The sequence below is a fragment of the Scatophagus argus genome, chromosome 12, assembly GCF_020382885.2.
Source record: "Scatophagus argus isolate fScaArg1 chromosome 12, fScaArg1.pri, whole genome shotgun sequence".
Classification (NCBI taxonomy): Eukaryota; Metazoa; Chordata; class Actinopteri; family Scatophagidae; genus Scatophagus; species Scatophagus argus.
In genome coordinates this window covers 5518215-5662393 of record NC_058504.1, presented here as the reverse complement: position 1 = coordinate 5662393, position 144179 = coordinate 5518215, and the positions used below count along the sequence as shown (strand labels likewise).

Genomic DNA, 144179 nt, shown 5'->3' with positions numbered 1-144179 from the left:
CAACAACTGTAATGATGCATATAAAGAAACAGAAGAGAACCACACATGCGGAGATAAATAAAACAAAAAACATAGATACGTTTAAAAAAGGCGCAAACAGCATGTTCATGAGTCGTTACTGCGAACATTAATAGCTTTCAGCAAGAATAGCAATTCCATAAACATGCAATCACAGTTCTTCTATGGTAGAATCACTATGGAACAACATGACTCCAAGGCTAAACTCTCATTGGGTATTCATTGCCAGGAGGCTGCCTATTCATAAAAAAAGACAACAATAACCACATGAAACAGTGGCTGAATATTTAAAAAGCCTGAGGAGCAACACAAAATTTCACATAATTACTGTCTATGTATGTCTGCTCAATACAGGAGCAAATGACATCTCTTGGCAGACAGGGAGGGAGAAATTAAAAATAGAGCTGATTTTTACTGGCATGAATTCATTTTGTATACTAATACACTGAATACACTAATGTATGTAAAGTAAGTGATGTGCCATTCCTCAAATTATTTATAGATATGAACTATTCCATTTCAACTGATAGTAGGTCATTCTCTTAATTTGTGCCAACCAATGCTAACGGATCCAAAGTCTCATTTCTGTAAAACTCCTTTCGGCTCCTGATGGAGACACTGATAGGGAGAAAATGCATTTGGCACGATGCTAGTTAGGCTTGTCGCCATACTGCGTTTCTACATGTAAAGGACTTTGAGAGCGAGGTGCACTCTGCAGCACTCCTGTCAAAAGCAACAACATCAGTGGTGCTGCTTTCAGGAATTTTCATCCGCTTTTCACCCAGATGTGTTGTTTATTGTTGCATTGCCAGTTTTGTCTCCACCCATCTTTCATCTTTGCCAGTGTTTCTGCTTCCATTATAACAACTCATCTTTATCTACTCTCAGTAATTTGCCATTCATGGTCACCTATGGCACCATAAAGCAGAAATAGTGAAGGAAACATACAGTGATAACTTTGGCAGGATTCTGTTTTGGTCCAAAGCATTGTGCACTAAGGCACATAAAACGATGTTTCACCTGCAACTCTGTCTGAAACTGTACTTCAAAATGAGTGAATGTGGATGGGTTTAACACTATTCCTATTAAATGCATGTATGTAATTTTTTATGCACAATGTTTTTTTTCAAACAATTTATGAAGAATGTTTAGTAGAGGAATTAAAGAAGGAAATGAAAGAGAAAGAATGTACATGTGACATATGTCAGTAAGTGGTGAATTTAAACATAAGTCAACATTTATAGTACTTAGAAGTGTTGTCATGACCCCTGTGATCTCAACATCCGACCCTAAGAAACAACATAAAAAGTCTCTCTGGAGGTACAGTGCATTTGAATTGTGGAGAACTAATGCTTTACAAAATGCCCCTTGCAGAGGTCAGGCCTCTTCTTACTTTCGATGAAATGTTTTTTTTTTCCAGGTGTAAATGCAGAATCATCTCTGTCATTGCATTACACCTTAGGCAACTTTCCTACTCTGCATCTGAGTGCAGTAGAAAGTGCCAGAGGACTAGGTGGAAACCTTAAAAGCATCCATGCTTGCCTTTGTCTCTGTGTCACTGGATTCTCCTCTTTTATGTAACCAGAGAATATTCATTCCTATGCTCAAAGGAAAAACAAAGCAAACGGAAAAACAAAAAATGTTTTAAGTCATTCCAAATGCCACTACAAACACTTCAACTGGGTATGAGCCTTGGGGTGTCATCAAGATTCAAAGGCTGATATCTAACACAGTTATTACCACCATGAAACCGAGAGGTGGGTGTGGGTAAGTAAAGATGAATGTACTCATTCGGCACTCCACCCCACCATTCGGTTCAGTGGAAGTGTCCTCATATGTGGAGCTGCTCTTGAAGGGTATGCTTGTCTGAGTTTCGAGGCTATGCACTGAAGGAACACACAACCAGCAGACAATCACTGAGGACTCAGTACGTCCATTAAGGCTGTCAGTTAGCAAGGGTCTTGATTAATTGCACACTGCATAGTGGCAAATTAAGGCAGGTCTCAAGCCCCCCCTTCCCCTAATAATTAGGTAAGAATAGATTGCTAGAGAGAGGAGGGTGAATACTGAATGCTTGGTGTCATTCATTCTGTCTTACATGTAATAAAAGGTCTCAACTATGTAAGCATGGGCAATAAACCTGTGTGTGTGTGTGTGTGTGTCTGTGTGTGTGAGTTGAGAGGACTATTTGCATGCATGACTGTAGCTAGCGTGAATGACTGAAGAAGTAATGATGGTGCTGATGGTGCATACATTTATGCTTGCCCTCTATGACTCTTACTTGTAAGCTTGTACATGCATAGTGTAAGGTATGTGCATGGAATATACAACTTGTACAACAACAGCAGTAGGTTTTGATTGCTTGTGCATAGGTGTATGTGTTGCTACAGTATGTACAGTATGAAAAGAGATAATCTAAATATAGCAGTACATCACAGGTGACACTTTTCCTGTGCACCACTGCAGCCAACTTGTGCTGGCTCGTAACCAGTTGCCTTTTCTTGTCTGACATTGCAGCAGCCTTGGTGTTTTTATGTGAGGATGTTGTCATCTGATCATACCGGGATGCATTAAACGACAGGTGTAGCTTCTGCCGGAGATGATTTTAAACCCAATGAGTGAAGCCACATCCTCCATCCCACTGATACTGGACTCTGGGGAAATGTGAACACAATTTAAGCACAGTAGAGACATCCTTGCTGTTACGTCAGCAGTGCCATACCTCACGGTTGGTCCAAAACTCTGCAGCAATTCCCTGGAAGAGACACAATTCGACCAGCTATTGTCTTGATTTCAGACACATAAAATTATTTATGTCTAAAACCTTTTAAGGTGTGATCTCTTACCCTAACACTCTACATATGACACATTGACACATTCTCAGCTCTCTGTCTACGGTCCATCTCACTGAACTAATGCGCTACAGTTTTAAACACTACAGCCTTCTAAATTTGCCTCATAAACAACTTAAGCTTCACTTACATTTATGCATGTAACTCCAACCATGTTCTCTAATCATGTTTGTAGGCTTCAGGTTTACACCATTCTGACTTATGAAGCTACATGTATTGACTGACAACGGTTTTGCAAAATGTTTCCAAGACCACGTAGTAATATCCTTCATATTATCATGTATTTAAGTAAGTGGTAAATCTTACCTCTTTGATTGTAAATGACTTCTGAGTCTTTCAAAGATGCACCTTTCATAACCAATCATGATACTAAGACACACACACACACATCAACACAAACGTACACACAGTGTCTTGACATAACATAGACTTACATTAATTCCCTGGAGCCTGAACCACCATTTCACCATAACAATAAACATTACTTGCTTAATCCTAACCCTAAACCAACCCTAACCTTAACCGCAACCTAAACTTCACCCTAATATTTAATGATTTACATTGTGGACCTTAATTTTGTCCCCATAAGTAAGGACAGTCCCCACATTGTAACTGTGTAAACTTGACAGTTTTTGCATCTGCTTTCCCAGTCCCTTCGTGCAATCCTGCTCCTGTGGCTTGACTAACTGTAAACATGCATATCTACATGTGGGTAATCAAACATAAATAACAATATACATGTAGCTATAAAAAAATTACTTGGCTGAGTCAAACAAGGCTGAGTACTGCACAGATTTATACAGCATCCAGCACACATTGATATAAGTATGTTGGGACTGCTGTGGTAAACAGACAACACCACTAAGGGCCTATAGCATGAGGACTAGTCAGAGGCCTTAACATATTGCTCGACAGTGAAATGGCCACAGGGAAGATGAGTCCTTTTATTTGTTGATCCTGCAGGGAAGGACATCAAGTCTTCTCCGAGTTGATCAGGCCTTAATCTTACAGGCAGGCTGTGTGAAGTCCATTTAAAGAGGGCCTCTCCTTTTTCTAATAGGTCATTTCTTATACTTGATTGTATACAACGCAGACAGAACTTCCTGGAGTGAGAAGTGAAACAAATGCAGAAGTACCTGAAATCTGCATTCTTTCTCATGGCCAGCAGGGGGAGACTCAATGGTTTCAAAAAGAAAGTCTAATTGTATGAAAGCTCAGGAGAAAATGTAATACTGCAAATGACTTGATTTATTACCTTAGTAAAAAAATTCTTAAATTATTAAACAATAGTTAAACCATTTCTGAGACCTTATAGTCTCAGTTTTCTTCAACAGCATGATGTTCATTCAGTAAATTATGGTCCAATTCAGAGTAAATTAGATGATAAAGCAGGGTAACTTTAGGGGGTGTTTTTTTGTGACTCACAAATATGACAACTTCTGGCTCAAAAAACTATAAAAACAATTGGCCTGTAACGCTTAACTCAAGGCTTCAGAAGTACAGTAAACAAACCAATGGATGTTAGGTTTTCATTTGGTTTTGTCAGTATGTTGGAGCAATAAATACGGCAAAATTAAAACCAATCGGTCCGTAACCTCCCTGTAATGTTTCTGAGCAGGTCTGTAATCTCAGAAAAGCAGCAGTAATCATAACGATCAAATAACCATCCTCAAATTCTCATTTACTTCTTTGTTGATCATTTTCTGCAAGCCCACGTCTTTGGTGATATGTAATGTCAAGCAGTAAATAAACACTGGTTATGTATTGTGGCTTTAGTTCTATGAAAATTACTGCCATACTGGCTGTTTCAAACTCATGGGATCGTCACAGGCTGTGGTGACCCCAAAAGAAGTTTGCATACAGGTTTTAGAAGACAGTGGGTCATTGGTGGATGCCAGGAAGGTCATTTGACAGGCCAATTTAACCAACACTGACAAGCAGTACCTCACTAACATCCAGGGTGTAAGCATGGAGGTAGAAGGCTATACTGTTGCACAGACAAATGCCAACATCTAACAGTCATTGCCCAGCAGCTTGTCTTAGTTCCATGGTTGTTCAGATACAAGGGAAGGGGCAAAGGGCAGCGTTCACACCAGTCATCATCACTTTTCTCACTGTCCTCTTTCATTACAGACTCCTTGGGGGAAATTATTTGAAAATACTCTTCTGTGACATAACCCAGTGGTGGGGCAGAGCCTGACAGAGTCCTAGCACATAGACACTCATCGCTCTTATAGTTGTCTGTTTGGATGAAGTGTTCAAGAAAAGTAGACAGGGTCAATGCTACCTGCTATAGTGTTGAAAACCATCCATTTTAGTTTTTAGTGTGAAAACATGCAAAGAGGTTGGGTCTAACCAAGCTACACTGAAGAATAAAGCTTTTTGGTTTTCAAAGAACTTAAACACAGAGTGAAGTATGAATATCACAATCTCTGCAGGAAAATTCTAAGACTTTACAGATGCATCTGTGCGGAAGACTGGATGAATGTTAACTTGATGTCAAGCAAAATCACTAATCCTGTCCTTCTGTGACCTTCTTCATCCAACCTCAAATATGCAGTATATGATATGATGATGATGTAAAAGTGTGAGTCCTGATAAACAGTATGTGTTAAATATGGTGATTGCACATAGATTGCTTCAAACCAGTAAAGGGTTTTACCCACATAAAAGCTCAAGAAAAACTGGGACTATGGTGTTTGGAACACAGCTGGGGACAATATCTTGCAGTAGAGATGCCTGGTTTTCTATCAAATGACAGTGACAAGCCTTAAAAACTGTAAAATAAGAGTTAGACCTGCCACACGTTATGGGTTATTGAATTGGGACTGTTTGTGTCACTCTCCCATGTCCTTTTCAGTTTCTCATAAAACAACAAGCTATTTGCTACACAGCTAGAGCATACACATCGTTGTCAACAGATCTCAGCATGTGTCTTTCAAGCACTGATCAAATTGGTTTTGAGATATGGATTCCCTAGGAAGTGTTCATTGTTTTTTTGTTATTCAATTTGAGCAGAGGGTGTAATACACCTTAGTATAAAATTCGAATTATCGGTATCACCCGAAAAAAAAAAAAGAATCTATAGTTACAGTGTTTGAAGGCAAGTAGGTTGAAAGTGATGAAGTGTGACAAAACAAATACTGAAGATATGCTGCAAGGGAGCACTATAATAAAAGAACTGCTGGGGGGGGAGGGTATGGTTTAGTTTTGCATACTATAATAGGGAGGTATGTGTGTGTGAGTGTGTATTGTGCTTGCATGGGTGAGCCAAATGGATACACTTGTATGTGCTGCTTACAGGGCCTGAGCCAATGAAGATGCAGCTTGTATTCTTGCTGCTCAATAATGTCCCTGGAGTAATCTCTCATAAGAACTGAGCTTGGACAGGCAGGAGGATGCCCATTTCATTCTGAAGTGTATTAAATCCCAACACTCACCAAACAGTACACCCTAGTGTGGCAATGTAATTTTGGAGGGGATATGGATACAACCACCTAAGAAGAAGAAGAAGAAAAGAAGTATTCATAAGACTGGTGTTGACACTAAACCAAGATTGGAATGGAGAATAAAGGATGGCAACACGCCTCAGCGATTGGCCAGTAGAGGAATTCCCCTGTGTCCAAGCAGATATGTCTCTCCTTCTCATCATGGCGGGGCAATTTTGTCCCGGTTATAGCTCCTCCATCTTCTCCCAAGCTACTCCTTATTTCAGCATTTCAATTTCCTCCCTTGTGCAAGCGCTGAGTGCTAACCTACTTCAGACTTTCTCTCAGATGAGAGAGAAGCCCCAAACACAAGAGAGAGAGCAGAGACAAGGAACTGCTGGGCTGTTGCAATTCAGTCCTGCTTCCGGTTTCCCCAAGGTGTGTGAATGTGAACTCAGAGAGGGGAACATGCCCGACGATGATATTGTGGTTAAGATCCCTGTCTCATGAACTACATACACCCATGTTAGCACAAGACTGCCTCCTGTGAGAATCTAAATGAGTAGTTTGACAACACATTATCAATTCCTCAATTTTCTAGATAAGTGAGTTCTACTGTTTTTTGTACAATATCAGATCAATTAAAAACAATCTGCTGTCAGTTTAACTGTTTGTGGACATCTGCAACACACCTTTGCTGTCATCTGCACCTGCACTGTTACATCAACAGATAACACCCATCACAAAGGAATCATCCCTGATGTAGATACAATAAGCAGTACTGAAGGTTCAGAACTTGAGGAAGTTATTTTTCTCGGTCTTTATCAAGAAATCAAGGAACTGAGGTAATTCATTTGCGCTTGTACAACACTCATTTGCACAACAAAATTAAAGTTCCTAGTTGTCCCTCAGGTTTGACTGCATTTGACCAGCAAGAATCATTGATGTAAAAAGAGAGCCTGCCTCCCCTCGTTCTGTCGAAGTCCTGCACTTTGTTGACTTGTTTGTCCTGCACTTTGTTGACTCGCTTGTCCATTGCTTGACCAGCCCGAGTCCCATTTCATCCATTTCATTTTCCTGCGACTGACATTAGCTGGGAGCAACATTAAGTCCAAGCTGGACTAGCATGGCTCCCATCACATGGATCTCTTTCCTCTCCTCCTGGGGCAGTGTGGCCGGTCTGGTTGAATGGTCGAAAGGTGCTGTGGGCAGTGATCATCCAAAAAAATTCACTGCTCTTAATCCAAACCCTGCACCTCCTTCTCTTGTGCCAATGAGTGTATCTCTCTCATAGGTAATACAGCAACAGAACAAAATATAATAAGTTTGATAAAGATAGTGGCTGCTGCATCTACATGTGCCACTTAGTGATAAAGGCTAATGTGCACATTAATCATTGGCATCTTCACTTATCTCCTTTCTGCAATATGTTTGTCAGTGCTGCTATAACCCAATGCCTTCCCACCTCTCTTAGTTTCATCTTTCATAGTTCTCATTTCTGCACCATTCAACACACTGTCACTTTGCATCATTCTCTCTTTATTTCCATTTTTCTCTCACTGTTTCAAATGCATCATATCTTTTTTCACCTCATCTCTTTCTTTCACCCAGTGCCTTCTCTTTCACTGTGACACTCAGGAAAATCTCTTTTTATCTATTTTCCAATGGCAATGAAACATTTATCCACTTCTGAGACGTTTCCCCCCCTGAGGTCCCCCCTAAATTGTCCTTCAAAGGCTTCTGCACAAACTCTTTGTACTGTCTTACGTGTCCCCTAAATTACAACAACTAACTTAAGAAAAGAGGTGAGTTTGAAAACAAAGATACAATCTTAAGCTTATTTGAGTACGTAATACCAGTGTAATACCATTTATGCCATTTTCTACATATTAAGATGCGCAAGCCTAAATTGTATAAAAATTCTAACAAATTCTGCTGCACTGGCCTACCTTTCTGTTAACTTGCAGGAGACTACTAGGAGTTTCAACTTAAAACCAGGGCTGTATGTCTTCATTAATGTTGCCAAACATTTGAGACACTTAATCCAGTGAATCACCGTGTTAACAAAACCACTTGCAGAATGTCATTCAATTCAAGTGTCTGTTGTTATAAATGAAATTTAACCTCCATGTGGGGCATACAGACAGATTATGAAATTGAACTATTACTAGTAAAATGCAGAAATATACATTTGAGGAAGATGAAATCCCTCCATAGTTATACTCAAAATATATGGAAATCATAATCTAACAAAAAAAACAATTATTCATTAGTCTGCATGGCCATGTGTGCACTCTTGTTGCTGTGTAATCCTGCTTTAAGAATAACACAATGCAGGGTGTCACCCAGTACCTTGCATGGTGGAATGACATCCCTTAAGATCCAACCGCTAACCTGCATCACTTCTTAAGTGTGATGCATGAGACAGGAGGAAGTAAGATGGAGGCCACTTCTCTGCATTCACAAAACCATTTGGGACCATGAATGCCCTCATACCTGCTGCCACAGGCGCGGAGCGGTGCCCGAAGTGAAGTGAAGGTACTCACCCCCTTTTCTGAAAGTGGGACATTGCTTTTCCCCAGAGAATGTAAGCTCCCAGCAAGTGCCTGCTTTTTTCCTGAGCTGCAGTGTCTCTCAAAGTCTGTCTGACATTTAAAGGATTTGGGCCTTCGACTTGAATCAAAGGGTGGCATAGCTGGGACTGTGGGAGAGCCGTGGCTTCAGCCCCCGAGTTTGATCTAGCCTGGGGCAGAATGGGTCAGTCTCCCAGATTAGGACTGCTTTGGGGAGACATTGCTTCAGAAAAAAAAAAAAAAAAAAAAAAGAAAAACACAGAAATTCAGGTAAAGCAAATAAAAAAAAAAGTCTTTCTAGCAGTTTCTCGGCCCAGATGGACAGCTATGGGGTGAGCGTTGCCTTCTGCTAGTATTACACACACTGTGGATGTAAGCATTGAAGACAAAATTGTAAATTAATTCCCTCATTTCTTTCTCAAGCTCATTTACACAATTTGAAAATAAATGCACTGTACGTAGAACAATATGTGCTGTCAGTTGCCAAAGAATATTTATAAGAATTTTGCTATAAATGTAGAACATACTCCTATGTTACTTTGTTCAATCATATTGTGTTATACCTAAGAGAAAACTGCAAGGCGAAAACATGAACTGGGCGAGAGAAAAGGCATAATGGTATTGTCGTGTATCCTTGAAAAGCCTCGTCTCAACCTTGGCTTATGGCAGAACATGAGAACAAGTCTACCTTCCACCTGTCTCTCTAGAACAAAGAGGAACACGTTGTAGCCTCTAAATGTCCTCTCTGAGCTGTACTACCCAGAGTCCCACTGAAATGACACTACAGCACTGATCTAAGTTACAAGTGAGTAAATCCTCTCCTCAAACACCTTACTTGACCCATCCTTTAGGAATCCAGTTTCTCTCCAGACCTGATATGACACTAAACTGAAGGGGTGCACTCAAGCATACCAAGATTATAACATCACTATTACTGCCACTATTAAAAATAGTCCATTAAACATGAATCCCACACATAATGAGTTAACCTATTTGTGCAAAAAAACCCCCAAAAAAAACGCAACAGTGCATCATAGTTGTTAAGACTGTGGGTGCCCAAATACAAGTCACCATGGAAACAGGAGACCAAGTTGTTGCTTTTATCTTGCCAAACAGTGGCGAGCCAGTGAAGAAACACAAAGAATGAAGTTCTTTCATTAAGATTTATCTAAGATGCTACTGTTGTAGGGAAATATATGGCTTAGAGACTTTTATTCTTTAATAGGCTTATTAGGAAACGCAATGACGTGTTTGAAAATCATATATGTAATGAGAATAATATATATTCGTCGTTTGACTGAATTAGGACCTTACAGAAAGACATCTCAAGCAGCAACAGTTTTTTTCTGTAAGTTTTTGTAGTGTGTAGAAATATTTCCTCTTTGCTGACAGCATTTACAATAAAATGGAGTGGATGAACGCACAGGTAAGAACAGCAGCATAAATAATAATAAAATAAATGCACTTACCTACATCAAGGGCAGCAAAAGACAGAAAAGAAAGAGAGAACAGTATTAAGACCTCTGGAAAAATATTAAAGGCACAACAAATATGTCTTAGTGTTACTTTTTGTCAACAAAGTGGAGACAATATAATAGAAAAGACCACAGTGAAAATACAACATTTTGACAACACAAAATAGACACAGAATGACCACAGATTCTATATGTCTATGTGAATTAACACCTTGCAGTTGTAGTTCAACGTTAATTAAACGTTCCTATGGTAGCTGACTCCTAATTGGATGTTACTGGACCAAAGCCATTAGCAGACAGACAAATAAGGAAAATCTTACATTTTCATGATAACCACTACACATAAATACAATTTTTATGTTAAAACTACAAAAATAAGTAATCTAATGATTTAACCGGCTATGTAGGATACAACAGTGGTGGATCAGTAGTGGCCAGCAGGGAATGTATATATCATGTGGATTTACGCTCAACCATTAAAAATATAGATGCTGGGAATCACATTTTACAGCATGATAGGATACCGTCCCATTCAACCCAGCCAGGCAGCCAGCAACCAAAGTGGACAGATGAAAGTGAGCGGATAAGGTGAAAAATGACATCCGCATACCTGTTCTCTCCCATACATCATTCAGAGGGCACATTTTCGATGGAGTGTGAAAAGAAGGAATGGAGACATCAGGTGTGAAGGTGTGTATGCAGGCTGGTGGATAGGTGAGGAGCTGGGACCTTACACAAGCCACTGTGCTTATATGCATTTTTTTGGGATAAGACTTGATTACTATTCATTGTCAGCAGCATTGAATTTTCTTAGCTACTTTTCCAAGAACGCAGAGCCAGACGACACAGCACATTACCTTCAAAGGTCATAAAGATAAGCCTGAGTAATTATTTTGTGGGTTTATAGGTGATAAGCACCTTGCATGTGACTCAAGAAGCAAATTCAATCAAACCAATCATAGACAATAATACAACAATAACTATTAATCACCAGAGTTATTTTGTATACATATGATGTGGCAGCAATTGTTAATTGTGTGCAGGCCAGGCTAATAAGGATGAAACATTACTGAGGCTAACTGAATTAACACTCACAAAACAAACAAATAATACAAATAGTTTTATGGGGGGAAAAAAATCCCCTTAACAGTTTATCTACCTCATTCACCTCACAATGCCCTGGGATCTTTGCACAGTTTTTGCATTTAACTAAAATTATTTGTTTAAATCCACATCGCAACCCTAAGGCTTCAGTCATTCATTAAAAAATATATTTTGATACTGAATGAGTAAAGGCTTGCTTTTCAATTTGATGTGAAATCCCTTCTGATGTGGCTGACTTTCACAAGTCCTCTCCATTTAGAAAGAAAATAAAACACCTGCTACTCAGAAAGGCAATACACTATTCATTATTGCACTATAAGAAAAACAACACCAAATTAAGAATTTACAGACTTACAGCACACGTTTAGTTGTTGGAAGACCAATGATTTAGCTTGGACTGACCCTGTTATTAGAGAATAAGAGTAGGCTGTTGAGATTTCCATTTCCTATAAAGCACATAGCTGAACTGAGGAAGTGCCTTTCTAAAAAAAAAGGCTAAAAAGCCTCCTGTGGTCTAAGACAGAACACGACAGACCGTTAATTAACCAGGCAACGCTGGAGAACAAGGTAAAAGGCGTGTTAATGAAATACTAATAAGGCTCCAGTTTGAGTCCTTTGGCTTTGCCATCCTCTAAGTCGGTCTCAAGGACTTCAGTCCCTTCCATAGCTAGTCTCTGTTATTGCTAATTACCATCGCTCACATGACAGAAGGCAGTCAAGAAGCCATTATTTCTGGGGAATGAATCCTTTGTGTGTTGTCCTTTGATGGAGAACACCCAGCTGGTCTACTGGGTGTCAGAATTGAAGGACAGGGAAAAGTCCTAAAGAAAAAACCAGTTCATTGCCCGCCAGATATTTTGCCTGCTCCATTCTGTCATTTAACAGTTGGGGAACAACCTAGTTTGGGTTTTCAAGAGGCATAATGTTTGTGGTAGTCTTATAAATGTTCTAATTTAGCTACTTTGGACAGCTCCAGTATTTAGTTGGCAAATTCAGTCAAGTGTACATTTTCCTTACAGCTATAGAAAATACTGGAGTTGAGTTAGTGTTGTCTAGCAGCTGTAAATCTAAGGTTAGGATCTTCAAGAAAGGTAATGGAATTTCCACTATGGGCATCCTGCAGGACCAAACAGCCATTTCACAAGACTGTGCACCGCACTGAACAACAAACTGATAACATAAGTCTAAAGGAAACTCTTCAAGTGTTGGCAAGCAGCAAGTAGAGGGAAAGCATACAGGAATTGGAGATATTCTCAAAGACATTTGAAGATACAGCATTTTCTCTAAGGCAATCATTTGATGCTCTCATTGCGTGATGGCTGAGTGTCACTACTTTTACGCTCCCATCACTCAAGTGCATCCAGCACTCGGAGAAATTGATTGTTGGAGGATAGGACTAGAACAGCACACACATACAAAACTACAAATCTAGCCTGGAATAAAACTGTTTCTTTCAGCACCCAAAGCAGCCCATGCAACTCTGACTGAAAACTGATTTTTTTTTTTTTTTTTGATGGTTTAAGTATTAGCTCAGCACTGAAAACACAGGCAGTCTATATTCTCACTACTTGATAAAGTTGAAATAAGTAACCAGTGACTAGATGTCACACCGAACACAGAGAAACACTAAAGAAGAAACAGTTTATGGTTGTAAGATAAATTTGGAGAAGTCATATTTACACTTTTGTTTTACATCTAAACTTAAAGATTATATCATATTTCCTTTCACGTGTATATTGTCAAGTGTGGCAGACCCTTAACAGCTGTCATAGTATCTACTACACAGGAGCTGAACTGAGTACAACTCCCTCATATCAGGTACAGAAACGGATTAGTTCAGCACATTATTTTCCTCCTCTGAGCAAGTCCCCTATAATCATTGCAGGCGTCACTGAAGATTTTATTTTTGCTGATGCCACATGAGACATTCATCCTGTGCTGAAATGATTTGAAGTCAGCAGAGGTTTAGTGTTAATTATTACAATTATTACTACAGTGTTATCATAGAATTTTCTTTTAAATTAGTTTGTCCAAACCTTCCGTCCGAAAGGGTATGAGCTTTCAGACTCACATGGCAACTACAAGCTCTAACAATCAGGTAATGTCAAAATCAATGCCAGCATGTCACGATATTAGAAGGTTCTACTGATTTTTGGTCAGAAACATATTACTGAATCTTGAGACCACACGGAAATAAATATATACTGCAGAAAAATGGAGTGAAAGATTTTCTTTTCAGCGTGTCTGGTAGGGTCTGTTTAGAGACCATGTGTTGTTTGTTAACATTTCTTGTCTGTCGTCTTGCCTTCAAATAAAATGGCAGGCTCAGTGTCTCCATCTGGTTGCATCCCAAATGGCAGACAGGTTCATTTTGTCCCCATGCTGCTTTTAGAAGTCTATTAAAATCTTTCTTTCTTTTGCAAATACAAAATCTTTTCATTTGTCTTGGAGTTGCAACATATTTGATGATTAAGAGGATTCTGTAAACTTTCACTAAAAGCCTTGCACAGATCTTATTCTTCCTGACTATACATCTGGCTCTGAGAACAACTTTTAGGCAGTGACTAAGACTGTGTCAAGCTTGCACAGCAGTGGTCTGTAATAACTATGATGATAATGGGATTCTGGCCAGTATCACTTTACCCAGAAGCTGATGGCATAAAATGTGATTATCATGTGCCTTTTTTTGTATGGCAAAGGATAACACAGCCAGTACAGCTGTGTTATCATTTGTAATGTGGAGCACTAAGTATTGTGCTGGATGGCTTTAACATTCTTCTGTATTTTTGAAAATTAGAAAAAAAAGAAAATCTGGCATGTTTACTTCGTCAGACTCATGGTGGTATTTGGGGAGAAATATTTAATCCTTGACAGTTTGTGCTAAATAGAAAACAAATGTTGACCAAATGTCACCATGCAGCAAAGTGTACTTGGGTGCAGTTACTAGATATGCATTTGACTGCAGCTGATCCAAATATTACAGAACGAACCAATGCCTAGTTGAGGGTCTCCCTTGTTTACTTAGACTGCCTAAACATTTAGCCCTGACTGATGAAATAAACAGACACTAACACTCAAATATTCAGAAAACATCATCAACTTCGGTCAATAATTAGATACAAAATTAAATGCTAACTTTTGATATGTGTATATCTGTTTCTGCAGATTCTATCTGACAACAGTGTGGGGAAACCTTGAGTTCTGGTAATCATGTTGATGTTCTTTGACGCACATCACCCAGGCAAACACTGGCTGGAGACCAGATATCAAACATCCCACTTGATGCGGGTGATGAGCAAATAACCAGAAAAGGGGACCATCAATATATCAAGCAGGTATGTTTTAATGTTGCGCGCAATCAGTCTAAGTATCAATGCTAGTCTAACAACAACAGTCCAAGTCTAACATTTTTATTAAATTTATTGGCTGGGATACACTGAGGACTTCCTTAGACTTCCTGGTATATATTCCCCCTTTCATGCAACCTGAAATGAAAATACTTAATTTGAAGAAAATGCCGGTGCTGAGTCTGAGGTTATGTTCGTGATGTGTTATACTACTCTTGTAATTGTGATTTTTTTCCTGGTGCAGGACTCTGACCAGAATGGAGGTTGTAAAACTGTCCAGACAGTGCCAAATAAAACACCCCTCTGTCTTCAACAACTTACACAAGGCTTTTAAGTTCTGTGACATCTTTATCGTGCACGCTTTCTCTACCTAAATCATTGCTGAACCATTGGGCATTTAAGACAAACCTCTGTTTTCATTTTGAGGAATGGCAACAGACAGGAAAAGCGTTTTGGATTACTCAAGTGGTGCTGTCTAAATTGTTTATCAAGACAGAGGGTGTTTTGTCTATATAAAACTCTACACAGCATGACAGTGGACTTGCTGGATTTTATCATCTGCAAAATCTCCTTCAGGTCTTGTGTATGTTGCCAAATTAACAGTAATAAACACAAGATTATTGGCCAAAATGACAAGCAGTCATACATGGAACAATATGGATTATCAGTTTAAGTGTCAGTTTTGATCTGCAAAATTACAGAAACAATACTGTGCTACCATAGACACAGACACTAAAAAGGGGTATGTGTTGTTTTCTGTCAGCTACTGCTCTAAAATTCCACACCAGATTTGTGCCATAGGCTACATCTCGTGTGCAGTCTTATCTTGCAAACTCATTTTAACTCGAAAGCTCTTTAGAAATTGCATTTGAACTACTACTGCATCCTAAACGTCGCATCTAGGAGTTTTTTTTTCCTTTCCTAGAGAGTAGGGAAGGAAGAGATGGGCATCTGCCTAGTTTGCATTCTGCACAGACTGGACGATTCAGGGCCTGTCAGGCAAGAGCTCCTTTCATCTGAGGTGCCTTTGAGAGCCTGGGAGAAAGAGATGCATGTGAGGAGTTCTGAAGGAGGGTGAACTTCACACTCGCCTAATCTCTACTGTGGATCTGTCTGTCGTTCAACGGAAGCATCAGCTAGTGAACCTGGCACTAATTCAATCACATTTCCTTGATTGGCAGGGAAGCGTGTAGCAGCCCTGGGGAAGTGAAAAAAGTCCCTTTTGTCCTTAAAGAAAAAAAAAGCGTGTCCCCCTCTAGACTGAACCACCCCAGTTTGAGCCAGAACTCAAAAGATCAATAAGGCTAAAGGAAGAAGAACGTAAAAATAATTTACGTAAAACTACACTAGCTGTCATGCTCTCCAAATGCAAGTGTAATCTTCATTTTCTTCACTTAATGATTCATGCTAAATTCTTTTCAGTTCTCTGTTTTTATATTTATATTTAATTTTATATAAGCATGTATTCATAATTCTTGGTCTGCAATTTATCTCAACGTGGCTTATAGAAATGTTTTTATACAAACAAGAGCATTTGCTCTTCCAAATGAGTACATATTTGAGGAAGGATAAAACTTAAAACAGAAAACTAAATGGGCATGTTGTGCTGTAACATGTGACCAGTTAAAGAAAAAAAGAAGACTGCATGTCCTGTCAAACACTTTGACAGATTTTTGAACAATGGCCTCCTGTCAAGAGAGAATTGAAAGAAAAAAAATGGCAAGGAGCGATAACTACCTTTCAAGTTTGCTTTTAAGACAGACTTTTAAGACTTGTTAAGACTGACATGGTTTTAGCATTTCATGTGAATGTTCTTCTCCTTTAAAGTCATTCATGACACAGTTTTCCAGCATTATAATTAAATGATAATAACATGGAATGGACATGATTCATTACCTTCACATACTGCGTTAATTAGAAAATGATGATTACTACTACACATATTATTGTTATTAGTGTATTTGGTTATTATAAAACATATATGGCTATGGCTATGTATACATGGCTAACCAAATGGGACCAAAGTGAACATTAAAGGATAAAATAGTACCTGATCCTCTAAATACTGACAGACACTGAATTAAGCCAAATGGTTATCACTTGCTCTTCTATTAAATTTAAATGACATTTCTCCAGAGAGTGACAATATTATGAGAGGAATAATTTCATTCATATGAATAATTAAACATAAAGTTAGCTAACTTTTTCTCTCACTCATTTCTTTAATCTCACAAAATCTTAATTATAAATCAGAAAGGCTGTCACACTGCTCATATACATACTGTGCTATCTTTCTTACTATTTCATAAGACTGACTGATTGGAAGCTATATTCATGTACTACCACTGAATGTGAATATTATGGATGAGATTATCACTTAAGTAATAAATGAAGAAACTGGTTAAACTGAACTTGAAATAAAGAAAATGTTATACAACCTTGTGCAAAATAAATTAATCTGAGGTCAATTACTATGAAATGGTTATCACATGCTTTTTGCATGCTGTTTCTTTAAATTCACTGTTTCTCATCTGATTCTGTACATGTTGGCAACATTGTACATTCAAAATTCAAGCAATCAAAATCCATAAAATTATTAACGTAAAATGTAGGTGCTGTGGTTAAGATTGAATGTAAAATGTTCAATGTGCTTGCAGTTGGGTGTTCTACAGGACTTACTACTTACTACTACTTATTTTAAACTACTTGCCGTGCCTGATCTTGTTGCTGAGTGTTGTGTGAAGCTTTTTGAGGTGCTGCTGTCATGTCATATCTGCCACCGCGAATGAGAAATGTGTTATATAGGGTTCAAACACATGGGGTATATATGATGAGTTTTGATGTCACCAAAAGATCTAACTTATTTTATAGCAGCTGGGAAAAATATGCAACTAATTCACTTGTTTTGTTGTGAGCCGATGGAAATTGACTTAATTACTGTTTTATTTACCATGTTACTGCTCCCAAGACAACACCGCTTCCTACAATACATTCTTTTGGTGAGAAACGCATTTTACACATTTTGGAATTTTATCTTTTCTATCTTTTATCTTTACTCTTGCAAACAGAGACTGTAATAAACCCATCTTGGGTAACAAAGACAGTCTACAGTAAAATATACATACAGTATATAAGTTCCATACAAAGCATATGCTGTTCCATATATGATAATAAATTTTCTCAAGAGTGGATGGTTGACTGGATGGGAGCAAAACAGATAGAGTGACAGAGCACAATATGTACTGGCAAGCAGCCAAATGAAAAACAGTAAAACAGAAAGGGTCATATAGGAAGTGAATGAATGTGAGTGGAGCTGCTTGTGCCAATATTGTCTTGTGCTTTCGGCCAAGAGTGACTGGTCATTCAAAACAGGTCAAATGTCGCCCTATCAGTGATGCAGTGATGTCACCTTGATCATAGAGAAGCAGCTTCCTTTGCACATAAAGGGCTCCAGGATTGATGATAAAACAAGCATCAATAATGTAGGACTCTTAAAAGACTGAGGGCTTTGATTTGAACAGAGGATGGAGAGAAGCTAGCTAGGTTTTTGTCCTTAACACTAGTCTCAATTTAATCATTTTTATGGATGCCCTGATAGAGTCAAAGCTGAATGATTTATCTCCCGAATCCTCTTTGTTTTTTTTTTATTTTTTCATACTAAAAGCATTTTTCATTATGTTGCAATTAATCAGGTTTCTTAAAATATTTGATGCAAGACTGATTTATTCAGTTAGTTTTTAGGATGCTGTGTCTATTTTTGTGAGATAGTGGCTTGTGGATTACAAATTAAAGTGCCATTCATGACCATTTAGTTCAATAATATCTTTTTTCCCCTAGAAATAATTTAACTTACTTCAGTTGGGTGAAACTGAGGAAACCAAGTTTTCTCGTAATAGACAGTTGCTTAACACTTTACTGTCAGTGTCGTGTCCAGTCCTAATATGGCAGTCACCTAGTTTTACAGCACACCTTGCCTACTTACTGTTCATAAGCTGCAATGAGGATGGTACTACAGCAGTGATGAGGAAGGTTGACTTGCATGACTCACTCACACCCACTTGAGAGTACAACCTGATCAGTGTTCTCCAGTCAGACCCCTCTGCAGAAGATAGCATGCTATCTTCTGTCTACTTAAATGAGTTAAAAAAGCTGAGCTAGAAACACCAGGTGAACACTGAACTCAAAGCCACAGAAACTTCACTCACAGAATCAAGCATGACTTTTTGAGAAATCATAGCGGTTTTTCTGAACTACAAATTCTTAAAATTCTCATGTGCTACGTAAATAGATTTAAAGTTGTCTGAAAATATTTATGGGTTTAGTTTAAATCTATACAGGAACAGACTGTTACTTCTTTTTGGAAGCGAAAGCTCAGGAAAAGGAAGCCATGAAAGTTTAGATTCACAAATATGTACTCAAGTACTGGATTTATGCAGAATGCATTGCCAGTGCTGCATTATGCATTGCACTTGTCTAGTTTAAGAAATGCAAATTAGCTCAAGTTGATGGAATCCACTTAAGTTGATGGAAACCTTCCACAGGCATGGCTGTGAAATATTTGTGATTCCTCAAATGTTGTTTTTGTAGGCAAAAGACTCAGAAAGATGGATACAGGTAGGCAGGGGAGCAGAGGGCAAGAAGAGACGAAAGGGTGGTATCAGTATAAAGTTTGCCTTGTACAATGCAATGCCAGCTCTTACTGGCTTTCTCTCCGATTATTATTAAATGAAAATGAAAGATGCTGTGCATTGCCACGTGTACATCTTTAAATGAGTTCAAGGCAGCCATTTTGCAGGCATAATATCCCAATGACTCAGGGTACCATTCTGATGTCTTTTAGAAGCATGTAACAAATGCCCAGTGATAATAAAACACATCCTTTCTGAGGACTGGTTGGCTTTAAAGTCCCCAAAATTGTGTGTGCAGTTACAGATGCATATTGCAGTACTGTCATCCCCGTGGAGATATACTGAGATGAGAGCAATTTGGGATGAAGTAATGGTATTACAGAGCTATTATGCCTCACTTAAACATAGTGGTCATGCATTTTGGGGCAACAAAATACAGCATTTTGAACCTCATTCCAAATGGAATCTAAAAAAAATATATTTTTTTAAAAATGTAGTTGAGTAAATCAAAACAAGCTTCTACAATTAATTTTCTGCAAGACCACTCACACTGTTGTTCTATGGTTGTTGCAAAAATAAATACAAATAAATACAATTATTATCATTATTTCAACAAAAACATCACACAATAAACTGCTTAGGAATCAATAGCTTTAATCTTTTATCCTGAGCTTGTATATTCACATTCCTGAGCGGGACTTGATGTGTATTTTGCCAATAAGTGAGCTCATATGTGGATAGAATAAAATATATTATAAAAATGAAATTCAAAGGATTCAAGTATAATGAAGGAATATAAGAAATAGAAAAACAACAGCATTTCTTTAGCAACCTCCCCAAAAGACTTTTTGATATGATGAGTTGACAGTTGCTTGACAATTTAGCGGGAATCCCCAAGATATTTCACTTTTCAATTTCCCACTAACTGGACAATTGGAGAAGGATGACAGAGTGCGACAGTCATCACTTTGAATAAAGACTGGGTGACAGTTCCTTCCTTTGAACCTCAGCCCCAGCTCCTCCTAGACTCTTAACCTCCTGAAGAAAAAGGTCCAAACAACTGAATCGATAGCAATTTAGGGCAACAGTCTTGTCACTTCCTTCTTCATCTCCCACCACCCGGACTGCACCCTGGGAGACAATTTGCTGTGCGACACTGCTCTGATAGCACAACAAAGAAGGCCCAGGACAAATGGCTCTTTGGAGGGAATTGATGGGACTCTGATCAGACAGGTCCACTGATAAACATGTTCCATACCAGTCTAAGAGGATGAGATGTTTTCTTTCTGTATTCACATGCATTGCTTTCAAAGGTACCAGCAATAATAAATAAACTTTTTCTAACTGTACAGTGGCAATTTAATAATAATAATAATAATAATAATAACAATAACAAATGCTAAAATCCAAAACTTTGCATTTGTTTTTTGTGGATGATCTGAACCAAATCTATAGTAAATGGCATGCACAGGGAAAGGAAGCAGGCAAGTCTCTGAGTAAATGTTCAAAAATTGATAAAAACGTGAATTACCCACTTTCCATTTTTTAATCATTAAAGACCTATTAAAGATTTATTTGATTTATCCAGCTATTACAGTAATGGTAATGTCAAAGGAACAAAATAGAATTTTTAATGTCGGTAATGTAAAAAACTAACACGGAGACCTCAAACTGCAGCCAGTGGATATATGTTTTACATTTGGGAATCAAAACACAATGGCTCTCAGCTTTCCAAAGCTGCTTTGGAAATCAAGCAATAAATCTGTAGTTGACAGTTTTTGCATGAACTCTTTGTTTTTTTTTGGTTTTTTTTGATGACCAAGGTCTGATCAAGGTCTGTTTTGATGACACCCCTTGTCACCACCTCCTTTAGCCATGCAGCGTCATCAGAGCTTTTATTCATCGTTCATTTTCATTCGCTGTGTTGAACCAAACCAACACATCATCCTGCACTTGGCCTGTGGATGCTGATATTTAAATATTATTGTTGAACATGCCATTATGCCTTACACAGCAGAAATTGCCTGCCCCACCTCTTAATCTGTCACCACCATTATCTTCAGTATCCTGTGAGAATTCAGCTGAGAATGAGGCTCCATCATTCACCTGCTGTCTGTGCATTAGCAACACAATCTACACTCCAGTGAGCATCCTGCATTAACTCCTCTATTATTAATGAATATGTCAGCTGACAATGGAATGAACCAGTTTTAACTCAATAATATGTGAACTGTTTCTATAAGATCAAATCAAACAACCTGCATGGTTTGAAGACTCATGTGAATGTATTGTGTATTGACAACAGCAAGCAGCTCAAACTTTTCTATTCGTCTGATAGATTTGCTGTGACACTGATGCCTCTTGTGATGGTTCACTGTCTACCAGCTCTTGGCAGATGGGCCTTAGAACATATAACTGCCATTAGCCACATACATTTTCATGAAAACAGCTGACTTGCATGAATTTATTTCGCTTTGATACATACCAAATTCAGGTATTTAGGGCTTTCGCAGGGGAACAGTTTAGTTTTTGTTTTTTATCTTTATTTTGTTACCGATTGGTATTTCAAAGCAAAACAGATCTCTGTCTAGATTTGCTGAATTTGAAGTCTTGAAACTGTGATGTATGCCACATAATATTTTGAAACGCGTAACTGTCATGAGAGAAGGCAATGTGTGAAGCTGACTGTCATAAAATATATACTAGCCCATGAATTTTCCAGTATTTCAAGTTAAGTTTTTGTCTTGCAATTAAATTTATCATGAGTATAACAGAGATTGCTCTAATTTCTAATCTAATTCTACTCGAATCTGACAACAGACTAACATAAATCCATTTCAGCACAATCTATTCAAGAGAGAGTTAAAAAAAAAAAGAAACAGTGTTTTACATGGGGTCTCTGTAGGCTTATTTTTTGAATTATAAATATGGTGATCCATACTGAAGTGCATTAAAAGAACAGGAATCTGAAGAAGAGAGGGACAGTCAAATATTCAAAACTCTCTTGGGCACTGGCACACAACAGCCCTGTTAACTTGACCCAACTCCTTGGCTGCTGCCAAATGCAGCCCCACTGCACTGAAATATTAACTGCCTGCAATCTGTGACACACACTACTGAGAAGCCTTGGAAGGGCCTCACAATTGAACCACATGTGATGGAAATTTAAACATCCAAACATGAGGGAATTCCTTGTTATACATACAGTCAGCTTATGGTACATTTGAAATATGCTAAAGAAAAATACATGGCATATATGCATACTGTGTACCATAAGCAGAGCGTGCAATGTTTGAGTGCATTGTTTATTATGCACAAATATATCATAACTCATAAAGGTAATATACTTCACACATACACATTACTAATTGTATTGTTCACAATTCAAGCTATTCATCATGTGATACTTGCAGCACAGATGATTCTGAGTACGACTGTGCACACACCAGCATAATATATTGCTTGCAAAGTGCATCTGTGTCTGCTAAAGAGTGTACATTACAGTAGTTTGATAAACAAGCCGAATATCAGAATCAGAATCAGAATTCCTTTATTTATCCCTGGAGGGAAATTCTTGTTTTTTTTTTGTTTTTTGTTTTTTTTTTTCAGAAAAAATCCTTATAAATCCTTAAATAAACTGTACTCTAAAACTAAATTCTAATATATTTGTCTGAAGTTACAAAAACGATTATGGTGTAATGTCAGTTTTGGATGGCAGGAGGGTAGATGGTTACAACAAGCTTATGTTGTAAAGTCGATGTTTGAAAAGTATCAAAGGTAGATTGAGGCTGGCTGGATATAGAATGTTCATAAAATGCCATAAAATGTAAAATACAATAGTCTAAAGAGTGCTATTATACTTCAATTTCCCTTGCAATCAATAAAGTATCTATCTATCTATCTATCTATTTAGATTTAAGAACAGACCCCTGTGGCTCTCCATTAATGCTAATATAAGAGAAACAAACCTGACAAAAATTGGTTCTACAAGGCGCAATCAATATAATGAGACCTTTTAGTCTGTAGACTGCACTTATCTGAACAAAGATCCGGAAGTTAAAAAAATAATAAATACAATAAATAATAAATACACAACCACAAAATATTGCATTTTGCTGAAGTTTCTTGAGCAGTGAGTTCTGTTGTATTCAGTTTTGAGATTAAGCACACAAAAATGGATTTGTTTTGATTTTCCTCTTTGGAGTGTGCTGATTCTACCAGAGAGAGCTTCATAAAAAGTGGTGATCTTGGTCTCTGGGGAATCATCTCAAATTATTATTATTATTATTATTATTATTCATTTTCTTGTCATGGCCAAGATCAGTAACCACAACTGTGTCTCCTGCCAAACATTATTATCCTCTGCAATGTAAATCACTGACACTTAGCAATAAACCTACTCACCATTAGCAAAACTAAAAACACTTGGAAAAATAAAACCAAAGTAAATTTCAAACTGAGCAGTTAATCCTTGACGTATGACTTCCTGAATGTCAGTCTGTTGTTATTGATCTTTTTTAAATGGCTTTCAAAAGATACATAAATATTTTACAGAAAATATCAAAATATTTAAGTTGCAACATATTGTATGCAAAGCAATACGCTTCTGAGTATTTCCACACTATAGTTAATATCGTATTAATTCTGGGTTGATGAAGCAGTGCCTCTCTGGCTCCTGAACCCTGTTCATGCTTCAGTAACAACTGGCTCTGGGCTAAACAGATGATGAAGTTGTCGTTGTCATCTGATCATCGCACTGCTTTCGCTGCAAATGCAAATCAAAATTTCCTTTCATTTAGACCTTTTACTCATATGACCATTACTATCCCTCATTTTGCCTGGAGTGCATCTATATGTGTGCATTTAGTCATGAAAAGGATCATTATCAGTATATTTGCTAAAATTATGCACATTACAATGTATGGATTAAATCTTAAATAGAATCAGAATAATTTGTTATTTGGATAATAGTTCACCAATTGTTTCACTTTATCACAGAACAGGAAATTATAGTGGAGTCTTCAAGCAACTTAATGGTGAAGAAAATGTCAAGACGAGGACATGGAGAAGACTTCCTGTGCAGCACTTTTTTATATTTTTTCTTACTTGCCCTGAGCAAGGCTGACAAGATGAAACCAGACTGGACTCTGAACAACAAGGCCTCCTGTAAGGGGACTGCTCTCTGACTCATCCTCTGCAGCTTTAACAAGCTGTCTGCAAAGGGCCATGTCTTCGTTCAAAGCAAGGCGGCATTCACTGTCTTAATGTCACCTCTTCTTCTCTCCTCTCTGTCTCTCTCATCCATGCTCACATGTTGAAACTGCATATACAAGTACATAACATGGATGCATGTGGAAAATTAACAGGGCCGTGGACTCATCATGTTTCATGTCCAACTATATATTATTTACTGTCTACGGGAGACCCTTGTGACTATTTTGATGCAAGCCATCTATGTGCAGAACAACAAAAAGTCTGTATGTATTCAATTTTTTGCTAACTTTTTAGTGAATGTTACTTAAAAGAAAACATGTCATATCTGTTCAAAGTGATGGCAATAAATCTAAAAATAAAACAATTTTGATTTGAATACTTAGTTTAAAATTACTCATATAATGGAGGGAGAGCATTATTTGTGTTTTCCCCGGCGTTACTTGGCGCCTCACTGTGATATGACCAGCACCCCTGGTCAGTCACAGTTGCTGGTAATCTGTTTGGGTGTTACTCTTCCATTTTGGCTGGACAAAAACATTATCACACTTTGCATTCATAACTGGTCCGTGTGGATGCCTGATAATTATGCAAACAATGCACTCAATCCTGCCGAATACAGAAAGCCGTTGCAATGACACAGCATGAGGTCAAGTTGGGATTCTTTCCTCATTTTCCATTTTCTTTTTTCTCTCCCCAAAATACAGTTAAAGACACTGAGATGTGCTGCCAAAAGCCTTCATTTTCAGGGGAAGGGATTTGACTCAACTGTGCCAAAAAGCCTCTCCCACAGAACTCATTATCTTGTCCTCTTTGTTACAAGGAGCAAAAAGCCACATTTGTGAGCATTGTTTAATCTATGGCTAGAGGTCGGGTTTTACTGACAGGTCACTCACACAAGGGGAACCGGCACACGAATAGATAATTATTGGCCATATACAATTTTGTTAGTTCTTTGTGCAAATGACGGAGAGAGACTGTCGAGAAACTCACCATCATTGATTATTTTCAAATAAATCCCTGTTTACTGAGTGATGAGAGTCAGAATTTAATCAGCTGTGCTGCATTAGAGAAGAACATCAGTAGAGATAAATGGATGTTTCCTTCAAAACAATTGTGTGAGTTGATTTATCTCAAGCTGTTTGGTATCTGCCATTGAAAAATAACCTCATTTCATTAACGGCATATACAGTCTTTTAAATTCAGTCTCATTACTGGTTGCTTTTAAGGTCCAGTGAGAATCTATCCCTCTTCCCAACACAAACTATGGTCACTTCTCAAGATCTGTGTTAATTAAGATAAGACAAGTTTGGTTCTGCTCAGAAACTGCTCACTCACATGAAATGTTTGTTACTGATGAAATCCAGCTCTTCCACTTTGATGTGGATCACTCCACCAAATCATTTAATGCACTCGAATGGTAACTTGTCAGGTTAGAGCATTATTTAGACATGGAATTTGTTTGGGAACAAATAATTACACTTGAATCAATATAGCAGGACATGGAACGTGTTTTTCTTTAAGGCTTTCCTAACTTCCAGTGTGATTAGTTTTCTCTTTAGAACGAATGGAAATGTCTGGCTTGGAACATTCTCCTACATTTTACAACCCACTTCCCCACATATCAACGTATGCCATGGCTTGGGCTGTCACAGAGGTAATGAATAGCAGCAGTGAATAGCAGCAGGAGTAAGATAAATAAAATAAAATATTGCTTTTGCACTGCCTTCGTTCAGACTACTTTAACTGACACACACGTCTTCCTGCTGTCAGCACAATATCTGAGTGTGGAGAACATGCAGGCTGCATTATCAAGATATTTATCTTCAGATTGGATGTTAAAACATGTTGGACCAATCTCCATTCGACACTGCCTGCAACAATTCCTTGGATGTGTTTCTGCTTATCGTACAAATACTATTTCTGTTGGTTTAATTATTACTTTTCACCCCGTGCTTGGAAGCCACTCCTATACTCAATTAAAGGTAATTTCAGCAAAAGCACATTGCCATAGGGTCAACATTATCTTTATTTTGCTCCATAAATCCCATAAAAACATGCTTCACAAGCTGGAATGTTTCATGGAGTGCTTACATGTGCAATTACGGCTTTCAGCTCAGTCACAGATTTCACGTTGCAACATTTCTTTATATAACCTTATAACCTTTATAAATAAAAGAGGTATATCTGGTTTCACCTACTTCTTTTACTGTTAAAATGCTGCAGACAACATTTCAAATATAATTCTGTGAGCAATGTACAATGACTGATGTGACTGGGGCAGGCACCTAATACCTCAAGGGGCCTTTCGCATACACCCATACATGATGGGTAAATTTGCTAAGTAAGCCTCCTTAACCCTGAAACACAGACCAAAATTAAAAGAGATATGCACAGTTCAAGTCAGTGCAGTTTTTCAGCTAACAAAGCACAATTTACCTTTGGGCTTCTACACCTGAAGAGCTGCTCAGGGATGTGTTGTTCTTTCAATAAAAGTTAAGTTGATTTGCATTGTAATTAATCATCCTCACATCAATCCATATGAGAATATCCATATTCAGCTTCATATGAACTGTCACACATCTGGCAACACACCTGACAACTACTTCCATCTGCAAAGACATCATAAGACCTTGTATGTCTGTGGATAACACAGTTGGTGTAGAACAAAGCCCTGGGCTTTGAACCACTGTGGTGCCTGGTGGAATTAGGTGAAATTGCATGTTGTACCTGTGCTCATGGTTAGGAGTGGGTAAAAAAAAAAAGATTCACCTTAAGAATCTTTTTACGATTCTCTATCGATTCACAAATTACCCTCATCAAGAGCCCATAGCTTAACTGTCAGTTATTTCATTAGAAGCCCAGCAGGGAGACAAGGGGAGTCTATGGGTTGACACAGAAAGAGAAAGAAACAAAATACATTGCCCCCCATTTTTATTTACTGATTTTTTTTTTTAAGTTTATATACCAAACTACTAAAAATTTTATATTTCCTCCCTCATCAAAATGAAGCTATTCTGGGACAAACTACCTGAAGTGTTTTTCTCCATCAAATATAAATCTTATGGATTCTAGGGACCAGGCGGTGTAGTTTGTTTCCAGTGCTATATTGTTAAGGAAATGTGTCTAGGCAATAAATTATTACTATTATCATTATCATTATTATTATCATTATTGTTGTTGTTGTTGTTATTATAGAGAACTACTAAGCAAAGTAACATGAAGTGTGTAAAAATAATATTTCATTCAGAGCAGAGTTTAGCTTTGATTAGTTTTGATTATAGAGCTTAAGCTCATCCTTAAGACCTAAATCAACACATGGGAACCAAATCAACGCAGAATTACTTGAATACTTAGAGATATCGAACCGCTTACCAAATGTTAATGCTCTGGCAAAATAAGGCGAAACAGCAATCTGATTTAGAGATCTGAAGTAAAAATTTTCATGGGCTGCAGCTTGAGATCATATCAAGTCCACAGTGTGCACATTTTTTGTTGGTATGACTTTAATACCCTCAAGATACTTGGTGTACATGTACTTTCTTGGTGTTTAAACTTACTTGTTGCAAATTAGATGTAATCTCCATGCTTAATCACATCATTTGTCACTTACAATGAAGGAGGTGGGTGGGAAAAGCAAACATTCACTTGTTAAAAAAAGGAGTATCAGCTAACAGGTCAATAATATCCTAAATTTAAAATATATTTTTCTTTTTTTTTTGGGGGGGGGGGGGGTTTGTTTGCTCGTGTTAAAGTCAAACAAGGGTAAACCTGCTGCTTCACTGACACATTCTAGCCACTGAGTCACCTTTTAAGTTTGCGTGATGTTTGACCCAAGCACAGTTTGAGCAATCTAAGTGCCCCAGCAGAGAACGCTTGGCAGCCTTTGAGAATTAGAAAAACACACAATGGCTCAGGCATGGGCCCAGACCTGCAGCACCTGCAGGAAACTTTTAATCTAATTAAAACAAAACTGGGAACGACAATTTGAAAGATAAGAGTGCCACAGAGAGTCCGCTGCCCGGCACCACTGCCATTCATCCTTCTCAGTGGTGACTAAAGCTAGTTATTAAGACCTTGAGGGCGACAAGGGTGCAAGCAGGAATGGTTTACCACATGACAGTAATAAATAGAAGCTTGGTTTGACACCTGCAATCTTGTTGTGACAACACAATTATAACAGTGAGATGGAGAGTAAACGGACGGGAAAGGTTCACCTTTTTGGGTTTCACATTTTTACAAATGGATGCCAAAAATATAAACCACCAAAACTGCACAGACAAGAAGGAACCTGTCCTTTTAATATATTCTTGGGAAATGCTGGAAATGTAATGAGAATGGAAAGAGTGGAAATGAGAAGAGATTTTTTTTCCCCCAATCTAAACATTTTCTAGGATTCATATTAATAAAAAGTACACTTGGAATCTCAGTTAGCAGTCTTTGCTTAGGATGTAACTTTGTTTTCTGCATCCACTTGAATAGGTCTGTCAGTGGGAAAAGGTATGGGATGGATGGAAGGAAGAAAGTGGTTTTAACTATATGGTTTCCCATTTCTTTTTGAATCCATATCTGTAAAAAATGGAAAGAAAATGGCATCATCAGTTTTTCTTGTCGCTCAGAAAATCTTTTATTTGAGTTATTTACACCTGGTGAGTCAACCAGAATCCAAAATGAACCTGTGAGTGTGTGATGGACTGTTTTCTATATGTGGGATATAAAAAATTTATTTCCAGTAGTGAAAAGATGTATGTGTGGATATAACATTGTTAAAACTCCGATTATTCCATCCCTACCAGTGCCCACATGATCAAACAAGCGAAAAAAGTACTGAACAATACGATTTGTGTTAGATGTAGGTGAGGACATTTAATCACCGAGTTAATCACCATATATATAGTATATATAAATAATAATATTAGAAGGTACTGCATTAGTTATGGGCTGTCAGGCACTGTGTTACTGTTCTACACCACAGCTAAAAGGTTAGGTTGCATCTTTCTGACATGTGGCATATAGGCATGACTGTGAATTACTGTCTTAATTAAATCAGCAATGCATGGATGAATGCATCAAAAGGTAGAGCACAATAACCAGAATATATGGTGTGAATAAAGTTTGTTGCAGATGATCAGTTAATTTTACAATCAGATGATCAGTTAATTTTACAGTCACTGGTTCCATGAATTGTGCTGCACTTTTGAAATAAAAGATAAAAGACTATTTACTGTGTAATAATTGATGATTTCTTCAATGTTCTGCGTGAATTTGGAAATTCATTTAATTTTCCTGGATCACACGTAAATCTACTCTATGTTTCCCATTACAACACTTTGAAATTTTTATTTAAAAAATAATAATAAAACAGCATGATTTCAAAAAGAAGACTATTTGGATATTTTCCTAAGGGATGACACACTATGGCTCAGAGACAGTACTTAAAATGCACAACAGTAGTTGGAAATTCTGCAAACAAACACTAGTCATTCATTTTATTCCTCCAGACTCTAAGATAGTTCCAAGCTGTGAAAGTAGCTTTCATGTATTACTTGCCAGGAGGGTTGTACACAGCAGGTAATAATTCTTTTACAGTATGTGGTAATAATTCGTAATCTTCCATATGCAGCTGTAGGGATGTTTGTTGTCCCATCAAAAATCCATCCTGCTTTCTGACATGTCTTATTACGGTACTCCTACATGTTTGTAAAAACAATGTTGACAAGAGCTCATATGCGTCATGCACAGAATGGATGAATACAAATGCAGCTCAGTGGTCACTTGCTGCAGTGTCTGTAATGTGACATGCATTACTGTTTTAATGCAGTTCTTTTCTTTACTGCCATCGCATACCCTCCATATATTCTACAATACAAATGAAATACGTTAGTATAAAAGCAATTAGGTTCTATCGCAAACGCATTCACCCAAGCATTGCAAACTTAATTAAGAAGGCTACCCACAGCTGTCACACATACAGTAAAATGCCACAAATTTAACCTGTTAGCGGTGGCTTAGACCAGAAACCACAGCGCTTATCATCCCATAAATACCGATATTGTATTAGCCACTCAAGTAGAGTGAATGCACAATGATTAACTCTTCCTATCCTTCTCACCAACTTTAAATCATGTATGTGGAACAATCCTCAAAGCAGTGTTGCCCTTTGACACCTCTCCTGTCATCTACAGGCCTTATTGTCTTAATTATGATGATGACACTGATGATGATGTTCAATTGTTTGGAAATGAGATAATAAGTATGGAACATCATTATAAGTTCCATTGCTTTTCATTTGAAGCACTATTAGCTATAACATCGCAACTCCAGTCAATTACCATGTCGTTTGCAAGTGACCTTATCCAAAGCTGACAAATGGCAAATTTCTTCACACCCCTCTGCATCACAGCAAGCTTTCCCTTCCCTTATTTATTGCCTAGTTTCTAAATGCCACATTTGTTCCTGTTCATTCCCAAAGAGGTTTCTTTACATTTTTCTCTTTCATTGAAGCTACTGCCTTAGTTTAGCTAATATGGATTCCATCACTCTTTAGAGCAGGCATCTCAAACTGGTCCACAGGAGGGCCGGTGTGGCTGCAGGTTTTCTTTCCAACCAAGTAGCAGCACACCAGACTTGACTCATTTAATCTTGGTTGGTTGGCACAAAAACCTGCAGCCACAGCGGCCCTCCTGTGGACCAGTTTGAGATGCCTGCTTTAGAGCAATAAATGTCCATTAAAAATGTCTGTCTACACTGCATGCCTTTCAGGGGAAGACAGTATGTATGTATGTTTTGTGTGATTAGGGTGAAGTGTCTCTTTGTATATGGAATGTGACTCATGAACACAAACATCATACCTGTAAATACAGCAGTCAAACTAAATATAGTTTATGAGTGTACAATATTATTTTTTTATGGTACTGTAAACCATAATCACCTGTACCAACAAACTGATAATGGCTTCAGCCTGGCAGTGTTCCTAGCACATCTCCTTGGGGTAATGACCCTGAGAGCCACTGAACTTTCTGTGTATGCTCATGCTACACTGCTTGAAGTTTTACTGTCCTTCAGGCCCACACAAGAGATCAGGTTCACCTTTAGTCAGGCGTTAAAATGAAGTCCACTCCCTCGTCAAGCCCATCACTCAAGATCATTCCGACTCCCAATTGAACACATAAAATGTACTCTTATGAGCTACCTCCATCATATATTTTCCTGTAAATGGCCAACTAAAAAGGAAGTCCAACTAAAAAGGAACAGGAGTCATGAAGTAAAATAAGGCAGTGGAAGAAAGAGGTTCCTCCTCCTCTTTTAAAAATACTATATCACAGTGTGCCAATATTGCCTCATTTACACAGGCTAAGGACAGTGTTTGTAAGCAGTTGGGTAGGTCCGCTTACAGAGACTGAAGGGCATGTAGGCTTATTTCACCATGGTGTATTTATCAATTCTGTCTTTGTTGTAGTTCAGGGCTCACTCTCTTTGCATAGCCTTCCCAGGTTATACATGCAAATGGATATGCATTTCATCAAAGGGATCAGAGAATGGGGTCAGCCAGAGTGCAGTGCTACTGAAGCAATTGTGGGTGTTCAGTCACTTGCTCAAAGGTACCTTGTGGATCATGCATCATGCCCTCCATTTGAATGCACACAAATGTCCCCTTCAGCCATTGATAGCCTACTTATCAGATCAGCTACCTTAGGGCTACCAGCTAGCCTGTCTTCTTCTAGACATTCCTGTCTAGAGAAAGTAGCGGCCCTTTAACTTATTCCTCTTACCTAATAATAAACTGAAAAAACTGGCTTTGGGTACTATGAATCAGAAATTATGAAAATAGTCATTAGTTGCAGCCCAAACTTGGAACCACTGTGGCAGGGGACAGCATCAATGAAGGAGTGGAGGAATGAATAAGTAATTACCAGGGCTGAGTGTGACAGGCTGAGGCAGCAAATAAGCAAACATGGTCTAAATCCTATGCTTCACAGTATGACTTTAAGTATGGTGTTGTTGAGTTAGAGGAATTGCTTTTGACTATACTTGTGCTGTGAAGTTTGTGAAAAGCATTCAAAGAAACAAGAAAAATCTACTTACTTCTACTAAGGGCTGTTCAGGAATGTTCCCATTTAAAACTCCAATAACTTACAATCTCACCGAGAATGTTTGATATGCACTACAACCACAGTTCTTGTGTTGGATACTGAGCAGCTCCAGTGAGGCAGAGGCCCTTAAGCGCTTCCCCTCACCTTGTGCGTGTAATTCTTGGACAGGGGCCATAACATATATGAGACTGAAGGTTGATGGTCCACTGCCTCTGCCCAGGAAACTGCCTCCTCCTCTCAATCAATTTATTCAAAGTACTGTAAGCTATTTAGGTGCAGTATTGTCTAATTTCCTGTATGACAAAGGATTATTTGTTTAAATGTGGTTGCTCTATTGGCCATTTACCTATCAGCATCATAGTGAATTCACCGGTACAGGGTTACAATGGGAATCTCTTTTTCTGGGGGAAACTCTGTCATGTAACTATCTATTTTGAGAAACTCCCATTTAAAATAATAAAATACAGTGCCCATGTTTTCCAACATGCTGCTGTTAATACAAATCAGTCACTGGGGTGTCCCGTTTGTATATGCTGACCAAGTATAGCCACTTCAATCTACATTACTGCTTCACTCTTCCAGCTAAGGATGTGCTCTGCTCTGATGCTTGTGTCTATCTGGAAGTGTTCTGGGGGCAACGACTGCATAGCATGGAATGATTGTTGTGATATGCTTCTAGTCTTATTTGTTTCATTCTGCTGCTATGAACTGTAAAAAAGCCATAAAACCCATGAAGAAGTATTCCAACTGTTTCTCACACCAAAAGCCAGTAGTCTAAAAATGCTTTTCCGAACAAACCCCAAGCATGTAGCCGGTACCCTTGGTATTTAAAGATGCGTAACCCTCTCTCAGTAACTGTATCTGTGCATAGCCAGATCCCTTGCTACTATTGATCTGTATCCAAACTCCTTTTCAACTATGTTGTGAGAGAATGCTGCATGCAACATTTATTTTCCTTGCAATTCCCCTTCCTCAAATCCGGGCTTTTCCTTTCCAGTCACACCTGCTGATCCAAGCTATTCTTTGAGGTGTGGATTTCGTCCTGGTTGGCTCTGCCTGGTGCACAATATAGAGCCGCATCGCTGCACATTAAAGGTTGAAGTGGAGGGAACATATACACGGTCCTCTTGGCCACTGTAGGTAGCAGAGTCATGGGTGTTATTACCCCATCAACCCTCTCAACCCTGATCACCATCCTTGCAGAGATACGGTTTTAGATGTAAGTAGAAGGCAAAGAAGACAGAGCGTATTGTGTGTGTATATGCCACCTATGGTGACACATTTTTCAATACACAAAGTCTTTTCTAAATAATGTAGTTACAAAATGATTCCCTCATTTTGAATTCATTACTTGCTTTTAAAACAATATAACATGGCATCCATCTAAAAATGGTTAGGTATGTAGAAGTTGTTTTATGAATGAATATATCAAGTGATTACATACATACATATCACAGTGTGTATGTACATGTACTTGCCATGTCCAGTGAATTTCAGAATATAAAAGTAGATATGGAAACTGTAGTCACACCGACCCGAGTAGATATCATCTGGATATGTACTCAATACCCTGCTTCACATTCTAGATTTCTTCTTTTGTCTACGTCCCAACCTCACAAACACTGCTGAAGTTTGCATAAAGCCCCAAATACACACAGATCACGGCACCCATAAATAATAGAGGACACATAAATTATACATCGAAGTTGAGTTTGCGATAGCCCCTCACAGCTGGCCAAGAAAGACGCCTCATCCTCCCCTACAAGACTTAATTAGAAGCCTTTTATTTCCTGTATACAAAACAACAGAAAACAAACAAACAAACAAACAAACAAACAAACAAACACAAGGGGAAGGAAAGAAAGCCACAGGGAGCATAGCCTCTGATTTCCTAGTATGCATGTTGTTATTAGAGATTGCAATAATTGTGGGCTGTATGAGAGGACAAAACCTTGAACAGGAACATATAATAAACACCAGCTTTCTGGCCTCTTTTATTAACCCATGTTATTTTCAAAGGTTAGTTCTCTCTGCCATCTCCTTACAAGCCTGCCGCTCATCAAATCATGCATATCAGTTTGCACTTAGAGAAGCTGTGCATATGCAGCACAAAATGCCTAGCAACCATACTCAGTGCTAACATGGAGGCCTGGTAGAGCGTTAGCTGTGTGCAAACAACCACAAATGAAAAAGAAATCTACATGGAAATGATAGCTGTGATTCAGGTATTGTACAACACAGGCTGCAACTCATGATTTCCAGAATGGTACTTGTGAATATGTATTGACTAAGAGGTATATTATTTGATCAGTCAGGATATTTATTTACTGATTGATTAATCACATCTATGAAGTACAGAGCTGTAGGTAGGAGGGGTTCAATCTCAAAACACAAATCTACATTTTTAGTGCACCATTTTGATGCTAGACTCATTTGAGGTTTTGGTAATCAACCCGTGATCTCCCTGTTATGAGACAATCTCTCTAATCACAGCACAAAAGTACACATCCTTCTGCTAACTCATTCTTAATTACGGGTTTGGTGATATTGAGACTGACATTTAAGATCTCTTCACGCCTGTATTTTTGTGAAAAACCTGAATGAGGCCCATCTGGTCTAAGTAGGACACCAGGGATGACAGCATGCCAGCATGTTAATATGTCCTCTCAGAGAGATTAGGGGGCCACTGTGCTACTGAGTTGATGATGATGGTGTTCCCAGTCACGTTCACTCACTTAGCAAACCTTGTCTCCTCTTGATCATTCTTGACAGTAACAAAAGGGTTGAATATTTTCTAATCGAGGCCAAAAATTTTGTTCACTGCTGGCATTTCCCTAATCAGCCCATAATAGCATTTTGAGGATAGTGTCAGTGGATAATGGAAGGTTAGCCACACTAAACAACAAGAGATGACAAGATTGTATGGCAAATCCATTCTCTGAAAAATGTTACACATGCTCTAAAAATACTGGTGGGCCAAAATGAACCAGACAAGTGATGGCTTTTTATTTTATTTTGAAGAATGTGCTGTAATAGAAACCTGTATTGTGGTATGTATTGCAGTGTCCATTGTTATTTTGTTCACCTTTCCAAATTTTTAAAATAACGAAATCTCAAAATCCTATAACTTCTACTATACTGCAGATCTACGCAATACACAGCAGTACAGCATCATTTGGCATCCTTTACAATGCAATTTCCAAACTTCAAACAACATGTTTCTGAGGAAGGTTTGAGAAAATAATGATGAATCAACAGACTTAGTGGGAAATGACTCTATTACTGAGAATAATGAGGCATGTGGGCACCACAGAAATGGTATTAGACCAGATGATTGCTATATATTTTCCATTACCTTGAATGCATTTTGTCTTTCATTTTTGTTTTTTTAAATGGTGGAAAAGGCATCCATATTTAGCAAAGCAACTATGTATGACTAATGTAGGTATGACTCACATAACTATATATTATGAAGAAGATGAAGAAATGTAATATCTACCCTGAGACAATTATAATTTCTGACATTTCATGGTAATTACTATGAAATAAAATCCTAGGAAATGTGTATTTTTCAAAATTGTGTATGTATTATCTCCCGTGTCCTTCAGTAAATTACAGTTGGAATTAAGAATTAAGAAGGCGCTTCAAGCTACAAGAAGGTAATGAAAAATAAAAAACAAAAAACATATCCATAATAAATCACAAGTACAGGTACAGTACAATGAATTAAGTGTCCTTGCTGGTTTGTCCCTGTCAATTTCCTACAGTTAGCAGGTCTTCTTACTGTGTTCCCTCTTTGAAACAGCAGGCTTTCCATTATGTCTCGGTGTGCTGTCAGAGCCTTCCTCTTTCAAAGAGATTACTCTTCCCTTTCAAATCTGAAAGTGTGCAGCCACATCTAATAATACCATATCCAATTGATGTTTGGGGGAATGTAGCACTTCAGTGGAGAAAAAGAAAAACAAGAAAACAAAAAACAAAACAAACAAAATAAAAATTCATCCATATCCTCGCAAATGTGAGCACCAGAATCTCTAATCCCTCTAGGTAAACACTCGTACTTTTGCCCGACACATAATTAAAAGTACTGTCACAGTTTCTTTGTGCAGCTTCATGGGGAATGAAGTGTGCCAGGTGAGAATTTTAAGGGGTAACCCCCGAGGCATCTTGAATTGCATCGTGCCCTGACTACTGCTCAGCTGTTCTCCCAAATGAAAAGATGAGAAAGTGGTGCAGAGGTACGGACCATTTCCTGCTGATGGAGTAAGTGGAAGAAGCACACTTCATTGCGATAAGGGCCAGGTGTTGTGTGTTTACTTTTTTATCTCCACTTTTCTTAAAAAAAACAAACATTTGTCAGAAATGACAAACACAATGATGCAAAAGTGTGGAACGTGAGGAATGTTTAGGTCAAAACAACATGAAGGTGATGGGAGACAAACAAGCCTTGACTGATGTACTGTGTTGGGTAAATTATTCACACAGGGATGAATGGGCACAGTACAAACACATTCAGTCCTGCTCTGGAACTGGCCAGCGTTAGCCATCAGTGCCATCACTGGGACCTTCCAGTATCAGACCAGTATAGTTCATATACAAATACGGCCAATATCTGAATCACTACAACCCTGAAGACATTTAGGTTTGTTCTGACTGCAAACTACTCCTTGCATTAAATGTTTAAACATCATCAACTGAGGCATTAAAACCATGAATTTAACTTAACTCCTCAACTTCACTTTACTTTATTTCCCAATTACTCAGCATTCCATTCAGTGTAAATGACACAACGAATGAGTGCAAGGCAAGAAGTTAGTATTTGTGTCATTTTTTGTGTCATTTTTGTGTCAAATGGTGAATACTACTATTCAGTGAGAATTAGGGAAAAAAGAAAATCCTTAATATGAAACTTACAGCCTGTAGGCTTAGCTGGTGGTATTGACTGCCACAGAAAATCAGTCCCCATGATGCAACATGCTGAAACTTAACTACACTCCCTTGGGAATTTTGTTTTTTTTTTCTCTCTCTCTTTTTTAATTGATTTGAGATTTTACAGTTATGAGGTAATTGAATTTAACAAGATGTCTGTATAAACAACAGCAGCTGGATGATCAGCCTGTGCATCCAGACATATGTGAAGCTGAGAACAGAGACATCAAACTTTGTCTCAATAAAGCACTCTCTAAAGGAACACAGCATCTTGATTTAGATGCAAAACACAATCCCATGCTCGGCTGGCTCCTCCCATGAGGGGCCAGGAGATTAAGATTTAATGGTGATACTGAGGGAATGACACTATCTGTCTGGAGCCTCCTGTCTCTTCACACAACATCACCTCTGTTGCTTTTCTATCTCTTTCTCTCCCTCAAACACAGATGCAGATGCACTTGCAAATACATTCATGTGTGCACTGAAGTTTGAGTATGTGTGCATTCCCCACAGATGATTTCACACACACACTTACAATTTTAGACACCCACACAGGCAATTTAAAATCTGTCAAAAGCTTGGCTACTGGAAGATGAAGTCAACTGGATTCTGACTCATAAATTAAAACTCTTGTCAAGATGATCTTCTTGTTGCATGAATATTGGAATGATCGTCAGAAATGATCTCAGGCTCGACATGCCTGGCACACCAAACATGCCTGAAGGGAATGCACTGTTCTGTGATGTTTCACAGAGTAATGCACAGTTTGGGTGCATTCATGACAGTTTTAATTAGATTATATGTGACATGTAAGAAAGGTGACCACTGTCTTTCATGCGTTCGCTATTATCTTCATCCACTGTCAAAGAAAATCACTGTATGACAGAAACAACTGCAGTATATCGTGGTTTGTAAGCAGAACATCTTTAGTGTCTGCTGCCTGAAGGAGATAAAGTGTTCCGTAGATCTCCAGGATAAAAAAACAAAAAGTTTTGACATTTAGATTTAAAGTATATTACAGTAAGCACTGAATCAACACCAGACAATCACATATTGACTGGAAATCCGAATGACAAAGAGCACTTTTACAATATTCAGCTACAGCCACCTTTGCGGAATTCAAGCCCTAATGTTATCAGGATTTGAAATGTAGCTGTAATAACTTCCTTCCACCCTTCAACCACTATTCCTTATCCTTTAATATTTGAAGAGACATTAAGAACTGAAATTACTGTGGGATCAGCTTTCACCTGGCTTCACAGGGTCGGACCATATCACGAAAAGGGCAGGTGATCTCTTGTTTCACTTGTATAATACTGTTCCTTGGTTTTGAATACCAATGGGCATTTCTAAAATGTCACACATACGTTATCTTAGAAGATTAATAATATCACAAAATTAACTATTTTATTTCACAAACTGTGTAACTCAGTTATGTGATACATGTGAATAAGCACATATTCACCCACTGATTTTCTCAGAATGAGTTCCTAATATAATCTGAAATCTACACATGAAAAGAAATACACATTACTTAGTGTATTTTACAATCCATAATCTTAAATTATTTATGAATCACAGGTGCTTTCTTTGGAAACTGTGAAGAGTTCACAGACTTATTGTAAACTTAAAGGATGCCTGTTGTGCGACAGAAAATCCAGAGTGACAACATGAACTGATTTCCTACTGCATTGATGAGGGATCAATTGATTATATGACAATAATTTGTGTGTCAGTGGTCAGACAGGCTGCAACGGAGGACACTGACTCAACACTGCAACTGTGTGACACAAAAAACATGAAGTTCAGGTCAAATGTCACACAGTTAAAGGTGCAAACTAGTGGAGTCCAACAAAGCCTTTTACATTCAATTCCATGGGCTTTTGAAGTTAATGATATCGCTTTCTAAATACACAGACAGTTTTGCAGCTATAACAGCTTCCACTCTTCTGGGAAGGCTTTCCATAAGATTTTGGAGTGTTTCTGTGAGAATTATTGCACATTCATGCAGTAGAGCATTTGTGAGATCGGACACTGATGTTGGACCAAAAGGCCTGACTCAGAGCCTTCGTTCCAGTTCATCCCAAAGCTCTTCAGAGGGGTTGAGGTCAGCACTCAATGTGGGCCAGTGAAGTTCTTCCACACCAAACTCATCCAACCATGTCTTTATGGAGCTTTGAAAAAGGCCTTCCCCAAACTGTTGCCACAAAGTTGGAAGCATAGCATTGTCCAAAATGTCTTGGTATGCTGAAGCATTAAGATTTCCCTTCACTGTCAGCAAGGGGCTGAGCCCAACCCCTGAAAAAGAGCCCCATAAAGAGGTGTGTCTGGATAATTTGTCTATGTCGTGTATTTAGCTTTACACCATCTGCAGGAACAAATAGGCAGAGGTGTCTGAATGAGAACCACACAATTAAGCTCAAGATGGTTGAAGGTAATGAGTAGCATAATCATGTCTCCCCGAACAAAGAAAGACCTTTTCATGCTTGTGTTACTTGTCCATTTTCCTCTACCATAAAGGCACAAGGAGTGATGCAAAAGTAGTGAAATCATCCTAAAAGGACATGCAAGCAACAAAACAGCTAGATATTGTAAATGTTTGCTGCTTACCACTTTGAGAAGCAATCATCTGCTCAGCCATGGCCTATTGCTTTCTCTCTCCTCTTTTCTTTGTCTCTGTTTTCTGTCTTTTACACAGAAGGAGAGAAGAAGAGAGGAGAAGAGAGGAGAAGAGAGGGAAGAAGTAGAAATAAGAAGAGAAATTACAGGTAAGTTCAAAACCCGCAAAGATAATCAATATATGAAGATTACACTTTCAAAACATCTTGAGAACACAACGCTGGGTCATTAGCTGGACAGGGATGAGATGAGGAATCAATAAAAAATGATGACAATAAATCAGTTTTCAAAAGACCTGAAGTAAATCATATGATTTATATCTGTTCTATTTTGTTTTGACCTAAGCAAGCCTTACAGTATTTTGCATTTGAGTGCATTATAAGATTGTTTTTGCTTTAAAATTTTTGTTAGCAGAAATTCCTGATCATTTTGAGTCCTGAGCAAACAGTATGACCTTTGAAATGCACACTGGTCCCTGCTTTCTACTCTCCCTACAATAATGAGTCCCCTTATCCAGACTGCAGGAGGAAACACAGAGGATGGTGATTATGCATAAGGCGTGCCTGAGTTGGTAATGCAATGATGAGAGAGAGAACGAGAGAAGGGGGAGACAGTTATCTCCTCCAAGTCCAAAAGAAGAGAGATTAAAAAACAAGTTTGACTCAGGACATTCTTGTTAAAATCACTCTTGACACCCTGTGCTATTAGTATGCCATTAAAAGTTCAAGGACAATAGCTTTCCTGTTTTTTTGATCATTTACTTGTTGGATCCCTCCGTTAAGTTCCTCACAATGGTCACAGAATATTGATAGGCTGCGAACGGGTGGTTTTGTTGAATTTATAATAATCCTCCTTTTGTCTGTCCTTGACTGTACAGATGAGACAAATGTCTTTCACGTTTAAGACTGAAAAATGACTCTTTGATGTTGATGTTCTATTAATCATCTTAATATTAAAGTATTAGATAAATAGTCTTGGCACGGGATTCCAGCCACACTAACGTTGCTAAATAGTGGACGGCAATGTCAAGTATCAAGATCAAGATGGATTGCCATGACATTTTGTACAGGCATTCGTGGTCCTCAGAGTAAGAAAATTATTTTGATGACCCCCTGACTTATCATTCAGCATCACCAACAGGTCAAAGTGAGTTACCTCACTGCTAGATAGATTCATGGTGTCCAGACAGTGTATCACTCTGACTATGGAGACCATCGCTGTGCTCTTGAACTGTGGGAGGACCCTTTGTGAAAAACTGACATGTACAGGAATGCACTGTTTCAACATTGTATGTGTCTCCAGACAACAAAGACCTGTGTATTCATTGTGTTCAAAAAAAGATCACCCCGATTCAGACTGAAACCCAGTATATCATTGCACACAATGTAATCTAATAACATTTAATTGACAATCTGTCATTCTCCAGCCTTGGTAAAATTCCCCTGCCTGCCACAAGCTCAGCCTTGATTCGTAGCAACACATTAACGCACCATTTACCACCTGGGATTGAGATGCACACAATGAAGACAGTAGTGTCTCTCCTTAATTATGTGACCATAAAGTGTCTTAATATGCAAGAGCACCTGGATGTCATTATAGACATCAGAGCTTCATCAGCATTTGCTTTTAACTACCACTGCCCAAACCCAGACAGTTGCTGCTCCATTTTGTGGTATGGAAAATGGAGAGGGACATACAGGAAAATGGTATGTTGTTTTCTTCCATTTTATTGATCAGTTGACAGTGAGAAAAGCTAAAAATTTTGTCACAACAGCAGTGTTCACTGTTGAAAAATTATCTCATAGATTAAGGTTAAGAGGTATTCCAGAAGCAGAACATTCAGCTTTAGTTTTACAATCATGATATGCTTCAAAAACATTATTTGGTTTTAAACTATATGTGATTTTAATAACATAACACCTTTAGAACTTGAGAACTTTGCAAATATATAAATAAAATAAATATACTAAATATATGCTATTTCAGCTTGGTCGACAATGTTAACTGTTAAGGGAATTTGAATTGAAATCTTTTCTGATGCACTTGTTGCACTAGAGATGACAACACAGAACGTCCAAAGAGAAAGAAAATCCTTCAGAAGAACTATCATTTTAGCAGTTAAAGATGATAAAGAAGAGAAGAGAAGAGAAAATTTAATTTTAATGTTTTGTCCAAAATGAGAAACTTTAAACCAAGTAACAAAAATAACTCCTGATCCCAGTGTCTTTCCTGTCGACTAATAACCCACACCTAATAAAGCAGAACCAATTACTTTGCACAGCTGGACATCTTTTATATGTTTCTTTCGATCGTGAGCATTGGTTTGCTTGTAAATACATGTCTGAGTTATACTTCTTTACAGTGTAAAACACAGTGGGCCCAATGACAAGAAAGCAATTAATCACATTATTATGCCAATTAAGAAGTTGCTGTGCTCCAGTGAAGGAGTGAAGGAATTGAAGATGTGTGAGTGAGGCCATCCAGAACCTTAATGCGAACCATTAAATTACATCCATCGCTCCCACTCGTCCACATAGACAAGGTTCCACAGGCTACCACTGCCATTTCTACATGAACGTTTAAATGTATTGGTCTGTTTATGAAACCTTATTTTTTCCTTTGATGTTATGCATTCAGTGTTAAAGGGCTTAGGAATCCACCATTGTCAACATCTTATTAATAAATGTTGTCAAGGTATATGATATGGTATTGGATTAAAAAAGGTCCAATTATCAGCTTTTAGTTGAGGAATGGATGGAAGGGATACGTTGAATACAACCCAGGCTGGGTAAGAAACAAATAATTTCGCTGCTATGTTTAACACTACATTACGTTATTATTTTACTTCTTAAGGACTGCTCTGGGAAATCATTATGTGCATATGAAGTCTTAAATCTAATGACCTTAGAGTCCATGACAGAATCATTACAATTCACAACTTCACTTTGACATTCATTTAAAATAAGTTGAAGCATTCTGAAAATTATTTCTCTGTTCTTCTTGTCAGAATACTTACAATGGACTGCATAGAAGTGGGAGAAGTTGCAAGACTCATTTCAGAATATTCTATTGATGATTCAGTAGTTTTGTTGCCTGTTGGTGTTTTGTCAACATGGCAGTATGTTGTAATTACTACCAACTTATGCCGTAATATATATACAGTCTTCCAGCAAAATAACTAGGAGCTGAGTACTTTTGATAACATGAAATCAATGAGTCCTCAATACAGACAGTGTGAAAATATGTGCATTCACGTTTGGCAGCCTAGATGTTGTTGTGCAAAATAAATAATCAATCAGTGTCTGCTTTCCCTTTTTCCCATAATATGTAACCTTTGATTGACAATCCATATGAAATTATGGTTTTGTTTATACTCCATCCAAGCCTTTGAACTGGGGTTAGTAATGTTGGATAAACTGCAAGGACTTTTGATTTCTATGAGATGTTACAGAAAAAAAATCTGTAAAAATCTTTACATCAATCTTTGATGGGTAGTCTCAAGGATTTCTGTGATCTATGTGATTCCAGGCCTGTCATCTATCACCTGCAATCAACTCTACAAAATAATAAGCTTCTGGAGTTCTTCTTAAAGACTATGAAGGTATGTGGGTGTTCAGAAATGTAAAAATAGGGTGAAGCAGTAGCATTTTTTCACTTCATCTACAGCAGATGACTGTCAGCCATAAAAATTAACAAGAAAGTATACTAGCAATACAAAAAAAGGCTCTATTGGGCATATATAACTGAAATGTTAAGATAATTGTTCAGTTATATTTCTTTAAAGACATGGTTTATGGTCTGTTAAATTGTGTTAAAAGGATAATTTCCATCACTATGTGGGAGAACACATTGAAGCTTGCTTCATCCGTGCGTGTTAGAGAGCGGCACTACCAGCAGAGAAATGTAACGAAGTTCTATGGTGAAGTAAATAATGAAATGTATTGCACAATTTATATTTTTATGATAGCACAAACTAGGGAAAAAAGTCCCAGGTTATAGCTTTCTGGATAACAAAACAGAGTGATCTGTATGCATCCATGTATGAGTTTTCATCTACCCTCAACTACTGACTTTCAAATTTGCCCATTTCATTTTCTTCTACAGACTCAATTTTCCTGAATAACAACACTGAATGTGTGTGTATTTGTACATATTGTGCATGAGTGCATCTACTACGCTAGGTAGATGCACACACACATAGGTTTGTACTTTGTGTCTTGTGCATACATGTTGACAGTGGCATCCTTAAGGGCCTTTGCATCAAGTGGAACCATTTTGACTAGCCTTGGCTTCAAGGGCCTCAACACATATCCTAAAAGGATGAGCAAGTGCCGAATGGTTGTGTTTGTGGCGAAGGAAACTACACCACCACATGCTCCCTATCCATTCCTCTTAGCCAGCTCAGTGGCTCATACTTCGTCTTAATGAGATCCGGCAACACACACAGACACATGTAGCACGTCTACTCTAATTATACTAGAAAGCTCTGCTGTCTCCCACACCCCCTGGTGGCATCATCCAATTCATTCCAAAGGTTTGTTTCTAAGAGGTTAGTCAAAAAGAAGAAGATGGAAAGTGCACTGGTGCACACAGGAGTAATAGTGCTTACGGAAGAGCGTTTTGGGCTACAGGTTATGGTTATTTGCATATACTTCAATTTCTGCTACTTATCATCATATACTTTAAGAGACAGCATTTTGAGATACTTTCACTGTGGGGGTCTAGATTGAATCCCAGCATCATAAAGTTTATGTGTCAGTGAGGAGTTGTAAGAACATTTGAACATTTCCCGCTCATTATATAACAGACATCCTAGTCCCCATAGCCCTCAAGGCTTGAAAGTACCACTAACTAACTATATACTAACTATTAGTATATACTATAATAGTATTTCTATATGCAGCTAATGCACATACATTATGCAACACATCTCTTCAGATAAAACTTTAACATCATACACGCATCATATGGTTACAGTTAATTTTGTTAAGCAAAACTGCTAAAAGTTGATTTAACTCAACTGTGTCAGAGAGTCGGTGTCACTGGGTGGTGTTTGGAACTCAGCTCCCACAGAGTTACGAAACCAAACCTCTCCTAACGCATCCAAGTGTGGATTTTTATCTCTAGTGTAACACAGAGTTCATTTTAAACTCTGGATAGATTTATTTTAACACTGGAAATGAGTAGGATTATTAACCTTTTAGGGAGTGTTGAATTAACTCTGTGAAGACTGGGACAAAATGATCACAAGCATATTATTAGAACTGACTCTCTCAGAGTTGATTTAACACTATGATGCTATATGTTTGCGGTGCAGAGATGCACGTTTTTTGCCTACATACTGCCAGGTAGGAGTAGGCCTGGGGGTGCTGGTTTTGGGTTAAATAGGTACACTTGTGTTGATAGGAGCTTCCATCATGACAGCTTAATTATTGTAGATTAGTTCAGTGTTTTATTGTGGCTGATTAAATTATGGATGCATGAAAATAATTAATACAGTAATTAAACACATTTATACTTAATATGTGAAATTAAGCTGTTAATAAAACAATTTGTGAAATGTTAATTAGATCTGCAATTTATTATTGCATTTCATTATTCTGTCTTGACCATAAAAAAATATCTAAATTTGTAAAATAATTTGTAAATGTTTTATTTTTCAAAGTTATTCAAATTGAACTCCATTTATCTGGTGCAGGCATCTTTCTAGTATTTTTCCATCGCAAAAACACATTGGTTTACAGCTTTACCAGCATCTGACATTGCACTGGCTTGGCCATATTATCTGTAATGTACTGCCTACTGCCTCTGTAGAGTGGGCTCGACTTCTGTCTTTTACCCAAGCTGCATGACTTATAAATACCAGTCTTAAAGTTAAGCATGGCCCAAATAGCTGAGTTAGTAAAAACCACAACACTCGTGTCAAAAAACTCTGATAATTAAGCTGTTATATTAGACCATCCACTGTACCACATTTCCTGCTTTGTACTCTGTGCTTATTATCTTGCATCATTTGCTACATTTCTTGTGGCACACTGTGCTGCAACATTCAGTTACATGACTGATTGTGGATGAATGACTTTTCAGTAGGCTTGCTTTCTGCAGTCCTTCTGAGGAAATATTCAGTGATGAAGTACTTTTAAAGTGAGTTTTAAGCAGGTTGATTTTCATACTGTACTTGATGAACTACATAAGTGACAGAAAGAAAATATGCATTTTTCAAGGTTCAGTTTTCAGTGGCATCTAGCGATGAGGCCCTCTCTGTCCTTGACTATTGTAAAGTCATGAAAATGCAACGGAGTGGACTCTCACTCTAGGTATAAAAGTCTCATTCTAAGGTAATGAAAACGTGATTTTTAGTTTCGGGTGATTATATACTAATAAACCAAACATAATTATGCCTCTTATATTTAATTTAAGCCAATAAATCCCCCTGAAGTCTTTTAATTTTAAGTCTAGAAAAAGCTGTTTGCTGATGGAAATGTCAGCTGCAATGTGAGGTACCAGCATGTGTCTGTCTGTCAGTTTCACATGTAAATAACAGTTATTTCCATTTATGTTTGAGTCAGAGCAGCAGTCCTAACAGACAAGTGATCAAATAAATCATTTTGGAATGCAGAAATACTCCACAAGAACACTCTGTTGCTAGACAATAGCATCCTTTGACATTTTATAAGTACATCAAAGCAAACTATAAATAGATGGCCAGGTACACAGCAGTCAGGCACCTGTACTCCCCCTTGGGGAAGCTCAAGCTACTGTACACCATTTCAACAAAGTTCTACTGCTGGCCAACTGCCATCATACGGGCTTGTTTTTCTCTAAAGATCACTGCATTTGTGAAATGAAGCATGTCTTTTCTATTCCTTTGTCCCCACTCAGGATGTACATTTTGGTGATATGATGTAAGGCGTGAATTAGTGTAGGATAAATACAGGCATTAATGAAGTACCAATCATCATCTGACACTGACCAACTGACAGTTTGGCAGGTGCAGCCAAAGTGCACTCACCGCTTCCCCTTGAGCTATCCATAGTGGTGACTATGAAATATGAACAGCAGCATATTGAGATTCATCAGGCACGCCTGCCTTGCTCACCGAAATCTATATTCAATTTCGGAGCATCTGTCATGGCGGTGGCAGGCCGAGCCATGCTGGAATTGAGAATCGTTTAAGTGTTCTGAAATTGTAGTGGGGAAAAAAAAAGCTCTCTGTCTTTCTCTCAGTGTATCTGCCTGCTTCTCTTCCCTTCTCTGTATTTGCAGGTAAATCCATAGAAAAGAACAGCACGGCAATGCTTGTTTTCCTTCAGATCCAGTACATTCACAAATATATTCCCAACTGCAGTTTCCCAGCTGATCAGACTAGTAAAATAATCATTGCATCCTGTTTGTGTTAATCAGTTCAAAGTGACTTTGTTAACAATGAGAGAATTCTTAAGCCCTGGTAATGCAGCAGCTAGCCACGCTGTGCTGACAGATTAAAGATGTGAGCTCAGGAAGTTATATAGTGTTGACATAATAACAGCATCTTAGCTACACAATGATTGTGGCCAAAAAAACCTAGTAACACTATTATTGTAATATATGGAGGAAACGTAAAAAAAAATGCTATCAGTTAAATCAATCTTTAACTTTGTTTATTGTGTGGTTTGTCTTAAATCCTTAATTTTATGGCAATGGTTGGACTCAGCCTTCCTTTTTCTTATACTTGTAAGAGTTAATAATTAAAAAGCCGAAATTACTAATTATCTACAAAGGACTGGAGCAGAAGGCCAAGATTTTATCTTCAGGGCTGGTTTCTCTTCTCTGTAGAGTGGGTCAAAGTGAGCTAAGACTTGTCATTAAACACCATTAAAATTATATAAAGAATCTGTCAGTGGGCATTCAGGTAGAGCTCAGTGTCTTTCTTCTTCGATCCAATAGCATTGTGAGGACAAACAACAGGACCTATGTTATTACTATATATATATATATATATATATATATACACTTTACTATATACTTTACATAGCTATCACTATGTAAATGTGGTCTTCAGAAGAAAACAAAAAACATTTGTTTTTTTTAGAATTGTTAAAAGTGATGTTGTAATTCTGCAACAGTGGGCTTTACAGGGTTAAGGTGTGGCTTTTCAGTGCAGGATGTGCACTCCTACCACCTGGTGCCGTTGATTTCACAGACTACTTGTTTTGATGATTCTGTGAACAGAAAGGTGATGAGAAGCTGCTGTGCTCATCCGCTGACCTCATGTACTTGATTCAACGTTTCAACACTTGAGCTGACTTCCCACAGGAAACTGCCATTTGTTAGGCCATGAGGTCACAGAGAATAAGTTTAAGGTAGAAAAAGTCAGGTGACATCAAGTGGCAACAAACCGCTGTGCAACTTTTAGAATTGCTTCACCAGAAGGTCAAAGTAATGCAATGGCTTAAAATGTATGCTGTGTACAAATAAAAACAAAGACACATAATGGGTTCCTAGCTATTGTATCTGAAATAATGTGACATGCAGCTTTATGTCTACTGAGGCAGTTCAGTCACTGAGGGCCTCCATCTGTTATTGTTTAAATGTGAAATGGCTTCCATCTTTAAAGGCTTGTCATCAGCCTGTCACTAGCCACAGAGAATGCATAATGGCACCAGTAAAGCGCTTTATTGGTCCGTGGTGAACAATGAGCCGTGTCAACCGATAGGAGACTCCTCTGCTCCTTCTCAAACAGTGGAATCCAAGGAGGTGACAATCAATAGAAATGCTTCATTTGGTTTATGTGTACTGCTGCACACACCACGGCAGAAATAGATTATTTTCGCCACCTGGTATGTTAGCTCATTTCCACCCACACATTGTCTCTGGAGGCTAGTTGTTTAGGCCAGGTCCAAACTATTAGAAAAAAAAAAGATGTGATTTGATTTGTATATTTCATACTATGAATGTAACAGTTTCACATCTCATTCTAACAATTAGAAGATTAATACTCAGTGCAATAACCAAACGATAAGCTTGTTCATAAATTTCATATTTCACTTCTCAAGCCTGCAGGTTTTACTTTAATTGTCACATGTCAGTCAAAAGACATGAAATAACAATAACAATAACAGATGTCACACTGATGTTTGTTTCTCGGCCAACAGCTTATTTTAGCAAATGACACAACTGCAAAGTGTGCTTCTTGTCATTGCCAGGCAATGTCATTCCACATCCAATCTCACAAAACACCTTGCTCTCTCTGTCACTCATCACTCCATCAAAGCATCCACAACTCATAGCTGAAATATCTGACCACGGAAACAGAAACACAATGCTTGTTGCAAAAATGAAGGAACAGGGCAAGGGAGTGGGAAGTAAGTAAAGAAATTCTCAATGCAGAATTTAAACAGATTATCAAGATTATCAAATATTTCTGACAATACTTAAGATCCATCTGTCTTAGTCTTCCACTGAGAACTCATTTATGCATACAATACCTGCAAGAATCAATCCAAAATGTACAGCCATGTCTAACTGTTAATAACAACTTTATCTCTGTGTGTGCACGTGTCTTTCTGTTCATGTGTATCTGCTGCTCTGTGTGTTTGTGTATCACACGTACAACCCACACCCTACAATCTCCTGTTTGCTGGCAACTTCACGGTAACAGGCTCTTGAAAACATTGCATGTGTGTTATCTGTGTATATGGAGATTATTTCAGCATTAATGTGTGAAAGATAATAAACCATCATTTATGAACTTTGAAAAGATCAATCTCTTGACTGTTATGCATGTTAAGCCATGCGGTATGTCTGAAGCAATTATCCCTGGGGGATGGGAAGATATTGTACCACTCACCACTTTTTGAGTGGTGCCTTTGCGATTCAGTGGACAAAGAACTGCAGTCTCTCAATTCAGTATGCATGCAATGCATCGAATAAAGCTGGAGGTATTTTTTGTCATAACTTATTTATTTCCTAAGTGACTTTGTGGGGCTACAATATTTACAAGACACGTTATATCATGGGTTGATCTTTCAAACGTTTTGCTGCAGTGCTTTGCGGCATAGTTTAAATCAAATCTGCTTTAAGTTGGGGTAAGTTAATTAAGGCAAGAGGTTTGAACTTCTTCCTGTTCAAATAAGCAATACAGCGGCTACAGCACTAAAGATAACACGCTATTTTTCAGATAGCGCAACCAACCACTTAATGACAAGAAGTGACCTTTAAGAAAGCTGATTTTCTCTGACTACGCTTATATCCATTTAAGGGCTATTATTTTGCTTGAAGAAAAAACAGTAATAAAACATCATTAAACTCATACTGCAGAGGCTTTACTATATCATTTTGCTTTCTGGTATTGGTGTAATCTGTTGAAAGCTACTGTCTATAACCTCTTTCACTGCTATGCTATGACCGTAAATGAAGGCAAAACATTAGGCTGCTATCGCTTTACTGTTCTCCTCTTGCTCAAATGACTGCTTTGGGATCAGTGCAGTCACAAAGCAGAAGAGAACTGAGGTCACTACAGGGGGAATGAGAGAATGGTGTGAGCCAAAGAAGCTGCATTTCAGCATTCAGTGGCCTGTTTACAAGGGTACATTACTGTCTCCCAAAGCTACTGCGGCTAGGTTTATGTCCCCACATCTGGATGAAAATGGCTTTTTTTGTTACAAAAACAGCAAAGATATGGCAGCTTTGTCTCCAAGTACACAACCGACAACCTCACACATAAATATGATTTACTGGGAATGTGGTATGTTTTATAAACTATACAACCGTCTGGATTTAATGGCACAGAGACACAGAGAGGCAGCAGGAAACACTCACATCTGCAGTACAGTCTTGTTATGGCCGTAGATTTCACTCAAAGACAAAAACTACCTCTGTGTTTTCATTAGTCTGCATTGTATAAGCCACTTAAATAGCATTTTCTTCTTTCAGCAGATAAGTGGAGAGTGAGTTACTTTGTAAAGTGAACTAAAGACTGTGTAGGTTATATGTTAAGGTCAAGAGCAACAAGCTCATAAAACAAAAAGCAGTCTAATCAACCCACTGTAGAATAAAAATGTAGAATCAACAGGCGCATTTTCCTTTTCAGGAAATAAAAAATAAAAAGGATTTTAAAATAACAAGAGAGTTATTAGTCCACCACCATCAAAACATGATCAGCTAGTCCCTGAGCAACATCACAAAAAAGATTAATCCATTTAAGTACATGTTTTAACACATCTATCTGCTATTCGCTGTTATTATTTTGAAAGCTAATCAATACATATAATTCCAGTGTGACTATAAAAGCACCAGTGGTGGGAAATTAAATTTCTTGAACGGGATGTTAACCTTCTCAGAACAACAAATTTCTTTTTGTCCTGACCTGTATGAGATTGGATTCCTCTTTGCCAGGTTTGCTGCAATAAATTTAGTTGTTCAGTCAACGTCTGATGTATTTGCCAAACTAATGTTTAGTTGATGGCAAACAGCAAGAAGATGAAGACATCTCTGCCAAAAGGACTGGCTGGCAATTAGTATGTGAAATGTATGACATTGCTTGCATTAGAGCTTTGTTTTACACTGTGTCCAACACTCTTGTTTACATTTTATCATGACCTACAGCACAATACTGCAGACGTGTACATAATACAGAGATTTCCTTAAATAGCTGACAAGTATATAATCAGACAACTACACAAAGAAATACCCAAAGTCTGTCCAAAAGGGTTACAATAATGAAAACAATGAGTCACAATAATGAATAATGAGATATTTTGGTTTGGACACAGTTCAAGCATTCCACGCTAATAACAAGAACAAGCTCATAGATGTTCTTCTAAGGTAGTCTTTGCACCCACATTGTCTCCTCGCAATAAAGACAACATTGAAAAAACACACCCATTCAATTTACCCCCTCTGCCACAGCAGTATTGTTCGTCAGCAAATGGTGTCATAAGGTTAATGTTGATTTAATCACCAATTAATTTTAAGCTTCTGTCTTAAACAAAATAAAAGATTAAAATCATATTCCATTGCAGTTAACGGATATGAGGTACACAGAGGCAAGGCAGTGGAAAGAGGAGTTTATTTGTTCACCGTATTGCCAGGAGTCAGGCAGCTGGTTAATTGGCTCAGCATTCTCCTAAGCACTAAACACTAAGTGCGCTAATGATGTCAGTCTGGATCTCTACAAAGGTACATGTGAGCGCTGACAAGTCAGAAACGTTTTAGTAGTGCAATAAAGCCACCAAAGTGGTGCACCTTCATGGCATCAGCCTAGCCATATTGCAACTTACACAACAAGGTACAAGGACAAAGGTGAACATACTGTGCAAAGGAACAATATACAGGATGGACACTATAGTAGCATCAAGGACAGCTATCATGGAAACATGGATTTCCACAGATTTCATGTTCTGCTCAGGGATCACACATTGTTTTCATGCTTGTTAACGCTGCAGGCTCACCAATTACAGAAGTGCGCACTGACAATGGAGGAGTCTTATTTATTACCCATAGAAAGATTCTAACAATTCATGTCACAGGCAGCTCACCCACTCAACACCAATTCCCCATGAGATTCTACATGTATGGCCGCAACGGCTTGAATTACCTACCTGATGACTACTCTGACATGTGTGAGGGGAGTCACTCTGAATTTATTACCGTCCTGTGTTCAGGAAAGATTTACTTAGATTATTTAGATTTGTGGCTTGTTGATATACAGTACAAGGAAAAAATGGAAAAAATGAAATTGAATAGACTTTGGATCTGGTATCCACACAATCCAAAATTGTGAGGTCTAACTTTTAATCTTTTCTTTTTCTTTTATGGCATCAGGGCAATTAACACTTCTGGCCTGATAAGGCCTTTTTGGAATTGGTTTGGTTTTTTCCTATCCATTTTATGTTTTATGTTTACAATGTGTAAACTTTTCCGTAAATTGCTGCACTAATAGAGCAGATAATATTAATATTGTTGTATGTTGCATTATTTATATTTTATGAGAAAGAAAATTCACATTTTTTTAGATCTCAAGATTAAAATTGGTGAGAAATGCTAAATGTCATTTTTGTGTTCTTTACAAACAAACTTCTCAGGACACCTTTAATAGGTGCTATTTCCAGTTAAAGTAGATTTACAGTTTGGTGACACACATTGACTTAAATATATCCTGGTGTTACGTAACATGAACAGAAAATTATTTAGAGTACAGATATGTGTTATATAAAATGTACAGAGTAAAACATTATGCAATTAATAAATTAAATGGTGTCAGATATTTAAAACTGGTGTATGTACCTGCCATGTGTGCTGTACCTGTCATGCATTAGCAAAACAGTTATTGTGCTCATTATAAGACATCCTAAAAGTGCAGATTGGGCAGTCCAGGTCACTAAGAGTGGTGACTCCTGTTCAACAATGGAGAGTGGCTATTCAATGAGGTACAAAAGTACCACAAGCTTTACAAAGCAAGAGTCTAAGGTCCCGACATACGGCTCTCCTTTCAGTGCGGAACCAAACACACGCAAACACACAGCAGATAAATCACACAAGATCAGATAACCTACCTGTCTCCCCTGTTAGCTTGACCTTGCTACTAACAGCTAGTCTTGACCGAACTCTGCAAACGCACCACTGTGGTAACTATGCTTCCCCCCTTGGGAGCTGTAGCAACCACTGTCTTGCTCCTTAAACTTTAGCTTTCCCTAAATTGCTAAATTACTGTCCCTTGAAATAGAAAGTGTCACAATCTGAAGCAAAACAGGAACAAATTTGTACAAACCCATGAGCTAATCCAACATGCCTTGTATCTTATTACGGTGCTCCTGAGGATTGAGGAGATTTTTTTTTCCATACTGCACATTAAGAGTGAATCAATTTGTCAGTGAGCAACAGAGAGGGCAGGGGGGTGTCATGGAGGATGGCATAGGGATGGGGGTGGAGTGTTGCACTTTGTGTATCAGGTGTCTCCTGCACTTTTCTAGATGGTAATGCCAGCATGTGGGGCCTGCGTGCAAATTAAATGGAGAGACAGAAAAATGCATTATTGATCAGGCTGATGCCAAAGTGTCTCGCTCACAGCACAGGATCAGGTTTAGGTACAGGGTAATTAATCCACAGGCCTGAATAAAAGCAAAGGAACTGATCTGCCCTCCCCACCCTACCCTGCTTGCCAGTCTCTCCCTGCTTTTCTCTTTGTTCAAATGTCTACTTCATTCAACAACAAGAAAAATAGGTCACAAGCTTGTAGGCACGACCCATGCAAGGCACTACTGGGATAGCTAAATTACACAGAAATGCATACACATGCTGTTTATGCCACATAAACAGTCACTTACAAACAGACAAATGCACATACACACCGAAAAAGAAAGGGAGTTGAGTAAAAGAGAGCACCTGGGTGTTTTTGTTTCTGCCAAGCTGAGTAGAGCAGGTGTCAGTTTGATACTTTCTGTATTATGTACTGCATTTAAACACTGCAACATGTTCATACTGTCATCAAATGCATAACACCCCCCCCCCTCCCCCACAAGAAAATAGCCACATTCTTAGCTGTGCCTAAATGATGACACAACTACTCGTGTCAGGTTGCATAACTGTGTGTTTACATTCTGTGCTCTGGCAAGACAAAGTGCCACAGAATATCACAGCACTGTCCTGTGACCTGCTTTTCATCGTACAGTTGGTTTAGTCATGTTCGGTAGCCAATAGCTAGCATAGCATAGAAAGTTGAAACAATGAAATGTCCTGACAACCAGAAGTATCTAATTTTGTATTGCTTATGGTTGTTAATATTTTTCAGCTGGAAAGTGGCCTCGATAAAAGTACAGACAAATATTAGTTAGCAGCATCAGTACTGATACCAGCGTCAATAAAATTCGAACAAAACCCATACAAAGAGTCCACTGAAATTTTTTTTATTTTATTTTGGCAACTCTCTAAGTGCAGTCAAAACAAGAGTTTTCACTTATGTAAAGCTGCCATAAACAATATTTTTAAGCCTTCTGAACGCCAAAACAGAAACAAACTTTGGTGGAGACAAAACAGAGCTGAAAGGATAGCGAATATTAGATTTTCATTCGTCACGTAGTCATGTCTTGCAAGTCATGTTCTACATCAACACAATGAACAAATGGGCTAAGTCCCCTGCAGACTAATGACCTAATGAAATGTACTTTCCTAAGTTGTGTGCAAGGTTGTGAGTCCCCTCTAGTTCTGTGATTGTTACTGTTCCATCATACAGGTGGAGAGGTACAGAAAGCCCCAAGGGACAGCTTTACCTAACACAGAATTACTAGGATACCATTCATTTCAAGTTTTATAACATCTATTACTCAGATTTTCATCCACCCAGAAAACACAAGATGACACATCAGACGTACAAAAAAATACAACAAATGCAACAACACACTGCTGGTTTTAACCACAGAGGGGAAAATCTGCACACACACTGTGGGTAATGTCTATAAAGTAAGCTTAATCATCAGCATGAGTGCACAGCCGCATACAATAAGGAACTCAGGGTGCAGCATGTGGAGTGAGTCTTGTTTCAACTCGTAAAAAGCAAAAGAATGCAATTTCTTTACACTCTAAAAGCAAAAGCTGTTGTCCTTCCATGTCTCCCATTCCAAACCATGTTGATTATATGTAAATAAGTGGTTTTCAGTAACCAGTAATGTCAAAATAAAAAGTTACAAACCAAACAAAAATTGTTTTATTTTTGCAATTCATACACTATATAAAGTTTTTGTTCAGCTCTGTCATATCATGTCATATCAATTGTAGAAAAGTTAGTCATTTAAATGCAGGATTTAGCTGCCGTTCAAGTGTGAATAGACAGAACAGATCAGCTAATGTCGCTTGGAGACATATCCCTGATCTAATAGGTGGCATGTGAATGGAAGGTTTAACAACAAATTTTCAACATCTGCCGTGACCCAGCAGAGGATGTTCTTGGCCCAGCAGAGGATGTTCTTCCTGCGGCAGCTGAGGAAACTCAAGGTGCCAGTCAAGATGATGGTTCAGTTCTACACAGCCATCATTGAGTCCATCCTCACCTCCTCCATCACCGTGTGGTACGCTGGGGCCACTGCCAGGGACAAGCACAGACTGCAGCGTGCTGTGCGCTCTGCTGAGAAGGTGATCGGCTGCCGCCTTCCATCACTCCGAGACCTGTACCTCTTCAGGACTCTGAGGAGTGCAGGTTGGATCACAGCTGACCCTTCTCACCCTGGACATGGACTCTTTGAAAAACGCCCTTCAGGCAGGAGGTTATGGTCCATTCAGACCAAGACCTCACGCCACAAGAACAGCTTCTTCCCCTCTGCTGTTGGAATGTTGAACACCAACTGACTAACATGCTGCTCTGCACTTTAGTTACTTCAGTTATTTCAGTACAGGAACTGATTTCTGCTCATGTCATTATCCACCATTTGACCATTTGCACTGTTTACCTCACCTACTTGCACTATACTTCCACCCTGCACTACCTCACTTTTGGACTACCTCCAGAACCATATTTATTTTGTTTTACCTTATTCTATTTTATTCTACTATTATATGTTACTCTTTCTTAAGTTTTATGTATGCACCAATCACCAAGACAAATTCTTAGTAATGTGAAACCTCTTCACTTACATGGTAATAAAGACGATTCTGATTGTGATTGTGATTGTGATTCTGATTCTGATAATGGCCTCACTTATGGAAATGGAAAAAAATATATATATTTATTCCTTCTTTATCTTCAAAACAGTTGATTAGAGAAACAGTTATGAATACCTACTGTCAGTTATTTGCCATTTCAACTATTCTGAACCAAAATGAGAACAAACACAAAAAATAACAAAACAAGACCCATTGTTTGAATTTCCCGTGGATTAGGAACACCTGTATTTCACACTGACTAAAAATGGCAACGCTGAGTGATGTCTGTCATATATGATTTGCAAAACTCCCAAATGAAACACTAAGGCCTTCTAAATACATCAACAGTTCACAAAGGTGATGTTTGATGGTTGGAATACATTTACAAGTCATTAGTTCCTTGTAGATGTTGATATGAAGAAATTTGTGGCAAATGGACATTTTGATATGAACAAGATCAATTCCATGTGCTAGTTTGGTCCTTATCCACTAATCACTACAATATGTGTGGGCTGCTGCTCTGTATCTCTTGCTCTTTGAATGCTCAGCACCCACATCCTGCATCTCTGCCAGGCACGCTCTTGTATTTTGAGTCCCTGCTGCCTTTACAAAAGCAGACACTACATTGTATGTTACAGCCACAGTCAGTCCAAAATAAATTATTGGTAAATGTAATGTTCTCCATTAAGATAATCTCTCTCAAACCTCTACTTTTTTAACACACACACACACACACACACACACACACACACACAAAGACACATATAAATTACATTCTTATTATTATTCTTTCAGTGCATTCACCACAACATAATGAGAGGGACTAGCAAGTCAGTTTAGTTTCAGCTTTCAAACTGGAACTCTTCTCTCATTTACAAAAAAAAAAAAAAAAGAAGAAGAACATCTTTCCTCATTTCCTTATCAGTTTGTGAGGAGTTCTTGATCATTGCTCTTGTAATACATGAATCCATCTTTTTTGTCGGATAAGTTGTCATAACATTTACATTATCCCTAATTTACCGCATACGCATGATCAACCTCTAAATATGTTGTAAAAGAGGCGTTGAATTGTGGGTGTAACATTCAGAATGCCCTGCAGGCATGTTTCCTTTTTCTGATGTGTTTTTGTATGAAACAGAGGTTGCAACTGAAACACTTACAAGTTACAAACAACAGCAAAGTATGATACAGTGCCATAGTAGCCTTGTGTAGTATATAGTAACAATCAATGCACTGAAAAAAATACAGCTACATTAAACAGTCTCTTTTTTGTGGCACTAATTAAAGGGCATTGCTCTCAGACGCTAACTCATTTGGATTTTCCTGAAGTCACAAATAATATCCTGGTGGTGTTATTGCAAATGAAGACTCCACAGCAAAATAAACACAAGAGACAATTAACTTTGACTTGTAAATCTCATCTACTTCCAGGCCTTTGTTATTGAAATTCCTGCTTAAAAACCGGTTATGGCATTAATAGACAAACATCTGGCAAGACATGTCTTCAGTCTCATGACTTCTTTTGGTCTTTACGGTTTAAAAATAGTACTTTTTCTGTCTGTGTAGTCAAAGGCTGCATGGCCAAGATTAGCAAACCTCTCTCCCAGTTCACTGCATCTGACCCCCGGGATGTTGTTCCAGGGGGTCAGAAAATGTGGAAAAAATACATAAATGGAGAAAAGGGTACCTAAGAAGAGACTGCCCCTTCAGAAGAAAAGAACAAACAAACAAACCAAAAAAAAAAAAAAAAAACAACAACAAAAAAAAAATGCTTTTTTAGCTCTTATTTCTTTTCTCTCTCTCCTGTTTCATTTACCTCATTTTTGAGATGGCAGGTTGAAGACAGACACTTTTACAGGGAGGCATGCTCATCAATCCATCAGGCTCATTTCAATGTTAATGGGCAAAGTATTACTTAATTTGTCTCTAATGAGGACATACTTGGAAGGCCAGTGTACTCTCATTATATCATCGTGGGCTTCAAAATATTACATCTTAGAAATAATACAGAAAATGTGGTCTTTCAATCAACCCAAAAAATTAAATTGAAATGTTTCTCATCCTGAAGTTCAACTGAGTGGGTTGAATACTGTACATTTTGTTAAGCCCTGTATATGTAATATGTATCAATTTTATAGTAAGTAGAAGACTGAACACAAAAGAAAATACTGTGTAAAAATTAGACTGAGACATTATTTTCTCAAATATCCTAATGACACATTGGATTTTCAGTCTCTGTTAATGCCAAAGGAACTGAGACAGCAACCTGACCTTTGTAAGATCGTGCTGACTCAGATGTGTAAGAGGATAGATTTCTAATAAGGAAGAGGAAGTTTTATGGGAAAAAAAAAAAAAAAAACAATAGAAAGAGATACTCATAGTTTCCTAGCCATCATGTGTATGTATGACATATAAAAGGAAAAATACAATGTTTCAGGGTCATGACAAAAATATTCATACATTAACCTAAATATTATTTTCCCCTCCAGAGACATGACTGATATTCAAATGTGAGCGCAAAGTAATTACAGCGCAAAGTAATTACAGAGCGCATCAGCAGAAATACAGTGTTGAATGTATTATTATTGTGTCAACAAGGAGATATTTGACAAAAATGTCTTTGTTGGACCTCTGACCTTAACAAGGAAAGCAGGCTCCATACATGTATTGCATAATGTGACTTCCACATACATGATACATATATATATACATACATACATACATAAATACTGCTCTGAAAGAACATAACATATTGATTATTCATACGCTGAAAAAAGCTTATGACCTTCAAACAACCACTGCTTCAGTTGCCCTCTTCTTCCTTTCATCAGTTCTCTCCTTCCTTCCCATCACTTTGAAATTACACATTAATGCTACCACATGCACACATCTGTATGTGAGAGTCCATAATGGTACCACTCCATGAATAGAAAAGCTATGATTGTTTTTCAGAGGCATTTCAGAACACTTCAACTCAAATACCAAAAGGGGGTAATTAAAATGTCTTCCTTCTCTGCAGCACAGTATGTATGCCTTTCACCACCACACCACACATTCTCTCAGAAGCAGCACATCGAGAGCCGGCTGTGACTCAGTCTTTTGCTCAAGGGCATTTCATATGAGATGGCTGTATTTTGGATCAAACCTGTGACATTCCAGTCAGGAGATGGTTCTGCTAAACACCAAACCATACGTACCTGCTACCCCTGTGTGATTAATCAAAAATATTTGACACATACAGGTTATTCAATTATCCGTCTTCCAGCAAGCAGGAGAAGTTTCCAAGACCCTCAGGGCAGAGAAGTTCTTGCTTCAAGGATTCCAAAGGACCCAGAAGAGCAGTTAAATAGGGCAGCACAACAGCTGGCTTTTCTCAGCAGAGATTTGAATAAATATTTGATGATGGTATAGTATCTAGTATAACACACACACACACACGCACAAACACACCCACACATTTTGGCAGTTATTGCATGGGTTTGCCATCACAATAGCTATTGTGTGAGGCAAACAAAGGTGCGTACACATTAGCACATATCTTGGGCGAGCTGGTGTGACTTGGAATCGCCTTTGAATGGGGTGCAGGACGTCTGCTGATAAAGCATATGCCAGCGCATGTGGGTTCCAACATCTGGACACAATTCTGTTGAAATTGGGCAATAAGAATTCAATGTTTTCACCTGAACAAACATGAAAGTGATGCACTTAGTTGGTGGAAAAGTATAAGGTGGCAACTGTGTTTGCTAGAGGAAGGCTTCAGAGCTCTGAGAGCTTAGAGCGAACGGTCTTTGATGGAAGTTTCCATTTAAAGAAGCTTACAGCCTTACATCCTCAATGCTGTTGACCTCTGCAGTAATTCAAGCCCTAAATCCCACCTATTGTGTTATGCAGGATAACAAATTTTTCCCCAATTTCTTGCATGAGTATAGAGTTTCTATATTTAGGAAGTTTTCTAGTGGGCGATATGCTATGTTGATAGTTGTTATCTATGTATCTGAATCTGTGCACAATTTACTTTATTATGATCTCGTAGTTTGATTACAGGTGAATCATGTATCCTTGGCACTATGAAGTACACTGGATAAAAGTGCTAACCACAAAGTTATTCTTAATTGCCTTTTAAGTAATAAGTAATGAAGATTAAACATGTCTAAAAAGTATTTGCAATGTAATGGAATCTAATACTCATATATTTATGCTATATTAACTTTGTAACACTAAAATGCATACCATTAATCATGATTGCTGAAATATGATTAAATCACCATCACTAATTTGTTTGGAAAACTGAAATGTGTTTGGGTTTCAGTCGTCTAAATGGGCGAAGAGCGATCTGGCAGCACACTGATTATGATGGACCACTTTTGTGTTGCATTACAATCACTGATGTAGCTAAACTCACTTTAATCTTCTTTTTAATACACAGATACACAGCATGTCTGACTTGATACTGGTTGTTTAAAACAAAAATTTAATCAAACAAGCAAACAAATTAATAAATAACAAAAAATACATTTTAAGTTTTAAATCCTCACTTTCTTGAAGTGAAGTGACTTGTTTTCTCTCACTAACATCCCCATACTTGCCTTATCTTAACTAATAGAGTCTTTCTCATGAGTTCAAACAGTATTGCTTATTAAATTGCTTTATGGCTTTCTAAATAGCAAAGCAACATGTATTATAAATACTTCAATAGACTAGCAGTAAAATAAATGTTCAGGCAGAATGAACAGATTAAGATCCTTCAGTAATTAGTTGTTTAACTGAAATCAGCTGCTTGTTTGTATTGAAATTAATACAGATTTTATGTGCAGAATACTGTTTGTTAATGGTGACATAATGCGATACGTTATAATTCCGATGTAAGAGCCTGGGTATCTTGTGTTCTCCCATGCCTATAGCAGGATTTCATGCTCTTGTGTAATGATGGATGCAATTGACTGCAAACTGCCTCCATTGCCATTTAATGGTTTGTAATCAGAGATGTCAAGCTGCAGCTTTATCATCTGCAACAGTCAGGGAGTGCCTCACCTGTTGTATTTCTCTCTCATTACTCATGCAAATACACATAATGATTACAAATGAATAGTGACATAATGCCTCACAGTTAATTGGAAGTAGAAGAGGAAACCATTGGGGCATCTTTTTTTTTCTTGCTCCTTCTTTCAAGGGGTTTCACAGAAAGGAATGCAGGAAGATTGTCAGAAGTTTTTCTGTATATATCCACAATGTCTTATTATTTGAAGAGGAGGCAGATGGCTGGTGGTGCTTTAATGCTGTTGTTTCACACACTGGGATGCCAAAAGAGTTGTTATGGATGTTCTCACTGCTTGTTTTTCTTTAAGGTGAGGTCACAAACACAGACTGTTTCAGACCTCCTGTGTAGCACCACATGAGGTCCAGTCTTCAGAGTTCTAGAGAGGCTAAAAAAATAAATAAATAAAAATAAAAAGAGTGCTGAAATTGCCTTCCTCAAACAGTTCACTGTAATGATATGTTTTTGCTCAGTTGCAGTTTGCCAAATCGATAATTATCGCAGTGATTTTGATTACTGTAAAATAAATGTTATTTTTCTTTTCAAAAAGTTTACTCATTTTAATCATATATTAGTCCTGAGATCCGTTCCCTACCTGGTGCTACCTGGTGCTGGTGTGATAATAGTCATGCTCAAACTTGATAACATGGATATTGAAAGATCAAAGTTACATATTCATTTTTAAACTGGTTTGAAAAGAAATACATCTGTGCAGCTACTTCTTCAACACAGTAAACATGATAAGACAATTCTTTAACATACACAACATCCTGAATTCAGTTTTTCTTTTCCTCAAATGACCATGATATATATATATATATTATTTTGTTTGTTTGGTTTTTTATTGGCTGCGCTGCTTTCACTGAATTTGGATTTCAAATCAGACCTCAGTTATATGGACACACAGCTGCTAGAAAAAAAAATCAAAAAAAACAAAAATCAAAGGGATCCATCGTTGACCCCAATTTTCCAGGACTACTTTATAATTCAGTTTGATCTGAATACACTTTTCTTGCCTTCATGGCAAACCCCACTGATTTGCCACAGAAACACAGTCATTGCTAATGAGAAGTGGAAAACTGAAACTCCTTCAAAGCATACCATGCAATATAAAGGATTGTTTTTGCAGACTGTTTCTTCATGCTAATATGCCTTTAATTCTATGATGTGGAAAAAAAGTAATTTTACCTCAAATGAGATGATGCTTCAAAATGTGAAGCTTAATGAAGGCCTGTTCAAATGCTTCATATGCTTCCAAATATTCCATGCACAGGTTAGCAACAGGAGCTGTGCATTATTTGGCTGACTGTTTAAACCTTTTGTTATTTACTGTATGAATTAACTCATAAATCATTCACAAAGCATCTATGAGGAAGCAGGACCAGCACATAAATAAATAATCTCTCTCTGCCAGGCCTTTGGTTATGGGGATCTTTGTCCTCTCTTTCACAAAATACTAAAAACTACTGGGCTATGCCTCCTTCAGTCCTTGAGACAGCCAGACACCCAAACTGGCACATGCTGTTTCTCTCTGTCTGTCTTGATTCATTTTGCCAAGAGTGAGTTGGATGCTAAAGGTGTGCAGAAATGATCATTACTGACTAGCGGGTTTTGCCTGCAATACCATGGCAACAGAAGCCAAATGTGACCGTGAGATGTGTTGTATACCTGTCAAACTCTAAAGCACAGCCTTTCGAGGACTTGGAGTAAACAGACACATTTGCCCAATGGAATAGAGCTGAGAGTGTTCCATGCTCAGGGTTTATAACTCATTTCAATGCACTTCCACTTTTTTCCACTCTTTTTTGGCAACTCTGTGTTATTCTACAATCCCAAGTTTAGGTGACATAATATTCTGGTGAATTTTATCAGTTAAATTCAAATATGACATAATCAAGGATCAGCCTTTTAAGAACTTTAAAGAACTGATGATATGATTTACCAACCCAGCGACTTTTCAATAAAACTGAGCCCTATACAGCAAATCCAGGGTTTTCTTTTTGGCAGGCATTGGTAGTAAACATGCAGCTTCAAAGACGCAAGAAGCAGCGGGATATCAGTTATTTTTGATGGAAACCAGCTGCGCAACGAAGAACCAGTATCAGAGGTGCAAAGATGCAAAGTGGCAGGAAGCTGCGCAAAAACTGGCACAGAAAAGTGTAACTTTATACAAATGTCCTATGGAATGCGGAAAAAGGACTTCAGCTGAAACTTGTATTGATTCCCACAGAGAACACAAAAAGAACAAAATACAGCTAATCCCCCAGCTGAGGCTGGATATGAAGCTGATAGATGTTTACGTGTATGAAATCTTATGTGACATTACTGGATTTGTAAATTTTGTGAATACTTTAATATCAGGATTACTGTGTTAAAAGAATATATTTTAAAAAAGCATTTCCCATCATCAAGTTACTCTCATGTTTGAGTATGAACTTGTAACTCTGACAACCTTTGTGCAGAAGCCTGTTACAACCTCACAGCAAAGTTGGAGCATCATAATGGCTGCCATGAGGCCTGCCCTTGTACTTGCTCTGCTGCTATGCCGTGCACTCCTGTCTGTTGTATATGTCAGGAACGCATTGTGTCTACAGAAACACAGCCATGAGGAGTTGCTGAACTTCAGGAGGACTATATTTGGTGATTTGGGATTATCTGCCAACATGACAGAGAATATACTGGATGTAAACATCAATGGATTGTTACCCTGGGAAAATATATCTAGTACAGGTAGACAGACAACTGGGTGCTCTCCAGGTTCAGAAAATTGCCCTATGAGCCAACACAACAGGCACTGATTCTGTCCAACATGCATTCCCCGAAGAATAAAATGGATGAACTTCTCCTTGTAAAACAAACTATCAGAGACTATAGTGATTATAAAGTCCTCAAAAAAACACAAGTCAGGTTTTTTCACCCAGGATTCTGTTTTCAATCACATAAGTGGGCCTACGTTAAACAGGAGAGGTCCTACATGTATTTACAGAAGAGACATAATACTAAAGAACATCGCAGTGCGTGGTTCTCTGCAGGACATGTGTGATTGTGACTGAACAGGAGGGTTAGAGAGATGGGACATTGTCCACTAGTCTGTATATCACAAATGGTAACGTTTTCTCGGGGGACTAAAAACATTAAATAAAAATGCATTATTTGACAATTGTTATCTGGGTGGCCTGGCCAAGTAAAGTCCAGGCCTATGTGTGGGAAACACGATATATTTGTAAGAGAAAGAAATATGTGGTGCTGCCACAGAAAACTGAATGAAAGGGAAATACTGAAAACATCAGATCACTATTACATCTCCATTCTGGATGCTTATTGTGCATTCCCAAGGGCTCTTCTGGGTATGTCCCATCAAGTTCTTACTCTTCATACTGAAATACAGAAAAAAGCTCAAATGCATTGAGAACACATTGCTACAGGAGTGCTTTGAATGGATTGATGGAATAGGAATGAACTGCATGGAAAATACAATATTTACAAAAGAAAGCTGCATATAAAAATGGAAACATGGATCAATACATAGCAGGAAAATAAGAGTTGCATGCTCCAGTAACTAAAGCTAAGTCCAGCCCTTAAGGACATCACAATTAACAAAAAAGGGCCCTTGCTCTCCTCCAGACAATGTCCCTAACCTCCTCGATAAATTAAATGAGTTTTATGCAAAGTTTAAAAACACTATACTATGAGCCAACCCCTTACTCCCACTCCAGTGCCAACCTTGTGCATACAAGAGGATGAGGTGAGAGCAACATTCAAGGAGCTAAACATCAGGAAAGCAGCTGGACTAAACAGGGTCAATCATGCTCTGCTAAACCGCTGTGTAGCTCAGTCAGCCCCCCGTGTTTTCCAACATATTTAACACCTCCCTAATTCATTGTAAAGTCCTACAGTACTTCAAACTCGCTACCATTGTACTTGTGTAAAAGTCCTCAAAGATCGCCTGCTTCCTCAACATCTGTTGCCATGAAAGCACAACATTCTGTCATACCTGAAATCATGCACCTCCCCACTCATGGACCAAGGGTGTTGAGGATGCCTTCAGCAGAGCATTCCGCAGCAATCGCCAAACTCCTACACATGCCTGCTGGTTATAGACTACAGTTCTGCATTTAATTCCATCAACACACAAAAAAGGACAAGGTTAATAACATAACCTCAATGCTGTGCTCCTCCTAGCCCTGGCTCCTCTCAATCTATATACATTCAAAGATAGATCTGTGAAAACAACATTTACAGAACATGAACAATTATGCAGAACACCAACCATTGTAGGTGTCATCTTCAACAACAATGAAAACCCACACAAATTAGCAGACATCTAAAATGCTGGAGTCCATCACATCCCCTATTATAATATGGTATAGCAGTACAAACAAGGCAAAATACAGTGGATTGTCAACAAAGCATCTAAAATCATAGCCAACCCACTGTCTGCAAAAAAGATCATCTCCAAACTCTCACATCCTGCTCATCACGTTTGCAAGCCATTTCCCTCAGGGAGGCATTCCAGTTCACTGTCCCCGAAGACTAAATGCTTTACAAATAGCTTTTTTTCCCCCTTAGCTATCAGGACTCTGCATTATGACGTACTTATGGTTGTGTCTTTCACCTTTCTGTGATATGTTAACTGTATCCCTGTATTGTAGCATGATAATGCAGACTGTCCGTTATTGTTCACTTATGCATTTGTGCTTCAGATTATAAGAAACTGTGACAAAAACAAACTCCACAGGTCTTGGTCATGCACAGTCTAATCTAATCGTATCTAATCTAAACTAGATAAATATATTATTGCAGGTTAAGTCGACCTTTATATGTCTCAAAGTGATGTACTGATTATTGTATTCATTTATTAGAGGTTTTGAATGACTAAATAATGTATTTCAAGACTGCTGGAAAACTCAATTTTCCATTCATCAGATTTTAATGGGTTTTTGCGAAACCGTCTAGCTTGAAGACCATGTATGAATTATGTGATTGGTTATTTTGACATGTATCATCATACTGCATAAAAGAAGTGTCACGCCAAGACCTCAACTAAGACATGGTGATAAGACTGTGAGGGCTATGACTTGACATCAGAGTAGAAAAAGAACTAAATACTAAAATCAAAAGAGAAAATATAGCAAACATTAATTTCTATGTGTCAATTGAGTAGTTTTTGATAAATATTAAGCATTTTAATAAAACTGATAATGTAATTCATCATAATTTATAATAATCTTTTATCTTTTAGTTCAGTTCTCAAATGTTGATTAATTCCACATGATGACTTTTCAAAGAGGTGAAGTGAACTTGGATGTCCTCTTGCAGGTTGGGGCCTCTGCTAGCTCCCTATTGCTTCCTAAATCATTTTTGCCGAAGGGCAGCAAGGTTAAGCAGGTTTAACAGAGCAAATAAATAATAAATTCAATAAGGGTAATTAAGAAAGCACATCAGATGAGCAGCACATGACCTCATGGCCCCACACAAGGTCCCAGACTTAAAACTCCTGTGCTGGCTTTTCTTCTTCTTGAAGTACAGCTTCATGGCTCCTGTTATGACTATAATTTTAGCTAATTTTCATTTAAAAAATATATAATCCACGATCATCCTAATTATCTAACATTGTGGTGGGACACTGTAATTATTTATCATTATAAGTCTTTCTTGTCAAATGAAGATTGCAATTTGTTGTTGCTGACACTAAGAGGTAAACATTTGTCATCACTTCACAGTCATGTCAAGAAAAGGCTTAATAGTCATCCCATGGGTCTTGTCATATTGATTCAGTTGAAGAAGCACGCTATAAGCAACATATTAGAGTATACCAAAAGGAAAGATAATCCCTAAATAACAATACCAAAAGCATAATGACTGATGCAAATGACTAAATCCGTTTCTTCAAGGCTCAGGCAGCTTTACTTGACTAATTGATCCCTGAGCATCTACAAATCTTTATGCTAGAGTATTCTCTTGTAAAATTAAGTAGACCTGGAACTGGAAACAACCTGCAATAGTTACAAAGACGGTAGTGAAGATCATTTTGAAACATTATTCAGTGATTTTGTCTAATGAATTATACTTAATATTATGATACAGCCTAAAATAAGAGAACAAATAGATAATTACATTGTTGTTATGTGGAGTGTACTTGTCATCTCCATGAGTCATGGTGAAAACTAGCTGTGATGCCTGTAGGAAAATGTAAAGCAGCAAAACTGTAGTAAGGCAAGTATTTTCCATTTCAACAACAAAATGCTTTTCATTTGAGTGTGTTAATGTACCCCATTAACACACTTCATGTGGCTTAAAATCCAGCTATGTCTCAATGCTCAGAGTCACACCCAACACTGTCACTGTACAGTTTAATATACTTCAAGCCACCTGACTCTCGACTTACAGTTGATGGAGTGAGGTTTCATTAGTTTGTTGCCATTTCAAATTGTAATTAGCTAAATGACAATTAGATCCGGTTAACTGCTCTGGTTGCCCTTAATCTTCAGAAGGCAGCAAATTAAATCTGCCTATTTACAACTGCTGTATACATGCTGCCCTGATTCATGATATTATATTGCATGTTTGATGTACCAAACATGTTTACATGGAAAAGAAAGATAGGAAAGACTAGAAAGGATTCAGAAAAAATTATTTATATAAACTTTTTTTTCATTTTTGTTTTCATAAATTTACTGTAAAATTTACTGTAAACAGCTGAACATCTTGGGAAGGTGAAAGAAAAACGTGGAAACGATAATGTAAAAATTTAAAGATGTAATAAGAAGTTTTTTGCAGCTTCCATTTTATTTTTGTTGGTTTAGGCTTTTGGCACATTGCCAGCCAGTCTCTGTTGGCATAAAGACACAGCTGTGTTAAAATCTGCTCCCTGTAAGTCACCATTTTTATTCTGCCTCACGGCGTCACTTAGAAGTGTCAGAAAGTGTCACACTTAAACAAAGCAACAGAAAGTTTGATATTTGCAATATTCTCCCTATAATTTAAACATACCAATGTAGTGAAGTTGTAAGTCAGACTTGCTTTTTATTAGCTCTTTGTCTCAAACTGTTGAAAAGTTAATGTAAATTTTATCATCCAAACTGATGAAAGATTAGACAAGTGGAAGCCTTGGAAATCTATGAGTTAGAATTCCCTCTTAATTGCCTTACTATGTCCTACTATATTATTATTTAAGTGCATTTGTTGGCTAATAACAGGTCTCATTTCTAATATCTGGCCCAATATTATGTTACTTTTTTTATATTGTCAGGTTAAAACTTGAAATAACCGACTTCCCATTGTTTTTCATATGAATATAACTCATAAAAAGAGACTGAATACATTATTATTATTATTATTATTGTGTAATTTCTATAAACCTTTTGTTTCTAAACTGTATTTATTTTATTTATTTATTTATTTTTTTTTTTCAGGTTCAATGACACAAACAAAACATCAATGGATGTTGAGCATAATGAACAGGTGTTGAGTGAAAGAACATTGTGCTTCCTGTAGAAGAGAAACACAGTCATGCACAATGAAGTTCATTCATTCTTTCGCACACATACCACACAACCTGAGTAACATTTTTCACACATTATCATTGTCCTATAACCCAATAATTACCACTGGTGCCTCTGACACAAGAGCAGCAGCTACAAACATTACTGCTGCCTCTACAATTGTTGTTATGGCTGATGCTATTCCCTTCCACTGCATTCTTCATTTTAACTTGATCATTCCTGTAAATTATTACATATCTGCTTTGTGAAATGTGACAATCGTATGGTTCAATATGCTGCACTACCGCTTCATACTGATTCGGACTGATGTGAAAAGCTAATATTGAATTTGTGTATTTTGTTGTAAAAATAGGTAAGTTCCTTTCAACAGGAGTGTAACTAAGAGCTCAGGCTTGAGGATTATGGCATTGGTTTACCTGTTTGTGCTGTACATACCTGAATAATTGGGCTAAAGTTACACAGACAGGGTTTAGTTTTCTGCAGTACTAAATCTGAATCAAATCATGTAAAAGTGGTCTCTAGCGTTTGCTGGTTTTCAACATGGAACAGCAAGCAATTTGTCTCAGCATGTGGTGGATTGTCATGAATGCGCATGCTAAAGTGTGTGATGGTATAGGTCTCTCTCCTCAGGTCGACAGTTTATAACATATGCCTCCCAGAGGGAAGTCATGCAAAAATAAATTACAATGATTCCTGTGAAGGCGGTGGCTGGCGTATGACTCAAGTCCTATTGGGGTCCTTGACAGTAGAACAGACACTTAAAAGTAAGGAAGGACAGACAGAGAAGGACGGCTGGTTTAAAGAAAAGAAAAAAAGAAAAACGTGTGCCAATGCCACAGTGCTCTTTTCAAGATGATATACAGAATATTTTGTCCTGACTATGCTAAGAGGATTGTGGGAGCTGTGTGAAAAGCCACAGCTAAGGTGTAAAGATATTGTTAAATTTTCACAATATATCTTTTTTTTTTCCCTTCTTCACGCTCATTTAATTATTTAAATCTACTAAAATAAAGAGAAAGCCTTTTCAAAAAAACATTAAAGTATTGAGAAAGCCACAGAAGAGAAAAAAAATGAGGTCTTATTCAACTGACAGAGCACACGTGATTCATATGCTATATTCAGATTCATTGGTTCCAAATCATTAGAATCTCCTATAATATAAATTACTGAAGACTTACAGTTCATAAGAAAAACATATCAAAGAGCCAACTAATGAAAACTGCATGGTGTAAACAGCATGTTTGGCTTTGACTGACGCTCCATAAGAAACACTAATTCAATGACCAAACTGATAAGGCTTACAATGTCAAAATGTTAATGAAACAAAACATTTTCATTTGGCACCCTTATATTGGATCAAAACACCACATCAGTGTATTTCTTTCATTGCTGGAATGTGGCACTGCCCTGTTTGCATAGGTCTGATAAAGATGCAACAAGCAGACCCAGCTTGCACACAGATCTCTCCCATTCCTTGCAATACATTTCCACAGTGTTGACTCCACTTAGCAGCAGCAATGATCAAATCCTTTTTCAGCGGAGAGGGGAATGTGTGGGCGATCCCTCTTTAGCAAGGGATAGCCAGATGAAAATGCACAAACATGCTTTTGTTGCTGGGAGCACGTCCCTTGCAAGAAGAGAAACACGACTGATTTTGAGAGTGAATCATTGCAATCAGAATTCATTGTGATGGCATTCATGGAAAAAACACACCACTGGCTTCAGCTTCAACATTATAATGAACAGTTATGTAACCCAAGCACAGACATTTGAGATGATTTGCAGATGCTGTGGCTTAAAGGCAAAACACCCTGTGTTCTGACCCTGATAACCACAAACAAGCACTTTGCAGCTGAAATTTCACCATAGTTTGCTATTCAAAGCAACACACGAATGTATCTAAAACACAAGGCAATGCTGAATTTTGGATAACTGATTAAGATAATGAACAGATGTATTAAGATTAGGCTTCCACAGCTACAATTCTTATCTCAGAGACAATTTAACTTTCCGTAACAATGCAACAGAGCTATTTTTAATGTAATATTATATGAAGAAGAAAGACTTTATGAGAAAAAAAAAATTACTGATAAAAAAAATCCATACATAAGGTATAGAATATTTGCCTCACAATCCAATGAATAACCGGCCATTGCTGAACACTTACTAGGCTGTAAATTTTACACTGACTATGGTGATTTTGTCTGAAATGACACCTTCCCATGATATGACATGGGAACGAGAAAGGAACAGTGACAATGACAAGTTGTTCTGGGAGCTTTGACTCAGCAGGATACTGACACTATGACGGATGAGGATTTTTAAATGTCTCCCTTAGTGAGCACAAAGATGGAACATGAAGATAATAGTTGTCAAGATTAGATAATTAACATTAAAAAAACACTTAATCATCAATCCAAAATCATGATGGTGTTTGTGAAGTGAAGAACACTGCAATATCATTACTTTTATTTCTGATACTTTCAGCCAAATGGAGAAGGGGGCGGAAGGTAAAGAGGCAGCAGGGTTCAGACACAAAAACAAATTTATGCAAACTTGACCTGGTAGGGAATGTTTTTGGAATTATGCAATCATGTGCATATGAAAATGTATGTTTTATTCAAACAATAACAAAAAAAATGTGTGGCAAAATGAATGACTATTGTTCAGCAAAAAATAAAAAAAAGAAATAAAAAGAAAAGAAAGAGAACAAGAAAAACAAAGAACAGTGATTAGAGGAGGCATTTGTAGAACCGGTGTTATGTGTTAGAAAGACAGGACATCTTTGAAGAAATGCATCAAATGTGGCTTTAACAAACACAACTCTAAACCTTATCATTGAAGTGATGCTCATCAGCTGAATGTATCTGAAATGAGCACATTGGCACTCACTTAACAAGCCACTCACAGAGTAATTAACAGATGGTAGTGCAGCCTATGGTGGATTTTCAAGAAGTTCTGATGTACATTTTAATTACTGACTGAATTTTTGCCCTATTCTGAGTCTTTTGGTTTGAGTAGATTTTGACTTGAATATGTAGGTCTGCTGTGTCCTCCAGAGATGACTGCAATGGTAACCCAATTCACAAAGCCTTGTTTTCAGTCATGTTGCTTTACAATGCCTTTGTGTTCTACAGCTTGAGGGTTTTTTAGAACATCCTATTCCGGTCTAAACTGATAATGTGGCTTCAGACGGCAGCAACCTCTACAAAAGCGAGTTTGTCTGGCTGCACCACAGAAATGGATTCCGTACTAAAGTAGTCATTACCAGCAATGCATTTTTGTTTTCAGCCACCCCAGTTCCAGTTGTGCATTTTTACACTTTAATGTCTTGGCAGTTGAAATAAACCTCTGGCTGTGCTAAGAACAAGCAGTCAGAATCTTAAACACAGTTCTACCTTCACTGCTTATGTAGAATAGCTTGAGCAGGTGATAACGGACACACTGAATTAAAGATAAAGAGAAGCCAAATTCAGCTTGAATCAATAGCTATGGGCTACTATGCAATAAGTCACTGAGAGGCAGCAGAGTCCTGCACCATGGACAGCCCAAAACAATTTCTTTAACTGTTTTCACACTGGGTTTGTTGAACCAGAGGTCAGTAGCCCCTCTGTAACCACACTGCTCTGCTTTCAGACTTTTTTACTGCTGTTTCGATTCATGGTATGTTTGTGTGATGCTTTTGTCATCAAAATGGGGGGATTTAGCTCTCCCTTGAAAAGAAACAATGACATCCGAAGGAAGAAAATGACAGCAGAAATATGGACTGTGAACACGCTAAAAACAAAACATGCTAAAACTTGCATGTTATTCGCTGCTCACACATCAGTGAGGACACTGATCTCTGGAATCTACAGCTGCAACTAAAGATTGATGGTTATTTCATTTAGGCAGTTCATCCGCTGATTATTTTCTCAATAAATCACAAATTGTTTTGTCTATAAACATCAGGAAAAAAACAAAAACAACAAAGAAAGGTTCATCACCATCTCCCAAAGTCATAGTCAACAAATTAAAATTTCTAGTTATGTATAAATTTCCATAATCCAAATAGATTTAATTTAATTATGCTAGGCTAATAAAAGAATGGGTGCATAATTCTTTGCTTAAAAAAATATTCAAAAGACTAATCAATGGTCAAAATTGTTGCTACCAAATATTCTTTGAATTCATTAGTAGCTTCATTGTTTCTGCTCCACACCATTAATGATATTCAGAGGCCAAGATGGGGTTGAATGCTACTATCTACAAGCTAATTTTAAGTGCTAGGTAGACTCTCTTGAATTTCCCTTGGGATCAATAAAGTATCTATCTCTCCATCTATCTATCTTAACAACTAAAAGTTGGCTATTGAACAGGTATGAAAACATCTGGTGACCACGCATGCCCTTTTCCAGTATAACTTTGCTTCATAGTTACATGGTTTAACACATTCATGCCACTGACTCGCAATCATCTTTTGCAGCTCACTGCTAAGCAGCTTCACTAGAGTATCTACACAGAGTGTTTAGACCAAGTGTACCTCAGCACTATTGGTTCAGTCTGTACACTTCAGTTCACTGACTAATTTTCCTGTACAATATCTAAGCCAGCAACTGTCCAATCACAAGCTTGACTCAGTCCGGATACTGATTCCCTAGCAGTGCTCCTCCTTATGCGTGTTTGTACTTGCCCCGTTACCTTCCATCCCCTTCTCCCCTTCACTGACCAGAGGGGGGTGAGAGGCGATGGCAGGGATCATTACATCACAAAACACCCCCAGGCCTTTGTCCTCAGCAACTGCCACACAACATTACCACAACACTGTCTACAAGCAACTGGACGGGTCCTGTGTGCCACATTGCAGACACAGGCAGGGACAGAAAGAGGAGGGGAGAGGTAGAGATGTCACAAGAAAGATGAAGAGGAAAAGAGGAAACACACGATCAGGAGGAAAGGGAAAGCTGAAAGGAAACGAAACAACGGGGCTCTATTTGTCCCAAGGGTACAGATCTCAACTATTCTCATGCAGAAATACTTGACATTTGTATTTCCATGACCCAGATAATGTTTGCTTGAACATGGAAAGACTGCATAAAGTCAAAGGTCAGGGAAGTATAGTGGATGTCAGACTGGTCATTGCCACCTCAGAGCTTTCTCTTATTACCGGAGAGGCCTGGCATTTCTGTCTTCATGTGATGGCAATGGTTTCCACACTCACTCACACACACACACACACAGGTTTTTTATATAAACATGACCCATTTGTTGGTTCAGAGGAGGACAAGCCCTCTCTGGTCTTGCTTGCACACCAACATTTTGCTTAGTATGCTCTCAACCTTTGTGGCTCCACAGGGGGCTGGGACATCATAAACAACTCATTGTGTGCACACAGATTTCTAAATACAAATCATTATGTTCTCTCATGCAGGTTGATAACTGGGTTCAAAACATTGTGAGGGAAACGTTCCAGGCGGAGGAGTAAACACAAACAATATTATTGCCCTGTGCACATGTACTGACATATTTATTGGACTTATCTATAAATGTTGATAAATGCATCACTTTAGAGCTGTAATATGTTAGTTCTTAGTGTCTCAAGGATAGTAGTCAAAAGCTCAAAATACCTGAAAGAAAACAAAACACCCCATTTTACCTGACCCAAGTGACCTTTGAATAGTTCTCACAAGTACCATATACAAGGTGCAAAGATTCCTCAAGATACCTAAAAAAACAACTCCTGCTGCTGAAAGATATGTAGTCAATTATTGATAAACAAAAACACCAAAGATACACACACTGAATTTGAGGATTTTCTTTTCTGTTTATTATCAAGGTGAACTGAACACTAAGAAAGTTTTTTTTTTTTTTGTTTTTTTTTGACATACTCATTTTTTTTGTCAAACTTTAGCACTTCTGGGTATATTGTTTATTTTCCTTGTATAAACATGACTTTATTTTCCTTTTTCATTTTTTATGTGTGTAAAAATAAAATTATTGGTTAAAGAATGTAGTTTAGGTTTATATGTAGTTTTCTGAAGGCATAAAGCACTTTAATAACCAATATGTTAAACAAGTAACTATTGAAAAACAACGTGAATAATGAAAATCATTATTAGTTTTGGCCTAGAAGACAAGATTTAGATGTACTTTCATGATTCCCCTCTCACCTACCAAGTTAGAACAGATGCACCCTGCGTTATGCTGCAATTCAACATCGCACTACCATCACAAACAGACGGCTGACTTCCATCCATCCTCGTCCAGCATAAACAGAAATGTAAAAGCTTATCCAAATTAGTATTTAGTTAGACAAAGTATTAAATTATATTACACAGATTTGTTATTATTGTGTCATTCCCACCACCTCTCTGTGGTTTGGTCTCTCTAAGTGCATCACCACTAAACAGCAAAAGCAAACGAGATAGTACAAATACATCTTTGCTCTCTGTAAACATTAAGACAAATACAAAGGCAGACAAACACAGAGTTGAACAAACTGGGTATGACAACAAACAAGTTGGCCAAATAATGTCAAATGCAAAGCAAAAGAAATAAAGGGCAAACAAGGGTGAGCCACACCAGCCAGAAAATGGAGTTCAATTTTCATTCTGCACAGCCACTAATGCAAATGATGTGTCTCATACAAATTCCAGACATATAAATGCAGGGAAATTGAGAAAAAAAATAAATAATGGGTGCATAAATTGAGAACAGGGCAAGGCACAGAAAAACTTCAGATGAAGGAAGAACTGAGGAAAATTGGAGCACAAATATTGGCAGTCGGGAGGGATTAGTGTAAACATGTTCTTTTTTTCCCCCAAGAATGCCTAATCACATCACTGTGTCCTGTCACGAGTGGTAGTTTGTTTCCTCATGAAAGAAGAAATCTCTTGAGCTGAAATTATTTGATTTTTGATTTTTTTTCCAAAGCACTTTCAAGTATGATTCAATATCAGTATCCAAAAAACATGTTTATACAATCCAAAATCTACTGTCTACTGTGTAATAAGATGTCAACATGACAATTTGATTGATTGATTTTTTTTTTAATACCAAAATTGAAATATCATGTAGATAACATGCAAGATGCTGCATACTTGATTTATACTGGATAGAACTGTTTCAATAAAGGAACCTGGAGAAGCACAGGTAGTTCATGGGCATCATGATGGCTGAAGTTGTTGGTTGGGTTTGGGACCTTCCTGGAAGGAGTCTAATGATAAATTGAAAGTGTATAATGTGTGTAATATATTGACAAGAAAGGAAAGAAGGCAAAGCATAGTGTGCCACAAAAAAGTTTTTCCTTAATAGGTGACATTGCTGCATTTTAATGGGTGATAGGACAAAGTGTAACAGCTCAGTTTAGACGGAGAGCAAATTTCAACAAAAAAATTCAAAACTGACAAGTGATGGTACTCGCAAACATTCACTATGCTTGTAAAAGACGCTGCTGATGGATTTCTGATTTTCTGACAAATTTCAATTATTTATAAATTATCCCTTTCAATAAGTTACCTACTGCAGCTTGAAAATATTACCCACAACATGAGCAAAAACCAGGACCTTTTGATTTTGTAAGGGTGGGGGGTGGATTGACACTACAGCCGTGTACAAACCTATGCTGTCTCTCTCTCTCTTTTTTATTCCAGTAATTGTTAAAACTAGACCAGGCTTTTATTTATAGCAAAAGTATAAAGAAAATCGATGTAGAAAGTAGTCCCATCTCTTTCATTTATAAACTCTCCATGTAGTCCTATCTGTGAAACAATTTGTCACCACCAAATGCCTCTGTAGGCCCTATCAATAAACCATCCGTTGTCACATGCTGTGCCATGTTATTAAGACCCATCTTCATGGTAATCTCTCAAAGACATCATTGATGGCTGTGCTCTGTATTTCTTTACAGTTTGGCCTGTGGGAGATGTCCTATGGTGAATGCGAGAAAGCTGTCCCACCTCACTCTATATCTCATCCTTGTGCCTGAGATAAGAGTAGAATTGAGTTATTGAGCAGACAGTTTAAGATATAAGCTCTTGCTAAAGGGGCGCTTAAAAGAGTCACAATAAGAAGAGATTGAAGATTTTTTTTTCCTTTCAAGGGGCCTGACTCCTATACCTCTGTTTGTCTTCTGCAGTGCTCTGATTAACCTGCGGTAAAAAGGGCAAAGTAGATCAAGGCATGTGATACTGCTACAATGAAATAGCATAAATGTGAATGTAATGAATGTCATGTTGTGAAGTACTGAGTTTATTTCCAAAATACATTGTTTCTGATGGGTAACCTTTTTTTCTTGTTTTTTCTTTTGAATTTGTCCGAAACCTGATGAATTGTCACATTTCCTACAGTATATTGATGCAGGTGCCCCGTAAAGTAATGCGAACAGATCACGGAATCGGGAATTGAACTACCTCAGTCACAAGTACAAACGGGGCTTTGAAGGTGGGTCATACTTGTTTAAATGCCAATTAGCAGTGCTTGTCAGCTATAAAAACAGGTTGGCTATCAGTGCTTGTACTGGAAATTTCTATGCAGCATCATAAATATCCAAAAATGCCAAATTAACTGATTATACACTGCAGGTGCATCAGTCGAAGAAACTGCTGTGATGAATTATTAAACATATCAAGGAAAACAGTCTCACAAATCATTACAGCATATGCCAAACCCTATAAACATGGCCGTACAATTAACAAAAACAATAATAATGATTAGATTTGCACATCATATAGAGTAGGAGGTTGACAAATACTGTTCAATGGCCTGTAATACCATTTTCAAGTTTTTAAAGTAATTCATCTTTTTTAAAGTTTCATTATTCATTTGATATTTATTTGACAGTTTATTTTTTTGCTTTTAAGTTTAAAATTTAAGTCGATTGCTCTTATATCAAAAACCACTGAGAAAGCCTCATCATAGTTTGTCCAACCAGCAGTCCATAACCCGAATGTATCTATAATGGATGACTGCGAAGACCAGTAAATATTCAAATCTGGTATTTTTACTTAAAATGTTTTAATCATTTATTAAAATGATTGACTATAATTATCCAGTAAAGCTATTTACTTGTCCCAGTTGCAGTGTAATGTATAGTACAGTCAGCTATCCATAATACATTATGCTCTGGGTGTTGTGTCCTGCTGACCTTGAACAATTCCAGCCAACAGTGACAGTCTTGTCAGTGCCAGTTTCATCCAAAGTCACTATGACATATATCTCTACATTTATTGTTATTGCTTGTTGACTGGATTCTGATTGATACAGTACACAATGGTGTACAGTACTGATTAGATATTTACAAAACTGATGCTGGTTTTACTCACCTGAATCATATTTTGACAGCATATATATTCTTTTACGTAGGTGAGAGAGGTGGAGATTTTATGAATTACTCTATTAAGGTAGTGAAAAAGAGACAAATAATATAGAATAAAAAGAAATTTCTAGTCAATCATATGTGAATAAAACATTAATAATCAATATTTTTGAACTATATCTCCAGCAGTAATAAATTAAATTGTATTTATTTATTTAAAATCTATTTGAGACAAGTAATAAAGGGTCTTTTTGGTACTCTAGACACTCCCTATCACAAGATAATAGCAGCCTGCACTGACTTTCTGAAAAAGGCTACAGAAAGGCAGGTTGAATGCATCTGAAATTTACAGATATTGAAGAAAAAGAAGGAAAGAGAGAGCAGAGAGAAAAAAGCGTGGCAAGTGTGAAAACAACCTTCTGTAGTGAAGATGATGAGGACAGAACGGGGGATGCTGGCTCTGGTAGATGTGTTATGCCTTGAAGTGTTAAAGAGTCAGAGCATGATGGAAAGACGCATCCACCATTTTCACTATCTATAAACATGACTGCAGAGAGGAATCCATATCACAGCTTGATTTTTAAGATTATTTGATGTGCTAAATACAGACAGGAAAGAGGGAGGGCTGCTCCAGAGGCAGAAACAATCTTAGTTAAGTCTCCCTGAGCGCAAGCAGAATCACAGTTTTTCTCATTAAGTGGAGGCTGAAGTGGAGTGAAAAAAGGAAAGGACATAAGAAGAGGTAGGAAACATAATCTGAAGCCTCACACTGATAATCAAATCAGCAGGGTACTTTGTCATGGATACAAGAAAATGTGTGTTTCTGCATATTTCTGCACAGAAATTAGCACGACTTTGCTTTAATAGTTTTTGGAATTTAGTATGTGTAAATTTACCCTTTATTGTCAACATAAACCAAAAGCCTACCAAAAAATAAATAAATAAATAATAATAATAATCTACATGGACAACTGCAACCTATCATTTATTTTTTTTTTTATGGTCATTATGTTCATGCAACAATTATAACAGCTATAATTATTCTTATTCTATCTTCTTCTCCCAAAAATTGAGAAACATTGCAGAGCCGCCCAATTTAACAAAGTAAGTGAGCTGCATGATTAAGACATTTTTGCTGTCTTGTTTGTGAAAAAAACAATGAATTTTGCAACAGCAGCATGTGAAAGTCTGAAATACATCAGTGGCTATAAACTTTTCACAGGAAATCATGAAAACAAGAAAGGGGGACAATTACACAGATGTTATCTTGTTTAATTTTCAAAGTACTCTTTGAAACTTTCATTAATCCACAACAAAAATAAAACAAAATAAAAACTGTTGCATAAATTTAGACAGTAGCTCACCAGATAAAATCAACAGAAAAAGGGGGCAAGCTACATTTCCTTTACAATCTTAGGAAAAGCTAGACAAAATTTGAAAAGCATTTACATTTGACACTTCCCAGTTCCTTAAACGTATTCATGTAATGAAACAAATGTCCACTTCAACCTTCAACACTATGCAGTTTGACTCAATAAACCCACGGTTAGCATCTGAATGTGTAAAAATGATAATTAAGTTCATTTGCTGGCACAGGAAGACACTAAGAAAAGTTACAGCGCTTCGACTGTCCAAGCTGTCCTTCGAAATTCTCTTATTTTCCAGGAACTATATTTCAAAATCACACATGTGAAATTTGAACACTGAAACCAATAGCACATCAGAATGGTAGAGGAACCAGCCACACAAAGTCTGCAGCTTCACTAAACTCAACGTGAGTTATCCAGCATAACCAGTCTCACAGCACTTGTTATAAGTGCTTTCAAATGCATGAATGACCTAATCAAGGTATGATTGTGAATATGTTTCAAGGGTGTTATTTGTAAGAAACAGGCACTCACATGCAAAGTGAGACAGCTCCAGGTGAGACAATTCATAAGCTGTAAATACTGTAATCTGTCATGCTGCAGCAGGAAAGATTTTCTATTCATGATGTTGACCTAATGCTTGTCAGGTGGTGGTTAGGCCTCCAGAAAATAAAAGTAAGTTTATATAATGTCCCCCAAAGGTGATGGAAACAAGACTCTCTCTCTCTCTCTCTCTCTCTGTGTGTGTGTGCCTCATTTTCTTTTCAATAGACCTGCAAAACTTGCACTGTTAAAATAGTGCATTTATTTAGCCTGTTTTTGGAGTTGTGTAATGTGGCTGGTATATTCTCACATTTCTTTTTCCAGTAATTGCTCTTGTGAGTAATACAAGAAAACTATTTGTTCAGCGTAGCCATTTTAAACTCAGAACGTACAGAGACGTGATTATGACAAGTCACCCTGCAGATGGTTCCTTATTAATGATGTGAACCTGCAGATCATTGTAGTAGTTATCAGCTTTTGTCCTTATCTCCAAACAAACAGTCGGCTTCTAGGCAGGGCTTTACAAGTTTTTTAACAGTTCAAAGTTACCAATGGTTACTACACATGAACGTGAGTCCATAAGTCCAAAAAGCCTGTAAGTTAACAAGTTAAGCACAAAGTTCTCTCACTCACCAAGTAATTTTGCTCACAAACAGCCCTCAGATTACATGGAATACTTGGAGTGAAGATGAGAACGAAAAGAGATGCATGGTAAGATACGGTGCAGATGAAGTGTTTGTGAAAGTGGTCAGATGCTTGGGGGTCTGTCTGAGGCGCTGAGATGAACACAACACAGAGCGGAGCTTTTCTCTGCCTTGGCTTTCCAACATTAGTCAGAACAGACAGCTTCAGTAGACATGACCACTTTCAGACAGTCCTCAACCTGTTTAGTTTGTCTGCCACATCCCACTCACTATCCCAGTCAAACTGTGATTTTACAAGGATGTGTACAGAATGCTTTGAAAAATTCAAAAATTCCCCAGTCAATTCTCAACTCTTTTGCTGACAGAATCGCATCAAATATTACCCTCGTTCCATCACACAGAATCATTACAGTGTCAAGTTATATGCTTAAGTGCTGCTGAGCATGAAAGCTGTGAAGAGACTACCGTTACCTGAAAGAGTCCCTTGTCTTTGCATGCTGCTATCAGGAAAATCACATACATTTAACTTCAACACGAAAATATAAAGCTGTCAATACGCTCGAAACTCTTCAAGAGCTTAACGTTCAGAAGGTAGGCTGCTGTCTATAGATAACCCCACTTACTGTAACATTACGTAAGGATAAGGATTTATATATTACAATTAAATTTCATCACACAGTTCAAGTGTGTACTTTTGTACATGATGCACTAGAAAGAAGCTCAGTACAAGCACACTCTTCCTGCTTATATTACTGAACTTCCTCACTGCAGACACGAGATGCTGATGGGGGAGTGAAAGCCATTCCTTTCTCCAGCTCATATTACCAGCCAGCACTGCTTGAGATTCTTTCCCTGTTTATGTTTGACTGTTTGAAGATATATATCTCCATATAGAAGAATGCAGTCATGAAACACAGAAAAACACACACACACACTGATGTCTGATGTCCATATTCAGTCTACAAAAATCAACATGCTGATCTCTCCTCATGTTTTTCAATATTAAACCACACATACTGTATGTTGAGTCAAATTCACCCTAGAATAAGTTCCTCTCTCCTCTGTCCCATATCTTGGAAAAGTCTTCAATCCTTGAACATCGTGATATGCTTCGCTCATGCAATAAAACAAAGGCATTATGTAAACCAGAAATCATTTAGTTAAACATATATCCTGTATTTACCACCATCATTCATGGTTTCTGTCTGTGCTTCAAGTTGGCATTCTGTGTGTCAAATTAATCTGAGAGTTCTATTTCTAGTCTCAGTGTTTATGCCAAAGGCAGTATTAAAAACGGAAAATCTCAAGAGGGATTTGCCATGGAAAAAAGTCTTTAAGATAGATTTGAATACACTGATGTAACAAGCTGTAAAGTCCAAGTCCACAAAATAACGCTGGTTTTACTGGTGTGAAACCACTACATTCAGTGCAAATGAATTTTGTTTGCCTCGGCTTTCTACATGTTCATTTTGTGCCACAGGATGTTGTAATGATAGTAGGGAGGCCAGTGTGACTTCTATGGTGTGCTGCTTTGGCAGTGACAGTCAGTGGGAACCTTTGGTTAATATTCTCCACAGTGATGTGGCAAGTAGCCCTCTGCAACCTCGCGGTGATCATTGTTACAACTCTTGCTTAATCAAAATGTCACATCCACTGTAGCAATATACAGCAGAGTTCTCAGCAAATTAAAAAGGAATTAAGCTGCCAGATGTGGCCTTAATGGCTTAATCAGGCCTTGAAATTTGTTCCAGTAAAGTGGAGTCACAGATGAATATTGTTTCAACTCTAACGTACAAGAGTGATGCCGAAAAGCAATTCGAAATTTGGAGACAGCTGCTCTGGTTTTGTTGAAACTGGCTCATGAAATGTCAGCACCTGACAACAAATCAGAAAATGGAGCATATCCATTAAATTCATTAAAAGCACCAAGCACACTGGTCAAACACTGTTGGACTCCCTTCACAGCTGCAACCGCACTGTACGCCGTTCTACTTCAGTGAAAGCATTCTCAGCGTTCTGTGTATGTTCTTCTCTGTGGTACATCCTTCACCGCAACCTTAGGTTTTTCTTGTTTCTGTGTGTCTCTACATTTTGTATTAGCATGTATGGAGCATGCATAGTCCAATTCCCAAATGCAATGAATCCAATGAGACCGAATAACCTTATTGTCATGACAAAAACCTGATAAGGAAGAGCTGTTATTTTGTGAAAAAAGCACAGATTATTTGACCGTTAGAAGTTTGACGCTTTCAAAGTGAAAATATGTAAAATTTCAAATATGTAATATTTTCACTTTGAAGTACTACATGCTTGGACAGTGTATTTTCAAGTTTATTTTTAATTTTCTGACAGCATTTAAAAAAAAAAACTGAAAAGTACCTGTGTGCCTCACCAGACCTGCAAGAACTGATCAGGTTTTCCAAAAGCAAAGACCTGCTGTCACATTCAGAACTGCAAATACACTTTTCTTTCTTCTCTCAGTTCCTAAACTCTGCATGAAATTTCCATGTACTACTGTAGATTGTTCTACCTAAAGTATGTTTATCTATCCTCTCCACTACTACATCCTTTTCCCCTGAAAGTGTAATCCTGAGAATGAATGTAGAGAGACTAAATTAAAGGACCCAATTTGAAGCGGCACCACTTCACTGATAAGCTGTACCAGTGATCTGTGAGAGCACTCAGGGTCTGCTACATTATGACAATACAGAGGAATAAAGCAGATGAAAGAGAATAGCCTGGCATGAGCAGAAATCAGATGGGCAGAGGGAGAGTAAAAAACAATCTAAAGTCTAATTGTGTTATGGCTCACAGCAGCAGCAAGGGACTTCAGAGAGACACATTTTCTTTTCACACGTCGTTCAGCACAGTCCATTCTCTGACTCTGATCACTTTAATTTCCAACCAGTTCCAGTCTTTCTTGCCATATCTTGCCTGGATGTTTTTATTGGAAAAGTAACATGAAAGGCAAATGGCTGAAAACTTGAGTAGTCATTAGGTTTGACCAGAAGGCACGTGGGTTAGAGGTGCCTGACACCCTCCAGGTCAACCTGCGTCATTTTTGTCCTTTGGGAAGAAAATCTCACTTTGATACCTCCAACTATTGAGAAGCGGCCAGTGATTCAGAGAAGACAACATTTTTCCCCCCATCAGTTCCCAAACAAGAAACGCCGCACACATGCAGCTGAAGCAAGCAACATCACACATTTTACTACTTCCTATCTTGATCTCTTGTCTGTATCCTGGACCCTGTTTGCCAAAAGCTAATTCACTTAGCATAACTTGGTGATCATGAGCAACACAAAATGCTTATTGGGAAGGCTGAAATCCAAAATGACCCTCATCTTCACATGAATCAAAGTAATTTGATCCCTTTCATCCGTAATTGTTTCAATCATGATATGTCATGTCCAAAAGTTCCATATTTGCAGCAGATGGCTACATTGACAAAATATCAAGGACAAAATTCAGTGGCTATTCTTCAAAAGTGACAACATTAGGCTTTCATACTGTTAGTAAGAGTATTTGTGATAGATTTTCAGACATACAACAAGCCCTATCTATGTTTATAATTTACAAAAATGAAAAATCCCAGTGAGCATCACCAACAACATCTTTTTTTCCTTCCTTCCCACTTACTGCAGTTCTTTTTTCTTTTTTTTCCAGAAATGAGGACATGAAAGACAAATCTGACTTGACTAATTGTGTCATAAAATTTCCCATAATGCATACTGGATGTTAATTACATAATTTCTAAAATCTTAATTGGACAGTTTACCACATATGTGTTTTGACACATTTCAGGTAGTGCAATGCTAAAAATTAAAATTAGGTGGAAGTTGGAGATAAAAATGTGTTAATTATCTGTGATATATTATAAACTACAGGTAATTGGGCTTTCGCTGAGAGGGGACATAAACACTGGACGAGATGGCACAGTGACCTGCAAAATTCTGCTGCTCGGCCAAAAACAGAGTTAAAGTAGGTAAGAGGAATGACACACTGTCTGTCTGTCTGTCTGTCTGTTTATCTATCTATCTATCTATTTATCTACTAACCAAGCTACAGGAGTACTCACATAGACTCCCTCAACAGGCCATAAATGTGCTGTCAAAGCTCCATCTGACCCCATCTTTCAAGCAGAGAAGCAGCTTCTTATGGCTGGTTAACTCGGACTCCATCTACACATCAAACTGAGCAGAGGTCAGTCAGTCTCCCGTGTGTCCCCTCTGCGTCACATATTATGCCAGGCTACTCCTCTTACAGTTGTTGCTCCCTAAATCAGTTTTCTTATTATCCAAAAGTGGCATTTTATTCCAAACCAGTTTGGGAGTGAAAAAAATGCAACAGCATCTACAATTACAAAAAGATATAAATTTATTTTGACATACCTGCTGGGCTTCCCAATGTCAGATGTCCATATACTGTTACAGAAGCAAAGAAGTCTTATCCTCAGTGTGACTCCGTTCACAGGTCACTTACTCCAGGGTCTGAAAGAAAACAAAAGAAACACAAATCAGAGCAGACATGGAGAGTGAGCTCACGACTTAAACCAACTCAGCCACCACAAATGCCCAGCGAACCAGGATAAACATCCTTGAAGAAATGTCAGTCCAAAGAAGAACATTATCCAAACCACACCGGGGTAGTAGGCAAGAAAATGCACATACAACATATGCACAGCATCTCGCTTCTTGCCTGGTCAACTTGGCCATTTTTTCTGTCTAAACAGCTGCCAGAGAATGGCTCATTAAACCACCATTTCAGTTAGGAAAGACAAGTGATGACCATGTGCGGGGCTCATGCCATTCAACTCTGTGGTGTAAACTTGGATGGTGAATGTCCATTATTGACTGACTGACTGTCGATGTACACGTGGACAATAGTTTAAAGGCAACTCATTGGAGCACGCTTAAAATCCAACTGACTTTAAAGATCTTTTCAACCAGCATAGCAGCAAAAGTAGCAATGTATTGAGCAAATATGAGCTACTTTTCCCTAAAGAATTAATGTTGCTGCCCATACTTGCTATGGCTGTGGTTATCTGGGTTGATGGCATTGTCGATTGGGAGTAAGCAGCACGCTCAGTCAACTGTGAAGCAGCCAGAATTAAACAACTGATTGAAAGCATGCACACCATATGTGAAACATGGGTCTACTTGTTCTTCTTACTAAGCTTGCATAGACTTGGCTCCTAGGACGCCAAAACTAGGCACACATAGAAGCTCGAATGTGAGGTCAAGGCAGCTCACTTGAGGTGATAATGTGCTCTTCGTCAGCACACTTGTTTAGAGGAATATCATGTGCTTAAAAAATAAAAGGAAGATTTAGTGATAAACCACAATCCATGGTAATTAATAGTAAAACCATAAAATGTTGAATATTAAGAAGCTAAGGACATGGATAGTAATGAATGTGTCAACTTAAAAGTAGCCTGATGGGTAGTGTTGGTATTATTGGACTGTCAAATCATAAGTGAACCCCACACTGAGAATTAGTTCTGTTGAAGGCTGGACTAGTAGAACCTATGTAATTATTTAGTTCAATAGAGTTAGTAGAGTTTTATGGTAAAACACAAAGTATGAAGTTACTATTTTGTAGATCATTTGTGAATATCACAACTTAAAATTAACCACTTAATGTTAATAAAACTAACTTAATAAATAAAACTTTTTAATATTGAACATACCATTATAAATGAAGCATTGCAATGCTAGAAATGTGGCATACAAATTGCATTGCCCAGACATAAGCTTGTTTGATGCAGACTCACTAAAATCACAATTCAGTTTTTCTGTGAAAGTGAACTACAACGAGTATGGTGTCCACCAAAAGTAGCAATATCTGTCAAAATAATTTTTTATATTGTTCAGCGCTACAGTTTTTTTTTACTAATGTTCTTAATACTACTTAAAATCTTTATCTTCACTCAATGAGATGTGAAGATAACTCATCCATACTGCAACTGGATTTATAACAGATTGTTAAACTGTGAATAATAAGAAAATGTAGTCCTCAAAAGTCTTCACGTCTGCTGTAATATGCTCACTTTATCAAAGTTCAGCAGTGCTGAACTGCATAGTGGTTTTGTTTGTCAGCCACATCTGAGCCACTTAAATCTGCTAAATCTACTCTAACTACAAATTCAGTATTACTTTTATGTTTGATATAGCTTCCTGCTTCCTTGAGCTCAGATTGTTTAATGCATACCACAGGACACCTGCTGACACCTAAAAAATGGCTCCCTGTTCCACTGAATAACCAGTGCTGCTATTTTCATCCCACCCACTGTTCAGCTTCATCCACTGTTGTGGAGGATTTGTGCTCTGTGGTACAGAGCAATTGTGCTCCAGTGAAATGAGTGCGGCTTAATTGGAGCAAAGACTTAATGAGGGTCTCTTGAGGATTATCATCTGTGGCTTAGAAATGGCCCAGGTAGTGGCAGACACAGTTGAAAGGATCATTTCACAGCCTTCTAAACTGAAATGACAGTGCTGAGCTGTAATTCTGCCAATAGATTATTTATCAATATTATTATCAGTAGTATTGTCATTATTATTACTTTGATTATTGTTGTTATTTTTTTCATTGGGTCCTTGGAGAGCAGTGAATCGAAAAGAAAATCTCAAAGAACAATGCGAAAATGCGACAGCAGGATCAACAGCATTCTGTTGCAGCAGCTGGAGGAAAGTAATGGAGCATTAACTTATTTTTTTTTCAAAATTTGAGATTGCAACCTACAGTGTTACTGTGTTTGTGCCAAAATGATTGATTAAGATTTTTTTCTCTATCTATTAAATATTATGTCGCTCTAACTGCAATAGAAGTTAATTGAACAATTTTGGTCAAGTAGTTATATAAGAAATCAATACCAAATGGTGCTTATAATGTCAGTGCTACTTTTTAATAACTAACTACAACTGGCAGTTATTTGCATCATCTTTTACTCTGCCAATTATGTTCAAGATTAATTAATTGTTTCTTCTGTCTCATGTCAGAGAAAGAGAAAGATGTCAAAATCACAATTTCCTGAAGTCCACTGCCAATAAATAACTTTTAATAAATAAAAAAATAACATTTTGTCAGACTAACAACATAAAACCTTAAAATAATAATTTGATCACAAAATATGACAAGGGCATACATGTATAAATTCTCCCAATTGAGAATTATGAAGCTAGAGAATGTTTGAAATTTTTGCTTAAAAGATATTGGTTATTGCTGGGATAGTTATAGATTATTTTGATTAATTAACTTATTTTTTCAGCTCAAAACAATTTATTTCTGGAAAATTTGCCCATTCCTGTAGATAAACAATGAAAGATAACTTTGAAAGGAAATGCTGCCGCCGTTGTACAGAGGTAAAGTAGACCCCTCACTTGCTCTCCAAGCAGTTTATTTCTTGGAGGAGCCTGTCTCCACTTGACAGCCACAGATCAGATATGACTGACCATGATAAATGGTTAGGCTCTAAAGTCAGATCAATTCAATCTAGCAACTGTCCTCACCATGAACAAAAGGGCACGCTGTCAACAAGGCTCAGCTCACTTCAATGCTTATTCACTCTCTTTTTGTCCTTGTTACATAAATAATGGAAACTGTGAATGTCCCATTTTTTTAAAAGTGAACAGGTACAATTCTCAAACACTCTTATATAGTTCAGTTAGTGTTTGTATCACTGGATTTCCTTTTGTTTTGTTTTGTTTTTTCAATAAAATCATTTCAGTGGCTTGCCCCTGTAAGTCATTGTAGTACATCACAATTTCCCTGTTGGATTTATGACCAGACTTTACATCTTCTATCATGAATTATTTCACTTTTCAATCCAGTGGGTTCCAAGGTCTGAACTCAGCCAGGCTCAAGACAGGGCCGGGATCATCATCTGTAACAGTGTTACTCAGCCCGTACCCCGGGTAGTGATTTCATTATACAGCAAGACAGGAAGGGCAAGTTGAATTAAATTTAGCTGATGTCACAAACATGTTAAAGGAGGTTTTAAAGCTCAGATGCATTGATTCAAAGCTCAGTGAAATTACATGCACAACACACACGGGGCACTACCAACAATAATTTCTACTGCATTCTTGCATTGACTGAACTAACAATTTTAAGACACATTAACACCGGACATTTCCAGGTTTTATTTGAACAAATTCAGCTCTCTCTAAAAATATTGACTGTTGGACTACATTACTGAACAGTATGGTGTCAAATTTGAATTAGAGAATGTATAATTGATTTGTTTAATATAATGGTTACTTTACAGCACATATGTCAAACTGGTCCACAGGAGGGCCGGTGTGGCTGCAGGTTTTTGTGCCAACCAAGTAGCAATGCTACTTGGTTGGAAAGAAAACCTGCAGCCACACCGGCCCTCCTGTGGACCAGTTTGACATGCCTGCTTTACAGTGTCTGAAATACAAAGCTATTAAAGTGACTATTATGATAAACATTCAAGACTTCAATATTTCAATTTCAATTTTTAGGCAATAGCTCAACATGTTTGCTATGTCAAACATGGGCACAGTAACCTGTAAACTCTAATATTGAGTGGGTGGCACAAAGGTTTGACATATATTGCAAATTACATTTCAGTGAAATGAATACATTTCCAGTAGAATAAGATGATGTTTTCAACTGATTTGTGAAGTGGTTGATGGAAATGATAACGTGCTACCTATTGTGACACTGGATTAAACAGTGTAGCTCAGCATGTAAATCTGGAGACATTGCCAGCCTCCAATCCTTTTTGCCTGGAGTAGCTTTAAGAAAAGTATTAACAACCTCCCCCATGCTCCTTTTATCTATCTATCTTTCTTCAAAGAGAATAAAACAGAGCAGACAAAAAGCAAATTCAGCTGTCTCACTTTTTTTTTTACACACAAAGGAAAAATGAAAGCCCATACAACAACATGGTGACTATTAGTTCAAAAGGCCACTAAAATGTCACAAATAAATCAGTCAAACCTTTGGGTCTGATGCATATCTTTGCTAGCAGATGTACTATATGTAGACAATACAGCTTGGATGAAACAAAAAAACCTAAAAAAAATAGTGTCAAGAAAGTGTCAGTACTTTAAAGATAAACAGATGAAGAAGAGAGGCAAATCCACCTGCCAGACTATATTAAGAACAAACAAATAAATAAATCACAAAATGAAGTTGTTCCTTTGCCGAGAGATCACTGATCACCACGGTGTAATGCTGCGTGAGAACTTCCCTAAACAAAGCTGTATTGCATCACTGCTTGTAGCACATAGTGCCTGAGTCAGACCTCTGCAGTGTCTGAACCTTAGGACCTTGAGAGAAGACCAAAGAAGGAGCCTGACCCGCCCTCTCACACCTGGCATGAGGGCTAGAGAACAGGACTGAATGTTAAAGTGAAGCAGTTCTCCTAACTGAACAATTACATAACTCCTTTTAGCAAGATAAGACAAAAAAAAACAAAAAACATGAAGATACAGGTGAGAAGTTTTACTGTTCTTTAATTAGTAAAAAAAAATATAAATTCCTCCCGGTTCTGTATATGTTCACGTCAAACAGTCCATGATCTTATGATCAAAGTACTTAGTCTGCTATCTAGAAATAAACAACACACATTGTGTTGTATTATTATAGTAATTATTATCTTGCAAACTTTCTAAGGATAGTACAGAACACAACTGTCTGTCTAAGTCTCTTTATTTTTATCGCATGCAGACATGCAATGCTTTATGCGGTACATTTAGCTGAGGGAAGTGATTTAAAACCGCTGGCCTGAAGCCTTCACACAAGCATGGATGGGAACCCTGACGTGATAGCACATGCCACCAAATCCACAGTTAATTGGACACTTCCTTCACAACAGGCCTGTGGTGAACAGCAGCGAGCAAATAACAAGGCTAAGACAAGCTTCCAGAATGAACAAGAGGAAATATCTCAGATAACGAAACCAACAGCAGATGTGTTGTCCTCTGCGGTATATTGTGTTCAGAACAACAACTCTTCTTTGACTGCATAATCCTCAGCATTCTGCTAAACTGATTAGCCTTCCCATGCTTAGCAGCTGGTATCTTAGCCCAATTTGTCTGGCTTGGAAATGTTAAGCAGAATCATGTCTGCTGCATTCTTCGTGCCAAATGGACATTTGTGTAGAAAATGGTCAGCGGCCAGGTGCTGAGGAGGGATTGCACATGATCAAAAAGGATTTCATGGAAACAGATTGAGAAAAGGAAGACTTATGGAAATATAGTGCTGCATTGTGTTGGATGTCTCAATTTCCATGAGCCAGTCCACATGTGGTTGTTCAGCTGCTGGAATATGTGAGGGTTTAGAGTGCTATCCAAAACACTGAATTCCAGCTGAAGTAAAGAAGTTGCTGGTGAAGAATTTCAAACACTGAGTAAGCCAAAGAGACACAGGGTTGTCTCCAAATGTGGCAGTCTGAAAGGTAAGTGTTTATATGACATATGCAAACACATAGTGGTGCCCATGTTGCAGCTCTACTCTGCACAGTCCACTCGTGGGACCTGTGATGGCCAAGACAGCAGCAAGTTGTAGACATGCATCCCAGCTGAAAAACGTACAAAATTCAAGATGAGTATGGACTTTTTTCTGACTACGATGCCCAATAAATTAGGTCTGACAGCATTTCTAGGATATCATAAGCTCATCAACACTGATGGCCCCACCAATATGAGATTTTCTTTCAAATAAAAGACTGGGGGAGGTGAAGCTAGCATTGCTTTGTCACTCATGAAGTCGGTTTACACCTGCTTTATAGTCACAGTGACTCAAGCAGGCACACATCCTGCCTGTGAGTTACTCTTTAACACCTTACTCTAGTCCTTACACATGCGAAAGAAAGCCCAAAAGAAACTGTACCCTTAAGACTGGAATCATTTTTCATTTTTCTAACTTGTCTGAAAGTTGTTGTGGTTTGTCTATATGAGGATATCAAAAACAATCTTTTTATGTGACTAAAATTTATTTGTTTATTTGCCAAAAGAGAGGTTTTATAAACTAAGTGTAGGTGAATATAGTGAGTAATATAGTAGTAATAGTATAGTAGTTATATAGTGGGCTGGGATACACTCCTGCCCCACCCCCCAGTGATCCTGCATGGATAAGCAGTATTGAAAATGGATGAACAGATGAAATCTGATGTACAGTTTATTATCATTCAAAAAGCACAACAGTAAAATGTCGACAAGCATCTGATACACAATAGATGCATGTTATATATCCCACAAAAATTACGACTGTGAGAAGAAATCAAACACTATTTTTATCAACTCGGAATTCATTTTTATGATAATTTAATTTCATGGGTAATGCTCTTACTGACGGGGCCCTGGTTCCCAGACAATTAGATTTTTTTTTTCTACTAAAATAAATCTGTCTTTAAGTGACAACCTGATTTGTGACTTAGCTCTGTGTGGCGTCTGAAAGTGTTTTACTGCAGACAACTGCCCCAAAAGGTTAGATGTGCCAAAATAACAATCAAGAAATTCAGTATTACATTTTGCATGTGTGCCTGCGTCACTGTGTGCTCAGTGCTGCAATGAATTATTCTTGATCTAAGTCTACTGTGACTCGGCCCATCTGTGTGACCCATGGACAATTATACATATCTACTATTATCATATTTCATCTGTTTCATGCAAATCTCTGCCATTTTTGGAGCACTGTGCCTGCAGGAATCCACCATTATTCTATTTTATCCAACTTGCTGTATGTTTCTTTCATTTAACAAAATCTGACAAAATGACTCAGACACATGAATTAAGTATTTGTACTGTTGCCTCAACAACAGATGAGAGGAACAGTTTGAGTCACGCAATGTGCATCACATGATAAATACAATCATCTACGTTTCATTTTTTCATTCGTCTGAACTAAAACTTGTAAATTAGAAAATACGTGAAGTTACAGTTTTCAGTTTACACCTTTCAAACAATTAAACCCTTTAACTGTAGAAACTGTACTGTTTAAATCCTGATAAGTTGAAGGGCACCCATGAAAAGATTCAAACGTGCTATAAAATTATGATTCTGATGTTGTGCACGTAAGCAATATTAGTGTGTTTTGTCTTACTTTAATGTGTCTATTAACAATAGAGAAAGTTGGTAGACGGGCACTGTTGATTTGTAATTGAAATTAAACAGATTAAAACAAAATAAAAGAACAACAGTGTTGTACTATTGTACTATACATCATACTTCTATATAATATAAAACATGTATGCAATATAGACATTATAATTTTCACAGAACAACAACTCTTGTTGAAATTCTTTGGATGGGCAACCATAAAAACAGAAGCTGAGTCAACACAATATTACTGAAAAATAGAGGACCTATAAGGTGGTTTGATAACAATGCAGGATAACCTGTTCTCTCTACAGCTTCAGCTGCCAAAGAGAACAGTCCAATCAAACAGTCCCCGCTCCAGCATTCATCTCTCAGATAAAGATCTCATCAGTGTTATCAAAAATGACAGACGTTATCTGTATCCTTTTTAATTGATTTCTCTCCGTCTTCCATCTCGACATGTATTTCTTTGCAACACTGTCACAGTCCAGTCTCCTTGTTAGCCCTGATGGCAGCTGCCTGCGTGACTCAAAGTTGTGTGACAGAAAGTCAACGAGATACCCAATGAGTCCATTGATTCATGTCCATTTTAGCATTCAGTTACATGTAGACACATTTGCCGACTTACTTCCTCAATCAGTTATGGTGACAGGCAACAAAATGAAACCCAGTGTTACTCTGAATAAAATCACAATTTTTTTTTTTTCAATATTGTTGGAAACGTTTGGTATAATAAAGTACACAACTCAATAAAATATATAACCAAGGTCTGGTCATTTTTACTCATTTTAAAGCATATTATACTTATCTTTAAGTCTGTATTTGTATAATTCCATTTGTGTCCTTCCTTGATCCTGACTGCATAAATCACATTAAAACAAATTAAACTGTGATAGTGTCCCCTCCTGAATGCTGAAAGCTCAGCTGGAATAAAACCAAGCTGTGACTAAGTGATTTGCTCTCTGTGATTGTTCTGACTGTACTTGAAGTACTTGCAGTTTGCAAGTCACTGCACTGCCATTTGTGAAAAAAGCCATGGAAACAGACAAGGTGACAGGCTTAAGTAGTTCACCTGCCAGTTTCAGAAACTGGAAAACTTTTGATCCACTGTTATTTTGTTCCTTATTTTCTCATTTGCCACACAATGGTTGCAAGTTTTCCTGCCTGATCTCAAGGAGAGGTTATAATGTTATGATTTTTTTTTTTTTTTTTTTTACTACTTAAGATTGTTATTGTCTCTTGGTTTTTAACACACTCTTTTACAAATATTTGTCAAATAGTTCATCAATATTTGACAAAGTCTCTTGTGAAAACATTTTTATTTGAAAGCTTTTGTGCCAGAGAAACTAGGGCAAGTATAACCATTCAACACACTAAGCAATGACATGAGACTAAAATACAAAATATTCAAGGAGACAGCACAGCACAACAAGAAATTTACGTCAACCCAAGAAATCAAGTCTATTCAAGTCTTTTTCCCTGCATGTAGCCCTGCTATCCTCTTTTGATAACTTTTTCAACATTATTGGGTCTCTAAAACTTGAGCACTCACATTCCAGTGAAACAACAGAAATCTGTAGGTGATATGCTGATGCAAAGATTTAAACTCATGGAACACTGGCTATAGAACATTGCAGTAGAGATCAGGGAGAAAAGGATACAAGCTAAATTAACCTCTGATGGAACCTTTTCCTCCCACAGTAAGTTTGAGAAATTGACTGAGCATTTCATAACCCCAGGTCATAGGAAGTGTTATGCTACTTACACACAAAAAGCCAATAGTGCTTTTCAGCAACCAAATCCAGAAAGAAAAAAAAAATAGGATTTAGAGACTTAGGTTTTAATGGTTATTCATGTAATTTACTTGGAGTCCATTCCCAGGATTGTAAGATCAACTATATTACAGATTACAACTGAGACTTATCACTTTGAACTGTTAATTGTGATTTTTTTTTTCACTCTTTAGACTATTGAAGTCGCTGGTGACATTCACGACTGGTGCTGACTTGCTTCAATAATTTCTGGTGCTGGTTGGAAGATATCAGTAACCTCAACATATGCTACTTGTAGTTACCACTAGTAGGCTGACATGACCAGTTGTGGCAGCGGTTCATATTTACAGAACATCAGACAACACAGCATCAACAGGCTACTTTCCAATAGCCTAGTGTGTCAGGCAATGGACAAATGGACATTCGAGAGAGAATGGTCCCACTGTAGCATGAGTACTGTTCTTTTCAGAAAATATGTTTAATATGTTTCTTGACTGAAGATAACATCCATCCATCCATTTTCTATACCGCTTATCTGTCAGGGTCGCGGGGGGGCTGGAGCCTATCCCAGCTGACTACGGGCGAGAGGCGGGGTTCACCCTGGACTGGTCGCCAGTCAATCGCAGGGCTGAAGATAACATAAAATAATTAAATATGTGATGTGGAGTACAAAATCCTCCATATGAGTGAAGGAGGAGACTCTGCCCCCCACCTCTGCAGAGTGTGGGGGGCATGTAGCAGATTTTGGGTTGTATCCCACCTGAAAGTATTTTGTATTGGTGCACAACATTTTGCCACAGCTTCATAGTATGTTTACACCTGTTTGATGGGTGCATTTGACGCTAAAAAAATACATCCATCCATTTTTTGGTAATGTGAGAATGACCTTGAAGAGAAAGAGCACAGCTACCATCTGTCAATGAATCGACTGCGTTGGCATCAAGCATCTCCTGAAGCACAACTGAGTCAGAGAGGAAGGTAAAGGCGGAGTAGGGACCTAAATCCCTCATTGTTTTGAGAGACAGAGGCCAAATAAACGCTAGTGAACTTTAAGGTGATGGGGTGAACCATGTAGAAAGAAGGAAGTTAAATCATAGACTAATCAGAGGATGGGTTATGATCTGGAAAAACAGCAGCCAGTCAGCCAAAATATCTTCCCTTTCTGTGTGTCCTCACTGCTCATTCTCATTCCCAGCCTAATGCCCATTTCATCTGATCTTTACTCCTGTATATCCTTTGTTATTGTGTAATAAGTGAAACAAGTTGTTATTGACTGAAAAGTTTGTTGAACAGTCCTTTTCGAATGACTACCAATAACTCTTCAAACCTTGCAATCCAAGCACGCAATTTACATACTATGCTCCAACTGGCCAGTTATTTCCTAACACATTTACCATATTACACAAGAGGAAGTTTTTTTTTGTTTTTTTTTTAAATCAGTTTTACTACACAATGAATCCTTGATATGATCTCCCCTCACACCTGTAGTAGTAAACAACTGCAAGCTTGAATTGCGTCAGAAGATATTTGCATAAAGTTAAGCCTTTCTCTGCTTTAGTGCCACGTCCCATTTAAAATTAATGGCAGCCTAGAGTGCATGCGTGTGAACGGTCCGTAAAACTTAGTGTAGTGGTGTAACAATGCCATGCTGCTTCTACAACCAACCGCACAATCAATGCAGTTGCTTTACTTTTGTTTGTTATGTTAGTGACATTACTTTCTCCATCTGTTCCCCACAGACTAATGCACATACAATAATTTCAGTCTCCCTGTCTCTTTCCCCTGCCAAGGCACTGCGTCAGAAGGTGGTGGAGGCCTCCCTGACAAGAACCTGACACTTTGAGGATCAATATGGGATTGAATCTTCACTGCAACAAAAGTCAAGCTACCTCTTAGATCAATGCCAACTGCAACTGCTAACTGGGAATAGATCCAGTTATTCTGTTTTTTGCTTTTCCATTGCTTTTTATCCACCATTACATACAAATTCATCAGTCCTAAAGACACAGACTTACTGACTTACTTACCTACCTTTAATCTGTGGTCATGCCTGTAGCTGGTTGAGGCTATTGAGAGCAACATACACAGTATTTTAACCTTTTGTTATGTAAAAATCTATGCAGCTCAATAACACATCTGCAACCTCTGCAACTGCAGTTTCTCTATTAACTAACAGACTTTGTCCCAATCATGTTTCACCTCTTTATTTGTTTTTATTAAAACACAAACATTTGTATTCCTCTTGGTTTATTTTGACAAGAGGTTGCACTTATTTAGCAGGTGCTGGACTATGAGAAATGGCTCGGAAGCTTGACCTTTTCTTAAGCTACTCTGTGTGTTATCCACCTGCTAAATGATACATGGCTAAGTCCATCTAGATGAGCACCCTAATTTATTTCCTGATGTGTCAGTGTTCTTCTCTTCAGGCTATCACTTGCCATTTTGGCAGGGATGCTTTACAGACAAGAATGTATTGATTGAGACCACAGATCGCTCTAAGCCTCAGCTACCTTTGAATCCATCATTGCTGGAGAAAGAAACCAATTTGTGTAGGGTACTATCTGAAGTGTTATACTGTATATTCTTCCAGTTCAACACTTTCTAATGTGTTCATGATGGAATTAGAAACAGAAATTTATTTACAAATTTATTAAAACACACAGTTATTAACATCAAAATGAGTGACACAAACAGGAGGTAGCTTTGTGTCTTAAAGTTGAGTGCTATTCACATGTTGTGTCATTATTGTTATTGATGTGTTTGGGTGAGTAAACAGACCCCCTATTACTTCAACTAGATTGTTTTTAAGAATGAATTGCAACTTCAGGCCTCATTGACCAGTGAGGGACTGTCTCAATAATGAATGTCAAAGGCGAAGGTGCAAAACACCTCACCGCAGCGTTTGACTTCTTGGTACTGTTTGGCCTTTTGCCATTCTAAGCATTAGACCTTTACAGAAATCATTAGCCAGGGTGATGTGAAGAGCAGTGATGGAATCTATAATCTTTGTCCCTTTATCTGGCTACTCAATTGGCTGGCTACTCAAATGATGAGGCAGGTGTTAATGGTGATAAAGACCAACACTGACTCTGGCCAAAGAGCCCTCAGAAGAATGTAATGGGGTGAAAAGCGTGCTTTGGGACAAAAGTAAATTATAGCCCTCACAATCAATAAAAAGCATGACTGAAAGCCAATGGGCCTTCATTACAGTTCTCAGAATAATTGGCAGGAAATACATTAATTATTTTTGTGCAATTCAAGATTTCAGCTATTAACTTCACTGAACATGAGATTTTTCTTAATAATTATATAGTAATTATAATCAAGGGACTGTCTCAGTAATAACAAGCTTTAACTCTTTGAGTGAATATGACCTGGATGACTGAAATCTCCACAAATATAATTATATAGTAATAGAAAAAAAAAATCACAACAGTGAGGTGATACCTGAAGCGTTAAACTAACTGGTAAGTAAACACAGCACTCCAAGTAACCTCTGTTAAATTAAATTTTATTCATGTAATCAAGCCTAATAGTGAACTAATCACAGCCAGGACCAGTGAATTAAATTTTAACCCACTTTAAAAACTGTTTCAATAATTAATAATGAATCTCTATCAATAAATGACCATACAATTCTCCTAATCAAGCAATAAAGAGCCAAAACCAAAAACCAAAATCATCAGCTTGTATCCCCTTTATTGCTGTGCGACAAGAGAACTTTAAATCCAAGAATGATTGATTTCTAGCAATATTCATGTTCCTAAGTGTATATGGAGGTCACCAACGAGAATGAAAATTGTCACATGTATCATGTATTTCTTCGAGTTTAATTCCAAAAAAGTGAAGAAAATTTTTTGTGCAGAGGAATTGGTTTCAATCAACACAGGACGGCAGTATGCTTATCTCACAAGCCACAAATGTATAACTGAGTAAACCGATGTAAAATACTGGATATGCTGCAGTTTATCTATGAAATCAACTTAATGCACAGGCTTAATGATCAGTTATTAGTTAAGCAAGTAAGATGGGGAATTCATTGAAAAAGTCAAAGGCATTACGGGGGATGAGACAGCAGTCCAGCAGAGAGCATAAAAATCAGTGATCACACCAGTGCAGTGTAAATGCATTAATGCACTCCCATTGGCTTGTAGTACAGTTTTTTTTAGGTTTAATTAGAGAAATAACTCCTTTTGAAAACTGTTCATTGAAATTTTTGTCTGAGATGATGTTATGTTTTTTTTCATGAATTCCAATTAGAGGATAAGTCTGGACAAATTGTGTATTGTCAGCAAATCCCATAAAAAGACCAAAATCAGGCTGATTATATGACTTGAACCTCATATAATTTAATAAAAATATGGTATATTGATACAAATTACAAGTCAGACAACATGCAGCCTTAATGCCTGAGCAAAACCTGTTTCAATTAATGTCATTTTAAATCCGATGGTTTTTGTTATCATTTTAATAATTTGACTCTGTGTTTAAAGCGTCCTTCCATTTCCACAGGATGTGATGCTGTCACACACTGTACTATTTTCAAATGATTGCCTGTTTTGTTACCAGCAATTGTTGGTAACCGTGTTACCAACTAACGGTGGCTGAAAGATTTATTTTCTAACCTTACAAAATGCACTACTGCACACAGGGCAGTCTTTACTTTTATCCTATGACCTGTTGCGAAAAGGTTACTTTGTTACCATCTTTACTTTTTGTTAAGAATGAAGAGGGGCCTTTGTCATCAGCAAGGATACTCCCTGGTAGACAACTAAAGGAACAATAAATCCCAGGATGTAACAATGCCATTACTATTAGATCTAAAACACACTGGCTTGTTGTCAAGAATCTGAGGTTAAAAAAGCCCATTTGTCTCACCTCAAAGCAACATGTTCTTGTAACTCTTTCTGGCACAAAGTTGAAGGGGAAAAAAGCCCTTTCAGCCTCCATTCTCTCACAGATGTGTACACTTTCTGACAAGAAGAACTTCCACAGGGACTTACTATGGTAAAATGCAGACTAACATGGATGCTCAAATTGCCAGGAGGATTACTGCTGACACTATCACCAAATGAGGCCCCAAATGCATTACTGTAATTAGTTGCTGTCCGAGTGACATGCTCATTACTGCGCATATTAAATGCATTTTCCCTACCTTTCCAAATTCTGAGGAGGTAAACATCAACAAGTCTCAAGGTGTAGTGAGGTTAGCTCATTAGTTCAACCAAAAATGACAGCAGACATAAATGTAGAGATCAGAGAGCTCATCTCCAGACCTCCACAAATGTTAGGTCAGATAGATACATGAATAAAATCTTAACCGTTGAGAATATTCCTTCAAAAATTGTTTAATGTATGGTAGTTCAAATAGAAAAGTTGTCTTGAAAACTTTGTTGTCATGGATCTTCAGACACTTTTGGACTGTTGTTTTGCTTAACTCATTTGCTTTGCTCTTCACGCCAGATGGGTTTGTCTTTGTTTACAACTACCTCGCTGTTTCCCTGTATGATAATGTTTCATAAAAGCTAAGTAAATGTGTCAGTGCTTTGAATTTCACATAAACTACCATTTCTTTGCAGGAATATTTGATAGGAACACAGAGAAGAACTGTGCAAAAGGGAAAGTGACATAAACCTGCAAAAACGCTGCATACATTTCAGATAAGCATGACACTTTACTGTAGGGGCTGAGTACACTGTAACATTGAAAGCTCACTGTGGTTGAGGCTGTCTGCACCTTACAGAAGATTCAGTTCTCTTTGTATAAAAGAAGAAAGCAGATCCAATTTCTGCTGGTAATCACAATCATATTTGAGAGAGGGAAAAAGGTCTGTGATTCTCTTAAGCAAGCCAAGACAGTGGTCAGCTGCCCCTTAACCATGAAGATCTTCACTGACTAATTACTGCAGTCCAGCTGCCTACGCTCTCCAGAGCACTCTCTCAGCTTCTCTATCAGAGCACTTCTTTTCTAGTCTCTTCTACAATCATCAGTCATCAGCCCTTATGCTGTTAGGTAAGACCATTATCTTTTCTGAAGATTGTACCTCAACCAGATTGTCACTGCGTGCTTATGAATGTAGCTCTTTTGAATTCAGTCCACTAAGAGTCACTGACCAAATGGTAGCATATTTGTTTCATCCTTGTTTGAGTTAATGTAACATCTGTGCCTCTGCTGAATTACTACTCAAAAGTAATGAATCAACTTAAACAAGAAAATTCAGGAAGTATAATGGGACATAAACAAAGGCACTTTGACACACATCTGAAAGCCATTGAAGCTGCAAAATTAATGTGGGATAGCAAAATTACATCTCTGTATTTGTGTAGCATATACTTGACATACAGTGAATAAGGCATTCATCACGTGTCAGCAAGATGCTTAATTCAAACAAATCTTGTTGCTTTACAAGGATGACATCAGAGCTATCATTTGAGTAGTCAAAAATAAGAATCTTAACTTTTCAGTAGCATTCAACAGAAACCAGAAGAGGTCCACCAATGGAATACTGCTGATCTGTCAAGTGAGGGAAAATTGGACAGGAGTTCAGTGCAGCCTGTTCCTCTTACAATTAGCTCCTATTTCCAGTGAGTCTTTACCCGTCCATCCAAGTTCTCTATCCTCTTCATGGGCATGTAACAGAGCAGAAAATATTGATTCTTCATTTGTTTTGATTTTTTTTAACCATCCATCCATCCATCTTCTTCTGCTTCATCCAGAACCGGGTCGCGGGGACAGCAGCTTGAGCAGGGATACCCAGACTTCCCTCTCCCCAGACACTTCCTCTAGCTCTTCTGGGTGGACCCCAAGGCGTTCCCAGGCCAGCCGAGTCCCTCCAGCGTGTCCTGGGTCTTCCTTGGGGCCTCCTCCCAGTGGGGCAGGCCCAGAACACCTCCCCAGGAGGCATCCTAAACAGATGCCCAAGCCACCTCAACTGGCTACTCTCGATGTGGAGGAACAGCGGCTCTACTCTGAGCTCCTCCCGGGTGACAGAGTTCCTCACCCTATGCTTAAGGGAGCGCCCTGCCACCCTGCGGAGGAAGCTCATTTCATTTCATTAACCCAAGGTTCATGACCATAGGTGAGGGTAGGAATGTAGATTGACTGGTAAATTGAGACCTTCACCTTACGGCTCAGCTCTCTCTTTACCACGACAGACCAGTACAACGACCGCATTACTGCTGTCGCTGGACCGATCCGCCTGTCAATCTCACGCTCCCATCTTCCCTCACTCGTGAACCAGACCCCGAGATACATAAACTCCTCCACTTGAGGCAAGAACTCTCCTCCAACCTGGACAGGGTAGACCACCTTTTTCTGGTCGAGAACCATGGCCTCGGATTTGGAGGTGCTGATTCTCATCCCAGCTGCTTCACACTCAACTGCAAACCTCCCCAGCGCATGCTGAAGGTCCTGGCTTGAAGAAGCCAACAGGACAACATCATCCACAAAAAGCAGAGATGAAATCCTGTGGTTCCCAAACCAGACACCCTCCGGCGCTGGCTGTACCTATAAATCCTGTCCATAAAAATAATGAACAGGACCGGTGACATAGGGCAGCCCTGCCGGAGGCCAACAAGCTCTGGGAACAGGTCTGACTTATTTCCGGCAATGCAGACCAGACTCCGGGAGTACAGAGATGGCACAGTCCTTAGCAAAGGGCCCCGGACCCCATACCTCCAGAGCACCTCCCACAGGATGCCGCGGGGAACACGGCTGAATGCCTTCTCCAAGTCCAGAAAACACATGTGGACCGGTTGGGCAAACTCCCATGCACCCTCAAGCACCCTGCGGAGGGTATAGAGCTGGTCCAGTGTTCCACGACCAGAGCGAAAATCGCATTGTTCCTCTTGGATCCGAGGTTCGACTATTGGCCAGATTCTCCTCTCCAGCACCCAGGACGGATCTCATCCACTCCCGGTACTCTGCCACTGAGGAGCTTCCCAACTACCTCAGTGACTTCGGCTTGGGTAATGAGTGAATCCGCCTCAGAGCCCCCAGCCTCTGCTTCCATAATGAAAGACGCGTCAGCAGAATTGAGGAGATCCTCAAAGAAGGCGCAGGGAAACGACTCTCTCGTTCACTGGGGAGAACTCCAACGCGTGGCAGCTGAGCTGGGGGGCTATGAGCAAGCCCACACCAGCTCCCCGCCTCACACCATGGGCGACTCCAGAGTAGAAGAGAGTCCAGCTTCTCCCCAGGAGTTGGGTTCTAGAGCCCAGGCTGTGCGTGGAAGTGAGTCTGACTATCTCTAGCCGGTAATGCTCAATTTCCCACACTAGCTCAGACTTTTTCCCCCCAGTGAGGTGACATCCATGTCCCTATAGCCAGAGTTTTTGTCCAGGGTTTGGGTCGCCGGGATCCCCGTCCTCAGCCCGGCCACCAGATGCTCGCCTGCGAGACCCAAACCCAGGCCTGGCTCCAGGGTGAGGCCCCGGTGACGCCAATCCGGGCGACATACACTTATTTGTTGTCTTGTCTTTCATTAGAGGCCTCTGATGAAAAAAACGCTCTTAGTCCGACCTGTCACCTAGAACCTGTTTCCCTTGGGAGACCCCACCAGGGGCATTAAGCCCCCGACAACATAGAGACTAGGATCATTCAGGTGCTCAAACCCCTCCACCACGTTAAGGTGGCAGTTTATTTTTTTCTTCCTTTCAAAACAGTGCTTTCATTGAGTTTGTGTGGAAGAAATCCACAGCTCGCACTGTTTCAAAACTTGAGGAATGCATCGGGTGCATGGCAGTGGTAGGAATCAAAAGAAGCAAAACCTTGGCAATCACAGAAAAAAAGTGTTGTTTTGTTTTTATTTATTTATGCTTCCCCACAAAAATAAGGAGGCTATCAATTTCTTAGTACTTGACTTTAATTTGTTTTTAAACTTGTTTTCATTGTGAATGTACAGTAAAGTATGCATGCTGCTCCAGGAAATTTAAGTTATTACTTATTTTTTATTTTATTTCTTTTCAGTATCACCCTGTCAACCAAAAATCTTTCAAAGAACGACCGTGGGTCTACCGGTTGAGCAACGTCAGTCAGCTCTGTCCCAACAGCCTGAGAGCAATCTATACAGGATCCCCTCCCTTCAGGCACTCGGGAAGCTCATTTAAAGACATCAATACTCTGGGAAATGAGACACAGAGCAATGGCTTCAGAGCCTGAGAAGTCAGACGGCTGACTGAGATGCCCTTACATCTTACTTAAGGTGCTGCTACTCAGTGCAGTAGAGTTCATTGAGTGAACCGCTTTCTCTCTTGTTAAAACATCAACACAGGATGTCAAGCCAATAGACTGAGATGGGGAATAAGCAGGATAGGTGCACTTCTCTAGATATGATATAATGAAATGCATGATTCTTAAAGCTGCAATTACTGTTAACAATGAACAGAGATCCTCTAAGTTTCTATAGTTATTGAAATTATTGTGTAATGTTAGCATCAACCGGTATATAGCGCATTAATGGGGAGTTTTCTTTCCATAAATACAGGATACAAACTTGCCGGCTGAGCCAGTTATTTGTGACGAACTGTATTCAATTTGTCCATTACTCACACAAAATCAAACTTGCTTTTAATAGTCTGTCAGCATTGTCGATAGATCCTCAACAAGCTTCAATTAACTCAGACTTCCAAAATGATGTTGACTCACCTTTTCCCCTGCCTTGTTCACAGCTCAAGACATTCAGACGTACATGAGGAGCAGGATTAATCCTTATGTTGAATATTCAGATTACTTCGTTGCCTCTCTCATGCAACATTGCACTGTCAATCAAATGTCAGCTATTCTGTCCTTGTTGCCAAAACCTCTTTACTGCCTTGGAAACAAAAATGAAAAATATACTGGGAACACAAATCAACTGGTTTTAGGTAAACAGGGGAGGGACTTGGAGATAGAGGAAGTGACAAAACTGTGATGGATTAGCCATGACAAATGGCCTACAATCTATAAATTTTCAGTACTAACTAAAATTGATGCAGTTTGAAAACACTGATGCAAAGGTCAAGCTACTCGGCCTCAGACTGATGAATAGACGCTCCTCAGATGAGTAATACAGTAATAACAGACATACAATTGAAATGTGTCTCAATGTGTCTCAGTGGGTGATTTCAAATGTTACAACAAAGAATGCATCATCTCTGTCCACAGGAACTGTCTGCAAAGATTGATTATGTTGTCACAACATGGCACAACTCTGTTATCACTTGAGCTTTAATTTATGCATTACTTGCTATCTACGCATTCACTTCTAACTCAACAGACAAGGGAGCTCTGCCACACTCTGTCAGCAGCACAGAGAAACACTGCAGCTCCAGCAGCTCCAACATCTGAGAGAAAACAACAGCAAGAATGAGCGTACATTTCACTGTGTTAGATCGATGAGTTCGATAATCACTTCTCTTGCACATTCACTCCTAAGTTGCTGCTGAGAGCAACTGTCAGTGGAACTAACTTGCTCACAGCAAGCCACACCTTCATGTGCTAAATGTGTTTTGTGAAACACTTTTACAAGGTGGCTCATGACTCACAAAATAATTGATAAACAGGTCAATACAAAATAAATAATAACAATGTAAATATTCACTTCAATAGTTTTATGTAAATGCATTAAAATCTTCACCATTTATTTTAAAACTGATGATGTTAACAGGGATATCAATCAATCAACTATCATTATTATCTGCTGCTTACAGCTAAGTGGCAATGTAAAGTCTAACCTGATGCAGGTTTCCTGATGATCTGTACACAATCAATTGCATTTCATGTTCACTCCATAGTGCTGACTGTCAGTCCCCCGGAAAAGTCTCTGATGTGGCATCTGGTGGCACTGTGTTTGGAAGTGGTGATTATGATGATGTCTTTAGAGAGAGAGAGACACTCTAGCACAACAGACAGGTCGGCATAAGCAGGTATGCAGCAGGTGTCATCAAAGAGATTTGTTGTCAGTGTTGGGCTCCGAGTTAGGCTCCAAGGTTTTCTATATATTAAAACATGTTAAAGGTGATGTCAAATGCTTGCTTGTTTTTATTCTTTGTGTGCCTTTAGAGAATGTGTATATTGTAAGAAGTAACCATAACGAATCCTGACTTTGATGTTTTGACAAAAACTGAACCAAAAGGGTTCTTATTAAGTCTTTTCTTTACCACGGTGCAGACATGGTAAATCCACTTTGATAAAAAACTTGTTTTTTTCAACAGGATTACAACACCAGACAGGCCTGTCTGTATCTTGCTGCTGCCTTTTTGCTTGTGCCCAGGGCTTCATTAACCCAACTCAAAGAAAAATGTAAGATCTCGTCTTTATTGAGTGCACAAAACCATGTGTGCCAATCCAGAGACAGAAAAACAAGTTGCACCATGCATCATGGAACAACGGGGACATTTAAGCAAAACGTTGTAGGAAACGTGAAACACGTACTTCTCCTCCTCTCACGTACTTCTTCCCGCCGCCTGTTTAGAGACCATTGTTAATATTGATTGCCTCACCTCCAGTTAATAAAAGTAGTTAGACTAGCGCTATTCAGCCATACAAAGACAAATTTTTAACGTATCTTAATGAGAAAAGGTTAACAACTTATGTAGTACATCCAAAATGTTCTGCTTCAACTTGTCATTGTTTTCATTAAAAGTAATATTAAATATTAAATATATAATATTAAAGTGGAGGATGGTGCATTCATGATATGAAGTCAGCATTTAGATTTGTGATTTTAATCATTGTAGGAGGCTTGATGTGTTTCTGGTAATGGTGTATATGCTAGAAAAAGCATGAATTGAATTAAAGCAAGAAAAGGAAGTTCAGGGGAGACTCGCGAAAATAGTTACATATGCACGGTTAGTATCGTTTACTATGGCATCAAAAAAAATTACTACTAGATTCTAAATGTAGTGAGAGAGATGCTTAACTGTACAGTCAACATGTGGACCCAAGATCCAAAGCTATAATAATTTATTTAGAGAAAAGCTGCAAAGCAGGATGTTTATTATTAAATTTATTAAATTTAATTCAGTGTTAATATATCACATTGTTTGCTGGATTCTAATTAACTGAGCAGAAAAACAGACTGTTTATATGAAAACGTTTGGTCATTATATTAGACAGAAACTGTGGCTTCTTTTATGTTGTTTCTTCATATTAATTTACAATTAGTCACAGCAGCTCAGTGGGTTATATATTGTTTATTTTTCAACAATGCTGAATGCAGTATGTCATGCAGTATGTTCAATATATAATTTTATTGCAGTTTTCAAACTGTTTAAATACCAAGAGAAATTAAAAGTTTGTTAAAACGTTTGACCTCACTGTGTTCAATTTGTTTTCCAAACACTATAGTGCAGGTTGTTCAGCACGGCAAATCTATGAAACAGGATTAACAATTAAGAAAAATACCTATTAACTCCAGGGCTCCTGGCTGCCAGCTTTGATGTCAGGTTCATGAAAATTCAAGGTTTATTGAAGCAACTGCCTTAAAAGCTAAAACAAAATACCTAACATATCACAGTTCTATTTGATAAAGATGTGTTCAGCAGTTGATCTGTAAGGTCATCAACTGTGTCTGAAAGAAAAGCAATGAATAACGCATTTGGTAAGGAACTGTTCAAGAGAAATTGTATCTTAGGTCATTTTTCCATTAATTGGACAGCATACAAGAGAGAGGAGGATGTAAAGACTGTCATGGATGTGCACAGATATTTGGATGTCATGATGGTTCAACTTTCTTGGAAATGGTCTTGAAGAAACTTGATCTTTAAAATCTGATGATCCAGTATGGAACAATATAGATTATAACAGTTTTATATATTATACCATGACTTTGCTAGCAAAGTGAACTTTATTTGATAGCTTTCAAGTGACTATCTGAGCTAAAATCACACACTCTGACTATACTTCAGTGAATATCTGTGAAAATGAACCTGAGGTCAGTAGCAAAAAATAAAATCCAAAGAACCAGTTCTGTATTATATTATGAAGTAACACTGAAAGACTAATGGTTTAAACTTGTCCCTCCAGCTTATGTAACAACTACTTTTCAAGTTGTACAATGACTTGAAATGTATCTGTTTTTCTTTGATAAGAAAAGAAGCATAAGACTTTTAGATCATGTCGACCAAATTATAGACCTTTACCTTCCTCTTTCAGCGAATATGATCAAACCCACTTTTACTCCCTGCTTTTGGCTGTCGTTAAGCTATTTCCATTTCCAAAAAAGTAGGGACTGCAAAAACATAATATTTCAAATTTAACTTCAAGATAAATTACTGTTTGTACCTTCATCCTGTGTTTCACACTCAGCAATTCATATGTCTTCAAAAACTCACAAGCTGCCTGAAAAGCTACAGTCGTTATACATCATTTTTACTATTATCACAATACCAGTAACTGCAGGCTAGTAACAGCAATGTCTGCTTCCATTCCGTCACTTTCCCCAGAGCCATCAGGTTTTTACAAGATCCCCATAAACCTCATGCAATATTTCCACCCTGCTGTTGATTAGTTGTAGTGACAATCAAAATAAAACAACCTGCTTGTGTCTTTAATAAAAACAGTACTAATGTAGTCACCACTTACACTCTTTAACATGGGGGGATAAGGTAATTAACCAGAGATTCTGCAATAACTGGCTACATCATGCTGCACTGCTTTCCATTCCACTGTGCTGCGTCCTCCCCTATAACCTAGCCAGTACAATTTGGGACTGCTGAATGGGCACAGTGGTTGGCATGCAGCGGTGAGCTGCTCTTATCATATTAAGCACAATGACAGCAACTGGTACAGGAGAACAGCTTTAATGATTCTGGATCTGTGCCCCTGGGCTGCAGTCACCCTAAACAACCCTTACCCATGTTTAGAGCTATGGCTAGAGGAGTTTGTGTCTCCATTTTGAGTCCACTCTTGGACACCCAGTCCAGAGTTTTTGCATCACTCTGTGCAACACTGCAAAGTAACAGTTATAAAATGTGTCACTAAAATATTCTGTTAAAATAATCGTATTCTAGAAGAGCCATAGAGTTGCCACCACTTTTGCCACCAATTAATTGATTAGACTGATTTGTTAAATGTAAGGATTTGCTGTTTTTCTTTGTCACTGGTTGGACAAAAGAGGCAATCTGAAGATGTTGATTTGGGAAATTATGATGAGATTTTTTTTCATGATATTTTTGACATTTTATAGATGAAATGATTAATCAATTATTCATGCAAGTAACTGGCAGGTTAATCTATGATGGAAGCAACCATTAGTGGCAGCTTTACTACTATGATTATAAAATAATTTTACAAGCTTTTGTTGTATATCAGGCAGTTTATTACCACTAATACCATATTTTCAGTGCCACAGAATGGAAGACTATAGCATATGGCTGGTCTAAATTCTGTATATATAAAACATTCAAGTGGCGTGTACAGAGGTGCATCGGAGCAGTTATTTATAATGCTGAGTTGAAAAAGAGATGTGAAAAGTGACATTATTTTTTTTCTAATCTGCATTGACAGTCAGCAGATTCAGAAAAGCTGCATGTTAAAAGAACAGCGTATTCTGCTGGCCTATTTTGAAAAGCCACCCATGGATTCACCCAGGTGAGTTTGTAATAACTACCATCTTCAAGAGGGAATCTGACATACACTGCATACTGTTCCCACAGTGTCCGAATTGTCTCTGTTCCTCATATGTAAAAATAAATAAGAAGGAAAAGAAAAAAGAAAGAAAAAAGTGTCAAGTTGTCATTTATAATTCTTGTCTTCCACCACCATTTCTCTAAATGACAGCCATTCTTCTTTTTTTGAATGTTCTTTTTTTTCAGAATTTTTCAGAATTGCTTTTCTTTTAAGCAGGTAGTGTTTGGAACTCCTTGACCTGAGTGTGTCATCGCCAAAATGTGGTTATCAAAGTCTATAACAAGTCATGCATGAAGACCTGCTGTTTTTCCCTGAGGAACACATTTATTCATACTAATAAAAGACACAAAAGATTAACTTACCATACTGGAACAGAGGCAAAGAACATGTCTGCTTCCTGCCAGAAAAGCGGATAGGTGCCTACACAGATTCAGTCTGAAACACAAAAAGTGAAGACTTCTGTAAGGACACGCAATAATGACTTACGTTATTCCACGAGACAGACACATCAGAAACATTTGGAATGTCAGCATGCAGTAAGCTTGTGTCATCCTCTCATTGTACTTTCTGTCACACTGGATAAGAGCATCAGCTGGATGCCTAAAAAATAGATGTAAACCCAAGATTTGATGTAACTACCATCCATGCTTCCCTGTGTGTTAAGGGACGGAGAACATTTATTAAGATTTATTAAAAGACAATATTTTGCATGATTCAATAAAAGCCTTTAATGCATTAAAATATGATTCACTACTTCTGAATAGACTATATATGATTCCATAAACATACCTTAGCTTGAGTTTGCAGAAATTAGAATGTATTGTCCTAAGTACCACAACCACACCCCAGTTTGTAGATTCCAAATCAATTGCAAACCTGAATATATTTTCCTTTTTAATTTTTTATTAGAAATTTTATAGAATTTATAGGATTTTTGCATCATTGTGATCAAATACTTTTATTTGCCAAATATTTAAGTGACTGAAATAACTTAAAAGGGATCATGGTATAAAATGACATATACCTTGGTGAAAACACTTGTTATTTCAGTTGAACCCTTTTGCCAGTTGTTTCCCATTGGATGAACAGCAACAGCACTGGGCGGCTTCTGCTGCTGTAAGGCTGAAGCACTAAGAGATATACTGTGCCTCTGTATAGCAGCATTCAAAGCTTACCTCTGTCATTCTCAACGCTAAAACAATTTATCTGCACAGTCTAACTTTTGTTAGGATATTCATTTTCTAAATCTAACAACAATACAACTATGTTTTATTTGTGTGTCTGTGTGTTCCCATTTCTAAAGACTTAACATTGAAATTCTTAACTTTTATATTTTTCACTACAAGATCTATGATACGATATATGATAAGACTGTGTTTAATTGGACAGAAAAATAACAAATGCAGAAACACCTCAATCTGCCTTTCACTGCATCTCTCCCTTTCAGGCAGCAATGTTTTGAAATAATGAGATCTCTGGCATGGTTTACCCTAAAAGGAATGAGCTAGCAGAAATGAAGATGACAGGAAAAGTCAACCAGCCACAAGTTTTTAACATTTAATGACTGCATCTAGGCTTCCCATTGGCTGTAGTATTCACACTGTAGTCTAACCACTGTCCTGTCTGTTTTAATCACAGCCTTGAGGAATTTTTCAGGTGAAAGACAAAGAAGGTGGGGGATTTTTCCCTCCAGACCTGCTGGATGGTTTTGGCTCTTCTTCACAAAGGGAGAAGAATAGCGTTGTCCTGGAAGGGGATTTGGGTGGAGTACGAGGATGACGAAAACGAGAAGGAGAAGGGGAGGATGAGAAACCAGTGGGATGAAATCTTGAGTATGCCAAGGTCAGCAGAACTCTCACTGTGAAATGAAACACTGCCAAACACACACACACACACAGCAACCTACTGCCAGTATTAGCTCTTCCCTGAAGACAACCTGCTGAGAACTGCTAAACTACCACAGGGCTTGTGCTTGGCTATATGGGCCTGCACACCAACACGGGCACACACACTTTCTCCAGATATCTTTTTTTTCTGTCTGGTCTTTGTGAGATCCTCACCTTTCCTCTTTGTCCATCCTGCACTGACATCAGATCAGTGGTGGAAATTAGCACCCCTCACCTTCACAATGGGGGTGAATTTCTATAGTAGGTTTTTGAATTTGCACAACCTTCCAGCCACAGTGGTGGGGAAAGAAAAGTAGTGTAAAAGAGTAATTTGTGACAGACCACGGCACAGACTGAATTAAAATCTGCTGTTTTACTCAGACACTTTAAAGAGGAGCGTAGCCCAGCAGGCTCTGTGTGCTCACTAAACAAAGGCCCTGCCTCCCCCTCGTGTCAAAGCAGAAATAAATGTTTCCATCTTCTATGAGAGGATGCTGTTCATCCTCTCATAGAACCTCTCATCAGGTAAACTTGTTTTCTGTCCTTAGCAAGTGAGAATCATGCCAAATTAATGTGCTACCTTGCAGTGCATCTGTGTCTTGTTTTCTTGCGCTTTCAGGACTGTAATTCTGTAACTTTGTAACTGACAAAAATAAAAGGTAAATACAACCACATGATTCGGTTTGATCAAAGGCAACAAGAGGCAGTTTGATAACAAGAGGCAGTTTGATAACAATAGCTGCACCATGCATGAGCAAGCATTCGTGTGCCTGTGTCCCCACTTCTGACCTTCGTGTTGCATTGCACTGATGCCATTTCAGATCCTTTTTATTATTTCATAAACACAAGAATAATTCCCACATTACACTCCAATCATGCCCCACAAAGAATGTCCTAAACTCTACTCTAAAAAGTCATTTGTGTCATTTGTGTAAAATACATATAGTCCATTAAAGACTCCTCTCTTAGCCCTCTTATAAAATTTCAATGAGGAACAAAAAAAGTGTCCTTGTTTGGCTGCATGTTGAACTAGTTATCAGTCTTAAAACATTGATGCTTATTCATAATAAAGGACTCAGTGAAGACAGGGACAATAAGGGAAACATTTTAGCATCACATAGGTATTATCTATGAAAAACAGAGTGCTTTTTGGAATATCTTGGTAGTTAAAGCCTCCCTTAATTAGCTTTTTTTTTTAAATTATGCTAATATGTGTAGGGAGTTCTGCGAAACCTTCTGATTTTGTCACAGCTTTTCAACCATACTTAAACATGCTATGATACTAAAACTACTATGAAAAATATAGATTTATAAATTTATATTTCCAGTTTCCTGATTGCATTCATCATCATATTTTCTGAGGAGTTCCCTAAAGGCAGCAGGTGCTAAATAATTGATGGGCCTGAAAGCTGTTTGGCTGTGTGAGCAAGTGCCTGCAACTCTCTTGGGAAACAAAGAGCACCGGTAGCTTTGAAACCAGCACAAACAGGCAAGCTTCAGATAGAATTAGTATTGAGTTTTGTCATGCCAAACGTTTGGTGCTGAGACAACGCAATACAGTTTCATTACAATAACAGAGCCTTGCAGGTAGAGCCATCAAAGGCCACTTAGCCTTAACCAAAACAATGAAGAGATGGCGATATAACTAAGAGATTATATACTATAGCATGCATAGCATGTCTATCAGTATTTTATGAAATCTTTTTTTTATTTTTTAATTTATGCAATTCCTGTTTTATTTAATTGTAAAACAATGTTTTTGTGACATGAATTTAAAAACAACTGGGTAGAATCTGAGCTTCCATTAATTATCATTTAAGTAGTTGCAAATTTGAGTGTTTTAGCATTGCTGTGTAAATTAGTTCAAGTGATCTTTAAGTCCTCTTCGCCATCAAGGCTGCCTTTTCTAAGCCACTCTGTTCCTAAACTTATATAACTAATCTATCAGCAAAGGTACCGTGTGCTATTATTAACGAGTAGTGGTACTATAAAGCAATGTTTTTACTAACACATTGCACCAGGGATTGACAGGCAGAAAAAAAGCCTAACAAAGCATCAAAAAAGGCAGTGAAAAAGAGGGCTGCTAGCAAGCAAAAGGCTGCAAATTATGCAGAATTTAAAATATGTTTTTAAAAGGTTAGACGAGGAAGGAGATTGTTATTTCAATGTAAAATTACAATTCTAAGTTAATTTGACTCTACTTACATGTACCACTAAACAATATTTTCGCTTTGTGCAATAAAGGGGCACTTCATACATACTAATTTTGAAGTTAACTTTAAAAATAATAATAATAATTTATTAATAATTAAAAATAATTGCAGTACTGCAGAGAAAGTGACAATTTTATTCAAAATACTTGTAGTCAACTGCTCATGGCTGCATTTAAAAAGCACAGAAAATCAAACTCTGTTTGTTTTTGTTTGTTTGTTTTGTTTTTGGTTTATTTTTTTAGGGCAAGATGTCTTTTTTCGGTGCATTGGCCAATTTAATTGCCAGATCTTTCCAGCATATCAGCAAAAATTTGACTTGATCACTCAGATGTGCTCATTTGAACAATGGTTTGCAGAGGCAGACATCAATCATATAAGTAAGGCAATATGTGCCGTCCATACTGTAAATATATTCTGTTTTTAAAAATGTGTCGTGTAAACTTTAGGGAACGTTTCCTCACTATTAGAAATTATATCATGCAAAAGCTGACACTTGTCAAAGCAGGTCTGTCATGGCTAGGATCTACTTACATCTAGAAGCTGTCAGTGACTTCAGGCAGTCATTGATTGCAAAGTACTTCTACATTTATGTTTTGTTTCCTAATAATGGGATGCTGCATACACACCCTCAAGTCAACTTTGCATAAAGTAGCTGTACTTTAACTATTTATTTTGTACTTTGCCTCATGTAAACAAATAAACATAAAACAGTGAACAATACTGAATTGCCTTGGTTGCTTTTGAAAATAAATCAACTAAAATTATACCTTTGTGACAGCTCATAGCACAGGATAGACAACAAGAATAAACATGTTCATGTTTTGGCTCGTGTATCTTCTCATTATATTTATTTCAAAAAATTTAACATAATCACAGACATACATTTCGCTTTACATGAGTGGCACTGCTGTGGATTCTTCTTTAACTGTTTTGAACTTGAATTTAAGATGATAAGAGATGATACTTTGAATATTGCATGCACTTATTTTGAGGTTTCAAAGACAGTTTGGCTATAACACTGTTACCACTGACATAAGAAGAAGAAGAAGAATCAACTTTATTGGCAGCATATATATTTTTTACATACACATACTGAATTTGACTCCGGCATTTAACCCATCCTTACTTGAACACACATGCAACACCCGGCAAATTACATCCAGTGAAACACACACAGGAGCAGTGGGCAGCGTCAAGCGCCCGGGGAGCATATTGGGGGGGTTAAGTGCCTTGCTCAAGGTCACATCAGCCGGCTAATGACATAAATGACATAAAGTGAACAACAGATTATCTCATCACGACGGCACCTGGCCGTGTGAGTGTGAGGATACCTTTGGACGTCTAGTTGAGACCATGCCTTGATGGGTCAAGGCTGTTTTGGCAGCAAAAGGCAGACCTACTCAATATTAGGTAGGAGGTCCTAATGTTTGGCTGACTGGTGTATGCTGGAGCACCTACTATAGCTGTTGCTCCCATCTTGACCCTGGCCCCTTGTGATCTGATCTCCCTTCCTCACTCTAAATGCAAATAAGCATGTACATCTATGGGTCAATTGGACATGATGTTATTTTTTACATAAAGAAAAAAAAACTACTGAACATACACATTTGCCGAATTTACAAGATCCAAATAATCTGTTGTGGACAGCATTTCACAAAGTTTATATTGAGCCTCCTAACTCAGCAACTCATGAAACTGAATGATTTGTAAGGGAGTCAGGGGACTTTTCCCACAAATTAGCATAGCATAGTATGGTAGCAGCTATATTGGTTATTCTTTACTGTGTAAAATTTGACAAGTTAACCAACCTAATACTGGCTTCATCAATTTGGTGTAAATCATGAAATCAGTTGAAACAGTGTGGTCAAACTGCTGCTAAATGTTGCCAGGTAAGACACACTTTAACACACATAGTGTAAAATGCAGGTACAGTGACACTTTTTACAAGCAAAGGAACAACCTACTGTATTGCATTTAATACTGAATTTACAAGAAGGAACGAATGATTAAGATTTTGCCATAGGCCTTATTTAGTTTCTCCTGGCTCAACAACTCTCAAAAACTGCACAATTTTTAAGGGAGTCTGGGAATATTCCATTTACTAGCTTAGTGGAGGAATCAGTTGAAATCAGTTACTCTGGCAGGTAAGAAACTACAAATACAGAAGCTGCACCACAGAGAACCAAAGGGAAATTAGACAGCATGTAATTCATAATGGCTTTGTTGTGCCTTGCTGCAGAGATTGTCAGCTGAGTAAGGAGTCTTTTGATACATTTGCATCCAGCTAAAAGAATGTGGTCATATATGGCCTAGACCATCTCCGAATGTGGTCTGAGTTATCAGATCTCAGTATGTCTTGGGTGCTTTCAGACCTTTACTTAGAGCTGTCCACATGTCAAATCACTCAGGGTGGATGTTAATACCAGGTCCGAACAGGGCCTTTGTTTTGCTATTTCCATTTTGAGGGAGGGTGGTTGTAAAGTTCTTTGTGTAATTGATTATAATTTTTCATAAACTGAAGTAGTTATTTACAAGTGTATATATTTAGAGCAGTTTCCTTTATTTATTTAGATGCATCTTTTGTCATTGGGTGTTATGTTGCTTCATGTTATCTAATTTGTTAATACAAATACTTGGATACTTGGTTTTGTGTATATATTTCAGTTTCTTTCTTTCTTTCTTTTCTTCTGTGAGCCTTTACCTAATCACTGCAAGTGTGAACAACTTTCCGAGCTCAATATCATCACAGACTGTACCTTGTGTGTGCAGTGATATTCTTTTCCAACCTTACAGGTGACATTTTAAATGTCACTGCATAACAGAATAGCATGCAACACATCCTCCAATTAATGAGCAGCAAGACTGCAGAAAATGACACACCAGAAATGTAAATCACATATATTTCAACAATGAGGACATTAGATTTGCTTTGATAACACATTTTTTATAATAGTTATTCTTCTGTATACAATGAGCCAAAGAGCCTCCTAGAACACTGTAAACTAGGACTGAAAGCTGAAAAATCAAGAACTAAATGATCACTGTATTGAAAAATTATTGAATTGTGTTTCATGAGTCTGTTACCATGGTTGAATGTCACTTCAGAAGCACATCAAACACAGTGCACAGTATGCCCACTTTAGCTACAATACTCAGACCTATTTTGCTCACTGACCCAAACAAAACTAGCGGTGTCCTTGTGTTAGTTGTGTAGAGGTAGTAGTGCGATGCATGCATGCTGTTAATTCTCCCTCTGTACATACCTGAATGAACAAATTATGTCATTCGAAAGGATTCATTCCAGAATGCAAACTCTGCAGCTTCCCTTCCCCCAATGCTTCCTTGTGGTGCTACTCACTTACGTAGATAATTACAAGTGCCCATGGTCGATTCAGAGATTCAGTTTTAATGTGGAGAAACTACCATGTGTAAAGTGAGTGATGACAGCTCTGCAGAGCTCAACCACATGGATAGTGTATACAAATGAAATAATAATAAATTTCAAGCTAAAACATTTTAACACTAAATACAACCATATGAAGACAACCTGCTATAAGCCAGCTAGTGAGTTACTTAGAAGGCATATACAGCATTTGCCAATATGGCTCTTTAGTTGCTCACGTAAACTGTGGAAATCCATTTTTCTCATCTAACTGCTACATTACAGTTTGTTTTCGTTTACTTTACAGCCATACTCATTCATAGTTTAAACATCAACGGAATATAGGAGATGCCAAACATGAGTACACTCCAGTGGCCTCCAGCATTGAGTGCAACTTAGTTAAATATACTTTACCCCAATGGGACAGTATGCCATTAACATATATAAGAATTCATTACAGTCCATACTGTAGTCACTAACAGAAAAAAAAACTTGGGAAACATTATAGATGCTAGATACTATATTATAATAATATTCATAAATGTGGTTTGACTTCTGTTCTGCACCGTATGGTAAGCCAAGGACTTGCGAATTGGTGTTTTCTATAATTTAATATGGTACATTGTATACTGTTTATAAATAATGGTAGTTTTTAGTATTTTTAGTCATCCCCTGTACAGTAACCACATAAATAGACAAGAATGATGTAAGTAAATTTGCTTAAACCCCTTTTCAGGGTGAGAAGGAGCATCTTTTTTTTAATTTCCCCCATACCTTTACATGGGGAGCCTTATCTCTTTACTGCAGTGTTTACTTTTTTGTTCTCCCAATGTCATGCTACTATTCATCCCCAATCTGCCTCTGTTCTGAACAACAAATCACCGTTTGGCTCTTTTTGTCTTCAGGACAAGCAAATGTCTGTTTCTTATTCAGGCTCTCAGCCTTCTTGCCACATTGTGCACACTTGCTCATTGTCTTTGCCTCCTTCTGCCCCTTGTTATTTATGGAATGCAAAACTGCAGGAGTACAGAGAAGTAGCCCGGAGCTATATTATGCCCACAGCCAAGCTGCCCAATCACTGCCAAGAGATTACGGAAAGCCCTTGTCAGAGACAGGAAGCCTTCTGTCACCTCTGCCACACCACCTCCCCCTGCGTAGTATCCTGCCTAGTCTTCCAGCCTGATTAATACATTTATGTGAGGATGAAGTGGCTCATATAAGAACACGTTACTCCAGGAAGCTGTCAGCTCTTCCTTTCATCATGTAAATCTTTATATTTCTAGAGCTGTTGTTTAAGCTGTTAAAATGTAAGATGCAGATCACCAGGGTGAAGAAATATGCATGACATCTGAACAAAATATTATTAATCTCAGCATTTTCTTTAACTGCAGTATCATCCGTCAAACTGTTACATTCTTCAGTATACTACTGAAGCTATGCCCAATAACAATCTATCCCAACAAAGATGACATGTTTTGGGTAGTGCTTGCTTCCCACTGCTGTTGTTCTCCAGATGTTGAGTGACTTTGTTGTAAAATTTCAGGAGGCAATTGTCCTTCCACCAAGATCAGGAGCAGAGTTGAACCAGAATGTCACACTCCCCTTGTCTGGTGTAAACCTTCAGAACCAAAACCCCCTTCAAATTCTACTGCAAGGCTTGGCTAACCAGAAAACCAATTACCATAAAAATCACCTCACGGGGTTCACATAAAGGATGGTAAACACACACTGCTGCATACAAAGTAGAGAAGGCTGGAGCTCGATGACCGAGGGACCACTGGAAATCACTGACTTTTTTGTTTCCTGTGTCTGTTAGCGCTGAGATGCACATCTGAACAAAAGAGCAAGGGACGAAAAAAGTTGTAGATGAGAACACATGCTTTCGGGAATAGCGTCTCTAAAGCCAACATTAGGAAAATGTAAAATAAATGTGATTATGGTCGATATCTCAAACATTCTCCCATTGAAAGGTTCTGATAGACTGCGGTGGGGGCAGCCGTGGCCTAGAGGTTGGAGAAGCGGCTTGTGATCGGAGGGTCACCGGTTCGATTCCCCCACTGGACGGGCAGGAAAAATTTGGGTGTGGTGGAGTGATTAATGCGAAAAATACTCCCCCCCTCTATTAGCCGGCTGATGTGCCCTTGAGCAAGGCACTTAACCCCCCAATATGCTCCCCGGGCGCCTGATGCTGCCCACTGCTCCTGTGTGTGTTTCACTGCATGTAATTTGCCGGGTGTTGCATGTGTGTGTTCAACTAAGGATGGGTCAAATGCAGAAGACGAATTCAGTGTGTGTATGTAAAAATATATATACTGCCAATAAAGTTGATTCTTCTTCTTCTTCTTCTTCTTCTGGAAACCACTGCCTTAGTCAGCCAACATCAAAGCACTTTCAATGCAGCATCCCATGAGGATCACCGAAAAGGCATGAGCGTGAGAATTATTTTCATTTTTACCCATGCCTTACACAGAACATGGTAGGATTAGCAACTTAAACCAATTATCTTGTATAATTGAAATTTGGGATGCTGGATTGGATATAATTTAATATGGTGAGGTATGACAATTCTAATGTTCTGTTCTTTGAATTGTTTCGAGATGCCGCTGCAGTAAAGGTTCAACGAGTCCCAACTGCCAAAGACTCGAGGTCCAACAATCACTCATTCTCAATGAACCATTAGGTTTCTGGCTGTAGCTGCTGTCCAGTCAAACAGAAGGCATTTATTGAGCTGCTGCTCCGTTACATAAGCTAATTAGATAGGCTCTGTTGTTTCGGTACTCTCAACATACATTAGCTTGTTTGCATGACTTAGTGCACACCAGGCACGTTTTCACATAGTCATAGTGTTCAGGTATTCATGTAAACCTAACACCACAAACATGATCCTTGAGTTGCTAATGAGCAGGCTAAACATACCTTCAACCATGGAAAGCAGACTTGCCTATTACTGTGTATTCCTGCCATTGACAATTTAAGCAAGAATTCCACATATATATGAACTGTTAGAGACTCTAAATCTAAATCAAGTCAGGCCAGTTTACAGTTTGTCAAATTATTTACAATATTGATCACAAACAGTTTCCAATAAATGATCGCCGCATGATTATTGCACATTACACTTGCACACTATACCATATGTGCAGTGTATTCATTGCACATATACTGTAGTTTAGACTAAAGGTCTGCAACTCTGCCAAAGTCCAAAGAGGACATGCTAGGCTTGACAAATGGTCAAAATTTTGATTTGGGTGAGAGTATATATTTTACTACTATTTACTATTATTTTCAGTGTATAAATCACAACAATGAACTGACATGCACACTAATAATTTAGTCCTTTTCTTGCTCACTCCTGCACACCAGTCTGCAGTGTTCTTCCCTTCTCTGCCTGAGGACTGATTCCGACAGATTTCAGCTTTTAATCTAACTAACCATGTTGACTGTTTTTTCTACTGTTACTCAACAATATATTGAAATATGTTAGGAGGACATTTTAACAGTCATCATCTTTCAGCATGGACAGTAGGTGAAGATTTGGAGAACATTTGCAAACTTGTTCTTCTCGCATTAAGGTAAATTTCCAATTTCTGATTTTCTAACCCCAATCTCAACCTAGCCTTAAAGCAAATCTTCATCTTCCTATTTGATGATTTACGTTGTGGGGACTTAGGCTAATAACATAACTTAATAGTGAACTAGCATGTCTCAGAAATTTGAATTTGTCCATGGCCCATGCTGAATTCTCACTCTCAATCTCCCTCACTTTCTGATTTGATGATATCTTGCTGATGGGCTACTGCAGCTGTAAATGTTTGCATCAAAAACAAAATAAAATGGTATGTCTTCCACTGATGTATGAAACACTCAATTTCTCAGGAAAGAAACAAGTAATGGTTTTTGTTACGGTATTTAGAGGGACACATATTTGGGTTCTATATTCTTTGTGTACCTTGACGTGTCCAACCTGAATTTGTACCTAAAGAAAAGCCACCTGAATTACCAAAGTAAAACAAAAGACACTTTTCTCTGTGAATATGTGTAGCTGTGAGCAATATCTGTCTGTGATCATATGCGAATCCCAGCCCCTGTAAACATCACATTACAATGTATTTATAGCTCCATAACAGTGGATTTAAATTAAGGAATAATTCCTGGAGATGATGCATAGCAGTCTCAGGTGAAGAAACAACATGTCACAGTGTAGTGATCCTCATCTGTAATCTATTCTACTCATTAACACCCTGTTTGACCATGCAGAAACAGCTGTCTGCCTCAACACTGGTTACAGCTTACCATCGGGAGTCTCTGTTTAACCATTTGTGCTGCTTGGTTTCGCTGCACTAGCATTTTAATAACATTCCTATTTAAGAGGCAATCAGTGGAGCCAGAGTTCTGACAGCTGTAGTAGAGCAATAAATCATAAACTGAGGAGAGACAGGAAAAAATGCCTTTGCATGTAATTATAACTGTGGCTCGGTCAACATGGCCTGACTAGCAAACTCTTGTCCACGCAAAAGTTTTTTAACCTCACAACAGGCCAGATATGGCCATATGTGTTGGACTGCTGCAAGCCGTATTAACCTTGTTTTCACACATTCTTCCTTTTCTTCCTGCTACACTGATGAAAATGCTGGTAGTTAAATTTAAAATAAGAAAACTACATAGTGTCACATGATCAGTGCAAATCCCCATTTCATATCAAGGGAAATGTGGTGTTATACTCAATGGTCTTGTCGAAATTTAAATTTTTAAAGTTTTTACATTACAATATGTTAATTAGTTACTTTAGTCTCTGGAAATCCTAACATCAAACAAACTGATTGAGGACTGTTTGAAGTTCTGAAGGCCAACATGCTCACTACAAAACAAAACTTGTGTTAGTCTGCGGTTAAGGATCCAAAGCTGAACCAGTAGGAATCATAAGTTAACAAATAATCCGCTCTTTATGGCTGTCTATTGCCTGCTCAAATAACTCTTGCCTTGAGCAAGAGATAAATCCTTGTTATCATTCCCAGTACTTAGAAGGAAACCAAAATACGTCCTTAGGAGCAGCTGTTGCTGCATGCCAAATAAATGGCATAACAGAGAAAAGCAATATTTAATAACTGAAGGTAATTTCATTGTGGTTTTCAAAGCATTATTATTTGGTTATCCCTTAAATTACAAAAGATGTTGATTTATTTTGGGGTATCTGCTTGTTAAATGTACTAATATTGTTAATGTAATCATACTGTTTTTTAAATTGTGTCCCATAGTGCTTTGTGTTTTGTATAAACTTTCACCATCAGTGAGAAACTGTTGTGACATGAACACATTATTGTTTGGTTCAGATAGTGTTTTCAGACCATAGCTGCACCTTAGCTTCACGATACACCTGCAAAACCTGCAATATCGTTTGTTTGGTCACAACGCTGTCTTCTTAAAGGTACCTTCTTTTGGGTGGTGGACACATCTTGTACCCCCTCTCATACATGTACAGTATATGACTATGTACGGTGTAAGTGGGGCTCCATCTTGTTTCTGAAAATGCCCACTTAAGCTGTAGGGTTTATGCATACAGTTGAGGAGTACTTCAACAAAAACTTCACAGTCCGCGCTCTTCTCTTCAACCGTTTACTGAACACTTTTCTTCATTTGCAGAATCAAAAAACAAGAAGTGCATCATCAACATCAACTAAATAATTTAAGCACATTACAGGCATATTACACCTTTTAACTAATCGCAAGCAAAGGATAACTTAAGTAATATTTAAGCATGCTACAATGAAACTATGGAACTGCTTATTCTTAGCAAAAGAAATGGGCAAAATATAAATTATTTCCAAATATTTCTCTAACATATGGTATATCGCATATGTTGTATGACACACACACACACATACGTGTATCCATCTATCCATTTTCTATACCACGTATCCGTCAGGGTCGTGGGGGGCTGTCTATCGCAGCTGACTACGGGCGAGAGGTGGGGTACACCATGGACTGGTGTGCATGTTTTGTTGTTGTCTGAGGAAACCAGAGTACCCAGAGAAAACCCACACAAGCACAGTGAGAACACACAAACTCTGCACAGAAGGGCCCAAACCGGGATCCAAACCTGGAACCCTCTTGCTGTGACTAAACAACGCTACATACATAGAACTCAGCTCAGATGACCAGTCAGAGGGGAAAAAGGCATTGTCTCTGCCAGTTCCAATTTAAATATCGCCTTTCATGAACAAATCAAATTATCATCTTCCTGCTCGTTTCTGTAATCAATGGAGGAAATACACAGGCTAATTGGATGCAGTGAATATTGCAGTCCAGTAGTACAAAGTCTTGTGATGATTATGTGAAATGAACTTCCTAGTTGAACTGATATTTGTCTATTTATGGTAAGGTACATTATGTACTTAACTCCAGAAAATCAGCATAGAGGTGCTGTCTCCTTTACTTAGGGGGCTTATTTAAGGCTTATTTAAAAAGATAAATAGATATAAGATATATAATATATATATAGTAAAAGATAAAAAGGATTCAAATGTATGCAAATATAAGTTTAATCAATAATGTAGTCAAATGTATTGAATTTAATGAGATCCTGCTTCTCTTAAATTAATGTCATTATTGCATCACTGTATTATTTATTGTAAATTATAGTTTATAATGTCACACAGATGAATACACTGATGAAATTAGAGTCAGGTCCTATCAACAAGCCTAAAACATGCCTTTTCCCTCCTTGATCTACTATCAGAAACAAAAAACTGCTTGAAAAAGCTCAAAGCTGACTAAATGTCACCACCTCCCAACGCAGCTGAGAGATCAAAGTTCTTGCTTTAGAGGGTCAGACAGACAGCCTAATACAAGCCGCAAAGGATCTTTGGAGTAAGCTCCTGAAACCCAAGGGCAATCATTCAGTTCTCTAGCCTACGCACTGGGACTGTCACTTGACCTGACACTGCCTGTGCCCAGGCTGCAATTTTTGTACTTTCTGTGTGAATATTCTCTCCATGTTAGAACATGTTTCCCATCTCGTAGCTCAACTTTCCTTTCATAATCTATAACATATAACATGTAAAATGAAGACTTCAAATTGATTTTAACTGTGGGTATACAAAGACTAAACCAGGTATCAACCTACACTCTATTATTGGAGATTGGAAGGTTATTACACTCCCAAAGCCTCGCACAAGACTTTCAACTCTACAAGAAAGCAAGATTACAAAAAAAAAAAGAAACAACAAAACAAAAAAACACATTCAAAGCCCAGGAAGAACCTGTAGCAGATGTACTGTTTTATGCTTCTGAACTTAATATAAAGGTAAACTCAAAGGTAACATAAAACTCTAAAAACAGAGATCAGCAGTAACTGTTGCATAGAAAAATGTGTGGCATCATTGCAAATTGCAAAGATACAGAGCCCCCCCAGTGTCAGGTGAGAGGTTACTCACAGTGTTCCAGGGTTCACTGCTCACTGCTGAAGATGTGTGTTTTGTGCTTCTGCATTAGCCGTTGTCGCTGCTATGAAAGCACGAACTGTGACTCATGCACAATGAAGGCATGGGCAGAGTGTGCACAGGTAGGCAGGTACTCAGCTAGGTAGGTTGTCCAGTCATTTCATCTGGGCATAATGAAAGGGGACAGGTTTATTACAGGCCTGTAAAAGCCACAAACACTGAATTTCCCATCAATTTATGTATTTATATGTCAGAGTGTTTTTTTGTTTTGTTTTTTTTTTTGTTTGTTTTTTATGTTTAAAGATTTAAATGCAACTTTGTTAGAAGAATAGACTTTCCAGCCCTAACATTAAGTAAACATATTGCAGTGCCACTCCTTCAGTTTCAGATATCTTCAGCTATCAACTGCTGATACTAATCTGTAATTGTTTTGAGTCACACACGTTATATGAACAATATTCTGACTACAAACAGAAACATTTAGACAATTGGAATTAAGCCATACAACCAAGTCTACATTTGAAGTGCCACTTTGTGTTGTGCCAGTACATATTATATTAGTTCTGTTAACTATATATATATGTGTTTGTGTATTGGAACTAAGTAACACTGGTCTAGATTAATGTCTTAAATATGATAGCACATAAAGCTTGTGTTCTACTTCCAAGGCCAGACCTTGTCTCCCAGGTGTACTTTTTTGCTAGCAGCTACTGTATATTGCTCCTGCACAGAGTGACCTACTTAAAATCTAATGAAAGTTCACCCCCTTCTCTCATCAAAGTAGAACACACAAGGTTGTCTCAGCTCAGTGTCAACAAGGAGTAGTTCTGAACATTTTCCAAAAGCTGATGAGTAAGCTTTAAAGGACAACGTTTTCAGTGAAGTATAGCAAACAGATTAGTGGCTTTCTATCATCATGGATCAAGAAAACATGATGAAAACAAACTGCAGCACCTTTTTGCCCATTTTTCAGCAGGACTGCAAAAAACCTGTTTTGTTTTCTTCATGCGAGCTGTGGATGGCATTTTTTCAGACTGCTTGACCAGATGGTAAATCATTTTATCACCTCTTATTCATTCAGTCTACATTTTCCATTTTCAGAGCAAGTAAAAAAAAAACAAAACAAAAACAAACCAAAAGTGACCCACTCATATACAGCTGGTGGTGAGGGTTGATCGCATGAAACACTGCCAACAGAACGTGCTGAAAGGTTGACTCTACTAAGGTGTTAACTCCACTTAACCAGACAGCCATGACTAGAGGAGAGGCTCCTGCCAACATCAGACTTCTCTAATGAAATCCTCGATAACAGGAGACAGCCTTGTGCTTATCAGCTCACAATCAGTGCCAGATTTTCAATGCCTACACAGATCTTTCAGTGGTTTATAATGAGATGTCAAGTTAATGATGAATTAAAGTGAAAAAGAAATTGATTCTAAAATAAAGTAGTAGTTACTTCAACTTCAGAGACAATACATAACCCCAATACAATAGTTGACAATAAATAATCACTCTGTTCCTTATCTTACAGTTCTATAGACGACCCAAAGATGGCACCTTTTAAGGTTGGAAAAAAGCATGTAAGTGTGTGCGAATGATCCCATTACCGTTTGATCCAAACTACACAAATATTACCACCTTTCAAAAAGCATTTATTTTTAATTGTTATACTTTTAACTATTGTTATACTAATAAGCAGTTGATTTTTGAGAAAAGTTCTGATGACCTAAATCTAACACTTACTTTACATTAGTTTTAATTATTGTTTTAAGAACATGCATCATATACCGTATTTATGTTAGCCTTTGCGCCTCATCTGTCTTTTCAAAAACCTACATCTCTTTTCAAACTAAACAAAGTACTAACACTGATGAGTCAAAAACACAGAAATAATTTTCAGTCAGAAAAACGCAGAACAAATCTGCTTTTCTGTAAATCTGTCTTTACTCTTCCTTGACACAGCATCTTTTTAAAGAAATTTAGGGTACTTAAAAAAAGTGCAAACTCATTCAGCCCAGACCTCAGATTCCATGGCCCATTCCCTCCTTGTTCTGTATCAAAAGAAACCTGCCCTTTTTTAATTCAATTGATGAACAGATATATATTCAGCACACACTTGGTACAACTTGTAGCAGGTGGAGTCTTTTTCTTGTGCCACTGTACTAAGAACACTGATTGATGACTGCAGAGTTACACTGCAGCAGTTTGCCAATTAGCTTCACAATTTTAATCCTTCAAATGTTGTTTAGAATGTAAATTAAATTTAGGAAACCAATTTGGGAAGTGCACATCAGAAGGTGTTTTCTTAAATTGACCCGGTCAATGCTAGTGGTATGACATCTCAGTAAGTGAACAGACATTGGACAATTGAACAGCTGCAGTATGACTTCTGTCCATTGTCTGATGCTTATAGAGTATGATCCTTTGATCTAATTTTTGTGTGTGTCTTGCCCTTCACACATACTCATTATCCATGACACAGCCGGAGTGGTGGTACAGTGCCAATCGGATGTACCATTAATTCTTGCTGAAGGAGTGAAGAAATGAAACAGCAAAAAAAAAAAATCAAAAAAAAAAAAACATGGTGAACATCTTGGGCTATGAGCCCAGCCATCTGGGTTAGAGAGAAACAAAGCCAGCAAGGGTTATGAGAGCAAAAATCTATGCATCTGTGGTGAGAAGTTTGCTGTCACTTGGACCGTGAAACTGCACATCACCTTTTCCAGTGTATTCATTCACAATATTAAGACACCTTTGGGATTGTCACCTCACTCCTAACAGCAGGCACATGACTTTGTGTGTGTAGAATTTAAAGGTATCTAGTGGTTGGATTGTAGATTGCAACCAACTGAACTCCCCACCCCCACCCCACCCTCCAGTAAAAAGCATGAAGGGCATTATCCAGAGCCTCAGAGGCTCAGAGAGACACAGAGTGTCCATTGTGTGTGTCCATTCAGAGTTACCACAGAAACATGGCAGTCCAACATGACAGACTCCCTCTGTATATGTAAAGGGCCCATTATAAGGTAACAACGCAAGAATTCTTCATTTCAGGTGCTTATACATAAGTGAAAACATAATTATGAATCTTACATTCCAATTCCAACACTATTATATTCTCACTATGCCTCTAAATTCTACACTCTGGGTCTTTTAAAAGTAGATTAGCTTGACAAACATTGTTTATGTCCTACCTAGGTAAGAGAGTCCTTCTGAGTCCCACTCTCATTCCCACTGATCAGTTAAATGCTATGACTTGCTCTATCAGCAGCTTTCTAATGATCAAGTGCTCTGTAATTGTATCCCTGTGAGGACAAGAATGCTGTATCACATCGTTTTCTTTTCTCCTCTTCTCTTTCTCCCCCTCTCTCTCTCTGTTTCACAGTTCACCATTACCATCCATCTGCTGTTCTCATGTCTCATCAAAGTTTTTCTTTCCCTTCACCAACTTTAAATATTCACTTCGTGTTCTTTCAACAATAGCTTACAAACACTTAGAAATAATTGAGTCTCAGTGGGCTGACAAAAAAGGGAGCAGTGATCGTGCGCAGTGGAAGTGATCAAATATGGCCTTGAGCCAACTGTCTTTGTAGATGGTCTTTGTATTGCCATTGATCTGGGGGTGGATACATCCAAGGAATACATTATTTATGCACTTTTTTTCTTTTTTTCCTCCCGACAGTTGAAAGTAGTGAGTCATACACAGTAACAGGATTAGATGGGTGATGCACCGGAAAAGAGCTGGGGAGTATACGGGCAACCCTGTGGACCAAAGGCAGTGGCCACAAAATAATGTGGTGCAGGGCTTTCATCTCCTAACAGAACAGTAATTGTCAAAATAATGTACCTCTCAATCTCACTGTACACTGGGTGCCATGTCATCATTATTATTGTCAGAGAAAGTGCTTTAAACAGCCTCTGAAACCTTGATGAGCCAATCATATACCCCTGCAGTAAGCTGTTAAAGTCATTTCTTTTCCTTCCTGAAGGGGAAATAAGTAACTGTGTGTCATCAGCTGTGCAATTTGCCTGAGTTTGCGTCATGTGGAATGTTTATGTGGATGTGCTTTTGCCATGTATCCATATGAATTGCAAAAGATAAAACATGCGGATTTTGCTTTTGCATTTTAGTGTCTCTGGTCATTGAGTTGCTAATTAGCTGAAATAAACGAAGCGCTTTCCTTCTCTTTAGTAACACAAACATGTTGAACAGGCTTCAATATGCAGCCATGTACAATAATCCCATTACTTGCTGTTGACTGCTTTTAGAAAGAATGCAACCTAGCATGTTCATTGCATCTAAATTATTCAAATTTCTGAGTATCTCTGAGCTTCTCATAGGTTTGTGTATGTGTGCATGAGCGTGTTGGGTTTGAAAGTGACTTTAGAGGACACATACTGTATGTCATAAATAAGGCACTCCTCAACTTTATGTTTCAATGTACTGCGTCCTAGTATATTCCTGAAAATAGTGTATTGATAACAGGAAAATCATTTGTACTGCTTTTTTTTCAATAAGTATCACTGTTTCAATATACAGCATAAAATGGTTTCACTGTGAACATACATGTGCCACATTTCCAAGCAGGCCTGGAGCAAAAACCAGAAAAAAGCTGATATTCCACCAGTTAACTGAATGTTGTCATTCAATAGCGAGATCAATTCAGTGCCTCTTACATAACTTTTCCACTCCCTCCTCTGTTTTATTGAAGACAGGCAGGTTAAAACGCACTATGGTTGTTCAAAGACCATGAACTGCAGAGATACATAAAGTGTGGTTCATATTCACACTGAAGAACTTTTCTTCAAATATTTGTCACTGATTAAACAGTCTATCAAAGCCAAACATGAGGGTTCACAGGCTTTTTCTCTTTTCTTGGCAGAGGACGCATCTTTGTTGCTAAGCACCCCTTTCTGCATTGCATTTGCATTGCACATAACACAGATCACTTCTGGATCCAGTAGTAGGCCAGCACTGTGATGTCTTTGTCAATTAAGTCTCTTTGTAAATTAAGTCTTAGTTTCTGTAGCAGGTGATTTTTACTGTCTCTGTTCAACCAAGCCAGTACTCCTGCAATGACTCCACACCAGACAAATTATTAAATGATTTTTCAGAAAAGTTGAGGTTTTTTTCCCATCGATTAGCTATAGGTACAATCACTAGTGTTACAAAAAATGGACAAATAAAATCAGGTGGACTTTTAATACATGTGTATGTATTATCTAAGAGTGATTTTTCCTTTGTTCAATCTGCAGTATAGGCTGTTACTATTCCTGAAACTGCCTGAAGCTAATCAAAGCACACCCAACACAGACACACTTGCTATATGAGTCCCCTGTCTCCATGTATCTGATAAGCTCCAGGCTGTGACCAGCAGACCCAGAGTTGGACAGCTTGACATCCCAAGCTGTCCAACCAAGGCCCAAAGTGCAGGAGGATTTTACACTAATACATGCTCACTGATTTATAATTCACAATAAGTATGTTGGCATCCAAGACTGGGAATTACACGTTGACAATAGTGGTGGCATTTGTATACTTGGAAGTAAAGGTCAATGTATAAATTTGGAGGTCTAATTCCTGTCTCATCAAAAAGAAGTGGGCAGTAGTCTACAGTCCCCGCAATATATAACATGGCAGGCGAGCTGAATTCACCCTGCATGTATAGAGAGTTTTTGAGCACATCTGCATTTCGTCTCTGTCATGCATTCCCCACATTATCAGGGTAGCAGGGGTAAGCTAATTGTTGTGTTCTGCTGTTCGTTCACAATTTCATTCACAGAGGTCTAAGAGATGAGGATTAATTTCTGATCCAGCTAGCATCTGCGATTTAGTGGGGACCTTTATACAGTGTGGCTTACAGTTGCATGAGTGGGACACACATTTTAAAGGGCAGATAATCCAAAGTGGAATGTTTCATGTTTGTTCCATCATGGTTTGCCTACAGAGAAAATCACAGTCACAATCTTTTTGATCTGTTTTATGTTGCAGTGTTGTGGTTCACTGTGTAGAACATTTGTGCCTTTTACAATCTGTAAATACAGATACAAATCTTGTGACATACATAGTTGCTTTCCTAATGTCAATATCAGATTGAAACTGGGTCTTCAATCCAATGAATCACGATGTAAACAGAGCCCATGCTGGGCAGGCAGTGTTTTCACAGATAATGTCATACAGTAATAACACATTTCACATAAAAGTGAGGATAAACATTCTGTTTGTCTCTCATTCCTATTAGATGGTTATTGAAACTATTTACTTACTAGACAATAATTCATTATCTGTGTGTGCCACTGTGTGGGAGAGATTGGAGTCATTCCTTTATGTATAAGGTAACATCAGACTTGACTCAAACAACATATTCTTCTATAAAACAAATGCAACAAATAAATACATAATACATACATTTACTGTATTGATATTCATTGTTAATATAATAACAATTATATATAATTAACAACAATTAAATGGTCATATAGAAGTAAGTATAAAATTGAAATTGAGTACAGTGGCTCTAAGATTGACCACATTGTATAATACATTGGGATATAAACCTTTTTTTTTCTCTCTCCATCTACTCAATGGCTATGTATAAACCAAGAAATGCATAGTCTTGCACACAAAATAGCCCACCTTTGCTATTAGACAATATCCCCCACGACAAAAAAGCTACCAAGAGTGAGACCACAACAGGAAGAAGACTATGTTGTACCATCATAACCTCCATCTCCTCCCTGAAAGACTCCAAAATGTCTGGAGCTTCTATGTGACACTCACCTCTGGGAATACAATGGGCAGGCTGGGAAGAGGAAGGCAGAGAGCTGGTCCGATAACGAGAGGCAGAGAGCAGCTGTAAGAGTAGAAAGAGTTCCTATCTGCTCAGTATGGTCTCCAGTCCAGGAGCAACGACATGACAACGTTTCTAATGAACCTCTCACAAAATTGACAGCTGTCTAATACCAATATAAGAAATAAATTAAAGGACAAAAACTTGAATCAGCCTCTCCTCTCAATTTATTGACAGTTTGAGCAAAGTCTGAAATAGAGCAGGAGGTGAGTGTGGTATATGGGATTTTCGGAGCAATTCCTTTATGAAGCTATGTCGGCTGCACTGACTGGATTGCAGCCAACTGTCACTCTTCAATCAATCTTAATAGAACGGTGAAGGTGTAATAGGAATTTTTGTGTCCGAACAAGAATTAGTCTCGTGTCCCCTTGCTTTTTTTTCTTGTATACCAATGAAAAAGTCAAGATATTTTGGTTTTGACTCTGACTTGAAGGAAGGACCACAAATTATAGAAATGATTAGCTACTGTATTAGACCCATTACCTCCTTTCTGTATTCCCTCTATTTTCACTTGTATATTTCATTTCTTGTTTCACTCGTTAACAGTGCTTTGAAACACATTGCTTATCTTTTCCCACCAGGAGAGGAAAATTCTTTTACAAGACCCAGCAAAACATTACGAGAACCTTCAACACCTGAGAGATGAGCCACTTTGTTCTCCCAAAACAACAACATGTATTCTCCTCGTATAGAGCTTTAAGGTGTGTAGGAATTCTTACCTTTCCCCATAGACTCGTTAAAGCATAAGCAACTAACAGAAAATCCAAGCTATACTTCAGTCTATACGAGCCGTGAACCCAAAGGAGGCTAGGATCAGTGACCTGCATTAACAAGTGCAGGGCCAGTGTCCTGCTGAGACCCTTTCATAGCATGGCAAAAATGGGGTTATGGAAGCTTGTCCAGTCTAAGAGACACAAGTGTTGCTGGGTCCATAGTCCCTTCAGAGGTGGAGGAAGTATCTATGTACTGACAATTCCACTATTGTTGAAATGAAAAGAACTGTACTCTGACATATCTGTGAAGTATTAGCAGGGATACCTTTGTGGTATGTAATCTTCCTGGGCACCTGTCCGTCACACTGTTCACAGCTTAAGAATATATTTTAAACAGCTCTCTGTCTAATACTGTTTAACTGACATATTCTTGACTAAAAGCAACACATTCTAAGTTTGTTATTGTCAAATCCATGCTCACAATTATGCTTTAGTATATGTCATGGATTAACTGAAATTTTCATTTGACAAACGTGCACATGCAGAATAAATAATTTCTCTAACTTTAACATTGAGCCCTTGATCATATAACCATAGATGTATATAAAGCCTAACAATGCACACAGCAAGTTTAAGATGTAAGTAGCCTTTCACCTTGATACAAGAGACGCAGCCTTTCTGCTAACTTCTGAGGAGCAAAGCAGTCAATACTCTAAATTATCTGGTGTCACAGCTGAAAACTGAGGGTGCAGGGCAAGGATGACGGTGGCAAAAACAATGTAAGGACGTCCTAAATTGGCCGATCAAGGCAAAACACAAAAGGGATGGCTCCGACAACAAAGGAACCAGTATCAATCGCTCCTTGCTATTAGAATAAAGACAGATTATTCTACTGTGTGACTATTTAATGATCCTTAATTGTTTTTTTTTTTAAAGGACTGGTTAGTAAATGCACATACATTTGCATGTTTGTGGCTAAAATGATTTAATGGCTAATTAATGAATACTGACTGAATTACATATTGTAAGACAATAGGTGTAAGACACAGTAGATACAATGTCCCTTACTGTATGGCAAAGGATCTTTTGTAAAACATCATAGCCAAAGATGTTACAGTACATATCACATATATACTACTCTGCATACCCCTGTCTGGACAAGAGACTACAAGTGAAACTGGCAGCATAAGGTGGTAAAATGCTATAGAGCCAAAATCGTTTAATGACTACGAGTTACAGAAAAACACACTGATAATTTTATTTGAAGGGAAAACTACCAAATCTTAGATCTAACATATAATTTTATTTAGATCTATTATAGCTGATAAAATTCATAATAATGTCAATCTCATCACAATCAAGGAAGAACACGCACAAGTTTAAAGGTTATATTGCATGTATTACACTTTATGGACTTGCTCAATTTGGGGGAAATCTGTGTAAAACAAAAGTGCAGATAAAGGTTTGGGATAGCAGTATAAGATTTTTTCATTAAAGCGTTGCTTTGTTTGTTTGTTTGTTTGTTTCCAAGGGACTAGCCCAGAAGTAAATTTTTTTCACTTTTCTTTTTTTCTGTCTTGACTGTCACATAGTAGGACATCCTCTGCCCCTTTTCTCTGTCAGCTACCTCACCTCTGACCCTTAGTAATGTTCCTTGTTGACACAGGTGGAAAGGGACTTTTCCAAAGGTGGTGCGACACTTACTGCCCTGGGCAGCTTGTCCAGGAAGGTCACACTGCAAAGTGATGCAGACAGCAAGGTCACTGTCAATGGAAGCGCTTTGTATATCTGTCCGCATGGTCCAGATAGCCGCTTCCTGGATACTGTATCCCAGAAGGGCTACACTGCCACCAGCAGCCATTTAGCACATCACATCTTCAACAGAAAAGGGAAATGTGTGTTCGTTTGCTTTATCTCTGTTTCCAATCATTTCTCTTTTGTACATAAAAGAAACCATGGGTATATGCCGTTATTCAATAAAGGTTCAATCCACTTGGCTAATGCTTTTGATTATTTTCATAAGATTATGGTGAGTGCTGTAGTTGTCCAGAATATCTAAAGGTTTTCTCCCAGATGTCATTTAGGAAAGGACTGCCATTTTTGGAAACTAATAAGTGAGCTTTATCTTTAATCTTCTGTAAAGCATATTGTATTAAAACTGAATTATTTCCCTTTCTTTTTAGCAGCAGTCGAGCATGATGAGCAAGCACATTCCATAAATGACCCAGCTGAGCATATTGTGTTTCGCCTCATCAGGGATTCAAAGGGGCTGACAACAGATCAGCTGAATCCATTCATGGTTTGGTCTCCAGCTGACCAGACCTCCATTTAAAATAAGGTCTTTTGTTTGTCTCAACTAGCAGATGATATATATGCTGCATACGTGTAGCTAGTATGTTAATGTGTTTCTACGGTATGTGACAGCTACAAGCCTGTAAATTGAAAGTAAATGGTGATGTCGCACTGCTGAGTGGATTTAAAAATGATAAAACTGACAATAATATTGAAAAATGAATGTAAGAATGCATCAGTGACCTAAATAAATAAATTAAGTTTTATTTAAATATATTAGTTATACTAACAAAGAAGACAAAAACCTTCATTTACATGTAGGCTTATATAAAGACTGTCAAAATCTGATATTTTCAAAGTACACATTTTCAACTGTATCCAAAAGGTCATACAGGGGAAAAAAAGTACTTAAATTTGAAACCCATTGTTTTCATCTGTGATCATTGATTTTTCTTCCATGTCCTTAATGGACAGGCTAAAAATATGCGTTTGTGCTTCTGGATACAGGCCTTGTTTTTGACGAGCTCTGTGTGCATTTGTCTTCTAACAACTAATTCTAACTTCTGTTTTTTTATGATACATAAATATTCAATATTATAAAAACTATTTTCAAAAAATTATTTTCTTATATATTCTAAACCAGTAACTAAACATGAAAGATCTAACATCACTTTGCAAAGATACCTGCATTGCTTCCGATGTCTGAAACTTGAATTTAATTTCAATCTTAGCGTTCTTTGTCTGGCTTTAAATAGCTTTAAAATATGAAACCTTCTGTGTGGAGTTTGCATGTTCTCCCTGTGTCCGTGTGGGTTTTCTCCGGGTACTCCGGCTTCCTCCCACAATCCCAAAAACATGCACATTTGCTTAATTAGCTATTCGACATTGCCCCTAGGTGTAAGTGTGTGGTTGTCTGTCTTTGTGTGTCACCCCTGCGGCTGACTGGTGACCAGTCCAAGGTGTACCCCACCTCTCGCCTGTAGTCAGCTGGGATAGGCTCCAGCCCCCATGCAACCCTGATAGATTAACCGTATAGAGGGTGGATGGATGGATAGATATTTTTCTATCTATTTTTCTATCTTTCAACAGATAGATGAAATGTAATAAAACCATTCAGAAATCTTGAAAAACTTTTTTTTTTTTACTTTTAAACCCTGTTCCTCAATGGAAGGAAGCAGCTCAATGGGCGAAAATTAAAGCCAAACACTTTAGCCAGTTTAATTATGTCAAAGAATGAGTGAGACCAATCTCACACTTGTTTCATCATCACAAAGCCTGCAGCGCTTATGTAATTGCACGCTTAAAGTTTTGTCTCCTCATCATCAGATTTAAATGAAACTCGGTTTGTATGTTAAGGAGCACAGGATGACTTGACCTCCTGAATTATATCACTCTTTTTGGGTTTACATCTTAATTAATAACTTATAGGCATCCTAAGTTATGAGCAAATATGTGATATGCCACGGCCACTTGCACTAATCAAAACTACACTTCAGATTTTGATAAATACATGTCACCTGAGCAGATGGTGAAATTCTGTTGTCTGGCTTTTGAACTTATTAATTTTTGGTATTTGTGGCGCCCCCTATAGATAGAACTGAAAATGATTTGGTAGATCCCATCTTCAGGTAGAAAACCTGAATATGACAAACTGTTGACGAGGTATAGCACCATGAAAATGGTATTGTGTTCATTGCTCATTATCTTAAATAAATAAATTTTGGTTTAAATGGAGATGGTGGAGATTTTTTTTTTTTTACAAAATGGTGGAAACATTTGGTCTTAGAGGGCACTGAGCTGGACTTGCATGTCAAATGTCAAATGGGCGTGCCCTTTTCAAAATTGTAATTTTGTGCCTTACTTACAGTGACATCATCTGGCCGATAGGGCTGATAATTCTTTGGAAGGATTCCACATCATTTGCAGTTATTGGGCCAAGTTTCACGTTTCTAATTCCAGAACAAGTTGAGTTGCACCATGTAAAAACCATCGCCATCACAAACACAGTAGGATTCTGCTCCTTGAACCCTAATGTTGTGCACTAGTAGGAGTAATTTGGTTATTGGCAAAAGAGTCAATGATTATGGGGAATAATCATTAAAGCAGAAATCAGTGTATGCTTCATACACATAAATATCGGGGCACCACCCTGTCACCAGGGACCAATAGCCAAATTGATTAATAGGAAAACAGTCTCTTAATGTTTGGAAGGGTAAACTCGAGCACTGGCTGTCACGGATCCAACTGTTGTCATTAATACCTTCCACAATAAGCACAGTCCACGACAGGTTAAACTATAACAGAATTTATTAGAGTAACAAGCATCCAAAGACAAATATCACTTCAAAACAAGCTATTATAGTTCAATTTTCTGAGTGCACACTAACTACTAGCTACAATAGGTGTACAGATACGGCAGCAAAAGACATTCATAGCAGTGTGTGTGTGTGTGTGTATGTGTATATAGAGAGGGAGAGAGAGAGAGAGTTAACACTGGCGGTAGACAACAAACAAGGAAGAGACTGACGAGCTAGCCAGATGACGGCTGACAAGCTAACGGCTAAAAACAAACAAAATGGAGGCTAACAGGCTAGCCAGGGAACGGCTAATAAGCTAAAGGCTAAAAACAAACAAAATGGAGGCTAGCAAGCTAGCCAGAGGATGGCTAATAAGCTAAAGGCTAAAAACAAACAAAATGACGGCAAGCAGGCTAGTCAGAGGGCGGCTAACAAGCTAAAGGCTACAAACAAACAAAATGGCAGCAAGCAAGCTAGCCAGAGGACGGCTAATAAGCTAAAGGCTAAAAACAAACAAAATGACGGCAAGCAGGCTAGTCAGAGGGCGGCTAATAAGCTAAAGGCTAAAAACAAACAAAATGACGGCAAGCAGGCTAGTCAGAGGGCGGCTAACAAGCTAAAGGCTACAAACAAACAAAATGGCAGCAAGCAAGCTAGTCAGAGGACGGCTAATAAGCTAAAGGCTAAAAACAAACAAAATGGAGGCTAACAGGCTAGCCAGGGAACGGCTAATAAGCTAAAGGCTAAAAACAAACAAAATGGAGGCTAGCAAGCCAGCCAGAGGACGGCTAATAAGCTAAAGGCTAAAAACAAACAAAATGACGGCAAGCAGGCTAGTCAGAGGGCGGCTAACAAGCTAAAGGCTACAAACAAACAAAATGGCGGCAAGCAAGCTAGCCAGAGGGCGGCTAACAAGCTAAAGGCTAAAAACAAACAAAATGGCGGCCGGCTACAATTGAAATGTGACAGACTACAGCCACAAGATGGCAGCAGACTACAACTAAAATGGAGGCAGGCTACGACCACGAGATGGCAGCAGACTATAACCAAATTGGTGGCAGGCTACGACCACGAGATGGCAGCAGACTATAACCAAATTGGTGGCAAACTACAACCACAGGATGGCAGCAGACTATAACCAAATTGGTGGCAGGCTACGACCACGAGATGGCAGCAGACTATAACCAAATTGGTGGCAGGCTACGACCACGAGATGGCAGCAGACTATAACCAAATTGGTGGCAAACTACAACCACGAGATGGCAGCAGACTATAACCAAATTGGTGGCAAACTACAACCACAAGATGGCAGCAGACTATAACTAGAGTGGTGACAACTACACTAGGGGGAGCCAGTACACAAAATAAGTAGCCCTAACCCGTTTATCACCACACAATAGCGGAGTCAGTAAATCGGAGTTTATCTGCTCAGCTATTGGTCCTTTAACTAGTGACGCGCGGGTTCGCTGAGCCGGCGGAAGTGGATGATCGGTAACCAAAATCAATTAATGCAGCACTTACAAGTTACAAACATGTATAAACAACTCTATTTTACGCTATCTCTGCCCAGACATAAAGCCTCTTACTTTTCGTTGCTCCGATCCTTCGGAGTTGGAAAGTTAACCGTCCGCTTGAGTGTTCGCAGCGTTGTCCCCGGCGGGATGCTGACGATCGGCATCTCAGATGATGCAGAGTAATGGTCCCTCGGCGGCAGCGGGGGAAAATCACCGGTGAATGCAACAAACTTTGTTTGCTTTAACAAAGTTGGCGCGCGCGGTCCTCGTTCGCGTGCAATCAGCTGGCTGTAGCGATTCACGTTGGAGGAAAAAAAAGGAAAAAGAAACGAAACACACTACAGTCGAGTTCTCGGCCTGCGAGAGACTGTGACCTAGGATTTAAAATAGTGATACTCAAACGTTTGAGGAGTTGCTCCCTTTGGGCGACTAGGTTGTAGAAGCTTCACAGCTCTCTACTGTCCTTGTGCACGGGAAAAAGCCACGACTGAGGGTCGTGCTGAGCTTTTATCACCTGAGTGACATCACCGTAGATTCTTTAGGGATGGTTGGCACGCAGCCAATGTCCGTGCTCGTTTGGAGTTCGAACTCAGGAACTTATGACTAGGTGTACGTCATAGATGGGGTGTCTAAACGGTTAGTCACTCGAATTCAGCTTTATGGGTTTCATAGGCTCCAACACTAACAACACATATATTTTTAATTTAAGGGACCATTGGCACAAAAATGTTCTTTATGAAAAAGTATAATTAGGTTATCCGTTTTGCTTCATTTCTTTCCATAGAAATAATTAAATGCCTCACTAATATACTCTAGGACATATGCCAGTTTACAGTTTACATCCTTGGAACAAATAAAGTAATGGATACTCTACATATCTGATCTAGTCCATCTTTTATCACATATGCTGTGATTTTGTAACAGTACACCACTCCCTTAAAGCTGACCACATGATGGTTAAGTATTAGGTCTGATTTGCGACTTTTATAACAGACTGCTGTTTTGATAATAGAAAAGCAAACAGGCATGCATGATTGCAAATGATTTATCATACCTGAAAGCAGGTATGCCACACTTCAGCTGCCTACTGGTGCGCTTGCATACTGATTTAAAATCTGTCTCTGAGTAATAAATCAAACATTTTTTGCCATCATAGTTATTTCCTCTGATTTCTGCCCCATGCGAACATTCTGTCAACAGCAGTGAATAATCACACGGTAGAAGAGGGCTCCTTCCCTCTGTTTCATCCATGCCATGATTCAATGGATGCAGAATCTCACTGAAAATGGAGGGCCTGCTCTTTGACACCTTTCAAACACAAAAACATAAAAACACAAAACCGACTGCATACTATATGTCCCACTTTACACAAAGACAGGGGGACTGTATACACAAAGGCAAGTACTCTCACCTAATCACACTCACACATGCTTTTGTTGCTTATGCACATAGACACAGATGTATACAAGCACACACACCAATGCACATACACGCCTGAACCAAGCCATTTAGCAAATCCAAAGGGTTAGAAGAGGCAGACACAGCATTGCTAATTCAGGGATAAGAAACTACAAGAAAGAGCAAAGTCTGTCTCAATGCTTTCCTTTAACCATGCTACTCAATATCAGAGGCAATGCGTCAGTCCTACCACGGTTAACACTCAATAAAACATCAAAAGGGATGAAGCGTAGAGCTCTGGACAAATACACACCCACACAAAAACCAGATTTCACTCTTACACAATCTCTTAAACACGTATGTACACATTCACGTCCAGACTAGAACACACATTTGACATACGTACTGAATATGAAGCTCATTAAATCAAATAAATACAGTAGATGAGAGGTTTGCATTTCTTTCAAGAAGACGCAAATGCATACTATGCCTTCTGAATGCTAAATATGATGTCTATTGAACATTTGTGCACAGCAGATTCTTGCCATAAAGCCATGTAAGCAGTGGAACAGTTGGCGATTTGAGCCATCTATAACTAGTCAACGTCAGATACAGAAGCTGTCATCAACTTCCCGTCAGGCTCCACTTCCCCCCAGTGGATCCTCTGCGGGAGGAGAGACACTTCTTTTGAAATTTTTATATCCAGAGGCAAAGGCATTTAATGGTCACTGTTCTGCATGTTACATGAGGAGGTGGTCTTATAATCACATGCCCAGGACAAAGTTGTACTTGGACAGCTTAGATAGGCTATTTATTATTCAATTATTTTGAATATTTCAGGTGACCATCAGGGTGCTGATGCAATCATTAATATTTCAACCATTGCCTTACAAAAGGAGGTGGCCTTGCACTTGTCTGGTATTGATCAGGAAGGAAGCATGTTCACTCTTCCTTCAGAAAAAAAAAAAACACTGTACACTGTGCACCTAAAACAGTCTCAATTTCCATTTCAAAAGGAACTTGGCAAGCAAAACCTCAACAGAAATTACTGTATCATCACTTTGCCATTTGGAGAGGGAGAACAAAAAAGCGTACAAAGATGTGCATTGTTCGCCCAGAATCACATCGACAAACTTATACATACACAGAAAATGAAGGTGAAGGCTTAATGTAGGGTGTCTGAGATAGTGTAATACGGGACACAATCAGTTCCCTGCCAGCAAAGATAAAAGGGACAGAACTGACGTTAAAATGCAGAGAGGCACTCACCATTATGAATAAATGTGGCTACTGTACAAAAGTAATTCCCTGTGCTCCCAGATGCTGTGGCAAAGACGAGGACAAACAGCCACCACAATTATGCCCCTTCCACAAGCAGCCTCCCCTGGTGATAACTGCTATCTAGCAAGGAAGCAATGAGATGAATTGCTTTGCAGTCATCTTCCCTCTCAGAAAACACACATGCACAAGTACGCAGATACAGATACATTCTTACTGCAGAGGAGCAGTAATCCAATAGCCATTTTACATATGTATATTCTCTAAATCCATCATTGTATTGTTATTGACATTTATCCCAACTTTACAGTTTCAGTAAAACTGACAAAATTCAGTCTAGGATAAGTCTCATACAGCTTCACCGTATTTTTCTTGCTGAGCTTTTCGGCTCCCTAATCTGCCCTCTTCTCAAAAAACCTGGAGGGTGCCATTAATGTACAAGAGCCCATGGATGCGCCCTTACCTTAAAATAGCATCCAGAATCCAGTGCTCCACGGCAAAGAAAAAAAATGTCAAAAATCCTCCAAGTCTCTCCGAATCTGGACACAATTCAAAGCCTTTTTCTCATTAAAACTTACTTTCTGTGAACAGGATGTCCTTCATTTATTCTGTATACAATCCGTTCCCCTTGACTTCCCTGGTTCAAGAGAATTTATTTTGGGTTGCTTCCCCACGATATTCCACCTTGGCACGGTGAAACAGTGTTATGAATTCTACCGGAAAATGCGTGTGTGAGAGACTGAACGAGGGGCAAAAAGAGGCACCGTGGGATCTCTTCTGGTGCGCACTACCAGCTCCACTGCAAGTGAATCCAACCGGTCTTCAACGCTCTCCTCTTCCTGCCTTCAGGAATGACAGTTAGCATCCGCTGTTCATCCCCAACAAGGGGAGGGTTCGCCCCGTCCCCGAATGGAAACTTTCAGACACCTCTGCCAAAGCTATAAGTGGTTATAGTGGATGCCAGTGAGTCCTGTTTATTTGTAATTTTCCTCAATATCCTCCCTTTCCTCCCTTTCTTCTCCTATATGCTTGTTAAGAAGCTCTCTCCGCTCTGAAAAAGGTCTGACAGAATGGATGCTTATATAGAAAGAGCCGAGCCGCTGGTTCTGCCGCTTCGTCTCCCTCCTTCTCTCTCTCTCTCTCTCTCTCTCACTCGCCGACAGCCTCCCTCGTACATCCCCCTCCCTGCTTTTCACTGCACATCCCCACCCTTTCGTTTTTTCCTCTCCTCTCCTCTCCTCTTCTCTCATGCACACACAGAAAGACGTGCGCTTCTCTAGCTCTTGCTTTTTACAATTACTGCTGTGCCAATACCAGCCATGTCAGACAGAAAGGTTCACCGCCCATACGCCTCAGACAAACTAATGCATGATAAATATGCAAAGTTAAATAGATATTAAAAAAAAAACTAGCAGTCGCATGCAAAAGAGCACTGAACCAAGAGGTAATCTAATCTTCATCCACCTTACCTGCTTAATATATTCCTATATTCCTTTTGGCGTAAGCTTTTGGTTTAGTGGAGTTTCTTCAGCAGTTGATGTTGGCCAACTTTTAAGAGGGACCGAAGAGGAAGACGAAAATAGAAAACAAGCGCGCAAAACACTTCAACAACGCGCAACGCCTGTGCAGCAGCAGCTGTATATAATTAGCCACCTAAAAACAATTGCCAGAAATTTTGTTATCAGTGCGTGTACATACAGGGAGTTTCCTAACCTAGAATAATTGCACAATACAAGCAATGTTAAAAATTATGATACGTTTTGGGAAAAGCCTCCCACACATAAACCTCCACCACTTCGCATGTATTAACCGAGAGATAAAGCTGCATGTTAATGTGGTACTATGTGTTTAAAAAAAAATAATTGTCTCTCTTTAAATAATGAAAAAGCTAAGGTCTGAAAACATAATAAAACTGCTCTGCCTATTGAATGTGGTCATGTTAGCCTTGCACAACTCAGCTTCGTCAGTAGAGGGCACTCTAAGCCTTGCACTAGACTGGACATCAGTGGCTCAGGCCAGTGGAGCGAAAGCACAGCTCAGTAGGTAATGAGGTAGTTCAAGTGTATGGACTTCAGAGAGCGCTCCTGACCGTAACTGTATTTTCATGTTTCTTACATTTAAGCTGACTGTAATTGACGGTAAAAAAAAAAAAAAAAAAAACCTCTAAGAGATGTGGCATTTGACTGGGGTTAAGAGTGTGTGAATGTCACCGTGCGTTTGTGACTAAGATGGCGGGCGGTGATAGAGACAACTGCGACAAAAGCTAGTTAGGTGCTGCATAAGCTTAAGTGAGTGAAACAGAGGTGTTCAGAGATGCATATGGTTGTGTCATAACTGTGGGAAAAAAACGTGGGAAATATGAACACTGATTAGCCATGCTAACTCTGCTAGTATGGATGGGTCTAACACCAGCCATGTCATTCCACGGTGTCCACTGACATATACAGTCAGTGTTTGTGATACACCACACGCACCCCCGTGCCCAGGCCCCTAACGCATTCAAACAACAAACAATAAAACACATACACACACCTACACACTGACTAGTGAATAATGAGTGACAACTCCAAAAGCAGCATCGTTACTTTTGTAACTGAAATGCTGTCTGAAGTGGAAGGCTTCTCACCTCCGGAGTCTCTTGTGGCCCACACCCATAACATTCTGAGCTGTTGGTTTGCGTAACTGATGCCGAAGATATGGAGGTTGTATGAATGTTGTTTTTACCAATCAAACTAAACAAAATGGTCTGGGCCCTTCTACATGGAGTTTGCATGTTCTCCCTGTGCCTGCGTGGGTTTTCTCCGGGTACTCTGGACTTCCTTCCACAATACCAAAAACATGCACATTAGGTTAATTGGCTACTCTACATTGCCCCTAAGTGTGAGTGTGAGAGTGTGAGAGTGTGATTGTCTGTCTTTGTGTGTTAGCCCTGCGATTGACTGGCAACCACTTCAGGGTGTACCCCGCCTCTCGCTCCAGCCCCCGCAGGACCCTGATGGATAAGCAGTATAGAAAATGGATGGATGGATGGAAACTAAATAAAATATGCCTTCTTTTACACTTTGCCATTTGCTCAGTCTTTCTGGTAGTATGTGCCTATGTAATCTACCTATGCACAGGTGTGAGCAGATTGTTACAAGTAAAAGTAAAAACAAACAGGTGAAATATTATATAATATCCTTC

At 38.3% G+C, this 144179-nt stretch overlaps 1 long non-coding RNA gene across 1 annotated transcript; it reads right to left on the bottom strand.

The window, feature by feature from the left end:
- Window positions 1-39899: 39899 nt before the first annotated feature.
- On the bottom strand, window positions 39900-142784 carry LOC124068578. Its single transcript, XR_006844942.1, has 5 exons — window positions 142466-142784; window positions 110096-110168; window positions 85672-85770; window positions 40269-40345; window positions 39900-40026 (listed from the first exon to the last, which is right to left on the bottom strand). It is a non-coding gene; the product is annotated as an uncharacterized LOC124068578 (long non-coding RNA).
- Window positions 142785-144179: the final 1395 nt, after the last annotated feature.